The sequence below is a fragment of the Anabas testudineus genome, chromosome 11 (assembly GCF_900324465.2).
Source record: "Anabas testudineus chromosome 11, fAnaTes1.2, whole genome shotgun sequence".
Lineage (NCBI taxonomy): Eukaryota > Metazoa > Chordata > Actinopteri > Anabantiformes > Anabantidae > Anabas > Anabas testudineus.
The window spans coordinates 16,640,359-16,784,537 of record NC_046620.1 but is presented as its reverse complement, the minus strand read 5'-3'; the positions used below and the strand labels follow the sequence as shown (position 1 = coordinate 16,784,537).

The 144,179-nt window shown below is 41.0% G+C and overlaps 6 protein-coding genes across 8 annotated transcripts in view; 3 read left to right on the top strand and 3 right to left on the bottom strand.

Annotated features, from left to right (window-relative positions):
- The window catches only part of irx1b (iroquois homeobox 1b), a 3,308-nt gene extending 2,062 nt beyond the window's left edge, over positions 1-1,246 (bottom strand). Inside the window, exons 1-2 of the mRNA XM_026349140.1 lie at positions 1,010-1,246; positions 14-256 (exon numbers count right to left, since the gene is read on the bottom strand). Of these exons, the coding sequence (XP_026204925.1) occupies positions 14-256; positions 1,010-1,246 (480 nt within the window). The remainder of the gene's footprint in view (positions 1-13; positions 257-1,009) is intronic.
- Positions 1,247-79,345: 78,099 nt separating this feature from the next.
- On the bottom strand, positions 79,346-81,318 carry med10 (mediator complex subunit 10). The gene is made up of 4 exons (XM_026346882.1): positions 81,057-81,318; positions 80,885-80,968; positions 80,502-80,604; positions 79,346-80,161 (listed from the first exon to the last, which is right to left on the bottom strand). The coding sequence occupies exons 1-4, from the start codon at positions 81,176-81,178 to the stop codon at positions 80,066-80,068; spliced, it is 405 nt and encodes a 134-aa protein (XP_026202667.1). The 5' UTR covers positions 81,179-81,318; the 3' UTR covers positions 79,346-80,065.
- A 1,223-nt stretch (positions 81,319-82,541) lies between these two features.
- On the top strand, positions 82,542-94,778 carry ube2ql1 (ubiquitin-conjugating enzyme E2Q family-like 1). Its single transcript, XM_026349939.1, has 3 exons — positions 82,542-82,766; positions 83,449-84,364; positions 91,235-94,778. The coding sequence occupies exons 2-3, from the start codon at positions 83,660-83,662 to the stop codon at positions 91,364-91,366; spliced, it is 837 nt and encodes a 278-aa protein (XP_026205724.1). The 5' UTR covers positions 82,542-82,766; positions 83,449-83,659; the 3' UTR covers positions 91,367-94,778.
- A 15,124-nt stretch (positions 94,779-109,902) lies between these two features.
- Positions 109,903-119,464, bottom strand: nsun2 (NOP2/Sun RNA methyltransferase 2). Its single transcript, XM_026349641.1, has 19 exons — positions 119,241-119,464; positions 118,481-118,638; positions 117,914-118,018; positions 117,695-117,800; positions 117,323-117,394; positions 117,119-117,203; positions 116,824-117,016; positions 116,086-116,160; positions 115,789-115,919; positions 115,188-115,261; positions 114,921-115,051; positions 114,078-114,174; positions 113,633-113,841; positions 113,336-113,428; positions 113,117-113,252; positions 111,956-112,036; positions 111,198-111,336; positions 110,762-110,801; positions 109,903-110,640 (listed from the first exon to the last, which is right to left on the bottom strand). The coding sequence occupies exons 1-19, from the start codon at positions 119,304-119,306 to the stop codon at positions 110,316-110,318; spliced, it is 2,316 nt and encodes a 771-aa protein (XP_026205426.1). The 5' UTR covers positions 119,307-119,464; the 3' UTR covers positions 109,903-110,315.
- A 478-nt stretch (positions 119,465-119,942) lies between these two features.
- Positions 119,943-127,047, top strand: srd5a1 (steroid-5-alpha-reductase, alpha polypeptide 1 (3-oxo-5 alpha-steroid delta 4-dehydrogenase alpha 1)). 2 transcript variants are annotated; one of them, XM_026346578.1, is made up of 5 exons: positions 119,943-120,236; positions 120,658-120,824; positions 122,426-122,527; positions 125,585-125,735; positions 125,839-127,047. In XM_026346578.1, the coding sequence occupies exons 1-5, from the start codon at positions 120,061-120,063 to the stop codon at positions 125,903-125,905; spliced, it is 663 nt and encodes a 220-aa protein (XP_026202363.1). In that variant the 5' UTR covers positions 119,943-120,060; the 3' UTR covers positions 125,906-127,047. The 2 variants fall into 2 exon arrangements, with proteins under 2 accessions (XP_026202363.1, XP_026202362.1); XM_026346577.1 differs by having other exon boundaries at positions 119,943-120,371.
- A 2,389-nt stretch (positions 127,048-129,436) lies between these two features.
- On the top strand, positions 129,437-142,672 carry tent4a (terminal nucleotidyltransferase 4A). 2 transcript variants are annotated; one of them, XM_026346619.1, is made up of 13 exons: positions 129,437-130,465; positions 133,211-133,334; positions 134,271-134,317; positions 134,429-134,549; positions 135,557-135,664; positions 138,059-138,187; positions 138,368-138,581; positions 138,713-138,839; positions 138,924-139,027; positions 139,338-139,519; positions 140,237-140,395; positions 140,485-140,538; positions 142,067-142,672. In XM_026346619.1, the coding sequence occupies exons 1-13, from the start codon at positions 129,633-129,635 to the stop codon at positions 142,250-142,252; spliced, it is 2,388 nt and encodes a 795-aa protein (XP_026202404.1). In that variant the 5' UTR covers positions 129,437-129,632; the 3' UTR covers positions 142,253-142,672. The 2 variants fall into 2 exon arrangements, with proteins under 2 accessions (XP_026202404.1, XP_026202403.1); XM_026346618.1 differs by having other exon boundaries at positions 140,485-140,658.
- The last annotated feature ends 1,507 nt before the right edge of the window (positions 142,673-144,179 follow it).

The window sequence follows — 144,179 nt, the reverse complement described above, 5'->3', positions numbered from 1 at the left end:
ACACACTGCCCACCTGTGTGAGTGTCATCCTGGTGATGATAGCAAGCATGATCTTCTCTCCTTTGGTGGGGTAGGGGTTCTTCTGGTGCTCCTGCAGCCAGGCCTTCAGGGTGCTGGTGGTTTCCCGAGTGGCAGTCTTGGCCCTTGAAGGGTCCCCGTACGGGTACTGGCCGTACGGGTAGAAGCCCTGCGCGGCATGGACAGGCAGGGAGGCTGGGTGAGAGCCCGGGCTGTCCTTCAATTCATACTGGGAGCCCTGAAATGTTGTTGGAGGAAGAGTTGACAACTTGTTGAGGGACTTGTCTGGAAAATATTTTTCCTCTTCTAAGTTCACACACGTGTGCACTTAAAAAGTTTCTGAAAGTTTTAATAACCTTTGTCGAAAATTTGGCACCAAATCAGCAGATTATCAGTAATGAGACACTTTCAGTAGCAGGAGCATAACCTCTAACAATTCTTTTATATTCACAGATGCCTTTCTATGAAATTAAATATTTACATTTTTGTTTCATAAACGAAGAAACCATATAAATATAATTTATAAGTCTAAATAATTTCTTAACAGTGTGTAAAGAATTTCTTTTTATACAACATTAATTATTAACTGTGGTTTTCCTCATTATGAATGCCGATTTTTCTAAAACATAGCCTACCGTTCATTTGACTGGGGATTGTTCGCTTGAGATTTTCATTATTTACAAAAAAGAAAACAGTGGATTTGAACCTGAAGATCGGAATCTATAAAGTTCAAAGATCAAACATTTCCTAAATGCTCTAATTAACATATTCGCTATTTAAACACATAGGTAATTAAATTTTAATGGACCAATTGCCAGTTAACACTCAACTGAATTATTCTATTTATTAACAGCTGTAAACCCACAAATATTAGAGAAAACAAATCCTGAAATGTCTCCATCACTTTGCTAAGTGTTAATTAACCAACAAAGCTCAGCCTGACAAAAGCAGTGATTAACACCTGAGCCGGTGAACAGGAATCAGCTCTCACCATCTGGGAGATGAGGGCGAGGTCTGTGGCTCCGCTGTACGGCAGAAAGGCACTGTAGTTAGGAGCCGCCCATGGGCTCCCGTACATCCCCAGCATGGAGCCGACAGCCGCGGCGGTTGCGGACGCGCTCACGCCGCTCTCTGTAGCTCCTTCCCGGGCTGAGGCCGGCCGCTCGCCCCCGTACACCTCATGGGAGGCACTGAGGAACTGGGGATACCCCAGCTGAGGGAAAGACATGTCCGGAGAGCGCGTACAAGTAAATCTTTTCCCAAAAGTCACAAAACAGCAAGAGGAGGCAAAAAAAAAAAAAACAAACAAAAAAAAAACAAAACAAGAAAGTAGTGATTCCCAGAAAGACGTAGAGGATGAAGAGGGTGTCTAAATCATCACACTACTCCCCCCTCCTTTTTAAGAAAATGTCAAGCTTTTCCACTTCTCCACCGACCCGGAGTTATCTCAGAGCCGCAGTTTGGCACCTCGAGTGTGGAGTGATGCGTGTGTCTGGCCGCGGGAGCTTCTGGATGTGGAGCTGACTGACTGATTGGCAGCCTACTTAAGCACCAAGCTCCTCCTATGCCCGGGGCAGGCGATTAGTGCATTGGTTAGCCTAGGTCGTGTGTGTGTGTGTGTGTGTGTGTGTGTGTGTGTGTGTGTATGTGTGTGATCTAATTTCTACAGTCTTTACTCTGTGTATACAGAAAGGAAACCTGTGAAGTGTGTGCATGTGTGCGCAGGCTATGTTCGTCTGTTGGTGGTCAGTAGGGTTTTATTTGACTAATGCACCATCCTCGATCTGTCTATTAAGAAATGTTGCGCTCATTAACCAAGATTAGTAAAAAAAAAAAACTCCTAGATACAATAATAATATTAATAATAGTGATAATAATGATAAAAATACATTAAATATGTCAATGGTTATATGTTATTTCTCCTCCACGCGTTGACAGCTGATTCGCATGGTATGCCGGGACATTCTGGCCAGCAGATGGGCCAGGAGGTATCGATATGGTCGACCAGATCGCAGAGGAATGTCCGCGATTATCGACGGAAGTCAGTGGAGCATTTTTTTTTTTTCAGAGCAGAGGTAAAGGAAACTGCAGGTAATGACTGAGATCGAGGAGGATAAGAGATGGGAAGAGATACGGAGCACACAGGGGCTGTGGAGTGGAAAATGACAGATGTTTGGTGAGAAGAGCGGACTACTGTACTCTGCTAGGCCTTGGTATGAAGTGATTGATCTTGTAGAGTACATTTGGTGATAAATTATTTATATTTGTGATATGAGATGCAAGAAAATGTAAGACTTCTATGTGGCAAAACTGTTAAAAATGAACCTTGATATAGGGAAGGATGCAGAATGATGTTTTCCTCATTAACTATCAAATCTCTGCTTCAATCTGCTCTTTTGAACACACACACACACACGCGCACACACACAATCACACACTCGGGCAGTGCTAATGAGGTTGAGCACCCTGTGCCCTGCTCAGTGGCCCTGTGGCCCCCACAGATTCCCGCAGAGGTTAGCTGTGTAATTACTCCATCCCCATAAATACAGATTCATCATTTCACACTGGAGCCCCTGATGAGCTTGGCTGAGTTGAGAGAGCGGAGAGAGAGGGAGAGAGGAGAGGAAGGGGCGAGAGGAGGAGGAGGTGGTGGTGGTGGTGGTGGTGGGGGGTGTCTAATGATTTAATTACAGTGCTTAAAGCCCACTCTGGCTAAGTGATGGTCCTCTCTGTCTCTTTCTCCGTTCACTTCCCTCCACGGCGCTGGCACCTAGAGGGCTTTACTCATGAATCTCAAAGCTGTTTTCCTAAACACATATTATGACGAGCACACCACCGCTGCAGCCACTGAGTGTGTGTGTGTGAGTATGTGTGTGTGCATGAGTGTGAGAAACAGAGAGGGGGAGAGACAGAGAGAGAGAGAGAGAGAGAGAGAGAGAGAGAGAGAGAGAGAGGATGCTTAATCTCCATGGCATTTTAAATGGCATTCATGGAGAGCGGCTCTATCCTCATTGCCAAGGTAAATGGAGCCAGGGGACTCTCCATTTCAGCTCGATAAAAGAGCAATGTTAAAGACCCTCACCGTTTCCCTCTCTTTCTCCATCCCTCTGTCTCGTTTCTCACTTAAAATTAATGTTTTTCTCATGACAGGGGAGGGAAACGAGACATATCCACCATCTAATAGGATAATATAGCCCCATTCACCACCACCACCCCTCCCTCCCCTCTCTCTCCCTCTCGCTCTGCCTTTGTAGCTGCCTGATTTCCATAGTGTCTCTGTGGAGAGGCAGTTAATGAATTCCTCTGAGCTGGAGAAAGGGGGAGAATGGTTTGGCGGTTTAGAGAGAGAAAGAGGCAGGAATAGGGGGAGGAAGGCTTTGAGCTATGCCATTCAACTTCACAGCCTCGTCCTGCTTGTGCATTCACCGCATGTGTGTGTGTTTGCTGTGCGTGTGCGCGCGCGTGTGTGTGTGTCTTTTAACATGAACCTGCTAAGACTACCAAATATTTAGACTGGCCTCAGACCTCTTTTTTATGGCGACGGTGGATTGAGGGATCTCAGGAGGCAGCTTGACTCTATTTGAATCCAATTCCCTGCTATTAGCTCGGTCCAGACAAAGGAATAACTTACTGCAGGAAACATTCAAATAAAGTTCCACAATCCACTCTCACTGGCCATTTCCTCCTGGGTAATTTTCAACGAGGTAAATGAAGACACGCAGGAACATCATAATGCAGTTTTTTTTGTGTTTGCTAACAATTCAACAAAGGAGAGATTAAAGGAGTGATGAAATGATGATTAAATAATTGGCTTTTTTGGCATTCATAGAGACTACTGGCACTATCTCATAACAACAATTAACAATAAGTCAGTAATGACTTAAAATAAAATACTATATTTAAAATTCCCTCTATCAGTAAAGGGCAGCATCACAATTAACAATGTAAGTTAACAAAATATAACTTCAACATAAGTAAGCTAATTACATTACAGCTATTAATCACTGTAACATTTTCTCCGTCACACATCTTGGGGGTCAACATGTCGATTATTGTGTTCCAAGAGATCACTGAGGGCAGATGCTAGTGTGGAAATGACATAAGTGCAAGTTACCGATGACAGACTATCGCTGGCTCCAAAAGATCCTGGCTCCAATTGAGTCCCATTTAAAATGTGTCAACTTCCCTGAAGAACTGCTAAGTCAGTTATATTTTTTTCAAGACTACATTATGGTTTCAATCACTTAATTCTGGCCATCTGTTGGGCCCTCATTTGTATTTGAAATTTTAAAAAAGTTGGCTGGTGTAAATTAAAATGATCTTTGCCACCTGTATCAGGTTGGAGCCACACGGAAGGGGCAGCTCGTTTTAGTGAATCCCAAACATCCTATTACACAGTGTCTTTAGATCATTCCATCACAATGGAGGTTTAGTTTTCTTACAGGTGATACAATTTTGTAGACAGTTCCTTCATTCTATCAGCTATTAGCTTCTTTAACTATGGAAGTATATTGTTGAATTTGGGGTTTTATTCTAGTCATTTGGCAGACACTTTTTGTAGGAGCCTAAATCCAGTATATTGATGTTAATTAGCATAATTGAAGTTAATAAGTAAAATTTTATAGGTATGGAATTTACAGAATTCACTGATTTAAAAATAATTGGAAGAAAAAGTTAGAATACTGCACTAAGTTCACTATTTGATTACTTGCACTGGATGATTTAAAATTTCATTTATATTAGGAGGTGGCTATGATTGTTACTTTGTACTAAAGTATAGACGGTGGCAAGAAAAAGTATGTGACATGGTTTTCTGCAATAATTTGTCATAAAATGTGATCAAGAGTATAAATAATTATAATGTGCCTAAAATAATAACACACAAAAATTATGTAAAAGTAGAAAAACTATGTGAACCATTGGAATTAATTACTGGTTGATCCCCCCTTGGCAGCAATAACCTCAACCAAGCTCTTCTTGTTCCTGTTCAGGTCTGGGCTCTGACTTGGCCACTGCAAAAGGCGCATTTTGTTTTTCTGAAGCCATTCTGTTGTGGACTTGCTCTGGTGTTTTGGGTCATTGTGCTGTTGCATCACCCAGCTTTTACAGAGTTTCATTTAATGTACAGACATTCTTACATTATTCTGAAGAATATATTGATACATTTGGGAATTCATCTTCCCCCCTCAATCACTGCAACCCAGCCCAGACCCTGATGTATCAAAGCAGGCCCAAATACACCATACTTTACGATAGATATGACGTTTTCATGATGAAATGCAGTGCCTTTTTTAAACCAGTTGTGGCGCTGTGTGTGCTTTCCAAATAGTCCAATCTTATTTTCATCAGTCCACAAACCATTTTGCCAATACTGCTGTGCAGTGCCAATGGGCTCTTTCGCAAACATCAGGCGTGCAGCAGTGCTCTTTTTAATAAGCAGCAGCTTCCTCTTCATGGTGTCCTGCCATAGACACCCTGCTAGTTCAATGTTTTACCTACTGTAGACAATGATGTCTTCAAATCTTTGGCTGTCTCTCTGGATGTTCCGAATTTTTGCTTTGGAGTATCCGGGTGCTTGATAATTGTCTTGTACCAGTTTTTGTGTGAGTGAGTACAAGTAAACATTTAAAAAACTTGTGGATTTTTGGATGTAGAGTGACATGATTAGAGCATCTAGCTAAGGCTTCAATCATTTAAAACCTACAATTTTATCCAAAGTGACTTACAAGTGACGAACAGGCAGAAAAATACTAAAGTACTTTAGGAAAATATTATATAGGGTGAAAGTGCGTTTTTGTTTCTCTGAAGTGTTGCATTTTATAGTCTCTCAGATAAATGTCTAATTGGATAGTGATTCTCTGCCTGATATACAAGTGGCATTTTCAGTTTATAATGCTGTCTATAGTACCAATGCACCAAAGTGCACATGTGCCAGAAATCTAAAGGCTCAATAGAGAATATAGACGTTCAATTAATTTATCCTGTCCTTGACACTGTTCTTGTGAAGCAACTACAGCTCCTTTTTTAAGTTGTTCAGTTAAATGCAATGAAGGAGCTCTTCTGGTTGTTTCTATTGTCCAGTGTTGCCATCATGTTTTGTGGAACATGCGAACAATAAGAAATGTGCACCCTGCAGCCAACAATCACACAATGCAATGTGTTAGATTTTTGCTTGTAGACAGAGGTCTTGATTTAATTCAGCTAAAGGTGTGCGTCAAGCCCACAGCTTCGGGACATTACTGCAGATGGGCATCCATTCACTGAAGCTTTTGAGTAATTAATAAAGTTGCCCAGCTGCAGTTTTAGCGAATATGTTTTCTTGAACTGAAGGATTTGCAGAGGAGCAAAACTGACATCATATCATTGTCACGTTTCTTCACTGCCAAAATTATTTTCGCTAAATGAATTGTCTTTGTGACCAGTTTCCAGGATGTAGAGAGTGAAGAGAGACAGGAGGGAGGGAAGGAAGGACAAGCAGCAGAGGGATAAAGAAAGAAAAAAAACTATCCTTACCTACTTGACAGCAAAGATAAGCAGTGATAGATTCAGCTCTGACCTGATGTTGAATCAGATGGATCACTCTGACGCATAACAGATAAGCCTGCCTGCCTGAGGTGATACATTCAGCTACCCAAAGTTTTACGATCCCTCACACTGAGCTTGTGCTTATTTCATCGCTCTGTAACATTTTTTAATCACCGTGCTGTTTGACATGCAGTACGGGAAGTGTCATTCACACTCTTAATGGCTTATATCAGCTATAATACCAGTGGCAGTGTGACCTGACAGCCACTAGCCTGGAGAAGGATCCTGTTGGTTGAACATTTTGACCCAGAGGGGAAACACCAGACAAAGAGGCTATCATTATCAATTAACGGGTGTGCCAGCATTTGCTTGTTAATAGCCGCTTTAGAAGTCCAATGGGACTCATTTACAGTGGATGGGCCTGATAACAAACCCTGACCTCCGGGAAGGGTCACTTTGAATCGTTTAAAATTGTCGCCCTTCTTGTGAAACTCAACTGCGATGTCTTTTTATTCACCGACTGAGGCTGAGAGCTGCCGTTAAATACTGTTCCATCATTCCCTGTAGAGAGAGCGATGAAAACAAGCGATGTTCAACAAGATTGCTGACTGAAAAGAAAAAGGTGAATTCCCACCTCCTCCTCTTTACATAAAGACTTAGCAGGGGGCTTTTCTCATGGCCAGGGATCTGATTGTTTTCTAAACGGATTATTAACTCTTTTGTTACAGTAGGGGTCACTTTAATGCTTCTTAGGGCCCATTAGCATTGCTTTAAAGAGCACACACACACACACTCACACACACACACTCACGCACACAGATTGCTGTGTTCTAGGATTTGGTGTTTCTTGTCTTTGTTGTTCACAGTGGGAGCGGACTGATACCGTTATAATGCTGTTAAAGACAATAGCTCAACTTAAAAGGGGGAGTGTAAGGGAAGGGATGTGTGTGCGTGACAGTGTGTGAGGGCTGTGATGAAAAGGTGTCCTTAGGAAGACCAGTAAGCTTAATGCAATAGTGCTGACTTCAGTGGATACCTCAAAGAGAATTACACAGTCCTCTCCACTGAAAATCCCCTACAATCCTAGACTGAAAGAAGGATAAGCTCAATCTTCACTTCAGGACTGACAGAGACCAACAATCTGGAGGAGTTGGGATCTAATCAAAACTCACCATTTTTAACTATTGTACAACTGTATGATTTCTACATTAACTACTTTCTTTCTGTTCATTTCTATCAGCCGAGGGTTGTATCAAAGGTTAATATACCCTTGGGAAAATCAAAAATACTCAACGCAGGTCAAAGCATCACAGGGGCCATAGAGCACCAAGGTGTTTGCTCTTTGTCTCATATTGGCCATATGAACATGATCCTGATGGTGGGGGGCCTCAGGGACCCACCGATCCTTGCTGGGTGCCTCCTCCAGCTTTGAGCTGCTGTTCTGGGGGAAGGATAAAGAAGGTATCCTTTACAGGCCTGACCTCCAACCACCCCCTCCATCAGAGTGAGAGGTCATGGGTCAGATCAATTGGCTCCCCATGGACCACTGTCTGCAATAGGGCTTAATCACCTATTAACTGCTAGCGAGAGGAAGATGATGAGTCTCTTTCATCCAACTGAAATCGAAGCTCATGGCTTATATGTCATACTGGTCTGCCCATACAAATGGGATAAGAACAATAGTGTTTACTTGCTGATATGATGCCAGTCAAGATATAAGTGTTCCAAACCCACTTTGCAGTGTCTTTCTGTTTATACCATACAAGTAGTTTCACTGTGCTATGAATTTACTGTCACTGAAGGGTCCAAATGCTCACATGACAACTTTTCATGTTATTGTGGACATATTACACATGTTACCTGTAAGGGACCAAGCAGCCAGGCAATGACTTTACCTCAGAGAGACCAAACTGATATAAACCCACCATCAAATTTTGAGTAAGGCAGTCAACTGGCTGATGTCCTGACTGTTGCCATGGCATTAGGAACAGTAATTGAATTACCAAACTTCAAATTGCAATCCCTTGCTTGTTACTAAGAAGTCAAGTGTTACTGCTAGTCAATGTCTAGAAGCGTAGTGCTTTCAGTATAAATCACAACATGTTTTATTATTTTAATGCAAAAAACAACTTTTACTAACATTTATTAAATCGTAGACAGAAATGTATTTTAGTTTGAGTAAATTTCTAACATTAAAATCATCTAACATTGAAAAACTATTAGACGTGAAGAACATTTTAAAAAAGTATTATAGCCATTAGCGCTGAAATCTAATCCAGTATCGATATCATTCATATCCTTGTCTCAACTATCTGCATACTCCCTGTACAAACTTAGCTATAGTAAAGTAAACAGATACATGGACTAACTGCAGGGATGTGCTGGCATCATATTTTTGACTTCTTTTCAGCTTCGCCTTTGACCAGGAGTCGTTTGGGTGTGTTTCCTGCCCTTAAGCTCTATCAACTTCCTCTTAAACCCTACACTCTCTCGAAACATCTCCACCCTGCGACGATGTTGGCCTGACCCGACGGAAATACTCCTAAAATACTGCAGAAAGTGAATCTCTCGCTCCACAAGTAGCCATTGTGTTTGAATGTTTGATTTAGAATTGGGTTTTGTATTTCACAGAAGCATGGCATGAGAAATTCTCCTTAATACTTTCTCATTTAAGGCAAACAGTAATTTAAAATATCAATTTAAGGGTGATTTTTCAAAATGTAATAACTGTAATATAATAATAAAATGATATGACTCTAGAGCAGCTGTCTCTAGAGTCACAAAGGTGACAAGAAAGATAAAGTCAATAATATGAAACATTTTATATAAATAAATGTTTGTTTGCAAATAATATAATTCAGCTTATACCCAGTTTATGAATCTTTGCATTTGCTAATCTAAACACCTGGCGTCTGGTACGGTTTTCATGACTGAAATCTGGCACACAGGAAGTGATGGATTTTATTTGTTTATTCAGAATCAACACGAGAGGAAGAGCTGGGTAGTTAGCATTAGCGACGATAGCCGCTGCAGCAAAACAGATGAGGAAAAAAAGCGGCATCCTCACAGAAGCTCCCACTTTATCATGCAAAAATGCAAGTAAAAGCTGTCATAACACTGGCTGCTGTTTGACTGACAAGTGTTGTCTGGGAAGTGTGGTGGAAATCTACCTCAAGCGGTATTCCCGCTCAATTCTACCAATTAAAACAAATTACAGCATGAGATCAAGGAAAATAAAAACATGAACTTAAATTTGAGTCTAAATACATAAGACTATAGAGAGACTCAGTGCATGTATGGATGTACATAGTCAAGCCTAACAGAAGGCCAGACTGTCACATATCTGTGCAAAGACTCAATAACAGAGAGTCTTTCTTGCTGCTGTCTGTCAAGCTTTTGAGAAGCAACAGTGGAGGTGGGGAGCGTACATTCCTCACAGCGGCTCCATGCAGCTCGGCCAATTAGCAGTTGAGTGGTTTGTTTAAGTCCAAGTGATGATGAGATGTTGTGCTGGGAGGCAGCCCAGTTCATTAAGCACACTGTTGTCTCTGGTTTACTCAGCTTGCGGGCTTTAACAGCCTCTCAGTGCTTGTTTACCAGCCGCAAATATGACAGACTGTATGTCTATTTGACCGTCTGTTTGTGCGAGTGTGCATGTGTGGAGGTGACGGAGGAGGTGGTGGGCTTGTGTGTGTGAGAGTGTGTACGTCTGAGATTTAAGGTACTGAATGTACAGAGGTCAGACACAGTAACACCCGCACAATATATGCAATTCAATAAAAAAACTCACAAACTCCTCAGAAATTACCATAAACACAAGTCCGACACTGTGAACAGAAGCGGAACATTAGAAACACACGTGTAGAACTTAATACACTGAATGTTAATGTTGAATGTTTAATTTATTTTAGGAGTTCATCTTAAAGTGCGTCTCTTTGTGAATAGTGATAATGAGACTAGAGCTAAGCTAAACCTTTAAACTGAATCGTTTTCATCCAAAGATCTCTTCATTCTTTAGTCAAAGTGAAAAGCAGAACAATTAGGGGACAAAATTGGGACCTCCAAACCTGCCCACCCTTTGGGTGAACACACACCACCAGCATATGATGTATGTTCTATATACATTAGCTGGTGCACAGGCGTGGCGATGATAAGGGTTGCCGTCACCCAGCATCAACCTGCAATCTGCACATTCCAGATACAGTTGACAGTGTTTTCTGTATCTATGACACTCCGCACAATAGCTATGCCACATAGTGCAATCCAAGACACTAGATGCTGTCAGTGTGTTGCACTTTCCCTTCTGTTGCATCACATATTTGTCAGCTACTAAATAAAACTACTAAATACTGACACTTAACTTAATTATCAATAATTTTCAATTTGTCCAACATACAAATATCCACTACAATTCACAATTCATTTTAAATGAATAATAACAGATACTGAAAAAAGGTTGCAATATGTGTACCATGCACTGATCAATATAACTCATTGGAGTCAGTAAAGATGAACAATATCAACTCAACACAGAGTTTGAGAACATTAATATTGATTTAATGAAACAAAACGATAGTAATAATACTAAAAAATACAAGAAAAATCTGCAAAAAAACACAAATTAAGTTTATGAACTCTTAAATCTAATGGCTAGTCCTGCCTTGAGATTAATGCTGCAATGGAAACGGAGAAGAGAAACAAATGGATGATTCACTGGATGAGAGTTTAATAACTTTGGCAATAGCCACTGTAAAAGAGGTTATTATGAATTCAAAATTGTTATTATAAACTGCAGTGTCTTTTTTGAAACACCAGGAATCAACATTAGCCTTAAAAAAAAACACCCCCTGTCTCTGATGCCTCTGATGTACCATGATAAGAATTGCCTTTGTACTGCACAGAGTAAGCTGGAGGTAACTGGTAGTTATTGCCAAGAAAGACTTGATTCAGATCCATGATAAGAAGGAAGGGTGGAAGGACGTTTTGGTTTGCCTTATTGCTGGAAGAAGAGCTTTATTTTGGTTTTCTGACGCTGAAAGAAATTATGCAGCTTGAACAAATGCGCAACAGCTAACAAAACTATTCCATGTGAGTCACCATAGTGTCTTCAAAAAGATCTGCTGACACTGTGTCATCTGCAAACTTGACTTCTTTTATTGCACGTGTAATGCGATGTAGAATTGAAAATGTGTGGTCACATTAGTCTTCATCAGTTTTTGTATATGTTTCTAATTGTTGTCACTCGGCTCACACTTACACGCAGCAGTCATCCAGTGTATGCAGCTGTGCAGCTCAGCTCAATAATGACCCCCTAATCAATGTGAGTCTCTTTTCACCTCTTGGACAAATATTAGTCCAATAGCAGCAGTTTAAGTGCAATGATACCCCCCACCCCAACCCCACTCCTTTGTTTTTTCATTCAACACAGTGTACCAACCAAGCCAAATAAGCCATTATATAAAACCCACATCACACTTACTGATAAAACAGAGCCAGAATGAGACTCTCTTTGCAACACTTGGGCTCTTTCTCTGCTAAGACAAAGAGCAACTATGAATGATGGTGAGGAAGACTTGCCATGTGGCTGTTTTCACTTTTTTTTTTCCTCCCCTCCCCTGAAATTTTTCGAAGGGCGGTTTATTCAAGATGTCACAGCTGCGTGCGTCTTAGTTGGAGCGTTCAGGAGGGTCACGGCTTTCTGACCGTGTGTGTGTGTGTGTGTGTATTTGTGTGTGTGTGTGTGTATCTGTCAGAGCAATTCTTAAGGCAGTAATGCAGTGGGTGATGACAGATCACTTCATTCACGCAAGATGAGGGCAATTACTTCAACCATGACAGATTGCCTCAGCAGAACTGAGTTTAGGATAAAACCACTCTCTCTCTCTCTTACCCTCTCTCTCTCTCGCTCTTTATATCTCCTTCACCCCTCTTCTTCCCCCGTTCAATAAGGAATCTTGTGGTTTTCCCAGCTAATGACTTCCTCCTCACTGTTACACCATTGTGTGTGTGTGTGCCTGTGTGTGTGAGCAGGGGGTGACAGTACCATCTGTCTGGCTGCTGTAGCCCTTGCCCCTGCCCAGCTGGTGGGCACTGAGTAATGGGAGAGGACTTCCTCATCTGGGCCCCCTGAGACTCACACGCATTAGTATGCAACACCTACTGTCAGAGTGAGCGAGAGAATAAGAGACAGAGGCAGAGAGGTTTTTTATTTTATTTTATTTTATTTATTTATTTATTTTTTTTTTTGAGCGTTGAAACCTGAGCAACTCAGGGTGTCAAGTGATGAGAACTGAACGCTCCGAGTCTTGAAAAACTGGCATATACAGCAACAATTTTCCTGTGTGTCTGCTTGTGAGTGACAGTTTGTGGAATGTAAATGAGCATATACTAAACCGCTGGATCGCTTATTGAATGGGAGGTGGAGAAAAGGTGAGGGAAATAGAGAAAGAGGCAGTGTATACATTTCAAAAAGAGAACATGTGAAAATGTGTGATTTGAAATATTACTTGTCTCAAATTTTCTTATATTTGTCTGAACTGTTGTCTGAACCACATGCATATTGCCCACATGTATTCCTAAATGTAAATTTATCACATATAAAATACTGTTTCTAATTAAATTTTACATGTGAAATTGATTCTCTCAGGACACTCTTGCTTAGGTGTCAACCATGAAACACGCCGTCCCTGTTTGTGCCAGACCATAAACCTTTTAACTGTGTGCGTGTTATTCGCCATCTCTCGCTACCTTTCATGTTTGTCATCTCTCCACTGTTGCTGTTTAAAAGAGGGATAAAATGCCTGAAAATGGAAAAGAATTTAATTAAAAATTACTTGCCCCTATTTGGTGAATCTGTTAGGCGCAAAATGGTGTTACACTTTCAATAGATATGTAAAATGTGTTTCTCATAACCAGCATCAACTGATTAGAAAATATCTATTAATATGTAATTTAGTTAAAATTACAAACAACCAATAATACGACTACTACTTTAGTGGTGACCATCATGGTTTTCTATATCCCAAGATGACCTCTTCACAGTGCTCATTGTGTTTTACCAGCTTTTTAATTTAATTAAATATTCAGTTTAGAACTTGGACTCACAGAAAGTAACTCACACTTCAGAAGCCCATTTCTGCAAGTCCCCCAACTTACTGGCTATGCAAGAAGAAATCAATGTAACGGTTGAGAAAAGAAACTGTGGGGAAAATGATGAAAGGAGTAAACGAGTAGATCTCTCCCCTCCTGTCTTTGCACTGTTGCACTTGAGCAAGGCATCGAACCCCTCAGCTGCTCCGTGACTGTGGCTATACCATTCAGCTCTCAGTCTAATTGAAGCGTGGTGATCTGAAGCGGGATGTTGCGGAACAAGACAGCAGAAAAAAAGGTAAAACAAAAACAGTAGTTGGAATTAAACATGTTTGTTTGGCATTTGACAGGAGCCATTCTGATTTAGACTCCTCCAACATGGCTGATTAATGATGTTTCTTTATCTCCACGCTGGCATTCGGCACTGGGTTGGCCCATTGAGTGTGGTACTATCCCACACTGTGGCAAAAAAAAAAGCCTTCCCCTTTCTAAATCTCTCTTCCTCTCTTTTTCTATTTCCCTTCCTCAGACTCTTTCCATCTCTCTCTCTCTCTCTCTCTCTTACCCTCTGTCTCCTCCCTTTCTGTTTCTGTATCTCTCTCTTCCCTCTCTCTCTCTAACCCTCTCACTCTCTGTGTCTGTTTCTTTCTCCTTTCAAGCGTGGAATCATTTAATTATCGCCTATAGCTCTTTTGGCAGGCTGTTGAATGCAGACCTCTCAAAGCCTGGAGGAAACAATTTACCCTGGGATATCACACACACACACACACACACACACGTTTCTCTATACTGAATTTATGAGTACAGACATTGATATAATGCATTTCGTAGCTACTTATCCTAACCTAACCTTAAGCTACCTAACCCAGTCTTGCCTACATGCCTAAACCCCAATCCTAACCCTAACCTGAACTCTAAAACTAAGTGTTAACCCTCAAACTGCACTATCAAGTTGTGAATTGGCAAAAATGTGTACAAACATACGTACACATACATGCACTTACACATGGATAGTCCGACAGGTGTGTTTTTTTATGACTTCATTACCTTAGGTTGACCAACATTCATTTCCAGGAGGCATACTCTCACCCTAACCACAATTTGTTGAGCCCTATACCCTTGATCTAAACCCGGAAATAAAATTTTTATCATAGGGACTTGCTTTTGTCCCTAAAAGGACGCAGAATCTCCTTAACCTTCAAACAACCCTTTGAACGTCTGTTTCAGATTGAGATCCAGCTAAAATGTCCTTACTTTCCCAAAATGTTCTCACTCAAAATGTATGAAACTTAAGGTGGTCTCCATAAAGGCAGTCATACAAGCACACATGCACACACATGCACACTTTAAGAACGGGATTTATTACAGCAGGTCCATCTGCAGTTCATAGAAATCCATCACCAGTTCCAGATTGAGGAAATATTTTGAGGGAAAAAAAGGTATTAGCCAGACAAAAAAATGCCGGGGCACTGCTCAGATCCTAAAACATTTTTGCATACAGTATGTCCTGAATTTATTTTTATACAGATAAGTGTTGTATTTGAGGCAACAGTTTGCGTGTGTGCTTGCGTGGGGCACTACTGTCTGTGTGAGGTAATGATTAAATGTCGTAAAGCATTTAAAGCGTTTAACTCCCCATTATGCGAACAGTAGGAGGTGATTCATTTAGCACTATCTCGTCCGTGTGTGTGTGTGTGTGTGTGTGTGTGTGTGTGTGTGTGTGTGTGTGTGTGTGTGTGTGTGTGTGTGTGTGTGTGTGTGTGTCAATTGGACCCGTATGGGATGAAGAAACCACATCACCCAGCCCTATAGGGCAGGAGATGGCGAACAAAACACAGCGAGCAAAAGAAAGGGAGAGGGAAGACAGCAGAAGAGAGGAAAACAACTGGGATCCATTGAGAGGAAATTAATGGCCCATCTCATATTGTCAGCATTGTTATTGTATAAGGGGTGCTTAGAGGGAGGGGAAGCCTTTAAAATGATGTCTGCAAAGAAAAAGAGCATTAAAATGAAGACAAGGCAGAGAGAGGGATGAAAGGGAGAAGAGGGGCAAAGGCTGTAAATTTTCGACAGAGCTCTCAGTTCATTACAGGGTGATCAGAGACGAGGCAGGGACAGACAAAGGGCCTCAGTGTTGTTAGCCAGCTTCGTCAGTGTTACACCGGGGTCAGCTCTTTAACTCACGGGCAATGAATAACTGGGCTTTCAACTGGGACAATGGCAAGCCAGCTTTCCCCAGCTCCGGGTAGGACCTGCCCATTGTTAAGGAGTTGAACCGGGGAAGTCACCAATCTGTAGGAACGCTGAGAAGTTAAAAGACACGACGGATGACTCGACTGAAGGAGCTGCAGAGATTTAAAGTGTGTGTTTGTGTGTGTGTGTGTGTGCATGTGCAAACCTGGAGGTCAAGAGTACTCCATCATCACCATGTCATTAAAGATTAAAGTGGGGAGTGCATATGGGGCCCAAAAGAATTCTGTGGACTCAGTCTCAATGTGTGTCTGCTTTGGTTTCTTTTACAGGGTGCTGCTTGGAATTTAGGCTGCAATAATCAAAGAAAAAACCCCACAGATGACTCAGCTCAATCAGTAACTACTTTGTCCACTTTCTACGATGCAAATACTTAAACAGTTCTCTAGTAACAAGCACTTAAATTTAGCCAAACATTTGAATTTCTCAAATGCAGCAGGATTTAGCTATGTGGACACTTGCATGAATTAATTAACAAATGCCGTATTAGTTTTCATTAGTCGTTTTCAGATATGCACTCCGGACTATCTCCAGAGGATCAGGTCCAGACATCGAGTAGAGTTTTGCGTTTACACATGCAGCACACAACGGGAGAAAGTTTAGGCAACATGCGTTCCCACTCTGGGAAATAACCTGTTTGATTTCAGGGTGGGGGAGTGGTTGCTGTGTAAAGAGTGCAGAAGACACGATGTGAGACAAAAGGAACACAACGCAGAAATTGTGTTTTGTTTACAGTGCATCAGTAAAACAAGTCACATTAAATTTTTGGATGTTGTGCTGAGCAGCTCGACTGAAAGGAAACACCCCCTCAGCCGCTGTAAATACTATTATTAATAATATTATTAACAAGAACTATAACAATTAGTAATTAATCATCAGTTGTTTACTACTATAATATTGTCATTATTAATACTATTACCTGCTGTGTTCCCACCTGGACTCACTCAGACTTTGGCAGGACTTTGTACTAGGGGGCTCACAGGATAAAGTCCAGGTAATTTCAGAGCAGGGGTAAAGTCCGGAGTGTCAATACAGCTATTATATATTTATTTCTGTTTTACAGCACAGCAATGCAGAAGGGGTGCTGTGGCTCTGGTGGAACACTCCAATATGCCATCAGATTTATCTTGATGGAGGCAATCATGTCATATCCGGGATGTAAATTGTAAGATCCTAGGGACTAAAAGTTCTCAGGCTATGCTGCCCTACAAAGGCAAAATACAGTAACTACACATTTGGTCAACATTGAGTTGACTGGAATTGGACTTTGTAACATCTGTTTTATCTTCTAACAAAGTTCAACATTCAACTATGTTCCATTTTGGGACTGCAAACCGCAGTAAGTGAGGTTAGTGCGCTCTGGCTTTGTTTTTCTGGCTTTGACTCTGCAGATACTGCAGTCTGCCTCAGTAATTTTATCCAGATCACTGCAACATTCCCTCACATGCAACCGGCTACCAGAAACCTTACCTTGGCTCAATCCCATGTCAAAATCCAGTTTAAACTTGCGTTGAAATGCAAATATACGCAAAAAGAAGACAACAAAAAATGAAAGGCTAGTCCTGCAAATGACAGCATTGTAACCAATTAGCTTGTAGTTAGATAGAGACTAGCAAGTTGCACACATTTGAACTCATCTGCTCCTTTGAAAGCAATATTCACTCTGTAAATCTCATAATCCAGCTGATATCTTGGTTCATATGATCTTTTCTGTGACATCTCTCCACATATCAGGCATCTAATCCAGTCATGGAAAAAAAAAGGTAGCTAGCTCAGTGAGCTGGCCACAAATAGTCTACTCTGAAGCAAAGAAATAGCCCTTGTGAATACGCCCACAAGTTTAAATAGCATATTGTTGTGATTAGTAGTTATTGAGACACTTAGATGCTGGCTCTACAATATTAATAATGACATACTTCCTTGATTGCCAGACAGTACATATTGGCACTACTATATGGTTTTGATGTTTTGTCTAGGGACACTACAACAAGTAGCCAGGAGGAACCAGGAATTTAACCGCTCACCCTAGGTTCTTGTTCATGTTGATTCTTGACATATCAAAGTAATGTAAACAGGCAACCTATTTTGTAATATCAAATTAGGGAAGGGAAATTGTTTCACCTTCTTACTGTTGTTCTCAAATCAGACAGGAAGAAAGGGAACCACAACCAGAAAGGATCCACACCAACACGAATACAGAATAACATCAATACAGAGAACTCATATACAGAATTATATGTATAGAATATGTAAGACTGATGAAAATAGGTAAATTATTATAGTTCAAGGTGAAATGACAACAGATTAATGACAAGACATTTCAGTTTCCCCATCCGTTACAGAGGGGGGAGGAATTGTAAAGATTGATGGCCACAGGCAGAAAGGATCTCCTGTGGCGTTCTGTGGAGCACTTGATGTAGATCATTCTAGCTGAACATGCTCCTCTGTCCAGCCAGCAAACTGTGTAGTGGGTGGGAGGGATTGTCCAGGACTGAGAGGAGTTTGGACAGTCACCTCCTCTCAACTACAACATGTAAAGGCTCCAGCACCAACCCCCAGAACAGAGCCAATCCTCCTGATGAGTTGGTTTATCCAGTTATTGTCTGCCACCTTCATGTTGCTGCCCCAGCAGACCACAGCATAGAAGATGACACTGGTCACCAAAGACGCATAGAACATCCGCAGCATGGTACTGCAGACCAAACATCTTGAAACTTATGTCCACTACAAAAACGCAATTGTGATTGCTGCTGTTAGGTGACATAGCAACGTCATTTTCAGGTGATTTTTAGGAGGAATGCTGTATTTCTTCTTCATCTTTATCATCATTGCACTTCAAATTCAGTTTCCTAGCCATGAGCCAACATTCCCAGTAGTAAAAGGGACATTGTGATAAAAGAAGATGCTTGATGTTCATTTCAATATTGAATAAAAAAATTAAAAACTTTAAAACGCCAATGAAAAAAATCCTTACAATCAATCTTAATTTGGTAACACTCAATCAGTTGAACAAAGTTCAAAAGAAAGTTAGATTTAGATTGTGGATACTGCAGTTTTCATTTGCAATACCTATATACTTGTGTGAAGTCACCCAAAGTTCACTATCTGCATTTTCTGCAGATATTTGGGGTGATATTGAAGTCAGAGGTCAGATCATGGTCATGGTTCTCATCTGTAAAAAATTCTTCTAAAAACATTACATGAATTCATTACTAAAAATCTACTTACAACAAATGTGGTTGTCCAGTGTAAACATTTGAAACATGTTTTTTTTTTCAGTTTGACAGTTTAAATAGTTACTGCATGTTTTTTTGGTGTGTCTCTTGCAAATTTTCCAATTTTGTATAATGTCATTGTATAACTGTTGTATAATTGAGCCTAACTAACGTCACTGAAAAATCCAAAATGCATCAATTTAGTGTCAAATTGCACTACAATTATTTTCTGTCTAGAAAATACAGTAGAAAAACACAGAGAAAGAACAAAGAAACACCTAAATGAAATCCTAAAGCATAACTGCTTAAAAAAAAGAGAAACCTCAAAATGAGTGAGAGTCCACAGAGTAAAGCTGGCATGGGAGAAGTCGAGAAGTGCTCTAACTCTGTCACGAAATTATGTTTACATAACTCTCCATCACTTCTAGTTAACTCAATGAGAAATGACAACCCCGTCTCCTAAAAACATTTCCAATAGCACTGTCAATCAATTAATAAATGTTATTGCAGTAATTAATTTCAGACTGTGATTAATCATTATCAATTGCAAAAAACTGTGTTTTCTACTGGTTTGTTTGTTAGTTCCCTGCGAACTTGAATAAAATGCTGACAAAAATGTTCTATACACATTCCATTGAGTGAATCCCATGTGTCTGCAGTGTATCTTTATTTACAAATTCCTTTACTGCTATTAAACATACTGTCTCTTTTGATTTTAATTTTGAGCTGGTTCCATTCTCTGCACATCATTAGGTAAAGCTGCCTATTCCAGTTTTTGTGAAGATTAATTGAAATGCAGTATGTAAATGGCCAAACAGTATCAGTCTTGTCACCTTTGAGACCTTTTGAAGCTGTAGCTGAGAGTCACAGCATCCCTCAGTCCATATTATGTTCTCTGTGCTGATGGACACCTGCCTGCTGATGGTTAACTGTCATTCACACAGTGATATTTACAGTTAGGCAGGAACCAAACAGCACACACCCACACATTCACGTTAATCAACTTCAATACATAATAATAAAAAAGCCCTCTGCTTGACTGGCTGTGCACTGTAATATTACCTCTTTAACACTTCATTTCATCCAGCATCCTAAACCCAGAGTCTCGAAATCTTTTTTTTTTTTTTGCCAGCAGCTGTGAGATCATTAAATTTGTTTCCTATGCAAATTAAATCATGTGTGGGATACCACCTGAAATCTGATGCCTGGAACATTTGACGGACAGGTGGATGCAAACACACAATTACTTCACCCTCCTCGCCGGCACAGGAATAAAAATGATTTCTTAAGCTCTCATCGAGTGTGCACACACACGCACACACACACACACACACACACACACTTGCTCACAGACAGAGCAGCTATCTGAGGCTGGCAGGGTCAAACGGTGGTTAATTAGTCCCGTCACCTGCTCAGGTCATCACACCTTCAGCTCGGCTCCGCTGAATAATAATACTGCAATATTAACACTGTCACGTTGGCTGGGCTGTTGGAGTGAACCCGTTGTTGGTATAACACACAACATCCTGCTGTCTCGCCTCACTGACACACACCAACACACACTCTCTGTCTTGCTCTCTCTTCTGCTTCCATAACTGACTGAAGGGCCACCAGAAACTGTCACTTAGCACTAATAACTGCTACAACCGTGTGTCTGACAGGTCTCCTCTCTGTCACGATCCACACACATGTGATTCCTCAGCCTTTCACTTCCAATCTGTTGCTGCTCTGTGTAAATTATATCAAATGTGAACCACTGCCGTAGTGGTCTGTCAAACTGTGAACCGGTTTTGAAATGTACTCTATGAAATGCGTCTCATTAGCTCAATCTGTCTGCAAATTTTCACCAATGGGGAGTTAATGATGTATTCAGAATGTTCTCAGGTTGGATTTCAGCATCAAAGTGTGCGCCAGGAGGCTGTTTAGTGTTTGTTTCTCAAAGAGATTCCCTCTGTGTGGAAAACAGGCAGGTGCTTCACGGACACAGGGAAAAACGGGAATGATTCCCCATCTGTCCCTTCCACAGAGAGATAGTGGGAGTGTCTTATCCAAGGTGGAGAGTATCTTCATGCACTGTGAACCTTTTAATGGGGCGGAAAACCTGCCTTCCGCCCCTGGAAATTCATTTCCAGGAGCCTGCGACTACCTGTTTTTCCAGAGGAGCTATCCAATCTACTTCACCTCTTATTTTAAATTCTCCTGTGTGAATTCTCTGTGCTGTATGAATTCTTTTCTATGTAATTTGCCAATAGAAGCAATAAAGCACATATTAATATTTATTTTGATGCAGACATATTGTAATAAATCTAGCCTAGAGATTGCTTACATACAGTACACACACACACACACACACACACACACACACGCATGCACACACAAGGGGATAGAGGGCTGGATAAACGCCAGCCAAGCCTCATTAGCTTCTTGCTGCTTTTCTGGAAAGACAGGCAGAACGAGACAGGAGAGGGGGAGACAGAGAGTGGTGGTGATGGGATGGGTGGGGGGTTAGATAAGCACAGGGGAGTTGAAAGAGACTGAGGGGAGGCAGAAGGAGAGGAAAACCAGGTTTATGAAGAGCGGCAGCGAGGCAGAGCCCACCACGGTGACCTGTTGGATTAAGACTATTAGAAACCCATCTGGGGCTGCTTGACCACTTCACTGGCGGATCCTCCCCCAGCAGCCGCTGATCTGACCCCCACTCATACAATACACCCCTGGGAGACACACACACACACTCACACACACACACAATGCTTCATGTTAGTTACCTATGACAGATGGAGAGGTGACCCATTAGTCAAATATCACTTCATTTAATATTGCTTACTGGGGCATAAACGTCCTAAACAAACTCTTTAAAGATATAGTATGTAAGTTTTTTTATATTTATTTTATTAGTAATATGCTCCAAAATAGTGGTTAGGGTTCTTATCTATTAAAAGGTTACACACTGCATGTGTTCACCTCTCCACATGTCAATGTAGAGAGGTACTATTGAAGCCAGGCATTGAACAGCTCAGCCAGTGTTAAACTATTTGCCTCAAAACATTTTTGAGTTAGACTTTCCTTTCTAACCAGTTAGATCCTTTCAGTTAGTTCAGCTTCATAAGCTTAGACACATTCTCATTGTTTATAATTGAGAGCCACCTGAAGCGCTGGACAGATTCTTGCGAGACAGCCGACAGAGCAGACAGAGACACGAGAATTTGCTCTTGTTGTGATATTTCTGTGAATGTTAAGTTCACTTTTTAGAACTTTGCTGTTTTTTAATATGGACACCCATCATCCCAACAGTGAAGGAAGCCCACATCTAAAAATACGAAGAAAAAAAAAACAAAATATGGCACAGTTAAAATAAGCACTGACAGGTTTTTTTGGTGTAAACACCAAAGGCAAATTAAATCTGTTGAAGTGTCACTGTTGAAAGCAATTGAAAATGTTACTTCAAATTTGGAGGTGTCAGTTTGTATGTCAGCATTTAAAGCACCTGCAATGATACAGATGACGTCTGTATCATTTAATGAATTTCTGTTTGTAGCAACAGCAGTCCCCAGGGCAGTGTTCGACCTGGTTGATAGGGTTAGTGATCCATACAGATAGGCCCCCACCATGGTTTTAACCTGTGTCACTGTGTCTGAATGGGGTATAAGAAGAACGAAGGCTCGTTCACTTCATCGTTTGAAAATGCAAAAAACTTTTCTGCTAAATAATTTCACTCTAAAGGAGTGGAGGCGTAAGATGTGCATCCAGGGTTCAAGTAACATAGGAAGCTGTATGATATAATGTAGTGTCTGAGGAGCGTCAACAGTGCAGTACAGAGAAACGGGAGACACCCTGAGAGCTGTGTTGACTGGCCATTATTAGCCTGGTTAGCTATTAAGTTAGAAAAATCTATTCATTCCAAACGAGTGGTGTAACAACTAACACTGTGAGAAGGTCCCATGTTAATCCCAAGCTTTGACAAGCAAATCATTCATGAAGCGGGAGATGAAGTTAATTTAACCACTTTATAGTGTGGCCAGGGCTTAAGAGTATAAATCAAGGGATACGTACGCACATGCAGCAATATAATATATACCATAAGTCTAGGGCCAGGATGGAAATTGCTAAACTAAATGTACCTGAAAGTATTTAATGAGTAAACTCGGATCATAGTGTTGGTCATAGAGTTGGTTTGGGTGACTGCCAAATAATTTCCCAAAACAGAGGTGAAAATATCTGTTTACACTTGAAATATTGTTGATTTCTGATAAGAGCTAAATCTTCAATTTGGACACATTTCCAATCAGTTTTTCTGTTTATCTCTCTTGCTCATCTCATTAGCTCGCTTTCCATCATTGAAGGGTAGCATCCCTTTTTTGGGAACGTGGGTGGTTTCTTTAGTTTGAGTTCATCCTTGGCGTCTGTAAAGTATGTCTGACGGCTTTAGTTTCCAAGTCCTGAAGAGCCTCGCTACACAGGATTATGAGCTGTGGGGCTCAACGCAGACAGACGAGCTCCCAGCTGAATCACTCCACATCAAATCCTTCAATCACCCACCATTTACTGGGCTAAGCGCAGATGAGAGGGCTCCCTGCTGCTGCACACACACACACAAACACAACCTGCTGCACGAATGCTCATGCACACGAGAACTACGTTTGGGGTACAGAAATACACTACACAACTATACAAGGACGGGCAAGCCCATGCACATGTGGAGCAAGTGCACAGCACACTCAAGAGCGCATATGCACACAAATGAGCAGCCTTTGAAGTAACCACTATGTCTTTGAAAACATTGTAAATGAGACCTATTTACTGGGTTGATATGACTGTTTGAAATTATAGCATGTATTGGTGAGTGTGCGAATGAGTGCGCGTCCCAGTGGTGTCACCATAGGGACAAGGTGATTAGTGATATCTAACCGGCAAATCATGCGCAAGCTCATCATTACCATACGTCCCTCTCCTCCCTTTTCTCCCTCCTCTCCTCTCATCTCGGTTCCTCTCTGGGGTGCGCTCGCTCCCAGCGCTCCTTAAGTGTTTTAACGTGTTAATAATCATTAGGCACTGTGCCGTCGAGTGGGAGAGGAGCGGGTGGTTGTGCTGGTGGATTGGGGAGGGTGTAATGATTGGCTGACCTCTGGCCTGTGACCCCTGACTCCCCTCCCTGCGTTTCCCCCCTCTGTGTTGAGTGGCTGGCCTCTCATCTCAGGGGTCCATCAGGGACCTATTAAGGGCTGTCTCACTCTCCGCCACCTCACTTAACTCTGCCTTGTCAATATGCTACAGCATGTGTGTGAGGGACAGAGAGACACAGAGTTTATGTTTATATTCACATCCCTGTCTCGGAAGCCAGTCTCTTCTCCCCCATTCTCTCCCCCCTTCTTCTGTCGATCACACTTATTTTTCACCTCATTTCTCTCTCTCTCTCTCTCTCTCTCTGTCTCTATCTTTCTGCCTCTATCTCTCCGCAGTCCTCCCTCTCTTTTTTTCCTCCCCTCCCTCCCTCTGTCCCTCTCGCTGCGTCTGTCTTTGGAGATGCTAATTCCTGGTCCGGGGAGACTAGATGAAACAGAGCTGAGTTTCTCTCATTAGCTGACACAGATGCCGAGGAGTGTGGACCTGAATAACAACACTCTGGCAAGCTGCTGCCTCCTCTTCCCTTCCACATGCTCTGTTGACGATCTCACATTCCAGCCATATTCCTCACAAAGCTCTGTGTGTGTGTGTGTGTGTGTGTGTGTGTGTGTGTGTGTGTGTGTGTGTGTGTGTGTGTGTGTACTTGTCAGTCTGTTTGCTTATCCTATGTTGCAAGGTTTGTCGAAAAGTTGCGTATGCTGTAATGTCATTTTTAAAAGGTCTGTGGGATTTCTTTGGGGAGCCTACAAAAATCTTTTTTTTTTAAGGAACTTGTGTCACATTTTAACTGCAACATTTTTTTCACCTTTTTTAGTTTTGAAACATAAATATCATTAAAGAAAACTGACATTGATATTGCACAGTGTGTGCCAGCTCAGGTGCCAGAAAATCAAATTAAATAACACAAAGAGGTCTTAATGGTAGATAAGGTCATGTCACCTGGGTCCTATCTGTTTTGACAGGACCTGGAAGATGCTCAATATTTTTCTTTTTTATAAAAAGCACATTCTACATATGTTTACTCTATATTTTTATTTTATTTTCTCCTCTGCACACCATGTCTGTTCTTACTTGAAGAGGTATATCACCTCTGTTGCTCTTCCTGAAGTTTCTTGCTCTTTTTCCTTGTTAAAGGGTTCTTGTAGGGAGGTTTCCTTTATGCAAACCAATGGTGTAAGGCAACTTGACATCTCAGGCAAAGCGCAGGTGTAACAGGTGTTTTTCCTGACATGTTAAAATATCTATGACATGTCTGCAGCGAGACAGAGTGTTTGTGAAGCCTCCAGAAAGTGGATAATTGTGCATGTGGTTTTTGTCTTTGCAGATAAAAATGAATTGACAGGACTTGCGTCATATCCATCATTCTGGAAAAACCAAAAGAGAGATTTTGACCAGCCAGGCAATGTCATGTTCTGTCCCAGTAAGTGATCACAGCGTGAGAGTGAGCCAACAGGAACTACACCAGGGCCTTAAACTTTTCCTAAAGTGACATGTCTATAAGAAAATAAATTTTACGTGAACTGCATCTACACACATAGGCAGATATATGTATGATAGAGTGTCTCATAGCAGATGTTAATTATCTATTAATTATTATTTACATTTTTTTACATTGTCTTTAAAACCTGTAACCTAAAAATCAACGTTAGAGGGAGTCTAGTCTGTTAGTATGTCCTAGTGCTATAAATGTTTTTTTTCTGAGCACAAATGATGTACGTTCATATAAATATGAATAAATCACTCAAAATCAATTTACAATGTAAAGATGCAGATAATTAAATTAGAAAATGCAGCACAAATTCATGGGAAGATTTTTCTTTTTTTTTAAATATTGTTATCAGCCTTCACAACCCTTCAAAATAAAGATCAGGGACTCATAAAAACCATTGGAGCGGCAGACTAACAACAAACCAATAAAACACACAGCACAGAAGACAGAACAAAGATGACTGAAAAACACAAACTGTTTGTATAAGCGCTGCAACAGGCAGTAATCCAGCATTAAACCAGATCCACATGTTGGCCAGATGATGCTTCCTGGAGTTAAAGGAGCTTTTGGGCTTCCCTGAGAGTCAGACATGACCTCACCAGCCAATATATGTCATCATCGCCATCGTGTCCTACCTGATCTGCACCTCTGATAGTCACCTCTCCATGAAGGTCTCCCCTCTCACACACACGCTGCTTTACATAATTCAACACTCCGTTATAGAGGGCCAGGTCCTACCTCCCTGCATAATGGATCAAAGAAAAACCAGGCTTCTAGCTGCAAATTTAGCTCTATTTTTCTATTTGCACACACACACACTACAGCCTCGTCCACACGCCCGACATACACACACACACACACACGACTCTTTAACTGAGAGATTGGTCTGAAGTGACAGTAATGTAATATTAATAGCCAGGGGGGATGACAGTCTGTCCCCATTGTGTTGATACCCGCAGGCTTGACAGAGCTTTGGTCACACATCCCACTGCTGTACATCTGCTAACACTGGTACAATAAGTCCTCTCTGTCTCTTTCAATCTCTCTCTCTCAGTGTCATTTAAATTTTATTTTAAACAAACCCTAATAAAGAACCCAAACTACAATTAGATAAGTAATCACATAAACACTGAACCACAGTTTTGCAATGGGTGGCAAGTACCTTAATTACACAGAACATTGACACTGTAGTTTATTTTGGTCTGGGGGCTGAGTATCACAGTTAAAGTATTTAGAGGCAGATACGGCTAACACGTTACTGGTCTTTACTTAGGATTTGTTCACAACAATAGAAATATGGGAAATTGGAGTGGATTTGATCAGGTTTGTTCTGTATCTCCCTGCTGTATCTAACTCTTTCAGAATGGCCTCAATTGCAGTATCAACATGTATGTTTACCGGAGCAGAAATAAAATATATATACATATATATATACATACACAGTGATTACAGGATTACAGCTGCTGGCACCCCAAGAGAGAGCGTGGAAGTCACACTTACTGTAACATACTGGCATCAGTTGCTTCATTCATGTTTCTCAATCACTGGCTCATTCAGCAGCTGTTTTTGCTATCAGCTGACTCACAACATCCAATCATGTTGATGAAAGTTGGTTTTACCCCACTGTTATTATAACCTGAGATTTCCTGATGTTACGCCGCTGAAACTTTCACGCTCTGTTCACCCAACCAGCGCAAGTGTTATCAATCCAAAGAATAGTCAGGATCAGTCATTATCAGGCCTGTTCACTATCTACCAGGAGTTGGATTGATAAAAAATTACCCAACTGTAATAAAATTGCCATTATCTTTTAGCTGAACCTTGCTAACAGGGCAGTGCACAGTGCAGAGCAAAGTTTAACATGATTGTACTAATGGAGTGAAATTAATTTTCTGAGCGATGAAGTCATGTGTCTGAGGTACTTGTCACTCAATTATTAATTTCAATGCCCTGATGTATGCACGCACGGTGCCCTGGCCTGAAGGATAAAGGCTCCTTCCCTTCACAGGACTGAGAGAAAGAGAGGCGGCGAAGACAGTAGCGCTTTGACTTGAACAGTTCTGTGTCTCGGACTGAAAAGAGAAGGGGAGAGAAAGAAGGAGGCCATCCGTCTTCAATCAGACAAGTACAAGTCAAAATCTCCATCTGTGACACAGATGAGTGGAGATGGAGGGATGGTGGGGGGGGGGGGAGGCGGGGGAGGTAGGTTGGGAGCAGTGAGAGGATGAGGAGAAGAGAGGGAGAGCAGCGGGGGAAGTCATTATCACTTCCGAACCTCACTCGCCGTCTAATGTATTCAAGGGGAAACTGTTAGATTTGGTCCCTTTGGCAAGCGACCGTAAACAAATCGATTTGAATGGGAGAGATATAAAGAGCTGTTTATAGTGCCCCTACCTCTCTGAGCGCGCGTGTGCGTGCGCATTGTGAATATACATTTGCGTGACACAGTATGGAAATGCCATTATGCATGCTCACTATTCAGCTTTAGCTTCTGCTGCAGCTTTGAACTGTATATTTCATGAAGAAGAACTGATGCAGCACCTATGCTACTCCCTGCGTGTGTGTGTGTGTGTGTGTGTGTGTGTGTGAGTGTGCACGTGTATGTGTGTGTTTTGTGCATAGACCCATGTGTTTTTCTTCTTCTCTGTGTTTTTTTTTTTTTCTCCTACAGCTCCAGTGGTGGTCCGCTGTCTTCTGTGGCCTCTTGTTTGAGCCAGCGCCTAGTTTAAGCCAAAGAGTCCCAGCTCTGCTCCCAGATCCGGACTGAGGGGGATTATTGTAATGATTTAAGAGGACGTTTGGTCGTGTGTGTGTGTGCGTACTAGGGTGTTGTCTCCTGTTGAGTGAAGGTTCAACAGCCTCAAACCCAGGCAGGTAGAAGCAGCTTTACCAGCCAAACATCTGCACAGGGCGCCGCTTGTCCCAATTTGATTTCGGACATATTTGGGGATCCATCCGAAAACTGATGAAAGAAAAATACAGAGTTAATCCTTGTTAAAATTGAGGGTGTTGAAGCACACACACACGCCCTCAGGCACGCAGACGTACACACACATATACAGACACACGCCCTGTAGGACATGTGTAACCTAAGTCTGTTGTGATTCCTTTCCTGGTGAGGCCTTGAGGAGTCTGGGAGAGGTTAAAGAAACACTGTGCAGTGTGAAAACACACTCATGAGGTGTACAGCCTGAAATCTGACACACACACACACACACACATACACCCACACACAAGGCTTTGATTAATTGAGTCTGCCTGTGTTTGCTAGTGAAACAGTATTCATTCAGGTTATAGACCCTCTCTTAATAAAAGGTCAGTAGATAAACAGCCCAGCAAGGCGGCCATTTTGGAGATTAATCCTCGGGTTGGTCTCAGTTACCTCTGAGACACTGAAGTTCAGAGGTGAGGGTTATGAACTATTCCAAGTGCAACACAAAATGGCAGCACACACATTCACTGACGAAAGAACAGGAGGGCTTGTGGAGTCACTTAACTTCAAGTGGGAATCAGAGATGAAGAAAGATCACTGAGGGGAATTACAGCCGAATTAAACAATTCCATAAGAAAACTGGTAATTTCCTAATGATTAGAATACCACCAACAAAACCCACCTGGAGTTAAAATTCAATTGCTGGTGATTTTATACTTTTTGTTGTCAACAAAACCTACAAAAAGAATTAATTCAGGTACTGTCTGTGTAGCTAAAACTTGTTAAACTATCTTTTTGTTTATAAGAGCCACTGTTGCTCAGTATGTGTATTCGTCCACAGCTGAAAATAGACTCAAACATTTGTGCAATTTACTTCTATTTGAGTGATGTATGATACAAGCAACAATGTCCAGCTGTTAGACTATACAAAGTATTAATAGACAAATTATGTTTGGTGTTTTGATTACATTTGCTAATAAGGAAAACATGGAATAACATTCAGCCTTTAATAAAACTTTGTTTGGGCTGTCTGATAATGATATTAATGAAATATTACTTTCTGTAATATTGTGCTATTGGTGTAATTGCAACTATAGGTGACGATAACAGCAAAGCTAATAATCGCTCATCAGCTACAGTCACTCCAGCAGGTGTGTGACCTGATCCTAAGAGTGTCCCACTCTCTCTACCTCTCTCTCTCTCCCCCTCTCTCTCTCTCTCTCTCTCACACACACACACACACACACACACACACACACACACACACCAGGGCATCTGACACAAATGTTACTCCTCAATTATTCAACCGCTGTAAATGGCAATCTGCACGAAGAGCAGGAACCGAGCTGGAGGAGGAAAAGGGCAGAGTCACTAGAATACCACTGTGTGTATTGCACACAGATACATGTATAAACTGTGCCAAGTGATTTTTTTATATAATCTGACTTTCACCGTGGGATCAAAGAATTAAAGCTCAACGTTAAACAACATGCAGCAGCACATATTTAAGGAGTGACAGTAACACTGATGTGCTGTGTCATTAGATTGTCACTTTGTGATTTGAGGAAACATACTGAACAAATTTAGGAAGACGCCGGCATCAGCAGATTTCCTGTGTGGACAGCCGTCATCGCCAGGCGCCTCCACTCTCACATGTTACTGATTCAGAAAGCAGCACGAGAGCGTTTCATTTTCCTACCGTATGCATTCTTTTGTTCAACACCACATGTTTGTTTAGGATGATAAACAATCAAACCCGGCGACGCTGAGGCATCAACAGATGAATAGTGATGAGGTCAGGGTAAATATTGATAGCTGGGATGATAAATTGGGAGAATACAGACGCACACTTTCACTCGGCACTTTGTGGATCACTTTGTGGCTCAGCTTCAGGCCAGCACAGCTTGGAAACTGTGACAACAGTGTCAGCAATAACACTGAAAAAATGAGTTTTAAAACAGTAACAGTCTGGCTTCAGCACATTGCTTGATTAATGTTTGTTTAATCAATTGTGAATAGTGAGTATTTTACCATTTTTCATAGCATAGTGTTTTACATTTCACGCTTTCAGTTGAATTCTTTAAAATTTGATAAAATGCACTGAACATTTCATATCATAATCCCACTATGATTTTCTTCATATGTGTTTTTGCTATGTCTATATATTCACGACTGCAAACCAGCGACATAAATGATGAAATGTTATTTATGAATCCTAATTAAGCATAAATTAAAGCTGATTATTTTACCCAAACTCAGTTCATACAAACATTGTATTTTTTAAAGATGAAAGCATAAGACTCGCAATATTTTGTATTTTTGTTGTTGTGATAAATTCCCATGAAAAGACAAAAAAAAAAAAAATAACAAATGCATTTTCTTCTTATTAAGGCTGATTTATGCTTCTGTGTTAAATCAGTGCTTATGTACGGAGTAGCCACATACCATTTGCTGTACTCTGTACCATACCCTACACTGTACCTACGCCATAGCCTGACATGCACTATACAAAAAACATCAGCTATGCAGACTGCAATTTATTTTTGCGCTACAGTAATTTCAGTTAAATTAACCGCTGTTCGACATCTATTAGCTCTAATTCCAGTGTGATCTACTTTTGGCAACACAATATTAAAGAAACTCAATAAAGTGTCAAAGAAACCCCGCTACCAACTAGCGGTTTGGCAGTGTAATAGCAGACACATCAGCGCTCAAGTATGAACCCTTTGCATAAATGAAATGCAGAAGCATAAATCGAGCCTTTTACTTTCCAACATTCCTGCCCTGTTTGTATGTATGCATACATACATACATTGTATACATACATACAAGATACATTGTATGTTGAAAATACATTTTTACAGGCATATTAATTTCCTAAAAAGGCTGGGGATCATATTTACTCAACATTAGTAAAACTAGAGAAAGTTGTGCATTTGTTGAGGACTATTAAAACAGTGAACTGACTAATTAAAAAAAGAAAACAGTGTCCATGTTTCCAAAAAACATTTCGCCATCGTGGCTCACTAATCTCCTCTGTTTTTTCAATACGTTTTAGATAGTTATTAGTTATAATTAGATTTGCTCAGAAAAAGAAAAACGTAGAAGGGTATTACACTTACCCCTTTCACTGAATAATTTCATAAACCATCACATAAAAACTATGCAGTGGAATAAAGATACAGAAAAATGACAGTGCGCCATACTGTGGGCAGTGCAGCAAAAAGGCCTTACGTGATGAGAGGATTTTTAAAAGATCTGCTGTGAAGGTGAAAGGTTGTAGTCGGGGTGGGTGCTGCAGCAGCTGGTTAACTGGCCTACCATCCCCGTCTTTGTATTTAATACAGCAGTGATGGGATAATCTACACCATAAAGATGTTGCTATCCTCTGGCCCTTATCACACACACACATATACACATACACACACACACATATACATGCAGGGACATCTAAGGCACAGTCTGTGTGTTTGAGGTACCAATCTCATAGGAGCAGCTGTAGCCTACAGCCTATATGGAGATGGAGGGAGACCCAGTCACCCCGACCTGGTCACCCCGCACACACTTCACACTTCTTGCAGAACAAGGGGTGAAGGCAGGGGGAGGGCCGCCGTTCACTGCAGCTACTTCAAAAAGCTCACTGCAGAGACTTAGAGAGCATTATCTGATCTAGGTGTCTTCACACAGAGACGGTGAAACAGCTCGGACCAATGCTGAGGTGAGAATAAAATAGATTGTTGTTGATGGCTGCTGAGCTCATTTAATGTGGGTTGGTTCTTTAAAATGCAAGCCTCTACCAAATGTTTTGACTCATGGGGTTTGGCATGACTGATATTTCAACACTGAGAGTAACAAACATACATCTCATCACCCTGAAGAAATTAAAAAATACAGCAACAATGTGGTTATAGTGTATTTCTAAATAAAGACTGCATTTCCCATGAATCAATCTTATTTACTGCAATAGAACATTTTCGTATTTTTTGCTCTTTCAACTATCAGTTTTTTAGAGTTTTCATCATTTATTGCTAAAATTATGAATGCAAATTGCTAATTGCAAAAAAAAAAAAACCTCACAAAAAGTATTTCCTACAGCATTTACTGCAAATGATACTACATGTCACATAAAGACTCCAACTCTGCTTAATGATGATGTTTTTGTTTGTTTGTTTTTTATTTAATTTTATAGTTATACAATCTATATGTTAATAAATGCTTGACACAATACACAAACCTCTACAAGACAATCTGTACGCAGTCCTTCATGTACTATTGTGCAAATGTTTATATGCATTCTCACCAGATGTCATGCCACTGATCAGTTTTGTTTAAGCTATGTGCATGAAAAAGCCAGACAAATTGAATTCAGTCCATCATCACTGCTGGTGAGTGTACTCAGCAGAGCCCAATAACGCAGTTAAAAGTTTCCCTGTAACCCCAGTGATGAGTTCAGATTTCAGGTGACTGTCTGTGCATCTTGTTGTTGTGATGTGATGGGGAGAAGCCGATGTTAGCAGCAGGTGCTAGAAATCGGGTACCTGCGCTCAGCTCCAGCTACTGTGCATCACAGCAGAGCGGTGACTGGTGATTATAAGGCTCTGCAGTGGGGATGCTCATTAATCACCTCGCTACTGATAATCTCATTTAGTGCCGCCAAATTACCTCAGGCTATTGCATGTGTGCACATCTTGTCTGTGTATGTGAGTGTGTAAACATTCACCCCTAATTATGGCCCATTATTCGCATTATTCCTGTATTGGTCTCTCCCCTACCCTTATCCTCACATTGAGCACGTCCTCGTTAAAACATCTACAAACACACACACACACACACACAAACACACACGGCCTTACTGATCTATAGATAATAGCCTGCCTTCACAGCTGAGGAGGATGCTTGAGGTTTAATGACTCTATAATTACCAACATAAACAGCAGAGGAAATCCATTCCTGGCTGACACTGCGGTGATCTCAGATGCTGGTATCTGCTGCCACCTTCCTGTAAGAGTGAGAAGACACTTTATTAAAGAGTCATTTGCTCACACAGCCTGCAGAGGGAAATCCTGAGGCCTAAATCAGTACTGGGAATTAACTAGGTATATTTTAAGTGTTGTAATTAAATAAACTTGAGGGTTGCAAGTACTTATTCTAGAGCAGGGGTGTCCAATCCCTGCTATCCTGCTAGTTCTCTTATCATCTCTGTCCTAAACACTGCTGATTACTTTGATCAGGTGTGTTCAGCCAATCAGAAGCTAGAGCTGCAGGGCTGGTTGCAAAACAAGCAGGACAGTGGCCTTGAGGACCAGGATTGGGCACCCCTGTTCTAGAGTGTTTCCAATTCACTACTTACTTTTCAGATTTAGATTAATAATGCTTGAATACTGTGTATCTCATACATTGTAGTCAAACGTAAATATAAGTAGAGTGCAGAATCATTTATATCTATGTGATATATCATGATCCAGTATATTAGGTGGGTCTAACTTTCATTGCTTTATAAATTGTTTGGTATTATAATCTACAATAAAGCATTCTTTATAATGCACTAACTAGCTAACTAACTAACTAACTGACTAAGTGTCATATAACTGTAGTGGACTGGCAGCACTGAAAAGTAGTGCAGTGGTACAGTAGATAAAGTGAGCATAAAGCAGCGTACATGGTAGTATTCATTATTTTGACATAGAGATTCAATTCAACATTTACATACACACTATGCACATATAGACATATTTACAAATATATTAAATATATTGGATTTCTGTGCAATATCATGTCGAACCTTGTTGTGAAAATCTATTTGTAAACCTATTACTCAATATTACTGCAATCAAGAAAGGAACATTACACATTGCTACTTTGGTTTTTGAATACTGTGCTTTACTGCAAAACCACCAATAACAATGATGTTCCATTAATTTGAATATGATTCAATTCTGTGTCCAACTGATTTGTTACTTTTAATCATTTTAATTTCCTCTTTTTTCCAGACATATTGCTTAAGTTTTTGAAGACAGATTACTTCTTCACTTTTACAGTTTATCTTTTGCATGTGCAAACAATGTCCTCGTTCACAGTCGTATAGTGACTTTCAATTCCCAGACCAATCTCAAATCTCACCTTCATTATAATTCTCATTCGGTGTCGTCCAGGTCTGCTGAATATCATTACTGACTTCAAAGCAGGAGACAGAGGAGAGCTTTAATCAGAAGGTTCCAGTGATAGTGTGGCTCTGTAACCCCAGGGTAGTCTAGTGCAGCTGATTCCAGCTTAATGATAATGGAGATGAAGTCTCGTGCATGTGGGAAGACTCGTGAGAAGTGCAGGATGAAGGTGCAACAGCTAAAGCACTAAAATGACTGACGTTGTGTTGTGTAATCAGTTTTACTTTGCATGGACAGAAGTTGTAGTTCAGAGACACGCATGTTCAAGTATAGATTGAGAAAAATAACTAGAAACTAAGAATGAAAACGGGCTTAGAAAACAGTCTCCTCTGGATGCAAGCTGCTAAATATAACCACTAGGTGGCAATCATGCTACATGTAGTCTGTTTATGCTGCTGCATTCAAAGCCAGTGGAGAATTTTTAAAGAATACTCGTTTTTTCAGGAGAATTTCAATAGATGGCAAAATGATTACACTTCTCAATTAAGGGCATTGGAGTCTGACCTGTAAACCAAGTGTGTAGGTTTACAGAGAGCAGAATAAAATCCAACATGAACATTCCCACCAGTGCTGTGCATCTCATTAGGTGAAGAGCAGCGTTCACATATCAGCATCGATATGGCCTGACATTTAATAAAGTACACCTTATGAAAGTTTGTGAATCTTCAATGGGGAAACTTTGTAGGAGTTGGCTACATTGGCCTCAAATGGGAAGGACGTGGAGGGGTTAAGGAATTAAAAAGGGGGGGGTGGGGGATAGAGAGACGTGAAAGCTTCAGGGGAAAAGAAAGGGCTTGACAGAGTGATAAGATGACAAGTTGTCCTTGCATGGTGATCTGTGTCTATGCCGTGTGTCCATCCCCATGGCGACTCAAACACAGACGTGACCAAAATGCAACAGGGCATCGTCCTGCCCCCCCTCTCTTGGCTCCTTTTGCACGCCACATCCCTCCTCCTTCTTATCTGTTTTCACGCTTTACTCTCCAAACACGCACTCGCCCTCCTTCCTCGCTCATCAGCCTGATAAAAAAAAAAAAAAACTCCAACTCTTTCTATCACCCTCATAGTCTGAGAACACTGCCACAGCTCCTCTCATCCACATTTTCCTTTCTCCCTCCTCTTGAGGAAGTGTGACCTCTGGGCCTTAATAAATTATCTAATTTCTGCTATGCAAACAACATAATGTACACTGAGGCATTGAAGCAGCTTTGCAAGAGACTACCTCTGTGTGTGTGCACGCTCACAAGTGTATGTCTGCATAATGGAGTGACAAATTGGCCATTTTGTTCTGATAATAACATATCGCAATAATTTTTCACACCCATCTGATTGATTACCATGCCAACATTGGCCTGACTTGCACACAACTTCCTTCAGTCGGCTATAAACCACATATGACATGATCACGTTTTATTTGGTTGACCTTCGCTAACCAGAAACAGCTACAAACACAAAAAGATTGCGTAAAAAGTCAATGTTTATGTAAACACGCTTAAATGAAGATGTTGACTTCCTGGAAGTGCTTGATCCGTATGTTAACGAGCAGCTTCATTAAAAAAATATTCAGCACAGACTCACACAGAGCCGATGACTGCCGCTGCGGTGCTCCTGCTGGGTCAAAACTTTCAAACATGTTGCTCTTTTCACCACACCCCAATCAGTGATGTCACAGCGGGGGCTTTCCATCAGCTGTCAAAGGCAAAGCACCTGCTGTGACATCACTGATTGGAGGCCCGAAGCGCAACGCATTCGAAAGTTTCAATCCTTAAAAAAGTACAGCATATTGCGGCTATTTGTATGCTGTATGTTTGACTGACCCTTTAAAGCTGCATTCATCGTTATTGTTATAGGAAATCTTCATCAAATAACTAAGTGTAATGTAAAAGATCTAATAGTTAAAGACCCACATAAAGTTAGCACTCAGCTCAGTTAGCCCCCCCAGTGTTGCAGCCTCTTTTAGCACATTGTTTTGGTTTTATTAACCACAACTACAGCATGTTGTTTTGTTTCACATTTACTGCTCTGGTCAACCTCAATCTTTCAATACAACAATTCTATTAAACTGTACACTATCTTCTAGCTGGTGAAAAATATAGAGCAACAAGCAAGCTAATGACCAACATATTTTTCTTAGGAGCAGGTGAAAATGACAGCAAGGAATGTAAATATTGGATTTGTTGGGTCACTAATGTTGATTTGTGTCTGCTGGATATATTAATAGAGATCTGTTAGCTATGTCAACATTGTAAGAGCTTAATTTGTCTAGCTTTTTTTATTTGATGTTGACTATGCTGACAACCTCACTAGCCAAGTAGCAAAAACAAAATAAAAGTAAATTTTCCTAATGCAGAAAGTATAATTATATGAGATTTCAGTTATACCAGCATAAAAATACATGTGCATTTGGCTGATTAGACTTGCATTCATGACATCTAAATGTAGCTGTAAATTGTCCTTAAATCCTGCAAAATCATTACGTGCAAACATAGTAGGAACCCCCTCTGATCAGCAAATATGGTCCATTCAAAAAGGAATTAACTCAACTGACAAAGGTGACTGTACTGTACAGCAGTGTTTAACTGATGTCGAGTAAGTATTTTTAGCCAGCTTGCCTAGTCAACAGCTTGAATATAAAATGCTTTTGCTCTAATTAACTCCCCGGACATCGATCCTAGCTGTGCAAATTGCCATAATTTCCTGTGGTGGCATTTCTAATAAAGATAACCTGTTATGATACTGGAATGACAGAAGGAGAATGAGAGGGCGATACTGAGTGTGTTTCTGAATCAGCCTTTTATTTTCGTCAGCTACACTTGCTTGAGCTAATGTTCTCACACTACAGCACGTAGTGGAAAAGAGTCCACCAGATGGGTGCACACATAACGGGAAAAATGGGACCCTGGTTCATCCAGCAGATTTACTGAGTATTGGCTGCGTGACTCTTATGCCCTTGTGCTCACCGGAAATAAATTGCCCCGCTATGCGTTGTGGTCCACGGAGAGAGGAGTAACATTTATTATGTACTTGCCGCAGGGTAAGTCATCAGGGTTGGAGAGAGGACCAAGGCTAGGGTTTGAAATAAGAACAGTGGACGAGTTTTACAACCACAGAGCAGAGGAGGAGCTCACCTCTTTTCACCCTGCACCTCGGTTCCCCCCTCAATTCCCCTTCCTGTTCCATCGCTTCTCTTCAAGTCTGGTGTTTGTCTTCACTTCTCCAGCACTCCCTCTCGTCCCCACTCCTCCTCCTCCTCCCTGCTCTTCTTCTTCATCTTCTTCTTCCCTTTCCACACCCACCCCCACTCTCCTCCTTTGGTTTCTCTACCCAGACAGACCAGAGACAGAGAGAGGTCCCCCAGACACACTAGATCAATGGCGGTGATAGGCAGAGCCTGCAAGAGTCAGGAGAGGAAATTACACGGCTGCGCTCACCGCCAGCAGATTTCCTATTTCCAAAAGCCCCTCATTCAAGCTTCTCATCTTGATTTCCAGAGCTGTGATCAGTTCCACTGATGCCGACATAAAAAGAGAGCCTTGCCGGCAACGTGATGCCGTCTCTCCCTCTCTCTCATTTACTCCTCTGCTTTGTGTGAACAGTATCCACTTAATAAAGCCTTTACTCCTGTCCTCAGCTGACTATGATGAATCATGAATGTGTGTCATTGTTCTGTAAAGCAGCCACGATAATGTGTGGTATAATTGGGACAGCGTTTGTTTTGCACAGAAGCAACCGTACTTTGTCAATGATGCCCTTGCGTGACCTCTGTACATATCCGGGATGTGTGTATGTGTGTTGGGGAGAGGTGTGTGAGGGGGGGCTGGTGAGCATTCGAGTGCTGGATGAGTGACAGAAGAGAGCATCTGTCAGAGAAACACACAAGCAGACAACTCATACATTATTCAATAAATGGAGGCATAATACAGGCAGGATGCGTGTGCATGCATATTGTGCGTGTGTATGTGTGTGTGCGCGTGTGTTCACCGTCTATGCTTGTGTTTATGCTAACCCTTTTTTCATGACTCATGTTCAAGTGAAAGGTGAGCTGGAAACCAATAAATAAAGTGACATACTTGACATGAAAACAAAAGCGGAGCATCCCCCTACTCTTAGCAGCTACCTAATGCCAAAACCCAGATGAAAAGAAAACTCTAGATAAAAGCAGATGTGTATATCTGATGGATGTTACTTCATGTATGACACTATTGATGTAGCTCAAGTGAAATAATGGACACGCTGCAAATAAATGAGAAGACATCAGTTTTGCAATGTAGTTTAGTACTACACACAATACTTACTAATACAAGATTTAATTTTTTTTTTGTTGTTGTTGTTAGCTCTTATTTGAATTCCCTAAAGTTTACATTTTCAAGTTTTCTATTTTTATTTATTTTTTCTTATTCTTTGTTTTCTACCTGTAAAAGCAGTATAGCACTAACTTGAAGTTCGTTTCAGTGTGTTCTTATGCTAACAGGTATGAATAGCTGATGCATCCATGCTGTTTTTACCATGTGTGTCTGTTCCTTTTCACATTCTCCTCAGACACAGACACGTATGTATCCCTTTCCTCAGCATTCCTCAGTAATCATATGGGGGGTCGTGGTGACATTGTCACACTGACCCTTCACCCCGTCCTGTCTCTGAGCACATCTTCTCATCTTCTCGTGGAGTTGCTGGTTCCCTTCAACCTTCAATGTACTGCCACTGAAGCACAAGTGGTTGGAATAATATGTTATTAAATTAGATATGTAAACATTAAATATAACAGCTATGACAATGAAATGAAAATAGTAATTATATTTGTCCACATAAACATGGCAAACATACTTTTTCACTGAAGTATTTCAGAACTTGTTCTTATAAAGATGAGGGGGTTTTTTTTATTCTTATCGTTTTCTGGAATTGAGAATGTTTTTTTTCTTCTCTGGTTCTCTTGGTCTCTCTCTGGAGGTGAGATACAGGGATAGAAAAGTGGGAAAGCATGCTTTCCTGGTAGCTGGATTTCTCTGAGGGAAGGATCAGACTGCTGACATCTCATCACCGACAGACAGAAACATACCGTCAGCTGCTACTGCTAATGGTCCTTCATTTTTGTTGCTTACAGTCAGAAGGCACCTCTGCTTTACTGCTAGCTGCAGACTGTATCGCATAACATTTGTAGACATAAATTGTAGCTACACACGCATACATTTGGTTTTACATTACACCATATGAATTTTCCATTAAAAGTCGACTAGTCTGATGCTTACCTGAAAAAAGAAAATTCTGTAAATACACACCTACTATTGTTTTCTACTGATAGAAATAAGAGGGATGAACAACCTGCTTCACCCCAGAGATTGTCGTAAAGCTTCGTGTGTTAGAGTGTCTTTTTACATACTTTCTTTACCTCTGATTTATAGTTACAGTGACCGATAATCAGATAACACAGTGAATCCACACTGGCTTCCAGTTCAGTTGGAGAAAAAAGGTGACTGGACAGTTTCCAACACCACATCCATTGCAGTTAATGGAATTAAAATTAGATTCGTCAGCTTCCCTACAATTTCTAAGATACTGATTGTTAACTGATTATCTTTCATTAAGTTAGCAGTGTGCAGGCTGTCTCCCATGTGTGCAAAATAATTGTGTTTCCAGCAAGGTTTTGCCACTAGTAATCAAATGATTTGTTACTATTGGGTTTCATAATCAATTCTTGCCACTCCATTACACCAGTGATCTGTAAGACGTGAGTTGCAGGGAGGGGAAGCCCGTGTCAGCCCAGAAAGAGTGAATACATTACAAGGATTTCTGTGCAGTGAAAAATAAGTTTCAATATTCCCTGATGTCACCCTGCTCAGGCTAAGTATCATTTGGTGGGGGCTAAGCTGTTAATTTAATTTAATTTGATGTAGCATCTGCTGCCTTATGAAATGACATAAGAAGCCCATTGCCTCATGCCTTCAGAGTCTCCACTCTGACTATTTTGCTTTTCTCTTTCCTCTCTATGTATCTGTCACTGTGTCAGGACGTGGATTACAGATAATCATACACACGATTTGACACAGGTATCAACTGTGGGTCCTTTACAGCTGGTTAGAATAGATGTGGCGTAAATTTTGCAGATTTAGCACTTGGCAGCAAACAGATGCTTGCATTTTCAAATGTATAAAAACATGAAGCCCCTTCACTTCACAGCGCACCATTTCTGATGATGAATAAAACAGGGGACCATTAGTTGCATCCTATTTTAATTAAAAAAAATTTGTTATACAATGTATTATGCAATTAAAATGGTAAAATAATGCTCACATTACTGCAAATTACACCACGAAACTGACAATTTGGACTCAATGATTCGGTTTCATTTAAGGCCACTACATCATTAGCTAATAAGTCCAGTCTACAAACCATTCGACCTTGGTTTCATCAATCCTCAAAACAAAGGTGGTGATAATACAGATTTCTGAAATTGAGTAGGCATGTAAGTGAGAGAATACATCTGTATTGTTGTTGTTTATTGTTAATATTCCTCAGCTTCCAGTAGCAAATCATAGTAGGGAAAATGTAGGTCATGGGGTTCTTGCATTACTATTTGGACTGATAATGTACATCAGGTTGTTTTTAATGTTATGTTGTATTGAAAGTCTGTCTGCAGAAGTTAAAGAATTCTGTACCAAACACAGCAATTTATACTTCTTTGTTGCATGTTCCGTGCGGCTTCAGTGACATTTGTATCACCCTTTAAAAACCCATGTAGGACAAGGGAGAGCAGCCTGTCTGTCCGAATGAACGATGCACGGGACGCCACAGGCACGCACACGTGTGAAGAGACAAAGATCGCAGGGGGGAGCAGGAAAACGAGAAAGAGAGAGAGAGAGGGTGAAACTGAGAAATGTTGGTGCTTTACTTTGGTTTAGCAAGTATTGATCTGGTGTCAGGTGGTAGAAGATGGATTGTGAATCCTCTCTCTCTCTTCTCCACCCCCCCCCCTTCCCCCAGTCTTTCTTTTCTTTCTTTTACCTTCCTCCCTCTCATCTCCTTCATTTGAGTACACTTTATCTAGCCCAGGCCATCAGCAGAGCTCAAGGAGGTAAAAAATGTCATTTCTTTCTTTTTTTTTTTTCTCTCCTCCCCCCTATCCCTGGACATTGTTGTCCAATTAGATCACACATCTTTCCATCTGTCCGTGGGCACCTAGCCTGCGTTGCTGGCTTCATCCTGGACGCACCTCTACCTTATTTGTCACATTTTCATGACAAATGCAAAACCCTGTCCACACACACACACTGCCTGTCTGATGTGCACATGAAAACAACATGAAGCTCCTCCACTGTGTGGGTGTATCTGATTTTGCAAAAGAGAAAGTAAAAAACAGAGAAAAGCAATATGTTGCTTTGAGGTTGCCAGGGTAACCATAGTTACCCAGTCAGACAGTGCATTTGTTTCTATTCCTTGTTCTCCCCATTGTCTCATCGTGGATAAACACACATCTACCTCTTTGTGTTGTTGACTCTGTCGCTGATTCATTATCTGTGTCTCTCCTGAGCTAATGTTCATCCTACTCTGACAGTTGCAGTAAAAGGCTGATGACTCAGTTTTGTCCACCGGCATCCGCCACGTCCCTCTGTTCTCTGTCAGATTTTGTCGGATGCAGAAGCAACATATGACCCTGGTCGTGCAGCCGGGGCCTGCTCCTGTAATCGACTGGCCGCCGGACTAGAAAACTCCTTTAGAGAATGCTGATTGGCTGCTGTCCTGCCAATCCTAGCACAGCACTCATATGCTTAAGGCAAAGGCTGGACTCTAAAACAGATACACAGATCTCCAGTAACAGAAAGGGTGAGATGTGGGCATCACAAGCAGATACAAAGTCAAATTACAAATGTAAAATGAACCCCAACCCCACATGTGTGTCCGTGTGTGAGAGATCTGAAGATCTCAGGCCTGCTAAGTTGTTAGGCGGTGACTGGATGATAGTTTTCTGGGGGAGTGGATTTGCAATCAATTCATGTGCACACCAAAACGTGTTCACATGTCCTGAGTGCTGATATGAGAAACAAGGCCTCCACAGTGTTCCTGTAACCTTCAACACATCTGCAAAGTCAGAGAGAGGGAAAAAATATATCTATATGCACGCATAAACAGGTAAACAGCAAAGTCAAAGTGAAAGCCGTTAAACATTGTGTCCTGCACCGAGGAGACCCACACAGCTCCAGGTGACATGAGGAGATGGATGGAGAGGAGCCAAAAAGAAACGAGAAGATGTGAGTCTCTGCAGTTCTGCCTGCATGGCTGTATGTTTAAAACGGGAGGAAAGAGAGGAGGGAGCAGAGGAGTCGGTGAAAGAAGGGGGGGGGGGGATCAAGAGGTGGGGTGCTGTGCTATGTTTTTGCAGCCCCTGTATCTTCTGGATGACAAGACAAAAGCGTAGCCTCTGTAAGTTTGTGTGTGTATTCCCGTCATTATGTGTTAGAAAGTGCGGCTGACATTCAAGCAGTGCTTCATCAATTTGCTTGTGCTGTTTTCTGTTAATAAAAGTGTCGCTCATAATCAGATACGCAGGCTCGCAGCGGCTGCAAGAGGAAGAAAAAAAAAACACACACAAGATGGTGAGACACGAGTGTCACCATTGCTGTTATATCCTCAGCACGATGTAGCTCACCATTTGCCGTGCGGTTGTGTTTGTACTCATTACCTGGTGTCAAACCTGGACGCACAATATAAAACATCCACATCATACAGAATAATATGTGTCTAACCTTTATGATTAGTGATAAATAAATGCATGAAAAGCAAAAAACACATGCCTCAGGCGAGCTGCATCAAAGCAACTGCACACTATTTACAAAGAAAAATTACTAACCAAGTATTGAATTATTTCTACCTGATCAGATAGTTTTGAACTTATGAAATATTGGTGGTGGACTGTTGTGTACTTTTTCTCAACATTTGTGTTGTGTGTACTGCATGTGTTAAATCAAGAGCAGATGACTGATGAGCAAGAAACCCTAAATGTCTAAAGAAACAGTGGCCAATGTTTTATGGTAGATAATCATATTATAACTTGAATAAAATTCAAAAAGGTTGCTCTAACATTAAATATTAGCATTAATAATAGATTTCATAGAGTACATGTTGTTACTGTGTCAGTGAGAATTGTTGTGCCAACAAACAAAAGTAGTTCTGTTTGTGCCCACATTAGTGTTTGTGTGCATGTTTGCATCTCAGGATCCACTGTTTGAACAGAACAGCATAATGTACTTTAACTTTCTGTGTTAACATGATGAGAATCAACACTCAGTGTGTGCTGTGGTTTACATTTTGTGTGCACACATAGATGTGCGCACACAGATAGTCATGTGCCTGGAGTGAGCTGGAACATACGATGTCACGTCAGTCGTATGTGTCGCCTGTTATGCAATAGTTTAGTAGCTGTCGTCACCATCAGCACGGGTTTCTTTTACTTGCACTGTTTTCTACTTATCCATGCGTGCAACTTGGAAAATAACAGTTATAAAGTTTATTCCCCAAGTGAGCCATCCACTGATTGCAATCTCACCAAAGAAAACCCAAATCCTCTGCTCTCTCCTTTGTTGCACATGTCTGTGTTACACCTAATCATCCTCATCCATCTTCTTGACGCTAGGACAGGAAGTTAATTATGAAGCAAACTTCCTGTTTAATGAATCTGCAGCCACACAAACACACTTACGCATTATGACCGGAGCCCACGGCACATTAATGATCAATACAATGCATAACACGGCATCCAGATTGGAAACCCATTTATTCACATCGTGGTGAAGCTTTTATGTGCAACAGGAGAGCATGAGGTGGAGGATTTGTCGGGGCATATGGAGATGTAAGACAAGGCAAAAGCAAGACAACAGACACATGCACACAGAACAACAGGGAGAGGAAGACAGACAGAGCCTCACATAATGACACAACAAACTATGAATAATGTAATATCTCTGTTTACTGTTTTCTATGAATAATGGACTGCGTGTGTGTGTCTTTGAGCATTTGTATGTGTGTTTTGTGAGTGGATGTGTGTACCTCCGTGAGTGGTGTCCCTTTGAGTTGGTGGATATTTGGCGCAAGTCCGCTTGCGTGTGTGCGTCTGAGAGATCAAACAAGCCCAGACAGAATCGGGTGAGGCCGGGTTCTTAGCATTCGCTTTGAACTGGCAAAGTTAGAGACAGTGGGGAAGAAGAAAATGGGGGAGAGGGTGAGAGAGAGAGAAAGAAAGAGAGAGGGGAATCAAAGAGCTGGCCCTCGCTTTCCATGTTTCATTTCTCATTCTGCAAGCTTTCTCCTCACCTCCTCTGACCCCACCACATCAAGATTGGTCGACTTCATTTCAGTGTAAGACTTGTTTCGGTGTGTGCAGCATGTTTATCCCAATAAATAATGTGCAGCAATTAAATTAAGGCTAGCTTGATTTTCTTCTTTTTTCTTTTCTAGTCCAAATAGATTTAGCACTGATAACACCACAGTGATGCTTTTTTGGTAAATAAGTCCAGAACATTAGCAAAAAAAAAACCCGACCACATGGCAGTGTCAGGGCCTTGGTCTGTTCAATAAAGCAGCTATTTCTATCTTGGCTCATTCAGCTGAAAAACTGGAACTGGGTCACAAATTTGTTGGCTGATACATGAAATTGGCCATGAAGAGACTCAATCATCCAGTGGACAACCAAGTCACTCAGAGCTGTTTACAGCCTTTAGACAGTAACTTGTGAGGGTTTCACTAAATGTTGACAGCTCAACTGGTGCATTGTATTAATTATATTATAATGCTTTGACCTTCCTATTTAAAATTACTGAGGTGGCCAAAACATTAGAACCACTGCTTAATATAATGCACTACAGGGCAACTTCACTGTGCACTATGACCTCAAAATGAAACACATAGTACAAGTATCATCCCTCAGACAGTTTCAACTTTGAAACATTATTATAATGTAAAACTAGAATTCCTGTCAGAGCTACGGCATTTGATTGCATTCTCTTGTAGAGGTGTCCAATAAAGTGACAGGTGAGTGAGGTTAAAAACGTTTATTTTATTTCACAATTATCAATGATACTGGAATATACTGTATAATAGTATTAAATACGGTCCCTAGAGGATAAATTGCAATGAGTGCTAAAATAAATATGAGGCAGGCTGTTGTGCTAACAGACGATTGAATTTGAAATTAATTTTTAGAAACATCTGCATTAGTGTTATTAAGTGTATCGCAAACAAACAGTCATACGTATGCACGCACACACACACACACACACACACTGCCCTCACATAAGCACGCAGAACTGAAGGGGAACACACGCACCTCCGCCCACACTTTCGGTAACAGACGTGCAACACACACGCACATGAGATGAGTGATGGTCGTCGCCATCTGCACCGCAGACTGCTGTGGGTCGTAATGATCACAGGAGGGTGACATGGGCACAGAGAGACAAAACGACATTGAAACAGGAGAAGGCAAATAGAAAAGGGGATAAGTGCCGTGCATTGGCACGAGCCATCTTCTTACTCGTTCCAAAGGCATCTCTGTCTCAGCTTGTTCTGCAGGTGAACAAACACACTCACTGTTTTTTTTTTTTTCCATTTTTTCCCCTTCCTCTGTTTGATGTTCTGTCAATTCTCTGTGCTGCTGGCCTCCCTTGATCCCATGCTCTCACTCGCTTTGGTCATGCTGAAAACGGGGAAAACAGACGTTTCCAGAGCCTTTTTTTCCGCGGTTTCTCTCACTTCACTGTGCTGAAAAATAGAAAGAAACAGACATCAGAATCACTCTGCGCTGTCATCGTTCAGCTTTTACTCTCGCCTTTGAAGGTCTCACAGTGTGAGGGGGTCTTTTTAAACGTTGTAACGATGAGCAAGTGAGTACTTCAGCTCCACTACCTGCTCTGCTGAAATGAGGACAAAGGAGAAAAACCCATCCACACAGATAAAGGCATCAGCGTGACCTTTATTTGCCCGAACGTGGAAGTGGGCATTGCAGATGGGGGCATTTTTCACGGAGCATGAGCACAATAACCAAACACACACACAGGGTTTGCTCTCAGTAGGAGAGCTGGTGGTCAGATACATCCAGCCGAGGAAGTCACCCCACCACCATATGTCACACTCACCCTCCCAAAACCATATCCCCTACTCCTTCGCCCACCACCAAACCGTCCCTCACCCCCCCATTCATCCAATCCTCCATTGTTACCTTTTGCTCTCGGCTACACGTAACTATGCAGATGATATGTGGTGACATCACCTCTGTGCAACCTGAAACTACACTGCAGCATGACTCCTCTGTGCATAGGTAAGCCAATAGGGTGACTACGTACAACAATGACACCCAAAGCATGTAAACGAGTCAACCTATGACTCACTGTCTTTACTCATAGGTGGCAGAGAGAAATATGCTACAGCATCAGACTCAAGTTCTCTGGCTTTGTTCAGATTTAATTTTAAGCGATAGGGTTAAAAGGCCATGAAATAACCAAGAGAAATAAGAAGCATCCAAACAAAATTTTTCTTGGGAGTGGTTTAGAATAATTCAAGTTTAAAACCAGGGTAAAAGGACCAGTAAGAGTGAGAAACCCTATAATCACTGTTGTGTGTTTTTCAATATTATATATATCATTTTCTTAAGGAATTCTCTGGTCTCTGATTCATACATTAAGTGCAGGTGCTGGCCTTCACTATTACAGTTTTCAGCCATGCTAGATGTGTGATTCACAGGAAGGCAATGGCGATCTGTTGACCTTGGTATACCTTTGGTATTCTGTTGGTCTAGCTGGAAATATCTCATCACTAAAAGTGAACTTCCTTTCAGTTTAATAGTAGACAAAGGTGGCACAGTAGATGAAATTATGTCTCGAGAACTAACTTGGATGGACTGCTATGAAATTTTGAACAAGTATTTGTGTTCCCCAGAGGTTACAACCTCCAGACTAATTATTTTGACATTTGTTGCAGATATTCCAGGTTCTTAAAGAATAAATTGCTAAAAGACCTCTGACTTTTTAATCAAGCAGCAAAGCGGGTCAGAATTTTCACCTATCCAGTAAAGTATCTCAACATCAGCTTGATAGACAGAGCACAGTGCTAGTGAAAAAAGTGCCCTTTTTAAACCAGTTGTGGCGCTAAGTATTCAATCTTAGTTTCATCAGTCCAAAAAACATTTTGCCAATACTGCTATGTAGTGTCAATGAGCTCTTTGGCAAACTTGCAGGTGTGCAGCAATGTTCTTTTAAATAAGCAGCAGCTTACTTTACGACTCATGAACACAGATGTTATCCAGTTCCAATGATGCCTTTAAATCTTTGGCTTGGTTTGTTGTGCTCTTGGGGTCATTTTGACTGCCCACCCACTACTTGCTGGAGTAGCCCAAAAATCTGTAAAATCTTTGACATCACTTTGTAACCCTTTCCAGCTTTTTGAAAATCAACAATTCTTTATCGTAGATCCTCTGAAAGCTCCTCTTGGTGAGGCATGGCTCACATAGGCACACATATTTCACATATTTGTTAATACTCTTGACTTAGATGAAGATCAGATCACATTTTATGACAAATTATTGTTAAAAACTATGAAATTCACATATTTTTTCTTGCCACTGTATATCTACAGCTAGTTGAAGGATTCCCATGATGTTTGGCACCAATATCCATTGATGTGTCAAGATGAATTGTAATAACTTTGTTTTGACTTTTCATCAAAGGCTGTCATCAGTTTGAGGTGTAATTTGGCATGCTGACAGGCTAACCTTAAAAAAGAAGGTTCCTATTTACCTTTGGTATGAGCCTGCACCATGAAATAAACTACACCAGAGAGGAATTAACCTCCTAAAGCACCAGTATTTTGTCTAGAATGTCTTGAAATTACTTTAATGACTTTAAAAAGGTTTAAGAAAATAAATTTAATTACTTCCCAAATATTACAGTAACTGCAATCTTTGTAGCGCTCCCAGCAAAATTATTTTAATAGGACCTCATTGCATCTTATTGCTATTCTATTGCATCACAGTTACAAAAATGGCAAGAGGCTAAAGATTTCCAACAAGGTTCCAATGATATGAAAAAAAAACTTGCTTCTTTTAATTTAGTTTGAAAGACAACAAGATAAATTACAAAGTAGATGAGGTTAACATCCATCATGACACTCAACCTGCTAACACTCTCTCCACTTTCTCTCATGACCACGTTCATTCCTCATAATTTCACTTTAATTAATATCCCCTCCCCAGACAACTTAAAAAAAAAAAACTACAAGAATGATGATCATAAAGCTGTTTCATTGTCTCCTTGAACCCCCCCACCTCCCCCGGCTGCGGCAGACCTCCACAGCACATAGAGGAAAGGTTCAGCGGGTGAACTCAGTGAAGCGCGGTGGAGTGTGGCACTGATGGGGCTGAAGTGAGCATTTAGAAGAAGAGGGCAGAGTGGGGCTGGAGTGCCATACTTGCTTTCTTTTCTCTTTTGTCCCATTTATGGCCATAATTCATTTCAGCATCACTATGGAAACTGAGAGGCCATAATCAGCGAGCGGCAGCCTAAGTGGGGCCTGAACAAAAAGATAATAATGAAAGTAAAGACTGGAAAAAAACACTGTTGACTTTGGTGTGAGATGGGGAACGAAGAAAAAAAAAATCCAAGTGATGATTTTGTATTGTTCATGGTGAAAGACTGGATAAATTAAGTATTGACTTTAAGTGCAATTTAGGGTCTTTGATAATTTGAGAGTTATTATCCGGGAGACAATAAATAAGAGCCAATCAGTCATCCCTAATGAGGGTGTGATTGGGAGCACTTTAGCGAATAAAGGCTAAAGCAGCTTTGCAAAGTCTTTTCATTCGCTGCGGCCATGTGTTGCTTTGTGTACAGCGTCTCCAGCGCGAGGTGTATTGTGAAGACAAAAGCTGTCAGTAATAGGACACACACAAACACACACACACTTAAACACTGCCTTCACAGCTATGCTCGCACCTCTCAGATGGGTGGAGGCTGGCTGCACATCATGTGGGATGAGGAGAAGGGGATTTTTATGATAATTATGCATAAGCTGAAATTGTGTAAATGCATTCTTTTGGCTTTACGTTGGTGTTCTAGGTTGAGATTTTACAAGATCTTATTTTGCAGTGATGTAAATAAAAACCAGTGTATCATTTGGTTAGAAACAGCTGATGTGTCATGAACTAAAACAAGCAGAACCTGAATTTTGGCAGTAATATGGGGGGGCGTATAAAGATTGACACAGTCGTCATCTGAGATATTTTTCAGTGCCAAAAGTAATATGTTAATTTTTATCTGTGTAGGTGAACAGCTGCTGTCAGTAATTTAAATGAGCATGTTTGTACGTTTAAATCGTGATTTCATACTGAAGCCCTGTAATTTCCGTAACTTGACCATAGATGGGAACCTGATGAGGAGTTTTCATGGCAGTTCAGGCTTTTGTCGAAAAAGCTTTCTTTCTTTTTCCTTTTCTGCACACTGCTTATAAAACTTGGACAGGACTGTACAGTATGTCCTATTCACCGATTCAGCTGCTGAGGCCAGCTCATGCTTCAGCATTTCCATGTTCACTACAGTATCTGTGACATTTCGTCACCTCCCACATCCGTGAGGAACAATGATGTCTGTAGTTTCTCTACAGGCATTCACATGCAGCCCAAAAATGTATGTCTGGAGTGCACCAGCTCTTTCGCGCACCAGAAAAGTGAATTAACCACTTGTTTCATGTATTGAAAGCATGTAACTTTTATTTCAGTGTCCTTAATTGTTCGTGTTTTGTTGCACCAGTTCTTTTTACTAATGTTTAGTTAAATGCATCAATCAAAAAAAAATTTTTTCAGTAATTTTTTCAAAATTCTTTCAATACTGTGCAGAGTTGCCATCATGTCTTGTAGTGCACATAAAATGTGTCCACATCCCCAATTATTGAATTAATATTAGTGTGAACATGCATAATGCAAGTACATGTTTAATGGAGTTAAACGTGTATGAAGTGGCCGTAACTCTGTACTTCTTTGATTCAGACAGAAATAATTTAACAACTTCTGGCTGAATTGCCATGAAATACATATAATTGTGCTGCCTAGAGAACAAATTCAGGTGACTCTGGTGATCTTCTAACTTTCCCTCCTACAAACTCTGAAAGAGTATTTTGAAGATGTTGAAGATTATCAGGACCTGAAACCAGACCTGCAGATCTAAATTCTACATAATTTAATGAGGTTGCTGGCTGTAGTTCTGGTTGGTTGGACCTGGCTCTTGCTGTGGTTCTGTCTTTCCAATACTGCAGTGGGTTGGTTTCAAAGTTTGGTCCCATGAAGTGTGCTCACATCACACCAGAAATATAAGGGTTTTGTGCTGCATGCTCTGTCAGCACAGTGATTTGCACTCTGGAACTCCTGATGGTGCTCTGGTAAATAGCGCCACCTTAGCTCATATAGCAATATATCTTATATCTTTATATTTCAGAGACTGTTTTTATAAAACTCTGGGTGCATCTGTATGCTTTGTCTGGATATGAAGGCAATTTATTATTGTACAAATTTTAAGAAATTTCAAAACAAACCATTTGTGATCAGTATTGATGATTGATGGACGACTGACTATGACACTAGTTAAGCTTTGGTCACATTGGAGCTGTTGTTGTTTAAGGCAAATGTTTCCACAACTATTAGATCATTAGCCATAACATGTACACATATTCAAGTTTAGCTGGGTATGAAATATAAATATAAAAACAAAAACAGGTGATCACTTTTCTTACAGAGCAGTCTTCTGGACACAATTTCTGTTTGTTTAATAATTTTGTTTTTGGCTGAAGATTTGCAAAAGTAATAATATTTTCTTTTTTTTAAAAATAAAACTAATCAGATGCATGTAAATATGAATTCAAAATGCAATGACCACACCCGAAGAGACAACCACAGTGGGCTGTCATACAGCCATAACTTCACCCTCCCGGATGAGTGGGCAGAGTGATGAAACACAAACAGACGCCCCCTCACCTTGGTGAGCAGATCGGTACCACAGCAGGACAGACTGATGTCCAACACCCCCTGGGGAGGTGTTTGTGTGTACATGTATGCACGTGTGTGTGTTCTCTCAGGAGCAAGACAAACTGGCAGCCTTCAGCCCCCTGTAGAGAAAGGAAGAAGGAAGAAGAGATGGAGAAAAGTACCAGTGGGTGAGGGGCTGGAACAGGACAGCAGAGGGAGATACACCTAGTGATGAGGAGAGAGATGACAGGAGTAAGATCACGAACGATGATCGAAAGGGGGATAAATCCAGTGATGAAGCCGGGGCTGGAGTGGAAGAGAAGCAGAGGAAAAGCTGAATTAAGAGGCAGAGGGTGAGAAAAAGATGAAAGAAAGATGAAAGAGAGCTGTCCTGTAGGGAAAAGATAAAAAAGAATAAGGGGGGAGGGGAAGTGAGAAGGAGGTGCAAGAGTGTGGACAGGAAGATGAGGGGGTTTAGTCAGTGAAGGCTGTGAAGAAGAAGACGACACCCCCTCATGTGCGCCTTTGTCTGGGCAAGAACATCTACCCCTAAAAAAAGAAAAACTCCTCGTTGAATTATGAATCCAGAATAATTCCAGGCCCAGTTACTGCACAAGAGCTTGCACAGGGCGAGTTTACCCACATTTTAGCGCTGATGTGAATCATTCATGATTTAAATTATACAAATCGCACTAAGTTCTGTGCAGCAGACACAGAAATTGGGGCCTTTAAAGGAGATGCAAACACAAGGAAATGCTTTCCACAACAACACATCAGTTTATTTGTTCATAGTAATAGGCTTTGTAATGATAACAAACTAAAGGTAAATGTCTTCACACACACACACAAGCACACACGAGCACACACTCATTCATCTCTGACCTACAAAAGCCACTGAGGGACAATGTTGATATCACAAACCCCTTAGGTCAAGATAGCCTTTGTTTGTGGCCAGATGTTATGTTTCTTGTGCGCTTGTTCTGCTGTGCTGACCTTCTGTGCCTTTGTCTGTCTCCTCATCCACGTTAGTGTTGACTGGGAGATGTATTATCACAGTAATATAAATGTTGCCTTTTGCCAGTCGCACCATCATCGTGACGCCTTTGCAACCTCACTTTCTTATTGCGAACACATATTTACCCCTTGATGAGGTTAAAGGTGAAGCTGCGCCACCTCTAACGCAATCCCACACAAAGGATTTGATTGGATTGAAACATGATTCAGAAAATGTCCTTGTTGTATGTGTGTGTGTGTGTGTGTGTGTGTGTGTGTGTGTGTGTGTGTGTGTGTGTGTGTGTGTGTGTGCAGTTTAAGTGTGACTAATGTATTTTTGATTGGCAGCAATTAAGAAGCAAAACAAGCTCAGCATCTGTGATCATATTGTTCTCGAAGCCAGCCACCTACTTCCACACAGGCAGGAGTCCCTCCAATGTAACTTGTAATGAGGAAGCATTGCATTAAACAGAAACACACACACACACACACACACACACACACTGATGCTGTGTTCACACTGCAAGTGGTTTGGTCCCCCTATTGCTCTGCTCGAGCCATTAGTGGACGGTGTTGAAAGCTGTGATGGTGTCCACTATATTTACCAGTTTTCCAGATTTCCAGCTCACAAAATTCACACTTGTGCTCTGGTAGAAAATCATCTGTTGTCAAACCATTATGCTAACCTAGCTAATTATTATTAAAGGGTAAGTTCAGCCAAATTACAAAAAGACTTTGATCATTTGACCTTGAAATTAGCACTTTAATCTTGAGCTTTCCTTCTGTTTTGTTGTGGCCTGTTGACCAGCAGTAATGTGGCAATCAGGAACGAAGTTGATGAACCTTGTACCAGGTGCCACTTGCAGCGTCAAAATGACATTCATCGAGTCCCAAATGGAAATAAACATGTATAACTGGTACTTGTTACATCAACTAATAGGGTTCACCTACAAAATGAGTGATCTGGTGGTTTGCGTGAACACAGAGTCGGGCCAGTAAGTGACTTCTCATCTTGGCAGTGTCAACGTGGCTGACAAGATGAAATGACTAACAGCTTGTCAGGAGGTCATGAAAAATAATGTGTTTATGCCTTATTCTGCATACATTGCAAAATAAACGTTTTTATACCAATTGAATGTTAGCTTGAGAATTATTCAATACCTGGTCAGTGTTTCACATTTTATATGGTGCAATAAGGTGAATTTACAACATAAATTAAAAAACAAACATGGTGAAGCATAACTTTTAAGGTTAGACAGCTCATGTTGTTCCTGTGTGTTAGGGCTATGAATGAAAGGTGCAAACATCAGGCTCTGTGATCAGCTCTTCGGTGACCAGTTTGACATGTGTGCAGAGCTCCAGTACGAGACTAGATGACAGCTAATAGGCATGCACACTCATTACTCTGGATGGAAAAGAAAAACATCACATGCATTATTATTTGTCAGAGAAAAAGAATCTGACAGTTGTGCAGAGAATGATCATGATCCACACAGTGTGCCTGAAACATGATGCTTAGTCCGTGGTGAATGTGTATTTTGTGTTTTCATTCTTCCTTTAATATCATGTGCTCCTGCACTGCAAGGATACAAGGACAATGTTGTTTTATTTATGCTTAAGATTTACTTATGTGCAAAGGTTCTGTGTTTTTAATGCGAGCTGCTGGACGATGCTTGGAGCACAATGAATTTCTCATTGGCTGCAGAGTCAACTCGCAGTGCATAGTTTCAGTTACAGTTCACTAGAAGTCACATTAACTGCTCAAAGCTGTCGGCTATCTATGTTTTAACATGTAGATCTCTTGAACTGCTTTATTTGCTGATGTACTGTATTTAATTTACTATATATCCTTGCATTTTATTGTCATAACACTTTTTGTATGTAGCCTTCTTAGTTTCTTTCTATCATTGGCAGCTGAAAAGTGTGAACCAGTCGATGTCCCCAAATACTATAGTCAGCCTGACTTTTACCAAACAAGGGCAAGATTCAGTCTGTGCTGCGAATGCACAGGAGTCAACAAAGCAATATTGCTCCCTGTCATTAGAAAAGCACCCAAAGTGAAGAAATAATACAAAATATAGCAGTGTTCATACCCGGCTGTGTCACGGTAAAGTGCTTTGAACCATTTCATTACAGCTGAGGACAATCAAATTGATTTTCTCTCCTTCAGAAAATGTTTCAATCCGACCTGGATGTATTCTAGTGTTGAATTATAGACGTCGGCCAAGTGTAGCAGTACACACACACACACACACACACACACACACACCTGCACACCTTCACTCACACGTGAAATGGTGGGATGGTGTTACACTGTACACAGAGAACCTTTTACACTTTTTCTCCTTTCTTGGCTCAGTTAATGGTCTTATCTAACAGAAATCAAGAGTGAGAGGAGGGGGAGGTGATTCAGACCACTCTGTGTGGTGTGTGGTGTGTGGTGTGTGGTGTGTGTGTGTGCGCTGGCGACACCAGGTTCACTCTGCTTAGATTACTCTGATCAATAATGCACAAAGAAAGAGAGAGAGAGAGAGAGGGAGGGAGAGAGAGAAAGAGAGAGAGAAAGAGAAAGAGAGCATCATCTCTGATTCAGATGACTCACAAGGATAAAGAGAGTGAGGACAGAAAAGAGAGGGGAGATCAAAGGTGAGAGGACTGAGGAGACAAGGAGAGAGTGATGAGGAATCACTGAAATGCACACAAGACAGAGAACCAGTGTCAGCATAATCAGTATTGAATTTACTCCTGTTCGCTGTGTGGACTCTTGACTCTCAGGCTCACTCACATGATGCTAAATGGCAAATATCACTTCTTCTAGAACTGTTTTCATCCACTGTTTTGACACTTTGATGGATAATGCATGGTGTTGCCACATGGAGCCACATCAAATATACACAATATGAGAGCCTGACACAACCTTGAATTACTAGGAGAGCATTGGTCCTTGTCCAGCAGGGATAATTTGGAAAATTTAAACGTCCTCGCCTGCTGTTTAGTCTAGAGGGCATGAGCTACAGAATGATCCTCAACCAGCAGAAACATTTGGAGGCTCACGCTGTAGATTATTTGCAGGCAGCGGGTGAATAGAGCTATTGAATAAAAAAGGCCCATTATAGCAGTTTTTGCAACCGAAAATTGTCCAAAGCTTTTATCACTAGAACTCCAGAATAAAAACGTAAACCCGAGTTTATACATAATATACCTATTTGAGGTATCCACTATTTTGTGACAGTTAAGCTGCTATCACATTATAGCATATTTTGATTCATGGCCACTATAATGTCTGAAAGCAGGAGACATAGAATTGGGTTGAACTTTCTGCTTTCTGCTTTGAAAACCTTATAATGTCTTGAAACAGTGTAAACAGTGCCTCCAATCTGACCACAGCTTCTGTTGATGAAAGACAACACTTTCATAGTGATTTGTGTATGTGGTAATAAAGGTGGTAAATGCTTATCTCACGGGCTGGTTCGGTAAGACAGCTTTCATTATTATTTAAAATGTGCAAGTTGTGTTTTCTTAGTTTTTGGATTCAGTTTGAAGATCTTGAAACAGGAGGGATCAAATGTTTTCTTCACATCACTTTACACGCAAAAATTCAGAGTTGGCATCTAACACCTTTTAGGTTTCTGCAGACAGACAACACACCCTGAAACTACAGAGACAAACCAGCTAGTAGTATGCCACAGGAGCACTGAGCTCTGTCCAGCCTGCCAGGCCAGTAGTGGACATGTACCGCCAACACATACACAAGCATCTACACACACACGTGTTCAAAAACCTAAAACACCGAGTTAGTCACCCTGCTCTTTATATGTCTGCCTATCACTCTGACCCAGATACAGTAGCTGAAGGTGCAAAAGGGAGGCGGGGGAGCCTGTATCCACACAAAAACGAACAAGAACCACTCTGAATTTTACTACATCACACTCTGCGTTGACACTTTTCCTCTTTTACTGCCTCTTTGTGGTACACATCACACTGCAGAGTGAACACGTGTCCATGTATGTCAGCTTTTTTTTTACATTCGATCTGCTTTGATGTTCTAATGAGACAGTTAGGGCTTCTTTCTAACCAGAGAACATGTAGATGTCAGCAGTATAGATGACGACATGGCACCAATGAGGTGTAAAGGCCCAGTCACACCCGAACCTGACCCAGTGAAATGAATCTGTAAGTCTTTGTGAAAGATGTGATTCCATGGGGAGGGAGAGGAATAGAGACCCACAGGTTAAGAATGTAGGTTTATTTCAACTCTGTGAGCAAATCCACTGACTTGATTGAATTTAAAAGAATTGATTTCACCAGTAAACGTAGCAGTTTTTCTTTTTAGCTGTGGTTGTCAGCATTGCAGCACCAGTGGAGTCTCTTTAGATGAAAAGTAATTTCAAAATGCAGAAGTGAGTGGCTACCATTTCCTCGCTCAGTCCCTTCCCAGCTGTTTCTTGTTCCTCTGCATGGTCTGTTTTCCACGGCTTCCAGGTAGAATGGCTGGCTCCTGCATCGTTCCCAAACACAGTTAGAGGGGTTTAAACAGTCAGGCGTGAGATTAGGTTCACAGGGATGATTACTGCACGCCCCTGTTTTCCTCGTCCTCGTGTTCTCACTGGCCCCGCAGGGTCATGGGTCGCCGGTAACCTACGGTGGTATCGTGACACCTTATTACCCTTTACCCACCGCCTGATCATCGTGTTGCATTGTCATGGCAACAGCAAGACAGAAAGCTTATCTTGATGCTGAGAAAATTGCACCTAAGCACCAAACCCCAGGGTGTAGCCTTTGCAGCTTTGTGTGTGTGTGTGTGTGTGTGTGTGTGTGTGTGTGTGTGTGTGTGTGTGTGTGTGTGTGTGTGTGTGTGTGTGTGTGTGTGTGGCATATGGTGTCCGCTGCATGTGGAGGTTGTGGGCAGAGATGAGAGGAGAGTTCCTCTCATGCTGTTTTATGTCCATACACCCCCACAGTGATGGAGGTTTCCCAAATAATGGGGTCGAGCCAAAGTGGCAGAAGGCTATGCTCGGGAATGAAAAAAAATGATGTATATTCATGGCTAAAATCCTGACCAGAGGGCAGAGAGAGCTGGAAAGGTGAAGAAAAGACGTCTTATCATTATCCATTCTCATTATAAAGTGCCAGGAAACATGAACAACAGTTACTGTTCTATGTTTTTTTTTTTTTTATTTAAATAGCATTAACACATTTCTTGCACCCACATTATCAGCCTGTCATTTCATCTGTACTCATTTGGATGTCTGTAAGTTCTTAAACTTACTATGTAAAGTGCTACAAGATGATGTTGTTGTCATGGCGTTACAGTACATAAATACACTGACTCAAACTGAATTGAAAACATATCAGCAAAATAAATGAACACTCACCTCACACCCCACTAACTCCACTAAATTTAAATGTATCTGTACTGCCTGAATTCTTTTTTTTTTTTTTTTTTTTCATGCCATCTAATGTCATCGGTCTCATTTAGCCCATCTATCATGATAATGGCACATCTTTTATAGCAAACCTCCATATGGCTGACACTCGATAAGTCCTCTGCCTTTACTACCGTGGTGAGCAGTTGTGTGATTTATAATCACAAACAAACACCTTTAGATGGTCAATCACAGATTACCAGATAGGCAGACTTTTAATTTGGAGCCACAATACTCCCTGTCTCTGTCTTTGTTGCTCTGTCTATCTCTCTGTCTTACAGTTTGACACTCCTCTTACTGGTAGCGATGGGAACTGACTGTTGGAGTGGACAGTTGAAAGAATCAATGTTCATTTACAAGTCAGTAAACACCCATCTCACACACACACACATATACACACTGCAGTCAGTCTGACGTAGATCTAGATGTTAGTCAACAGAAGGGTGAGCTATTCCTGTAAGTGCTGTCGACTGTGCTGCATTTCCCAGCTGTTAAGATAAGACCAGGCCACCCAGAATAGTTTGGTCTATGAAATCAGCTGATAGCACCAATGCTCTGTCAATGAAATAAAAAACAAAAGCAATGGGTCAGACAGATTTAAACAGAGCTGACATAAAGATGCAGGCTGAGTCATTCTTGCACTAACTTTCCATCTTGTCTTCCTCCCTCCTCCTCGTCTTCTTGTTTGTTTTCTTTCATTTTTCATTCTTTCATCAGGTGGCTTTCGCTGAGATTTCCACCGATCAAGGAGCACGGGTACAGAAGAATCCATAAAAACGATGATCAAAAATCAAGCAGCAATCACACTGCCAGACAGAGATGCATTTTACTGTACCAATTCAAGCCTCAGAGAAAATGGAAGACATTAGTTAATTTAATTTAAATAATTATAAGACACGTAGCACAGACTTGCCTGTCGCCACTTTGACTACTCAGGTTTGTTGTATTTGAAAAGGGACTCGCAGTGTGATCTGGAACCATAAATAATAGATTTTGGAGCAAGTCTAGTGGACGCCTTAAATCTGATGCAATTCATTTCCCCTCTGGTACACCAACTTTCTGATATAAATCTCCATGGTGACTGTGAAATGCATTGGCAGTAATAAAATAGATGGCACTGAAAGAAACTTTGCCCAGTCTTTTGAGTCTAGAAAGCAGCATGTGAGTGGAAAACTAATCCATTCTGAAAATCAGGATTGATGGGTTTTGCAAAATAAAACATTTTGTGTAATATACATTGTTGCCAAGAATCTCACATCTGAACACTAATTTCTTATTTAAAGCCTAAAATGTGGTTCCCTGTAAAACATAAAGATCCTCATCACTTTAGAGACATGACAATGGTATTAATCTTCTCATTTATGCAAACTAAAGCATATTTTCTAACCAATTCTGAAAGGAGAACGAGCTATGATGCAGTTTTCACCTTCACATCACGTTGTGTGGGTTTTGCTCCCTCTCACTCAGCTCCAACCCTCCACACATCATCTGCCTCCACCTACAAACTCTTTCCTCCCTCACCAGGAAACAGAAGGTTAAAATTCACGTTCTTCATCTTTCTCGGCTGTGTGTAATGCTCATTAGCTTCTCCTGAAGCCGACTGACCCTAGTTGCCATGGAAGCCGGTACAGATGGCGAGAGAGTCATACATAGAGAAGCTACAGGTACAGCATGCTGAGATGTAATTGCGTTTTGTTGGTGACATCAGTGCAGCCCAGATTTCAATGGGAAACAGGTTTCAGGTTGAACTTGCATGTATAAAAGTAACTAAAATACAAAAGGATTCACACTAAAAGCATCAATTAGTATTACATTGAAATATTCTGATCTTGCATTTTTACTTTTTCAACATTTCGATGCATTTTGCAACTTTCTCCTCAATCATTAATCCAGGGGCATTGACAAACCAAGTGGTGAATTCTTAACTATAAACTTTGGGGGACTGAATAGGAGAGATTTTTTTTCTTTGAGGTATAAATAAATATCTAAACATCTCAAATCCTGTCACATTATTTTTGATGCAGTACTGCTTCCTCAGACAATGCACTTTACTGCTAAACTGAACATTTCCACTTTCGCTCCAGCGCCAGCAAATCACTACACGCTTATCTCAAAGGTCATCATGGATGTCAGGAGCCTCAGTTGATAGAAATCTTTCATTAACCTTTCATTTCAACGTGACCTCCAAGCATAGTCAACCAAATGCAAAACTGTAGCGTTCAACCTGTCCTTCAGTAGAAAGAGAAAATGGGGCGGAAACGTATTATGTCCTTTTAGCTGTGTCAGTGTTTGAGTGATTTAAAAAAAGGAATTTACAGAGACAGCATTTTTACTCTATTTAAAAGCAGCACAGTGTGTTCCATAAGACTTTGAGGCTCTTGGAATAGGCACACAGACTATGAATCATGCTTCTGCAGTGACTACAACAAATGGTTGCACTGCACCTTTCTCTAGCGATGCCGCTTCTACTGATGTACTGTGGAGTGAGTGTTTATTACCAAGGCCAGAGTGAGAAAAGCAAGTGAAGTGCTTTGAATACTCCTACAACAAAATAACCCAAACAACATTACCAATATGCTGCATATGTTATCCAATAGCACTGCAAATCCTACAAATCACCACACCACCGGTTCCGACTGTGCTGTCATTCCTTACGATGACTGCCCGGATAAGATTTATAGTAACACAGAAAGCACACTGGCAGATGTGATTTGCTGGTTCAGAGTTGGCTGATTTCCACTGAGTTTTGACCCAGACTCTAAAATAATCCTGGGGCAATTTCCACTCGCAGGTCATGAAATATTCACCTCATATCAAATGAATAATAGATCCAGTATTACTCACTTTTACTCAAACTGTGTTCCATTGCTTTGTATCACTTTGAGTCTATTGTCACAACAGGACAAGAAATGAAATGCAACTATTATTATACACTGCTGACATATGAGTTATATAACCAATAATGCTGTCCAAGGACAGATGGGGTCGTTTTTCAACATGAAGTGATGGCATACTCTGGCATGGAAACATGTATTATTGACATGTTTGAAATGAAACTTTACTGTTCATGTGTCTTTTCACCATTTGAAGCAATTAAAGATTTATTGAGTTGTGTGGATTTTATCTACTTCACTCACTGATTTCAAATCATGTGAAAGTGGACTGATCTACATGGAAACTCCTGATGGAAAACATAGAAAATATCAACCAAGCAGCTCCAAACCTCCTTTGCTGGCTGCTTTCCTTGCTCCTTCTATACTCTCCTTTTCTCTAAGGCAACCTCTATCACATCTGTCAGTCACCACAGCAAGCAGCACTTTTTTTCTGCCTTCGTTCCTCCACTCGTCCGTCCTTCCTCACAGTGGGATCCATTCAGGTGCTTTTGATTTAGAGAAAGCACTCACGGAGACTCACGCAAGGGAAGCCAACTGTGGCTTCATCTGACACAGAGAGTCTCAGCAGACATGAGGAGATGTGACACCATTATGTTTTTCATGAGATTCAGGAGAATTAAATGTTTAAATCGACTAACTGATCCTCAATCAATTGTCTTTGTCTACTGTGGTACTGAAAGTCATAGCCATGCAAAGTGCAAGGAGTTCTTTAGGATCAGATTTCCCATTTAGCACAAGCAAAAGTCCAACAACTGTTTTTAGATTCTTAGATTCTCTCTTGGGCAAATCTTCCTGTGCTGTTTTGTTCCCCAGTGTGAAGATGAAGCATTCAGAGCGTGCTAGTTATGATTCATACATCTTTGTCACCACTGCAAGAGTACATGAGGCTCACTTGTGTTATAGTACTCAGCGCCACTCAGTCATATAAAGGGTACAAAGGGCTAATACACAGGAAATAAGGAAAGGAAAAAATGACAGATTAACAAAGAATGATCACCTAAATGGAGTTGCTTTTTAGCATCTTAACTCTCCTTGTTTTGGTTTTGCAGCCCCAAGCTCCAGTGTTTTCCTTTGTTGTTATACCTCTTCCAGCTCCGGCACCACACAGAGTTCAGATAAATACTAACTGAGGCATTTAACATCTAAAGAGGAGCATATTTCATTAATAGGAAACCAAAACAGAGCGGAAAGGAAAGTGAAAAGACTGCTCTCTGTCATCTGGCTGGGTAAATAGGCAACTTTTTGTTAACAGGTATCGGATCAAACACTGGCTTTGTGAATGCAACGGGGTGCCCTTGCACCTTGCTCTGCTTCAGTGATCCACTGGGTACCAGGCAGGTTATATACTGTAACCGGCCTTGTCCTCTGCTGTCATCTCAGCCTGATCCGTGTCCCGTCCTTTCATGTCCTGTGTCTTTCCTTGTTCTTTTTGTCAGCTCCGGCTTCTCTCACTCTGTTTCTTTCTTCCCAACAGCCCAACACATACAGCATCTTGCATCATTTAGTGTAATCACCCTTAGAGACTGTTTGTGGGGGAGGGAGAGGAGGGGGTGGCGGAGCTCCATATGGCCTACTAAGAGTTAAAAGACCTGACAGGTATTTGCCAGAATGTTCTGTCTTCTAATTAACACACCCCTCCTTGCTCCGTTCTCCGTCACCCCCCCCCCCCCCCCCCCCCCCCTTTTCTGCCTCTTCTTTGTCACACCGCCCTTTCGCGTCTTTCTCTTTTTTTTCCTTGTACATTCCTAAACAAGCGAACATACTAATTCCTCCAAGGACCCCGACAGCATGGCAGGAGTTAACAGTGTGACAGCCAATCAAATGTTAATCGCTGTCTCTTAGGAACGCCGCTCTCTCCAGTCCCATCATTTCCTCCCTCTCTCTCTGTCCCTTTATTAAACTATTCTTTTCTTCTCCTCCAAGGGTGCGCTTTCAGAGTCTCTTTGTTCACTTATATTAAGGCTGTGCATCACACTGGGTACAGATGCCGCGGCCGTCTTCTGACAGGTTGAGTGGTTTTTGACAATCGGGCCAGTTTAATTCTGAAATAATTCACGACTTCCTAACAGCACAAAAGCTATATTAGTGCTTTATATTGGCCATAACAAGGTAGCATTTAATTTGAAGATGCTGTTTTGTCACAACTCTTCCAGTTTATTAAAGTTTTTATCTGCTAAATGCTTATGAATATTTCAATGATTCTGTCTTCGCGTTTGTGCTGAGGCGTCCTTGTTGTGGTGTTTATGCAGTGAGTCCATGTGCACCAAAAGACCTTTGCAGCAGCACCACAGACATCAGCAGTCTCTGTCTCACATCAGTAGCTGTTGTCTTCTGTTTATCTGGCATCTTCACTTCCTCTTGTCCTCTTTGTTGTTTCTTTGTGAATGCTCTAGATGGTATATTAGATAGATAAAGTACATACTACAGATACAAAGATGGATGGATGGGCAGACAGTATGTCTGGCTACGCCATGTCTACCACTCCCCTGAGTGTGGTGTAGACTAAATTGACTACACAGCAGCAACGCCATGATAATAATATGATAATTGGAAGTAAAATAGGGTTGAAACTGAACATGTGCCTGAATGCATAATCCTTGAGGCGTCCCCGGCTGTTTGATCTGATATATGCTAATTTGAGACATGTGAAGCATGGTAATTTGATAGTATTTAATATTCTGTGAGGTTATCTCCACCCCCACACCCACAACTCCAACATCTTAACCTTTTCTTTCTGCATACCTCAGCACTGTCAAGATGTCAGGACTATTGTGAGCTCAAGATTGCACATAAAAACAAAGGCAATTACTTTATCTTGTGGAAAAAGTGGAAATGGAAATGTGGATGCAAATGGAAAAGCTACTGCGGGATTTATTAATTTTTAATGTATTTCAGTATTCACACACTGACCTACTTGGTCTCTTATTCTGACCAATATAGGGAATTGGAGGCTTTGATTACATTCACATGTAACCCACAACGCTGTGGGTTTTTTCCTTCCCGTTTACAGTATGTTTGTCTTAATGGATAACTGAGCAGCCATTACTGGGCAGGATTATTAAAACATTCACCTTTACAAGCCCACCATCACTTTTGGCTATTTCATTCTTCAGGTATCCACATGACAGTATAATAGGGTGAAAGGTGCTCATATTAATTGCAGTGAGGGTGTATTGCCTGCAGCTTTTCAACAGCTCTGCTTGTACTGTTAATTCCAAATATATTTTTAACTAACCAGAAGACCGAAGAGCACCAAATATCCCCATAGTTTTTTATGTTGACCAGTTTCTGTCTACCATTAACCTACTATTCACTTATTACTGCAATTTTCTAATCCTAAATTCAATTGTGAGTTTTTTGGCTGCAAATTCTTTGCAGGCATTTACAACCTATTGTAGCATCTCTACAAAACATGAAACCAGCAAAACTCCACTAGACTCTACGCCTTTCTCTGGTTTTCCACAGACAGCAACTGATACTTGGTACTTTTCTTCCTCCTACAAGGTTCAGAGCAGTCAACAATACAATACTTCAAGAATACTTTGAAATTCTTCTTTGTTCTTCTGTATGTCACATTAAACAGTTTCATGCAGCGTCACTATGATGAACAGTTACAGTGGAAAACAGCTCTGATGCCTTATATCAGTTGCATTGATGTGGTACTATGCATTGGTAAATCCTTTTGAATGTTGGTTTCTTCTACAATTGACCCATATACACTGCCTATAATACTTGGCATCAGGTCAAGTGAATTTATTGTCACTGCAGACCATTCCAACCCCTTAGGTTGCTTTCACGCTATGCTTCACTGTAACACCTTGAAGCATCTGGCTGAATTTGAGCAGAATATACTGTAGCTCCAAATACCCCAGAATTCTTTACTGCCTAAGTCAGCAGTCACGTCATCAGCAAGTATAAGTGAACAAGTGCCTTTGGCAGACATACATGAGCTCACCATAACACTACCTCCACCATGCTTCACAGCTCAGTTGTTATGCCTCAGATCATGAGCAGTCGCGTCACCTCCCCAAACATCTTGGTGCAACTTGATCTTTGTCATCTTTTGTCATCTTTTTGTATCTTTCTAATTTTTTCAAAAATTCTTCAGTAAAATCTAATCTTGTGTTCCCATTTTTGAGACTTTCCACTGGTTTACATCTTGTGTAAACACTAATCTGCTGAGTGATCTCCTTTTGATTGTGGGTTTGGACACAGATACTCCAAACCTCTTCATTTAGCCAGCTGTTGTGAAGGGTCTTTCATTACCTGTCTTCCAATACGTTTGTTTACCATTCTCTTCAGGCCTTTTAATGTCCCTGAGCTCACTAGCGCCTTCTTCCTTTTTTAAGAACGTATTGTGCCAAATAGTGGATTTAACAACACCTTGGTGTGATGTTTTTGCTATGTTCAGTTCACTATGGCTTGCTTCACAGTTCTGGACTTCATGTTTACAGTTTACAACAACAGGTTCCAAACACAAAGGCCACACTTGAAATAAACTCTTGAACTTTTATCAGCTTACTTGTAAATGAGTTAAGAAGGAAATTACATAATTATGACAGTAAAGTAACAGAATAATACTACACCACAAGATGTAACACACAGTACTTTTTAAACCCCTGATATCGAAGCTGACAATGTCCACTTCAAACATGCCTTGACTGTTTCATTTGAAATCTGTTGTATTAAGGCAGAATTATAGAAGTTGCCAATAGTCAAAATACTTACAACCTGACTGTATCTTGCTGTGTACACTTTAGTTCCTACCTAAGCAATGTTGTCTCCTTATGGCCGAAGGAGAATACGCTACTTTTTCCCTTTATAGATGGAGGGACTTTATTGGTTAATCAAAAAAAATGCAGTTGATGCAACATCAAGACAGTAGATTTTCCTAAATACATCCCTTTGTATTTCAATTGTTTACCAACCTATTAATTCTTAATGTTATAAAATAAAACAGAATTGTTTTGAATAGGTCTAACTGCCTGCCTGAACCTGCCTGAAAAGCATCAACAGATTAACTCGCATACACCCCAAACTGCACAAACAACACAGTAACTACTGCATGCACATTTGTATGCTGCTCTTTAGTTAAATCTTGTATATGCTACTGTCCTGGGCAGACAAGGGCACTGTTAATATGGAAGAACACAGATATCTTCCGAGAAGCAAAGTGGCAATCTTAAAATACTTATGCAATGACTTTTTTTTTTTTTGCTGTGTCATCCTCAGCCATTTTCCAAATAAGGGGAGAATCACCAGTGACACAAGTGACTGCATAAAGTCTGTTACATAAGAGCTGCCCTGGGCAGGACTGTACAAGAACAGAGACAGGTCACTCTCTCTCCAATTTTCCTGGCCAGCCAGAAGCGTGCAATTTTATAATTATTCATGTGATAGAATTGTGTTTTCTATTGTGTTAGGATGAACCCAATTAACAGTGTTAATTGCTTGTAATGAATAATCATAAGCACTGCTTGGATCACTTGGACAAGATCTCCCTTCATTGATGAATCTCTTGTGGTAAACAGAAGCTTAACCCCATTCACCGATTTAGAACCACTGCATGACTGTGTGTCTGTGTTTAAGCCCCTTATTGGGACTATTCCTGTCTGTGCCAACTGTAGCACACAGGTGCTTACGTAAGCTTAAGGACCTGAACTGCAAAGGGACTACATCACTGTGTGTATATAAGTGTGTGTGTGTGTGTGTGTCTGAGTGTGTGAGACAGACCTCAAGCAGTGACATTCAAACAGAGCAAAAGGCCAGATGACAGATTATTATCTGTCTCTCTCTCACACATACACACACACATAGATCATCACACACACACACACACACGCAAATGCTCATTACGTGGAAATTATAGTGTAGGCTGTGTATATTTGTGTTCTGTACATATCGACCTGACGTGCACATGAAGTGTGATTAATTAGCAAATGTAGTGTAGCAGACGTGTGCACACAAGCCCATCTATCAGCATGAAAATGGTCCTACCAGCACACTGCCAAAGGTGCTACGACGCCCACATTCACACACACACACAGAACTAATCATGCTGGAATTGTAGCTAACTGAAATCCAACGTGATGAAACAGCAGGTGGTCCAATATTTAGGTGTCTCAGTTCAAAAGAGCCTACTGAGGTTCACGAAAGAGGCTGTAGTAGTTCTGTGGACCCTCATGTCTTGCTTTAATGTTGTCCAAATGTAAATTCAAATTGGAATTAGGCCTAATACATAAGTAACGAATACTGTATCGCAACATTTTGGGTACCATGAGTACATACGTACCTTCTTGCATAGAGTTAGATGAGAACATTGATAACACTTTCAAATCTGTGCCCAAAACATGAAGCTAAAGCTGAAGCAGGTTATTTAAAAACTAATTATTTCAAGGCAAAAAAAAAGTGAGTAGGCCTATGACCACTATGATTACTCAACAAAAGGGTTTGCAATTGGATTTTCAATGAAGGCTAGTTGCATGAACAAGGTTATAAAATAAAGTGAGCACCACAGCTTTCTCAGTTTTGGCCTTGGTTGTTTCTAATGCAACAGGGTAGGAAATTGCTTGACCAAGTAAGGAAACAGGTTGTTGTAAAAAAAAAAAAAGATGGAAGCAGGTACAAAACCATCAGCTCAAAACACAGTTGAAGCAATGGTGAGGATATCTGGGCGAAGACACTGTATACCACCAATAACTGAACGCACAGTGCCCATCCTCAAAATTGATACCACTCAATTTGCTGTTTACGTGACCTTACAATGAATAAGATTGCATGAAGTCAGCCTTTTAAAAACAGACTCCAAGAAGAAAAGCATTTCTCAGATGAAATTTTGCCAAAGAACATGAAAAGAAGCCTGAAGAATATTGGCAGCACCTTCTTTGGTTGCATGAAACCAAAATAAATTTGCCTGGATCAGATGGCGACCATCATGTTTGGGATGGACCTGGCCGTGTATGTATATTAAATAAGAAGCTTGAGTCACCATCCAGTTAGATTAGCTTAGCATAAATACTAAAAACAGGGAGTCTGCTAAAAAAAAAGTCAACCTACAAGTGCCTCTAAAACTCACAAATCAATTCATTTTCTCCAACTAAAACAAATTAGAAATGATCAGACATTACTGTTCTTTGTGTCTTTTTTACAAATGTGGTCAAATGTGCCTCAGGTCACCTCACAAACGGATCTGGGATGATCTTTGGCTGCACCTGATTGCGCTGCAAATCTGGGTTTGAAGCACTTGACTGATCACCCTGCATGTTTGTTAATGTCAGATGAAAGACACATTACATCAGCTGTAGCCTGAAGGTAAAAGAAAGAGGTTTCGACCACCGTGTCACCGGTTCATCTCTCCATGTGAACAGTGTGTTCTCTTCTCCCTCAGCGACTATGATCAAGGTGACCTTGCGTAAAACATATATCCCCCCATCATTCTTTGGTGGAAAGAGTGTTCTAGTACTACATACCTGCTATGTGAGCTTGAAGTTGTTAATGTGAACTAGTCTAGTTGGAAAGCAGATGTGTGCGCTTATTCTAAGATTTAAGAGGAGCAGTGTTTATTACAATTAGCATAACTCCCCCACTAATGTCAATGCCAACAGTGCAAGTGAGACTAATGCTAAAATGAGGTAAAGACGGCTTGGTTTAATTAATAAAGATTAGCCTACTTTTCTACAGACCAAAAGGAAGCCAAGGTCCAGACAAACAACCACTCAGAAGTAGTTTCACCTTCCAACTTTTCTTGTTCCAGGAACCTCTGTGACGTCCTTTCAAACATAGGATGACATTTTCCTAGAGCACGAATTTGTGACATCACTATCTAATCCATCTTCATCCCATCCTATTCCTATCAGGTGTACAGCATGACGTATCGGAGGCAGGGTGACCTCTCTTTCTAAATAAAGATGCAGAACCTTTGGCAAGTTTACACAGACAGCTACGTCCAGCGACTTCGCCATGGCAGCGCACGTTGTTTGTTGGGATTTTCTGTGAATGTCTGACTCAGATCAAAGCTATTCCCAGGTCTGTGCTGCTTTCAGCACCTCACAGGGACACAGTGTGGTGATACTCGTGTTATTTTGTTTTGGTCATGTTGATATTCTAACAGCATAGAAACAGAGGATTTCGCATTAAATCATGGCTTTTAATGGCTGACTCTGGCTTTAAATGAAATAATGTTTTATTGTGAGTGATTAATGTGTATAAAGTTATGTATTTCTATGTACTTGCATGCCCTTTTGTGCCTGTGTGTGTATCTGTGAGAGTATGAATGCCCAAGTGCAGAGGATTATTCTAAAGTAGTGATAGAGCCAGACATGTATAAGGCAACAAACAAAAGGAACATCAGAAAATCACTTGCATTTACTGTAATACAGTCTCTGCCCTTTATATACTATCAGGGGTATTAAAGCCTACAAGCCCAGACAGATTAATTGTCTTAAATGAGCTTATGGACATGGATAAGAAAAGCCAAAGACATCATTACAACAGCTCTGCTTCTTCTTTTCATTGTGTGAAGGTTTGATGAGGGAGAAAGTGGGTTAAAGGGAAAAGACAGATGAAGGCAGAACGGCAGAAAAATGAAATGCAAAGCTGTTAGATAGTAGTCGGTACTCCCTGCACTTTCACAAATGATCAGAGGCAAAGTTTAAGTCCAAGTTATCTCACAAGAATTATTATAGGGATGAAATAGATTAATGTAAAAAGGTCTCTGGTAAATTTCTACTTGTGACTCGAGGTAAGGGGAAGAACTGCTGATCTGCTCACCATCAAATTACTATATGAATGGTACCTTACAATATATAATTTCAAATTCTTTTAGCAGCGTTATCCTTTTGCTAATTTAAAGATACAGTATGTACATTTTTTCTAATATTTTTTTTTACCCGAAAAATCCTCCAAAGCTCATCTTAAGGTGCTTCATGTGATCCAGATTCACTGAACAGCAGTGGCAGCAGTACAAAAATATGCACTTTTAATGGTTTTTCACAAGAAACCGGTCAGAGAATTTCACTTATTTCTGCTGGATCAGTACATTTTGGACCATTCTCATTTACTGCGATTTTGTAAGGACTACCACATGAACTGCTGCACAGAAAGTAGCAGTGGACTGAGTGGAGCAAAGTCTATTGATTTTGTGTCTCTTGCTAACGCCAGCTTAAGTTGCACATTGTAGCATGTTGTAAATTACACTTCAATAAAGTTGGTGGACATATTAATAAAAACTAACTTTTGATCTTGTAGATATTTTTCAATTCCTGGTATGCATCAAGCTCCAAATGTGTTGGATGCTACATTTTTATACAGTGCAAAACAATATTGATATAACAATAATAATAGCTGATTAATATATAATTAATATATTATTTATTATACCCTTTGGGAAGTCTGTCAAATGCGCTTGTCTTTGGAACTCCGTGCCCCGCATGCAGATTTTGAGGTTTGCACTCTTGTTGTCTCCATGCCCAATCCAAGATAACATTGATGACATCATCAGGCTTTGGAAAGCTCCCTGCACAGCCACAGAATACATTATGCAACAGTCTTCACACGCTGAGTAGCACTCTACTCCAAGAAAAAGACATAAAGTAGGAGTGCTAGATCTTTGTTAATTGGGACAAGTTTAATGAAGTTACCCTTTAAAAACTGCTTTTCTACACACACTTTACTTACCTCACCTTCCTTCTTTCTCTTAATTTCTCCATGTGACTGCCCTGAAAATACAAAGTGCTGACAGTGTGAAAAACTCAGCAGTTTGCTGCCAATCTAAATTTGGCCAACTCACGACTATGCACTTTTTAAAAAAATCTCCTTTCTGCCACCACATCCACCCACTTTGTTCTACCTTAAAGACTGCAGCTGGGGAGACTGGAACCAAAGTCACAAGGCAATTATATCTTTTCCCTTATAATTTCATCATTATTTCAGCTGCAGTCACTTTAGTATGTCCACAGACGAAAGAACATACTCACATACAATATTCCCTGATTTTAATGCATCATGGTGAGTGATGTGCAGCAGCCATGCAAGCCTACACCAAGGCATACTTTCAGCACTGTCTGCAAGGATGGTTTGGAGCATGCATCATTACTGCGAGCAGGTGTTGCTGCTTCTTTCTGCTGCTTTGCTTATTCACAGTCATCGCTTTCTGTAGGCCTCAAGGAGACACTTTCACCAGACACAGCTGCAGCCATACATTCAAGAAAACCTTCGCAAAATGTAATTTATTCATGAAGCTGACTGAGTGCATTCTCTCTAAAAAGTGTTTTCAGTTTGAAACATGAGAGGTGAAAATAGTCCAACTTACACGAAAAAATCTTAAATATTTTATGACCCTATCTTTGCAGGTTTTTCTCAGCTCTCATGATTTCAGCGGTGATTCACCACAATTGTCAGAGAGGTTTCTTGAGGACAGTACAAATCTTAATTCCAGATTAACTTGTCCAAAGGCTAAAACATTAGAATTATTTCACAAAATGTTGTAGTTCCAAGAACAGTGGCCTCTCAACTGTGAGTCAGAGAAAAAGGCTCTATCCATCTCCAAGATGTAGGGTTACATAACTCTCCAATGGCGTTGCCGCTGAAGCTTGCCCAGTCAGGACAAGCCATTAAGCTGGTCAACCTTCGAGCACAAGTTAACTGGGTCTAAATTTGCTAGCTTAGGCTTTGCCAGGCGTGATATACTGACTGACTAATAGCCCTGTCTGAGGGACGACCACTGGCCCCGTGTTTTCCTCTGGACACAAGCTGATTCTGGCCTCAGCCACAGTGTGAAAGTCCACGGCGTGTGTTTGGTGAACAGCAGGTGTGGAGGGCGAAGCGCAGCAGGCGTGAAGGTAACACGCAGCAGGATTTAGGTGCTTGGCTCTGAGGTCTGTTGTACGTCAACAGTGAAACTACAGTATTATGTGACATACTGGTACCAGCAGCGCTTTCTCTCTAAGCTGCTACATTTCTGACTGCCTTGGTTTGATTCCAGACTAAGCTCTCCTTGGTTGCGTCCTACCAGAAACACTCCAGTGCTTTCCAAGAGGCTATTTGTACAGCAGGCTGCCGTCAACACAGCTGCTATTAACAGTGCACAAAGGTCGAAGATTCTTCTGTACACTCAAAGGCTGTCGTTTTCAACCAATGAAAGATCTGCTAATAACTAATTAACCTTTTCATTTTACATGGGTCACTATTAAGATCCTGGTTTCTAGCTGTACAATCACCATGCATTTGCAGGGGCCACTAATTAGAAACAGCATGTCAGCTGTTTTAGCACAATCCCAAAATGTATGATGTAAAACACATTTCTTGCATTTCTGGTCTGACCTTAAAAATAAGGCATGGTGAAGTTAAGACCTCTGGTAGAAACATCCTGCAATGTTTCAGTGTTGCAAAGATGAAGTCATTTGAATTGTAAATTTCAAGCCTTCTGAACAAACAACCAATGTTGGTATTTTGCAGTGGGGGAAATCTCATCATTACCCGTGCCTAACTTTCCCACAGATAAAAGTCATGGTTCCAAAGGTCTGCAAAATCACAGCCTTGAGCAAGATTTACCATCCAAAATGAACAATACTGATGAAGAAAGTTATAACAAATCTCATATTCTTTCCCATGGAAATGCAAATACACCATTAGGCATCCAAAGTGGAAATGAAACTCATCAATTTCGCTGTGAAATTGAGCTGCTGAGCCCATGAGCCAACATCTGGACCTCATCCAGAATCATTAAGACTTTAATGAATTCTGCTGGAACATCTTGATCAAAAGTCATTAAGCAAGCCGTGGGCAAACATCGTCGTGATCCTCCCACCTCCAGTGAGAACAGAAAGAGTGAAACTGACAATACTGATGAAGACGCAAGTTAGAGGGGAGGCAGAATTAGAGAGTGGGAGACAGAGGGACAGAGAGGAGGGATGATTACGCTTGTTTTGTCCATTCACTGCTTTGGGATTAGTCGAGAGTAGGCAGCAGGTGAGTTCAGGCAGTGTGGGTTTGAGTCATGCACGACGAGGTGTACGTGGGCAACTAAACAAAAGCTGCCTCTGACCTGATCAAATATCTCACGTAATTGTGGGGAGGATCTAGAGAACGAACACAAAGTGAATTATGTTTATCAGATTCTCGACTCATGAATACATGAGGCATGAGCTAGAATCAGACAATATGATGACCACACCTTGATGACCAAACCAACACACACACACACACACACACACCAGGGAGTTTACACTGCTTCACGCTTGCGTTCTTTAGACCACTACGGAAATCAAATTGTCCTGACAAGTGGCTGCGCTTGCAGATATGCACACACAAGAACATGCACCGCATACGCTCACACTGAAACACTCTGCTTAGGAGGCAGACGGGGAAAAAAAATGCATACATGCAAAATAACCTAGCAGATCAGGAGCATACACACACGCACACACGCATTCACACATTCTAGACAGTGATTAATGAGGTTTTGTTGTTGCTGTGTAACGCCACATCTGCTGCCACGGGGACTCAGCATGAGTCGGAAACAATATGGCCTATTTGGCCCATTATACAGCGTCGATTCACATTCAAACAAACAAACACACAAATGCACACACGTACACACATTATGCCCTCATTATGCTGGTGGCAACCTCATTTTGTCCCCGACCACCCCCCTTCTCTCTTTCTCTCTCTCTCTCTCTCTCTCACACACACACACACACACAAAGACATAACCCCTGCAAACGCATACATGTTCCCACTATATGTTTTGTATCCATCATCCACCCTGGCAGCAGGGAAACATGCACGCGTAAGAATTCACAGGATGTATGAATGAAATTCACTCATTTCATTCATTTCCCCGAGCTTTTCTGCTCGTTGCCCCTGCCACACTGCAGGCCACATCTGAGCCCACAACAATGAAACTTGTCACGTTGCTTTTGTCAGGGAACAAGAAAAGAAGTGCTTTAATGAGATTGTGAAATTGACAGAAAAAGCAACAAAAGCAAACAAAGGATTAAAAAAGCAAAGCAAAAACATTACATTCGTTTTAGGCAGGGTTATCCAAATTTGAAACTGTTTTTAATCCTGAGTTCGTGAGGTTGTATGTGATGTGAATCTTGATGTAGCTTTTAGTTATTTCGTTATTTTGGCTCATTCCCAGACTTAGCTCATTAAAACACAACCAGTTAATCATTAGTAAAGTAAAATCAAATCCTGGCCTCGGTGCACTTTCCTCTGAAATCTCTGGAGAACCAGACAGTTTTGCATACACCTCTTCTTGTCTTTCTCCTATTATCTTTCTTGCCTCATTGACGTATAGAGTTGAGCCGTGGTCAGATGTGCCTGCATGAAGTGTGTGTGTGTGAGTGCGTGTATGTGTGTGGACCAGATTGGCATTTATGTGATGACCTCTGTAGGGGTCACATCAGAAGACAGAAGTTGAAGCCAAATGGCAAAACAAAGACAGGGCGTGGCTGAGAGTTTTATGAAGCCTGGCATGTGTGTGTGTGTGTGTGTGTGTGTGTGTGTGTGTGTGTGTGTGTGTGTGTGTGTGTGTCCATAGGGATCAAAGGGACACCCCCTGAGGACAATAGAGGTTATGTGCAGCAGCTGACTTTCATAGAAATTATTCAAGAAACAAATTAACATACCACTCGACCACTTGGGGACACCACCTATGACTCTCACATAGCTGTCCTAAAATCATCTGAACATTTTCATCCTGTTTCTCTGATGGAGACTGCTGTTAAAGAAACCTTGTGCACTGTAGCATCTCATATTTGCAGTGTATTTGCAGTCTATTAATTAATATTATGCTGCACATGCAATGATGTATCAGTAGTAAAGGATTAAAGACTAAAACTAATAACACCACAATGTTAAAACATTATATTTCAAATAAAAACCACATATTCAAAATTGTATTTCAAATTACAAGTACAGACTGCCACTAATTATTCTTTTAATTATTTTTATTTATATTATTATATAACAATGATTCTTTCGATTTACCAATCATCTGTGGGAGATTTTCTCCACAAAACTGATGATTTGTTTTTAAACAGATGTGAAATATCCACCACAAGATATTCTCTGTTGTGTATCTTTGTGTAAGACAAAGAGACCAACAGCAGCCCGTACCGTATATGATGAAACAGAATCCCCCCCAGTACTTGTCTTGATATGCTGAAAACACACAGCCTCGGGCCAAAACAGCCTCTGGCAAATGCCAACATCACAATGACTGTAAAAAAACGTGAGAATCTCCACTGATTGTCTTCCCATGCATGCACCGAGGAGGAAGCTGTAATCATACACGGAGTGTCTGAGGGAGCGCTGCACAAGTGTACAGTAAATCATAGCTATGAATGCGACGGCTCTCTGACATGATGAAAATGATAGATTACCTCTTTCCAGCGGGTAATGAGCAAGGCTTAAACATGTGGCTATTCCCTGTTCACCGCTGCGCCTCGTGTTACGTTGTGCATGCCATGAACACACACACACACACACACACACAGGCAAAGGAGAACAGAGATGATCACACAGACTGCCCACATTCTCACCTCTAACATTTAACAACAAGAGAGGAAGAGTGGGGCTGTCTACAGACTTAGATAATTAAACCAGAGGGAAATTATACCACCTCCCCCCCCCCCACTCTGTTTCCTTTCTCTCTGTCTCTCTTTCCGTCTTGCTCACTCCCACTCATACTGCTTGTCAGCAAATCAGCCTGGCTGCAGATGAAAACAGCAATCCTAAAAAAAAAAAAAAAGAAGAGCATGAAAGCAGGCATGCAGGCAGCCAGGGCACAAAGACATGAGAGACGCAAATAATATTTCACATCTATTCACTTCCATCTGCAGTGGGTTTTTGTTTTGGTTTGGTCTTTTGTGCAATAATTCAACTGCTGCTCTTGATGGGTGCTGCTGCGGCAGGTGCAGGGCGCATCATGCAGCAGACATCCTTCTGCTAATTTATAGTTTTCATTTAGTGTCTTTATCATCCTATTATTGCTCTGCACTCACACATACACACACACACACGGTGGCGCTCCCCGAATGGGTCCAGAAAGGGGCTTCTGGGTTCTGAGGTACTCCTCACCGCCCCTTGTGTTTTGTGTCTCAATACTTTTTGCAACATTATCAGGCCCTGCTCACCTCCGCAGCAGGACTCTTTGACTTGACTCATACTCTGTGCCATCACATGTGTTTATTTGTGTGTGTGTGTGTGTGTGTGTGTGGGGGGGGAGATGGTAGATGTTGTAGATGAACAGTCTGTAGGAGTGCTGCTCCCACTGTGATGTGTTTTACAATTCATATGTGAGCCCTGGAGTGCTGTAGGATCACCAATCAGCTGTGATGAGATAGGTCTTGTTACTGTTCACACAAACACACACACACACATCGCACTTGGACACACAAACATAGAAAAGCCCATTGTCAAAAGAGGAGGGCGAAAGGGTGGTAACGGTGAACGGGAGGAGTGTTTCCATGGTGACTATGGCGACAGACGGAAGAGAGGTCCGCCTACTGACCCTCATTGAGGAGGTGAATGATTGTCACTAAGCTGAGGGAAAGCAGCCATGTAAGCCCATCATGGCTGTGGGCCGTGTGAGCTTCAGCGGTCAGTCTGAGGCACTTAGCATTAGCATCAGAAAGGCATTATGCTAATGGCATCAAAGGCAGAAGCCCCTGCCTTTGTGTTTCCCGTGCCAACCCAAGGGCAAGGGAGCATTTTACATTTAACTGCTGTTCGAGGCCTAAAGCATTTTCCTGTAGAGAAAAATAAAAATAGCAAAAATGTGATGCGTTAAGCAAATGATGTGGCATGGCCAAGTAGTCCACAGAAACTGAGGTGAAAGGCTTCAAGGCAGAGTAGGAGAGGGTAAAACGCAGTAAACTCTGTACCCACTGCAGGACAGGGAGCCAAAGTGAAGCCAGAACATCTTTTCCACTTGGTTGTTTAGAAGTAGAAAATTTCAAATGTGCTTATAGATCTTTTCTCCACAAGTTAAAGTCCACCCACAAAGACAGATTGGTAGCAGGCAAGTCATATGAAATAGTGAAGCTGAAAAACTAGTGACAGACCCACAAAGACTTATCACCTGACTGTTGTTGCCATCTTTTAATGTTTTTTTTTCATCCAATTAAATTTTTTTATGATCTTTCTTCCTTTTTTCTTTCTCTATAGACTGTATACTACTCTTGTTTGTCCAAAACTTGTGGTTTGGGGAAACTAAATTAACAATTTAAAGACTGCAAAGGTAGAAGTTTACTTGATACCACGTTGAGCACACCTTCACAACGTGATACCTGTAGAGTCAGCAGCAAAGTCAGGTCATGCCTCTGTTTTTAAGGAGCTATTCGCTGGGCGTCCCATATACACCGTGAAATTGGAGAATGGAGAACTTCACCAGCAGACACATTGAAATATCACAGGATCTGCCAATTACAGTATTTACTTACTATGATAATGGCAAATAACAAAGGAGAAGAGGATCCACCTCCACATGAATCATTTCAATCAGCACTGTTGACATACTACCAACACACCACTGCTCCTGCGGGGAACAAAGAGAACGATGCCAGTGAAGAAGAAAAAGTGCTGCCTAGTAATAAAAAGGGAAGGTAACCCTGGCAACGGAAGAGGATGTTTGTTTGGGGGTGTAAGGCCTGAGTGTACAAGAAGAGGAGGTGAATGGAGGGAAGGAAAGGAGAAGTGAGAAAACCTCAGTCACCTTCAATGAGTCATCCAACACACCTCAGCATTTCATACAGAGACATATTTACAGTACAATAGGCTCTCCCTCACCCACCATCTCCTCCTTTCTTGGTTAGTCAAGCATCACGACACACATCCACACACACACACACACACACAGTCAGTGTCACTCTGTGAAGGAAATGTCACGGTGCGCAGACACAAATGCAAACTGGATAAAAACAGACTTTAATTTAATTTCTTATCCCTCCGAATAGGCTTGTTATTGGATTGAAAGGGTGCCCCTGACCACTGCTGCCGTGATTTGGTGCAGTGTGGATGTTCGTCATCTTGACAAGAGGCAGGTTTAAAGAGCTAGAAATGAAAAACAGAGAGACAGTAGTGGCTGATGGAATCGCTTTAACAGCACTCAAGGTGTTCTTAGTAAAACTATGCATAGCTGGTCTTTACTGTGGGCTGCTGATACACAGGTGGCCTATTGTGAGATGTTCACTACGTCAAGTAGTGTCGTGAGTTTCCTGTCTTTAGGCACACGCGATTCAAGCACTGAAGGTGTTAAGTAAACTCATGAAAAATGAGTGTACAGTTGCCAATTTGCTAATATCCTGATAGAGTTGCTTTAACATATATACCATTAATGATAATTGCTAGCTGCTTTGTTTAGTGATTACCAAGAGCCATGTGACACCCGGGTGTGTCTAAGCTTGTTTCTATTTGCTACAATAATGACAAAGGTCCAGAGCACCTACTGTATACAAGATTAAAGCCAGCAACCTCCATGTATATGTCATTTCAGCTGAAAGACTCACACTGCATTAAACTATGGTGCTTACAGTGAATGCAACATCTAAAAAGCAACTGAAGGACCAAGACGGAAAGAAATGTCTCGTGTCCCATCCCACCTCTACCAATGAAAGCTGAAGGCTGGGTCCTCCCTAAGCCACAGCTGGCTAAATGAGACACGTGTTCAGAAATCTTCAGGGACGAGAAGTCTGTACTACTCTCCAGCACAGATCACAAATCAATAAAAGGAGTCATTTCCCTCCTTCAGTCCCTGAGGATCAGCCTCCAGGGTCAGAGGGGCGTGACGCGGTGGTTAAGCCCCAGCAGGAGAGGGCGTGTTGGGCCGCGACCTGCCTGATGATGCAGCCCTGTCTGTTTCTAGAGCATCTGTTCCTGTACTACAGACACAGACACACACTTATACAGGTGTAGTTACAAATCATTTTAAATCACTTGAAAACACTTGAGACGAGTGTCCCTGAACATGTCACCAATATGTCTGTTATGTCCATGGTAGGTCATGTCTGTGCTGTAGGTGGCCTGCTAACACTTTTACTTACATTTCAATCAGCAGTAGTCACTGAATAAATTTTGGGGTAAACATATACTACAGTACATGTGTACTTTTTTTATGACAGTAACATCATGAAGTATTATAATCACATTTAATATGGGCACAAAAATATCAGCCATAGAAAATATTACACCCTATAGGTGGTGTTGGCAGACAGATCAGGCCAAACATGTCAGTCCATCAAGGGACATTTATTAACAAAATCTATAATACAAACATGTTACAAATAAAGAATGGAGTCAATTCTGACCATAACAAGTTATCAGGCACAGAATTATCATCAAATAACATTTGCATTCTGTTATCATGGCCATTAGAAACCTGAGTTTGATACAAAATGTCATCTGTGGTACAAATCTATGCTGCACAATGATTAGCGAGGATTACAAAAGGTAGAGTGTTGAGAGTATAAATAGAATATATGTACAACTGATGGAGTAAATTCTGTAATGCAGAATCCGACAGGTCTCTGGGCTCTAAACATTTTTTGTCTGTAAAGTTGGGATTTCTAGAAATATTCTGCTGCAACTCTTTGTCCACGCATCAACAGGGACATTAAAAACAAATGTGTATCCTAGCAACAAAACAAAGTGAAAAAGTATTTGTTTCCCCTCAGTATCTCTGTCGTATACCGTAGCTGCAGTTGATTTGTATCGCTTAAAATGAAGTTTGATGTTTCATTGAAAGAAAAGAGAACTCTGCTGAGTCATGGTGTTGAGCAGAAAGAGAGCTCTTCTCCCTCGGGATACTTGTCAGCAATAGCATTGCAACTTTTATGAAAAATAATAACTGAGTTTATTATCACATTTCGGTGGCAGCTACAGAGGATCCTGCTCGATAAAACTCCATTCAGGGTCACAGGTTGAGGGTCAGGGCCATAGTGCTGGAGCTATTAGGAAGGGGCATCTTCTCCATGTATAGCCTTGTACTTAGACATCTCCTCTGGAAAAACTTTGGTAAGCTCAGAGATGAGAAGGCTTTTGAATTTCTGTAAAAGAAGGAAGGATAGTAGATGTTGGTTTATTACTACTTTTCATCAATTGTTGATGTTACATCGATATAAATGATCTGATTTGAAGGGCAAAACCTGTACTGATGGAGAAAAGTTTTCTTTAAGGACAACTAGGACAAGCACAATTACTTTATCATCAATAAACAAGGCCATTTTGACAGAGACAGCTATCTCAAGTACATGGCTCTTTGTGTAATGAAGATTATGTTTGAAACTGATTTTCAAAAGTGTATCCTCAGAAAGAATTTAATCAGCATGTTTCATTCTAGCAGTGTCAGTGGCAGGGAATCAAATTGACCCTGGCATTATCTCTCACCATCATAGTGTCAATCTTCCCTTTGACCTGCTCGTTCCTCGCCAAGGCTCTCTCCAGGCATTCCTTAGTGTACAGTTGAGGGTTTCGACCTTGGTCAATGTATCTACAAACACAAGAAATAATACCAGCTGAAGCTATGAAGACAGGCAAGGGTTAATACTCCACATTACATTCAACCATTCACTAAAGAAGAAAGTGTTTTTTACACAATTCTTGCATTTTTGAAAGAAGTTTGGCGCTGTTTGACGTGTTATTTTAACACTGCAATATGTGTATTCAGGGTAACATAGCAATGACAGCGAATAAAGGAAGTGTGACAAGAGACTTTGTTGTTGGTTTTAAATCCGGACGTGCACAACAACAAGTAACGTTACAGAACTCACTCAAAGACTTCAAGCGGTACGTTGATCTCATGAAGCTGCTGACGGCATTTCTCGATGTCTTGCAGGCCAGATATCATGAAATTTCTGTAAAGAAATGTCAGCAGTAGGTTAAAAAAAAAAGCCAACCTGCAGATTAATACCGTTTCATACCGCTCAATAAAGCATGACTCACAATTTCTGGTTGAGTCCTGCCTGGCTGCTAGGCTGGAAGTCGCTGACGATGATGCCCAACTGTCGAATATTCTCGATAAATTTCTCCAGATGCTCCTCCAGGTTATCAAATTTTTCAGCCATGTTTAATGACTGTTGTTAAACCACTAAAAACAATTAGAAATTATTCAGTTTAGAATAATCCTTTCGACAAATTCTTGCTGTTTACTGTTAGCCACCGACAATACAACAGCCAGTGCGCTGACGTACTTTACGGCAACAGAATAGCCAATTGGTGTGGGTCCTGTTCTGGCACCTAGGTAACGACTGACGTCAGACGGTCGTGTTCTAACGTTAAAAGCATCAAAGTGTCGCGCTGCCAGTTAGGAAGAAGATGAGTAACCGTGACTTGCCCGCTTATACCGGTGGCTAAACAATATAATCTGTGATTTAGAGATATATTCCCTTATCAGTTATGATAGTTCATCATGAAAATCCTACTAAAAAGTGCTGTTTCACAGCCAGCAATATGTGTCCAGTTATATGTATATACAAGACTTTGTATGACATGTTTCCTAATACATTTACAGCCTATATGTGTATGTGGTCTGTGGATGACATAAGAACGGAGATAATTGGCTACATTCATTTTCTCTGTAAAAAAAAATCACGTGGGAATATGCATTAAAGTATACTTATAAATATTTTCTTTCTAGTTACAGACTTCATAGGCATAAGGGATGAGGAAAGCGGTAACCTCTAAAATAATGCAACTGTAGGAAGCTCCCTTTCGGTGTAAATATATAACAGCTGCTGACTGCATTGGTCTACGTGAGAAACCAAAAGTGAACGTGACGTTGATGTTACATTTCTCTGGCATCTCTGGTCTTTCAGGTAAAACTACAAGCGAGCCAGACTTAACCGCATAGAACGGGAAATACCCCACGACTCTTCAAAATAAAACGTTACTCACTGCTCAGTGCCGGTGTAAAGTAAACCTTAAGTCTAAATTCATCCGTGTTAGAACTACTTAGATTGTTTATGTCTGGCACGGAAATATACATATTTAGTGATGTTAAATAGGATATGTGTTTTCGCAATAATGGAAATTATAGAAATGAAATTATTATTTTGTCTCTGTAAAATGTGTTTAACTGCTGTCAAACTGCTCTTAGATTTCATACACTCCTTTCGTAAATTTTATGAAACATTGTGTTAACTGAAATCATGGTTGCCCAAGGTTTTGACTATTTATATTCTTTTCCCACCTGTTAGGAATCGTATTTCATAAGCCTAGCGTGTTTTAAGAAGTTAAGAAGGCAAACTACTGATTTGTTTGTTTGTTTGTTTGTTTGTTTTTAGAAAAGGCTAAATATGTTCATAACAAACCATTTCCCCTTTAACGTACCTTTTTGGGCTCGATTTGCTTTCAACGTCACCTTACCTACCTCTGGGGCTTTTATTTTGAAATGTTCTACCGATGCAGCGCTTCACGGGTGAGAACAGACTGACTGAGAAGGATTACCGAGGACTGCTTGGTCCTGAGCTGCATTAAAGCTGGAGCTTCCGCAGCTGCACACGCATCAAAGGCTCTCCTTCTCTCCCCTCGCTGCAGCTGCCGCCGACGGCAGGTCTTCTGGATGTGTGTCTTCTTTTAACACATAGCGGGATCGGTGTCAGGGCTGCATAACAGAGCAGTAAACGGACATCCTCCGGGTTTCACCCGTCTACGGTAAGGACGGACGGTTGTCGGATTGCCGGTCTAACATCGGGTCTGTGTGGGCAGGAGAACATACATTAAGGAAAATGATGTTTGGACCTACAGTGTAGGGATGTGTCTCCAACACAGAGAGACTTTATAGTTTACAGTCCCATAAAATTTAAGATGACTTTTTATCATATATGATAATATATTAATTTTTTACAGCTAATATCATTTATAGCGTCGTTTAAAGCGCCATCAGTGCTGTTTATGTAATTCTATTTCCCTTAGCCCAGGCCTACATATTTCTATGTTATTCCTATAGCTCCCTATGAGTCCACCGCGTCTGTTGGAATCATGTGTTCCTTATAACCTTGGGATGCGTTAAGGTGTATTTCCTCCTATGCTTGTCTTTCCTGTGTCCTGCACGGTTGTCTCTGTGGTTTTCATATATCTTATTCTATAGCCAGTGTTTCCTCGCTATGATAATGTGCCCCCATCTTTTAAAATGAGTTATCACCTCGGTTCTTCTGCGTAATGCATCGTCCTACCATTGCACAACTGCAGTCACTGTCATGATCTCGTTGGAAGAGAAAAGGGGACAGGAGTCCACAGATCCGTTAGTTAACGCATGCTGATGTTACCTGACATCTGAACACTAATGTAAACTCAGCCATTTATTTGCCTTTTCACCATTCTTTCTTTCTTTTAGCGGAGACGTGTCGAGATGATCCACTGAGGAGAAAGCGGCACAGACTGTGTTCATCTTGAGGCTGCAGCGTACGGAGGAGGGATTGCGGTACAAGAAGCTCAATAATCAGCACCGATAAAGGTTGTATCTGTGAGCGGGAACCGACTCGAAAGGGTGAATCTCGCCCCTGTGCGGGGGGATCGGTGGATAAATATAGATCTGTAAAAAAATTATGGCCACCCTACTGCGAAAGATCGGTCTAATCCGTCTGCACGACCGAGATACCGAGGACCCAAAGCACAACCAGGGCTCGTTAAAGGGGACCAAAGGGAACCAGAAAAACAACGCCAACAAACACTGTCAGACCGCCAACGAAACCAACATCCTGAGCACCCCGGAGATAAAAGCGAGAAAGCTGGACCAGCTCGCCAAGGACAAGCCCACCAGTAAGGATAAGCAGGGCAAGGATGCGAAGGAGAAGCAGCAATCGGGAGGAAGTGGGAGTAAAGCGACCAGTGCCTCCTCGATACCACCGCCGGCGCCTCACCGGCAACACTGCACCCAGGTCCGGACGCGGAGGCTCATGAAGGAGCTACAGGAGATCAGGAGGTTAGGGGACAACTTCATCACGGTGGAGCTGGTAGAGGACAACCTGTATGACTGGAACGTCAAGCTGCACCAGGTGGACAAAGACTCGGCGCTGTGGCAGGACATGAAGGAGACCAGCACCGAGTTCATACTGCTCAACGTCACCTTTCCAGATAATTTCCCCTTCTCGCCGCCGTTCATGCGGGTCCTGACACCCCGTTTGGAGAATGGCTACGTGCTGGACGGCGGGGCCATATGCATGGAGCTGTTGACCCCGCGCGGATGGTCCAGTGCCTACACGGTGGAGGCGGTCATGAGGCAGTTTGCGGCCAGCCTCGTAAAAGGACAGGTGAGGGGAAGAAGGGGCTGGCGGGTGAGGGTCCTTGCTTGGAATATCATGTTAATCATCTCTAGTACATTTATTTTCAGACATGACACACTGGATATGAGTAATTCCATTAGGCATTCATGCGTCATGCGTAATTAACGCACAAAGAATGCCAGACTTAATACATCTTCACCACGACACGGCTTTTAGTATTTTATTTAGTTATAAACCATTATCGACTATAGTACAATTTGAAAAATATGTACCAGTGTTTTGGTGATTTATTAAGTTTTTAATGCTGTTAAGATGCAATGCTAACTTCTTAAATATTTTCGGACACAGTGTATGTTGCTGGAACAAATTGGGAATATGGTGTATTTCCAAAGAACAACAATTACATCACTACAGCACAAGAGAATTCCATAAAATACTTCCTGTGTGCTGTAGTTGCTGTATTGTAATTCCTCAGGCCTCTAAAATTCTCTTCCCCCCTCCTCTCTGCTATAAGCAAATTAATGGTTATGAATATTATTAATCTTTATGTGACTTTACAGCGGCCATTTCATGCAGTGCAACACTGGGTATCTCCTTGATGCCTGCTCTTCTCTGCAGTCTCATTTTGCTCTCCTTTTATTGCCTCCATAAATCAGCATCCGTTGACAACAAAGACCAGCTCACATGCAATGGAAAAGTCACCATAGGGGCTGTAACGCAGTGTCACAATAGCTGTGCTCCTACCTGATTATTCCAAAGGAGGACTAAGATGGTTATTCAACACATGCAAAGCGTGGTGATGGATAGAAATAAAGATGTATAAATAGAGACAGCAGGTAGTCTTTCTACCAGCAGTCCTCAGCGACTTAGACTGACTGGATTATGTAATCCTGTCAAATCTGTTTTTCACGTCCTCAGTGCACTGCAGCAGCAGCAGCAGCAGCTCTGCAATTCCAGGCTGCAGCTCTAAACACAGAGTTTAACCGTTTAATCTCAGAGCAGATTTTCCATCTTCCGGTCACATAAGAATCAGTCTTCTAATGTGTTTTCTAACGCTCACGTTTGTGTCGAATTCCATTCATTTCATCAGTAACTTCTCAAGGACTTTCTGCATTTTGATGTCAACAGTATGACAGCACAGTGGCAGGAGACCTTATGTAAACTGTCACCGTTCTCCTGCACAGCTCCCAACCCATCACTGGTTTTTTTTTTTTTTGTCTTTGATGATATAACTGCACATTATTTCCGAGTCATCTGTGGTCATTAAGCATCTGTTACCAAGAGAGGTTATGCAAAAACTCTACTCAAACCAGAAAGTGAGAGGGAATGTGTGTGTGTGTGTGTGTGTGTGTGTGTGTGTATTAATTCCGAATTGCTGCTTGAGGAGATGAGCTAGCAGCAGCTCTGCAGTGCTCCCTAATTATGGTGCAGTATCTTCCTTTTCCAGCTTGCTAATGGAAACAATATTGATTAATTATTCCTGTGTGTGTGTGTGTGTGTGTGTGTGTGTGTGTGTGTGTGTGTGTGTGTGTGTGTGTGTGTGTGTGTGTGTGTGTGTGTGCATGCGTCCTCTCACTCTCTCTCTGTTTGCCTTTTTTGTGGATGCGTCCGCACAGGCACTCGTGTGTGTTTCATGTCCTAATTTTCTCGGAGATGCATTCATCTCTCGTGCATCATGACAAACAGAGCATAAAAGACTATATATAAACCTCACCATAAATAAACACAAATACACCAAACATATTTATTCGTCCTTGGGCACTGACTCCCTGCAACAATAGTGATGCGCCTTTGTTTAGGGTCTCCCAGCTTATTTTTAGTGTGCCACAGTACGTGCAGTGACAATGTGGTGATTTGAAAGTCAACATGTGTAAGCCTGCAGATGTGAGGCAACACGTATGCACAGGCTGAGAGGTGATATTGTAACAGGGCTTACTGACCCAGAGGCAATCCTCAGTCTGCCCTTCAGGTACTTTGAAGACAGCCTCTGTCACAGTGTAATCTGTCTTATATAACGGTGAATTTATCCCTATTGTGATGTGCAGGTGGTAGTCTAGTGCAAAACTATTGTCATATTCAGGTGTCGTACTAGTGTTGGCTAATTTGGGAATTGATCTGTACTGCAGTATTGCTGCCTGTCTGTAAAGCAGTACAAGTGTCATGTAGAATAATGGCACAATAACAACTTCTTCTCTTCTGAGGTATATTATGTTATTTTCTAATTTCTTTACTATTCATTCATGTAAAAACACACATTATCAATCACGTACATTTACTTTATGGACAGAGTTTTGGTCTTCACAGCAATCACTTCATTCAGTTCAACAGTGTATAATCATTTTAATATTATTCATGTCACTATACAATCTTGCTGTCAGATGTAATTAGACATTAACTGCCATTAAGTGCCCAAAAAGACATCTTAAGTAAGTGTTTTGATATTTGTTTAATATTTATAAGTCATTTATTAATCAAATGTGCCAAACATTTGCTGGTACCTGCTGGTAAATGGGATAGATTGTTTTAAACACACAGTTAATTCAGACAGAATAGGCTAGCTAAAGTCATGTAGAAGTAACGGATAATTGGATAGTGAAAATAATCATCAGTTGTTCTCATAAACACAAGGAGCATTAAAATAAGGATACGGTCTGTCCAAGACAAGTTAAAGGGGTTTTCTGGTGATTTAATGTGCTGCTTCAGTAAAGTTTGGGGACTTTGAGAGCTTCATCGTGACATCAAGCAGCATTATTTTTTTCAAACCTAGGAAAGTTCCCGTAGAACCACAGAGGACACTACTACAATTGTTTTCAAGGGGGCTAGAGTTCTATTCCTAATGATGTAATTGAACAGAAAGTCATGGGTAATATTTGTGGAGTGCCCCTTAACCACTTCTGGTTTTCTGTGGTGGATTTTGTTTATTCTTTTCTGTATGCCATACTGTGTGCTCATAGAGGAACTAGGAATTAGGAGAAAAAAGGTGGTATTACCCTTTAATAACCACACCATCAGTCCCATGGGGCTGTCCTTACTGATCTGCTGAGGATGATGATGATGACATTGATCGCTCCTGTTTGTTTATCCTGCCCCCGTTAAGCACATGTCTCCATTATGCAATCCCTAGCTCTCCCCCCACCCCTCTTAGAGCTGTTTCCCAAAATGCACTGGGACCTTCCCTGCTTTGCCCATTGACTGATCTCCATTCACACAATTACCCAGCAGCCACTTTACACGAGTGTGTCCCTCTCAACGAGCGAGCGCTAAGCTGAACTAGATAAACACTGACATAGCACTGTATAGGCCCAGGGCATTCACAACACACACACACAGACACATACACTTTTGCTTGTCAATTCTTTCCGTCACGAGCAGATATTTTTACATTCTCAACTTTGCACTAATAGATGCCTCTCATGCTGGATTTACAGCCTTTTGTAAAGACTTGTGTCTGTTGTCCTGTCTTAATCTGTATTTCTGTGTGTCTTTTACGCATGCACACAACCAATCGTTTCATAATAGGCAGAAACAAACCATCTAATTTGTCACTACACACAATCTCGCCACACTGAAAACCAATAAATGAGGATTCGCCAGCCACTGTGTGTTAAAACAAGCACACCATGCTCACAGCAATTGGTTTAATGACAACACAACGTTCAGCTGAGGGTACATTCCTCCCCGCCATCAATCACTACGGCAATCACACCTATTCAACAATGGCCAATTGCAATAGCAATATCCATCTAAGGCAGTGGCCGCCATTTTGAGATGGTGACAACTCCCATATGGTGGGGTGTTAAGATATGTATGGGTAATGATTTGGGAAAAAACAACATAACCTGGGGTTTTACCAATTATCTGTTCTGGCAGCCTGGCTAATCTGTGTTACAGACATCTGGCTGCACAGGGATGCCAAGCAGTTTTCAGGAAGCGCTTCTTAGATGACACCCAATCATTGTGTCATCCATGTGAAAGACTGGGTGGATCAGTTGTTTGAGAAAGGAGGAGGTTGTCTTGTAATGTGGCTTTGTAAAAAAGGGGAAGTGAGAGCAAGTCCCCAGAAGACACCACATACAGTATAATATCTCTGAATGAGTCACTGGTTGAGTCATGCATTCAGGTTTTCAAAACATGTGGAAACAAATCCCACATGAAGTGAAATCTTTCTTGTTTCCAGCGCTAATCAATCTGAAAAATCATGGCTTTCTTCATGTTGCCAGTGAAATCAGCCATATTGTGACTTGTTTCCACTGCCTGAATTCAAGTGTTTCTTGTGTCTGACTCAATGTGCCATTATGACTTAATATGAGCACTTGTAGCAGGGATTGATTTAAATATTAATTCCAATGCAAGGGGAAGCAAGGACAAGCTGAGACAAGTGTTTATCTGAGAAACAGAGACAAACTGAGAGAGAATGTGAGAGTCGCCAAACCCCACAGTGAAATGAGGCTAGTGTTAACACAGGAGTGGAAACTGTAACTCTAACCTCCAGATCATTCAGTGTTATCACCACATCTCCCTACATCCTTTGCATCACTTTTGACCCAAATATCTGAGGAAGTATACAATTGGACATACTTGTGATCCATCAGATGTCACCAGAGCAGACAATTAGTCATGTTTGATGGAAAAAAAATGTATATATATAGTCCTGAAATTTACTTATTATTAAAGGAAATGAAAAATGTAAACCATTTTAGTATTAGTCCTTAGGAGTGTAATCCCTTGACCCAAACCTTGATAAATTCTATCATTGATGAGTTTTTAATGGTTTGTAAATACAATTCAGCATGTTCAGAGATATTTTTTCCTAATTGAACTGACAAGGTTTTTGAAATAAGGACATTTCCAGACTCAAACATGAAGCTAGTCAAATTAAAATACCATAAGTAGCACAGTCGCAATCTAGCAGCTCATGCCAGGTAGCTTTTTTTTTTTCTCTAGCTAAAAAACAAATGTTGGCTGGCATATTACAAAAGAAACACATTTTCTCACTTATCACCATATTATCTGTTAGATACAGCTAGAGTATCACAATATTGTGTTGTGTGATACTGTATTGATCCTAAAAAAAACAGTGTAATTATTTTTATTTGATGGTTTACAATCTAAGATTTGGGGCAGATGGTGGTTTATTTTATGTGGTCTTTAAACTCCAGACCACAAGGTGGCACTGTTGCGTGTGCTTATTCAGAAATTACGCGTATGGGGGTGGGTCGTTTGTTTGGATTGTTTTCCTAAAATTTGTTTGTTGACAGAAATTCTCAGTAAAACACCTCGCACAGTATATCACAATATATCAAATAGAATCGCGACCCCGTATCGTATCTCCAGATTCTAGCCAATACACAGTCCCAATATCTAGCTTTGTGTTTGATAGACAAACTGTTGTTATAGTGTTTTCTGAGATTCTTGGAGGTGAAGGAATTTTACCTGAATTTTTACCTGCTCACAAAACAGAAATTGCATTTAAAACTGAAACAAAGGCCCTGACTGTGGACATTTCATCTTTGGTGCTTTTGAAATAATGCGCAACATGAACCATGAATAAGCATACTTCCCAACGCGCCAGATGGAAAATGAAACAGACTGAAAACCTGATCGCTGCTGTGTGTAACAGATATTGTACCATTACATAACAGTGTATAATCCCTAGGTCGTCAACTGTTGAACAATGGCGCCATTTATCCAGTGTTTTTTTTTTTTTTTTTTTTTTGAAAATCAAGGCAGGAGCATATATCTAGAGGATTAAGGTGCAGACTGTGGAGGTGTAGTAATAGAAGAGCGTTTATCTGTACTGCACTGCAGCATGCAGAGGAGCTCACCATCTCAAAGAATTTCATTAGTATTGGTTTCAGTGGAGTGGAGTTTCCTTGGTGCCATTTTCTTCCTGCCAAGAAACGTTCTGAGTAGATGGAAGTGGTGCAGTGTTACAGAGCGTGTACAAACAAATACTCTAAAATACCTGGAATATTACACAACCCTGGGGTAGTGTCTTAAGTCAAAGACAACATAAATGTCTGTATAGCAGCAGTGTGACCAGACCTTTTTGTGATTTCCTGTGTTTCTATGGTGATTTCTATGGAGGAAATGATGCACCTCACCCTACTGACACCCATGAATCACTTCTTTGTCACGGCTCTGTATCTATCCAAGTGTTCGCTTTTCTGATGCATGTGATGACAGGTTTTTTTTTTTTCTATTCATCCTCCCACGCAGTCTTCTTGAGGGAAGACTTAACACTGCTGCATTCAACAGAAAAAAGGCTCTATCGTCGAGCACCACTAGCACCTTTTTTTTTTCTCCTCTTTCCACAAATATTATCACATGCTTATTATTACCCCTGTTGTGTGAATGAGGGTGGTGGGGCTTGGTTACATATTTATATATGTAAAAAGGTTGGTTTTGACTGTTGGGACATTCAAAGACCTAATAATAATTTGTAATTTTAAATGTGGATGTTGTTGTGCCATTTCTCACCTTCTACAATCCACAGAGATATTGATAATAATTGCTAGTTGTAGATTTAAATAGATGCTGAGACCACCTAAAACATTAGAGCTTTTGATTCAGTGAAATTGATTTTGAGGCTCTGTAACAACCATATTTTGGAAGGAAGCCTCTGTCTCCATTAGTCTCCAAGTTAAACAAGAATATATCCATCAGCTTATGGCAGAGATCCTAGATTTAGATCAACGCCGCCATATAATCTGTTGTTCTTTGGCTCAAGACCTGTTTGTCTAGTCAGTTTGGTTTCCTTCTGACATACAGCCAGACAAGAAAGGAAATGGCTTGACAACAGCTTTCTTTGGCAGACATGACAGTGCAGGCAGGTCACGCGTCCAACCTCTCCGTCTAACACCTTCCCTTCCTGTATCTCTGTGTCTGTCTTTGCAGGGACGTATATGTAGGAAAGCAGGGAAGTCCAAAAAAGCGTTCAGCCGCAAAGAAGCCGAGGCCACCTTCAAGTCCCTGGTGAAGACCCACGAGAAGTATGGCTGGGTGTCCCCGCCTGTGTCTGACGGCTGAGGGCTCGCCCGCCGACCCCCTGACCCCCGCGCTAGCCTGGGACAAACCCAGCTAGCCCCGACACGCAAAACGACACACCACGCTAACTCAACAATCACCCATGTTCACTTTTTCGCTGTTTCATTCTAGAGGTTTTTTCTTTTTTTTTTTTTTTTTGCTTTTTCGGTTTCGTGTGTCTGTGTTATGATTGTATTTAAACTTTTTTGTCCTCATCCTCCACCAAAGGTGTTGGAGAGCAGACATCATCAACACTCGTCCACTGAGAAGCGACTTCTGTCCCCCTCCCTCTCGCCAAGGGAGATTCTTTCCCCCAAGACTGGCCTGAGAGGGAGGCGTGCGTGCGTGCGTGCGTGCGTGTGTGCGTGTATGTTTGTCTCTCCATCGGACATGAACTGCAAGTGTGGATTTATTATTTCTTTTTTTCTTCCTTTTTGTGTTTTTTTGAACGCACACTCGTACACGTGCCGTTGGACAAATCGGACCGTGTGGACTCGTCCACTCATGTGAAAGACTACTAAATGAAGGAGACTCATCCCTCTGTCCAGTCCTCGCCATCCCATCCTCTCCTCTTTTTGCATCCCCCCAGCTCCCTTCATCTCTTTAGCACTGAACTAGCGTTACTTCTCACCGTCTCCCTCTGTAGCTGTCGGGTCATTTACATATAAATGAAGCTGTTAATGTTTAATAGACTGGCAGCGCACTGGCGCTTATACTCGCTCATTCACTCCTTCATTTCCCTCCTTTCTTTCGACTGTGCCGTTGCTCACAGTTCAATGCAACATGAAGATTGTAATTTACGTGGAGCTGTGCTCTCTCTTTTTCTCTCTATCTTTTTCTTCAGCTCGCTCGTTCTATTTGTTTCCCCATTTCCTTCTCTCCATCTCTTGTGGCTAAATTTAGAGCTCACTGTTGCATAAACGGACATTGATTTCTAAAGAAGAAAAAAAAAAGTCACATGTTGCTTTACGCAGAGACTGTGTATGATAAATAGACCAATAGTCGAACACCTCTCTTTCTTTCTCTCTCTACTCTCATGTCATAGGGTGTGTGTGTGTGTGTGTATGTAAGAGAGGAAGAAGACTGTAATTCCATGATTTAGATACCAGATGGTACAGCTGAAGGCCAGGCTTCAGTATGTGTACGCATGTGTGTCAGTGTGTGTGAGAGAGAGCAAGGGAGACAACCCTTTAAACAGAGAAAAATATGATTTACTGTGAATGACACTAAGGCCTAAAGGGAGTGCTGTGTTTCCTGCTAAATAACTCATCGCTGTGTCGTTCCACCCTCTATGTCAGCTCCTGGTTATTACTACTGTAAACACGCGCGTGGTTGCAAGTGAACATCAACGTGCACATAGCCTTGCCTGTCTCTCTCCGATCTACCTGAAGAACGAATGGCCAGTTAGAAATTCACTTGCTGATGTATAGCTGTGCTCGAGACGCACACGCGCACACATGCACACCGGTCGTGACGCCGGCGGTAACACCTAGAAACGAAGACAGACAGGAGCCCGAGCGCTGCTGTGGATTGAGCGGTGCTTTAAATGAGGGTATGCTTCAGAGCCCCCCTGATTGATGTCTGCTGAAAGAGAGGCAACAGGGAAAGGAGAAGAAGAACAGAGGGAGAGGAGGGAATTGTGGGAGCTTTGATCACTGCCGGCTGTTTCTCGAAAATGTCACGCGCCTTGCAAAATGGCCGAAAAGAGATATCATTTCGTCTACCTGGTTATGAGACACACAGTTCCTGAGCTCCAACCTTTCAGAGGACTTAATAAATATCTAATATTAACTCTACCGCTGTAACAACATCAGTCTTAATCAATCTAGCCTGCGTCTATCTGTCCGTACAGTCCAGTGGGCTCCTCGTGTGTTTGTTTTGCTATCTGCCAGTTAAATGTCAGATGGAAAGCTGCTAATTGGTCTGACATTTCAGCAGAGCTTCATTAGAGACAAGCAGCAAGAGCAGAAGGATTGAGGATGTCAAACCTCCCGCTCGGCACTGACATTTTGTCACCTTGCTCTCCAGCCCTGTTTCTTTGGAGGGGCGGGAGGCAGAAAGCGGGTTAGGTGGAAGAGATGCAGGGGTACAGAAGCAGCTCGATGCCAGTCAGCTCTCCGCAGGCCCAACTCTAATCCTGGAGCAGGATGTTTAAACCGCTGAGCTGAATGCGGAGCTGAATCCAGCGCGGCGTGTTTGGATCAGGGTTGCGGCGTGTCTCAAAGACCCCTCTCGTGTTGCGTCCTTGGTCAACAACAAATGTCTGTCCGTGTGTTAGGCGCATGTGTGAGCAAATCTAGGCGTTAGACTCCCATGATGAAAAAAAGAGAAGAAAAAAAACAACAACAACAACAACACACCATCTGGTATGTGATCATGTAAGAAAGCGTGTTAGTCCTCTTTGAATTTGGCTAGTCATTTCAGGGTTGGTCGTATAGTGATCTCTCAGCAGAGAAAGCTGTAAACTGAATTATTATTAAGACAAAATATCTCAAAAGCTGAGTGTTTGCTGGTTTCAAGAGAATAATTTTGTGATATAGTTTAGACTGGTAGTTTGCAGACACTAACTGGGTGAACTGATTATGTTGTATTATATCTGCATGTGATATGTGATTGGTAGCTAGCTACTGTATATCTTTTTTCAGGAAAAGCAAGAGAAAATATGGAGAAAAAAAAACAAAAATGCAAATGCTTCTCTTTTCTTGTTCTTAATTTTGTTTTTTCTGTTTTCCTATTTTGGTTCTCTGTACTGTATGTACTTTTTTGTTTCTTCAAAAGCGTCCTAAAAATGTCACAATGTATTATATGAATGTGTTTTAATTTATTTGTGGTTTTGCCAAAATGAAGATTTGAAGCATGTTGCAGGTACTGTCACAAGAAAACGAGAAGAAGAAAAAAAAAATTACTACGAATGATAGCCTATGTATTTGTGTGATGGGGGGGGGAGGTGGGTTTATTTGGGGCGATTTCAGGGAGTAAAGCCTCAAGATTACAAATGGAGTGTTTTTTTGTTTTTTGTTTTTTTGGTTTGTTTTTTGTTTTCACTGGGAATGCATCAAGGTGGGATCAAGACAATTCCTATGCTCCCTAAAATACTCCCTAGTCCACTCCATGATGTCACTACTGTCCCTTCCCCATTGGTCCTGTTCTAGACAGTGATTTGGCTTGTGGGTAATGCAGTCAACACAAAGATCTGAAGTTCCCCTGAGCCACAGATCTAGGATCAGTTTGACCTCCCTATGCTTCAAATCTCGCTCTTTAAGGGAAACTGACCTGTGATCAGTAACTCCTGGCAACTTTGTCCCACTCCTGACTTGAGTGTTTGGTCAAGACCAAAATCTTAAAAGCTCAAAAAGGTGAAAGGTCATTGCAAGACCAAACAGGAATGTGCAATAAAAGTTACAGCTTATTCAAACTCTGCTGATTTGGTGGTTTTGTGCATTATGATCTAATGTCACATCTGGGACACTTGTGCTACACTTGCTTACATTTTAATGACCTACTTCAGGCTGCTGTGTCCTCTGCCTTGCCTCTGCATTGTCCTACTTTCATTTACTGCAGGCAATAAGACATCATTTCTAACATCCTCAGTGAAGACAGTCAGTCAGCAACTCTTTATCAGACGGCCTCCAGCTTGATGGAAAAAGTGCTCCCTCTCAGGGGCGGTGGAGTGGTCATCCTACTCTGACATGGGTGGCTATAAGTGGATGTGTTAAAGACACGAAGACTTGTGTCCACAGGTCATGATGAGACATGACAGATGAACTCCATCAGAATAAATTATGTGTGCTGTAAAAAGCATTTGATATTCCATGGTTTTTACAACACAGATCTATATGTATCTTTAATTTATGCAGAACCCAACAGGCGATGGTGGAAAGCAGACAACGAGTACCAAACAGACCCCTTGTTTTACCACACTAACTAGGAAAAAGGCAAAAGTTAAAATCACCAATTGAACATTGTAAATAAAAGCTACAATTTTGAGAAAGAGTTTGATCTACTGTGCTTAGCATAGCTGCACAGGCATTTATTCTGCAATGTTTATAACTGACACATGTAATGTGTTCAGTTATAAACACTTATTATATATACATATAGTGTATGTTGTATACACTGTGTGTGTGTGTGTGTGTGTGTGTGTGTGTGTGTGTGTGTGTGTGTGTGTGTGTGTGTGTGTGTGTGTGTGTGCACCTGTGAATTGGTTTACCGCTCTTGTGTAGAAGAAAAGAGAAGAGGGAAAAAGAGCAGAGAAGCAAACCCGAACCAAAAATTCCAAGAACCAAGAATTCTTTATCCAGGTTCATGTGCATTCACATTCAACCCAAATAGACTCTTTGACAGCAGCCATATTGACTAAACATGACACGGATACAGTGTGAACAGCATGTTGTCTGTGTCCCATTTAATGGATCTGTTCATGGACTCCTTTTCCAGTTGTGACATTTCACAATGTGTCTGCTGCAAAAAAGGGTTGATAACATCCGCATACTCGACTACCATCACATGTAGAGTGGTACAACTTAACAAATTTAGTTTTTTTCATCCGGAGAAAGATGCTTGTTGACTTTCTTGTTGAGAGTTAGACAGCCTGCACCCAGATAGCCTGTTATTCACTGAGACAGAAAAAAATGGGGACTTCCCTGGATCTGCCCACAGGTACCACAATCTGTCTACAGTCACATTTACCAGTCACCAACAGGGTTTAAGTTAAGATAATGAAAATTGACACAAACTTTAAGGTCAAAATTCAGTCTTTGTCAGCACAATTAAATGTAGTCAGCACCTGCTCAGGTGTCGTATAACATTCATATCTGCTGAATTAGGCAAAAAATCTACATAAACACACACACATTTACCTGTTCTTACAAACAAACACACTATGCCATCATTGTTACTGACATTTCCCAGTTAACTGATCCCTGGGCACTCGTGTTTTTGTCTAGTTGATATTTCCCCGTTGCTCATTAGGAGTGTATGGATTAGAAGGAGTGAATGAGATATCGACAACGCCGTTCTGAACACTCTGAGGCCACCAGGGCAAGCAAAGAAGCTTCATTTTCTGATTAATTAACACAGTAAGCATACAAAAATAAAAAAAATAATAATAAAAAAATGCCAGGTCTGTGCGTACGTGTCTCTAAGCACGCTTGTTTAAGTGGAAGCAACAGACAAAAATGTTCATTATTCACTCTTGTGAGACAAGACTCAATCCCCTGAAGGTTACCTTGACACATAAAACATCCAAAACAACCTCAGCAGAGCTCAGACGCACAGAAAAAAATGATAAGAAATTGGAGGCAGAGTGAGATGAGAGAGCAAGCTGAGAGGAAGGTGACCGTGACTGTGTTTATGTATTCAGGTTATTGCTTTTATTCCAAAAGATGACAACCCCCCTAGAGGAAGCAGTTTATGTGATTTGTAAAAGCAACATGGAGCATGATGAAACATCAGACGGTCTGAAAGATGCAAGCACATGGCACCTGTTATTTATGGGCTAATCAGGGGTGGAATTCAATTTTAATAGGGGTGAAAAAAAGGTAGTGGAGGGTTAAACCTCTTAAACACAGCCCATCTATGCGTGTATCTGTGGATGGTTTGTCTTTTCAGAGCGAACATGAGTCTTTGAGATCAAGTCAGAGGATGCATCACCACAGCTGGAGTGTTTACTGTGACAATATTTAGGGGCTGTTACCGTTATCACTCTCATTCAATTCAGTTTTATTCAGTTTATTTAAATAGCACAACAAAAGTAACCTCAGGGCACTATATAGAATTATACAGAAAAACTTAAAAGCTCCCTTGAGGAAGCAACAGAACAGAAAGCAAGAAAGAGGGAGACAAAGAGTGAGGAGAGACGACACAAAGGCAATTACAGGAAATGGTGGCACATAAATGGATAGAGAAAGGAGAGAGAGAGCTTCATGATAAATGCTAACACAGTGTAGCAGCAGCGGCTTTGATAAAAATGACTTTGGTGTGGTGTGGTAGCCTGGTGCATAGTGTATTCAAAGTGAACTAAGGCGCTCGTGTGTGAGAAGCAGGAGCAGCAGTGTTATTTCTCCTTTTTAAAACATAAGTAGTCCTGCTTTAATCATTAAGTCTGTGAAATGCCAGGCCTTTTGATATGGCTGTGTCCACGTTTCTGATTAATGTGCAAAAGCGCACACACAGAAACACACCCAGAGTGATTTTATTTTGATTTAAGAAAGCAATCACACATTGCCTGTTGAGTGTTTTAGCTTTGAGGATTTTTATTTTGGTGAAAATGATTATCAAAACCATTTTGGTTAACGTCACAATTAATCTTCGCCATGATAGCAAAGTAAAAACAGACACTGGGAAGGTTTTATTTTAATAAACAAAAAAGGTATGTATCACAAAACAGTGAACTAAGGACACACAGCAGTGAGAGCAGGGGGGTTAGCTCCTTCTCTCCTTCTGAATTGAATTAGCTTCATTAGATATGATATGATTTGTGAGTCTCCCATTTCCTCTGCCCCATCCCCGCTGAGACACACGATGCTGAGGAGATTTCCCAGAATGTCTCTTTATGAGATCAATCATTTTAAGAGCTGGCCAGGGGATGCTTGCTGCTTGCAGAGCACACAGAAACACACACCATTAGACACACACACACACACACACACACACACATTGAACACTGTCACAGAAACATAGAGTTAATGTCAAGAGCATCAGTAGAGGCAGGGAAGGGCTGCAAAAGGTTGAAGAGGGAGAGGGAGAAGAGCAACCAGAAGGACTGAAACCTCTGGGGAGAAGGCATCAGAAAGCCCGTGCTGAATTATAGATCTCTGCCCTCGTTCCTTATAAATAAGGAGCTGAAGGATGCGTCTCCTCCACAGCAGGATGAGAAATAATAATTTGAAATAGTAATGCCATAGTTCCAGCGTAGGATGAGAAGAAGCTTTGCTGTGCAGAGTGAGGAGAACACTGGAGGTGTGATTTTATCCTATACAGGCTGTATGCATTATGCAAAGATTTCCCAATGTGCTCACGTCTCACCAGGAAATGTGGCGTTAAATAATGAATTTGTTTTCCCAGCTGATATACAGATGTATGGATAAGAAAGAGTGGAGTGTGTGTGTGTGTGTGTCAGAGGATTTGCACATAGGTTGTGAATGTATTCTGTATGTATGTGTACACAGGTGCGGATTAATGGGAGCATCAAAAATGTATTGAGTTTAATGCATCTAATTTTTCAGGCGGAGACTCAAAGCAGTTTGCAGTTTGCACCAGTTTGCAGTCAGTTTGTCTTCATCAGCACTGAGCCGGGTGCAACTGCGACGTGTGCACATTCAAAGCAAAGTTCTCATTAAAGAAAGAATCACTTTTTTTTGTGGCGTTGATATTGTTATCTATATAGAGTGAAACACCACCACCATATTGGTTCATCAGGAGATCGCATCTCCCCAAGTCTGCACAGCCAGACACAAGCACAGGAGAGAGACAAGGTCGACATCAACACAAATTGCTTTATGCAATTACAGTAACTCACGGTGTCAAAATCACATTAGGATGTCTGACGATTGTTTTGAAGACACATCAGAAAGACGTGCTAGTCCTCAGACATCTGAAATATGTATCTGAAGCAGCTGTGGATGTTCTCCTTCATATTCATGTTACAGCTGCATTTTTTTTCAATTATGGTTCCGTCTGATACCTTTCTTAACGTTTTTGCTGTAAGACGGAATAACCACATTTTTGTCTACAGTGAGGCTTCTCACTGGACTAAAAATAAATGCAGAATCACGACTGTGCCATCTGTGTTTCCCCTCTTTTGATCCTTGCCAAACACAGGAATCACCGCACCGGTTCTCCATGTGAAATCTGAGCGTGTCTTCTAGGTGCAACCGTGCATTCATACAGTACATGAAAGGAAAGAAAAGATCCAGTACAAAGACAGCGGATAGCACACCCAGCCGACCTCTTTTTTAGAACAGATGCAAGAGAAAAAAACTGCTTACAAAGAAAAGGCAGGCTGCTAAAATATGCTATGTCTTTATTGGGCATCTGGTGAACAAAAATGTGAATGGATGAATGTTTGTTACAAATGTTATTGTGCAGACAGCCTCTTTATTTGCTTTGAAGGGTAAGATTCAATCCCAGAATGAGAAATGCTAAAACATATACTTGTTTTTAAGTTGTGTATGTCAAAAAAAAAACTATAGTGCAAACTGATATGAGCCACTGAAAGTCCCTCATTGGTCACAGTATGAACAATGCTGCAGTTACTGTAAAAACTCTGTAGTTACTTGCTTTTATATTTCTATAAAATATATAAATAATGTGGTATGAAAGCATTCTAAATACAATACTGTTTCTCTTTTGGCCTTGGATGATGAATTACACCCACCACTGTAACTGCTTGGTAAAATCAGGACATATGTAGTAGCGAGTTGTAGACTTTAAAAAGGGGGGGCTGATAAATATAGATTCCTGGAAAACCAACATACAGTCAAATGATTCCTCTGTGTGTGTGTGTGTGTGTGTGTGTGTGTGTGTGTTAAATATACAGATACAGAGTGTAAAGCTCTGTACGTTTCTCTTTCAAACTGCAGTTCCCTCTTATGTAAGCTCTGGCACTGGAATGGAGGCTACAGCTTTGGCAGCTACTTCCTCTCTCTGTCTCTCTCTCTCTCTCTCTCTGTAGCATCTTTGCCATTCTTAGCAGTCTGGGGCTCACTATAAATATTTTATATGGCACAGCGCATGTGGGAAAATTGTATTTTTAGCATCTTCCATTTCTTTCACTAGAAGCCAGCTCTTTGTGAAGCCAGACAGCTTATTGGTGTGGATTAATTTCAATCTCCTCTTGTGTGTGTGTGTGTGTGTGTGTGTGTGTGTGTGTGTGTGTGTGTGTGTGTGTGTGTGTGTGTGTGTGTGTGTGTGTGTGTGTGTGTGTGTGTGTGTCATCAGGGTCGGCCATGATTAATTTAATCAATTCTGACTGCTGTAACTGGCAACAGTTACACAATTGATTCTCGATGAGTTCTTTTAAGGTAGGACACGCTGTGTGAGCTTTAAAGTCAATGATGTTCCAATTTTAAGCACCTGCATCCGAGTGCATGTGGGATTTTACACAAGGTGATCCCTCTTTTATACAGAGGACAACTAGAAAGATAGCGATGCAAATAGTGCAAGATGGGGGCTGAGAGGGAAAGTCAAAGAATAGGAAGAGAGAAAAGCCTGTGCAGACGTTGGTAGTGGTAGTTAAAATGCAAAGCACATCCTTCCCCTGGCCACCAAGACATGCATGCATGAACATGAGCAGCAGACAGCGGTCACACACTCACAGTCACAGCACTCCCAAGGATGTAGCCTTTTGCACATGCTCAGACATAAAACTGAATAAGATTTGAAAGAGCTGCTAGATTCTCATTTGTAGCGCAGGTGTTAAGACACATCCTTGGTTCACTAGCCACATCAGTGATGCAATTTGATCTGATTGTCTTTTTCTGTTGTCTATTTTACAGATGATCCAGTGGCTGCAGTGTTTTTTAAGTAGCAGGGTTGATGCACACTCAGAGACACACACACACTCCCATCTACAGTGCCCTCAGTCTGACCTTAATCAATGCTACAAAGGGTCATGATTGGAAGCAGGGTACAACATCACAACAAGTGGCATAATGAGCTGTTGCCTTCTCCTTATATAAGCTGTCTGGTGAGACTCGGAACAGAAACCAGACTAATTAAAAGCCACCGTGTTGGTTGGATATTGTTCGAAATGCAGAATACCTGCCCAAGATTTCGCAGAGCAAAGGGATGAGAAATTGTAACGGAGCAACAAATGCTATGGCAACAACCTTGAAGGATGTTTGGTTTATTTTTTCCAGGAGAACTTCTCAGCATTTTCTATCCTCTCTCTATGTTTCCTGTCTAATTCATCTCTCTCCTTCTGCTTCTCCGTGCCCTCCTTTCCTCACCGTCTTCCTGACAGGAGGACGGCAGCCACCCTGACTGCTAATAAGGGACAGGGCTTTTGCTAAGTACGTGTGTTTATGTGTTACGTGTTATGTGTGTGTGTGTGTGTCTGTGACAGAGTGTGAGGGAGGAGGACACAGAGAGAGTGTCTTTGTTTGTGTGCGCGTGCCTGCGTTGGGATTTTGGAAGAGGGTAAGGCCAGGAGCAGAAAGAGAAAGAGAGTGAAAAAGATAAAGGGAGATGTGCTCTCCAGCTCTCTTCCCTCGATCTGTTTCCTCTCTGTTACTAGGCAACACCTGCAGGCATGCACTAAATAAAGCCTTGTACCCGCTATTCAACACCCCAACTCCAACTCTCACTCTCTGTCTCTCTCCTCATCAACCTCATCCATCTGTCCTTCTCTCATTCATCCCCCTAACTCTCCAGAACCCTTACCCTTCACCCCATCGTCCCAGAACCCATTTAGCTTTCTATCTCGCACATCCTGTTCTTTCCTGTGTCGTCCTCTTCCTCCTCCGTAATCCCTTCCACACACTGGAACAGAGCAGGGGTTGAGGGGAGGCTGATTTGACACTGAACAGAAATGACAGCCCTCCTTAGTTTGAGTTCAGGAACACAGTTAGCAAGGTATTTCAGATTATAGCTTCCAGTGCTGTGTTTCTGAACTTCTTCTTTTTGAGCTGGAAAGTAGGTACGCTTTCTCCAGCTATAGGTGTCGAATGCTGATCAACAATAACATTGTTCTAACACCTTCAAGTTCTATTTTGCAAAATTATTGTAATGTACACAAGATACAAACTAGCCTTTTACTAAACAAAGGGTTGACGACCAAGCCAGCCCCAGAAAACACATGGAAGAAACACCCCAGCCATGGATGTATTATTGGAGGTAAATACCAGATGAAAACATGGTGCCCAATTATCCCTATAAAAGATGCTCAAAGACATCTATGCCAAAAAGAATGGCTGAGTAAAATGCCTTAGTACTGCCACCACCTGTTTGGGTACTGATATAACAGCGAATCTCTGTTTCCCGGTATGACCACGATGATGTCAAGCTGACCTCTGTGGTATGAGCAACCAGATGACATCATCTAAGCAGAAAAACTCCTCCAGATGATGTCATCCAGAGAATTGTGGCTGCTTTAAGGAGGGAGATATTTTAAAATTGAGTAGAGGAAAAAGTTCAATATCATTCATATCACCAAAGGAAACCAGCTCAATGACATCATCCTTTAACAAATTCTAGGAAACAATCAAAAGCAATAAATTATGTGAACAAAATATAATATCACAAGCACCGCAGCATTACTTCTAAATCTTACTTTTTCTCTCAAATAACATAACTGACAAAAGTAATGAAAGGAAAAGAAGAAATAAAATGAATAAAAAGCAGACTTTGCTTTTGATTTAGAATATGAATATGTATATATATATATATATATATATATATATATATATATATATATATATATATATATATATATATATATATATATATATATATATATATATATACACAGTATATATTTATAAAATTCCCTACTCGCCCCTTCCTTGGAACGGTGTTACCTGTATTCCTACAAGCTTGGGTCCTGGGAGCTTGAGGATCCTGTGCAGTTTCTTAGCTGTTCCTTAAGACTGCACCCCCAGTGGTCCTATCACCACGGGTACCACTTGTGCCTTCACTATTCTTGTACCAGTAGCCCACTTCTCATCAGGTTGCCCTGGTTCCCCAACACCTGACGTGGACCTTGTTGACCCGGGCGACGTCTAATAATGTAAAATGTAAGAACTAGGCCATATTTGAAGAACTGATGCATCTGGCTAATGGTCTATAGAGGCTATGAATTCTGCCAATAACCTGTGTATGGGAGATATGCCACTTCTACAAGGTCTTAATGGAAATCCTGTTTCTGACTCATAGACACATTTAGATTGCCTCTGGGAAGCCACAGTAAATGCTTCGAGGCACTTTTAAAGTAAAAGGCATAAAACACCTTATTCAGGGGCTAAAAATGGCTGATGAAAAAGGAAAGAGATATTGGCCGTCATCGCAAAGAACCAAACCACGAAGCTAAAGTAGTTTTGTATTTATGACTGGAATGGAGGCTTTTCATTTCATACTTAAATATAGTTTTTCTTATTTTGTATGCAGAGTTCAACAGAACTCCTTCATAGCAGCACCAGTAAACGAGCATCAACAAACTGTCTCCCCAGACATCAACAGACACAGTCACCAGGCATCTAGTAATGCAGTCGTACTGCACAGGAAGAACAGGTGACCTGACCCTCACCTGGATTTAGCCCTGAACTCTCAATTTCTTCACCTTGACAATATTATTATTTCTCTTTTGGTGATTTGTCAGCGGAGGCAGGATTAGAGCTGAGGTGACAGAGACATGGAGACAGAGACGGATAGAAAGAGAGAGGCACAAGTTAAAGATGGCACACTTAGGGGCACAGGCGGGTAAAACTAACCCCAAACTGTCATTCTGACATACTACCCCATCTTTCTCTGCATGCTGGTGAGAAGGATAAATCTTCCGACTGTATATGAGATCAGTCAACCTGACATGCAGCAAGTATTTTGTAAGCAATGACCCTGTGGTGTTCGGTGATCTTGGGTTCGACCAATATGAAGGGATTTTGTGCTTTTAGACTCTTAAACTCTTAAGATTAATTGTGATGTGAGTGCTGTTCAGCTGTTGATTACCATAATTGTGAAGAGGACTCAAGTGTACCTCTTGAGGCTTTCATTTGGCCTAATGCAGGAGTGGGCATCTGCCCACCTGTGAGAGATGATTTTAGAACACATTAAATGTGCATTCACATTCAAACCCTATCCGGTCCTGGGAGACAACATGTTAGGTCATAATGGCATCCTATGAGGAATGTGCACAAGCATACACACACACACACACACACACGTGCATGCATGTTGAGCACGAGTCGGGGACAGAGGATGAAATCAGAGTGGGAGGAAAGGAATTAAAGCCTGTGGAAGCTGCAGCATCACACACTGGAGGACAGAGTGTGCATCAGAGATAGAAATAAAATCACACAGGACAAGCTCTGACTCGGAGCATGTGGAGGGAATTGAAGGGTGGGAAGGGAGCTGCTTTAAAATGGTTATATTTAGAGGGTGCACATGCACACATGGACACAAACGCACACTGGCTTTGCACAATAACACTATCAGACGGAGCCAACATCCACAAACCAGAGATTTAACTGTGGATTTTTAAAGGGCGAGCAGTTATGTGTGTTGCGTGTGTGGAGCTGAGTGGGATTTGGTTTAATCCAAACATGAAACACAAGATTCCCCCCCAACACACACACACACACACACAATATGCTGCCCCTCCTCTCTGTCACTCTCTCTTCCCTCTAAATGTGTGTGTGTGTATGTGAATTTACCTCCCTCAGTCTCTTTTGGTGTTGCGTAACAGCTTGATTGTATAATCCCGAACATCTATGCATGTCCACGAGCCTGAGCGCTAGAGGGCATGAGGCATGCAGGAGCATCAAAATGGAAAGGGGGGATGATGATGTGGTGGAGGAGGAAGGGAAAAGAGAAAGAAGATGTGAAGTAGGGACAATATCCAGACCGCTGGGGTGATCTGAGTGTACGCCTCAGCTGGTACAGAGCTCCAAAGCCGTCACACATTTACTCGTTTAAATCCCTTCTGGCTGAGGTGAGGTCACCTACAGGTGAGCAGAGTAGGTGGTATATATTATTCATTTTTAAAAATAGTACAAGGTGGCAAGTTGGGGTTGCTATAATAAATGGCGAATGAACAGATGACTGTGCTACACCATCTATTGTAGCAGTCATTGACAAGTTAGCATGTGTCTTTTGGGTTGAAAGATTGGGGGGAAAAAAAAACTTCTCTTTTGCACCAAGGCTTCAAAATAGCACTAGCTGCTGGAAGATGTCAGGATGGCTTTTCTCTAGAGTAGCTTTCTCTACCTATGCATAAAAAAAATAATCTGAAGCATGATCTGATTTTCACGCAAGTCATAAGAGCAGACAAAGAAAACCCAATTAGTCAAATGACACAAAGCACACTTTTCTCTATGGCAGAAAATCAACTAATCTTAAAGATTTTAGTGTGGCGATAGTATGTAAACCTTTCCGTCAGTATGTGTTGAGTATGTGTGCTGTCAGTAACTTTTGTGACCTGCTTTTAACTTCAACTAAACATTTTTAGTAACTGTTACTCCACTCGCTCCATATGTTCTTCTGAGACTTTAGTTTTTAACTAAAGATGTTACCCTGGGGTTTTCTTGTACTAGACTACCCACGAGGAACTATTATGCTGGAATATGATGCACGTTGCACTTCGATCTTTGTTGGTCAACTACTCAAAAAGTATTTTTGTATATCATTTATTTATTTAGGTTTCCTTTATCTAGCTTTAGGTTTAGAAAATTCGGGGTTTCAAAACTTCCAAGCACCACTGTAGGTGAAGTGCTGGGCAAACCAAAAGGAGCAGGGGTGGAAGGGATGGGTTTAGTTTCAAGTCTAATACTAGCACAGGAGCGCAGCTTTAAAATGCAACAATACCCGATTCATTATTAGTTGTCACTTTTAGATTTCAGTCACGTCGCACCACAAGGAAGTTTTATCTCATTACATTATGAATTATGATGTACAATGCTTTTGAAGCCTTTTAGAAATGAATTTTGATAAGATTTGCGTACCATATAAACATGAAGCGTAGGGGAAGAGTGCTCCAATAAAAATGGTGTATTGAGGGGGAACTAAAAGCAGAGACTTAAACTGAGATGACAGTTTGAGAACATTTTAAAATCTGTGCTTTCAGGGGCCGCGAGTGTTTTTTTCAGAAAGCTCTTTGAGGGAGAGAGATAATCAAAATGGAAAGAAGAAGTGAGTGGTCTAAAAAGTCATAAAAAAAAATTTAATAAATAAATAAATACAAGGACGGAAATTTAAATGGAAAGTAAAAGACTGAATCAGAGAAGTGTGAGAAAGGATCAAGGCGGAAGAAGACATAAAGTTAATGTATGTGTCCCTGTGCAGAGTTGATGTCATTACCAGTATTAGCAGGTTGGCTGCGAATGCTACCACTAAAAGACAGGAGCCATCACTCAGACTGACAGTCCAGAGCGCACACACTTTGAACACACAAAGACAGGCTTAGCTGAAAGATACACACATTTTCACATGCAGGATTAACTGAGACACACACTCCCACTCGCGCAGACAGGCCTGTGACTCAGTAACAACTTTTGCCTTATCTCCAAACCTTTCCCTATCTGTCCAATTCAATTTATACATTTATTCATACCCACCCTCTCTCTCTCCAACCCTCCCTCCACTCATCTCTCTTCATCCTCCCGAGGCTTTTATCATTTTCGACTCCTTCCATTTTCATGTGCTATCCTCTAGTCGGCTTGGAAAAAATTGAGCGTGTGTTTTTTTTTCTCTCTCTCTCTCTTTCACAGACTCCACGAGCGGCTCTCCCCTTTGCACCTCCACTCTGAAATACTTTCCCTAAGCCATGTTGTTCAATATTTAACTGCATTTAGTATTTTCCCACCTGTGGTAAACACACGAGCAGAGGTAAAAATCAGCCTAATTTGGTCAAAATGTTCCTGAGTCTATGCGTTAGAGATCACAGATCACAGATAAAAAGGAAGTTAATGGAAGAAAACGAGAGGAGAGCAGAAGACCGAGCTCTGCGGTCTGTCCATCCTGTTCCCTCCTGCCGCCACAGAGAGGTGAGGGGGCTGGTTGTTATGACGGTTGTTGTCATGGCAGCTAGACTGGGTAATAAACAGGACGAAGGCATGGCTGTCAATCCAGTGGAGCGATGCTGCTGTGGCAACTGCTGACAAGATATGCCGTTGTCATGGGAAGTTCGATTTTCATGTTTTGATCAGGGATTAGGCAAATGTAGAGATCTTTTAGAGAGGTACAACATAATAACACATTTGTGTGGTGATTGAGGGAAGTGGTTACCACACTAATGAGAAAGAATTACTCATAATGAAATGGGTACACTACCAGCAGGTTTTTATTTGACCTAACACCTACTTCAAAGATTGGCACAGAAACTATTGGACAGATTGCCACCAAGAAACAACTAGCAGATGGCCAGTGGTCAAATGGTCAGAGGTCACAATGCTGGTAGAAGGGTTCTTTCGGGATGAATAACTTCAGTGATCATTTAACTCTAGTAGGTGTCATTTCTATCAGATCGGCCAATTTAAAGTGAGAAAAAGTATTGAAATGTGATGAAAAATGAGACATGAGATGAAAACAGTATCATAAGTAGAAACACTGCTGAATGTTTGAAAACACATGCTGAAAGGGAAACTGAAAAATGTGATTTTAATGATCACGTTTTCCAGACGCTCAACATTGATGTGATCCGAAACAGATCTGTTTCTTCAGATTCATGATGCGTTTTTCAAACCTTCGCCTCTGTCCTTTGAGAGTTTCAGGTCATTTTCTTGCAGTGTTTCAGTTTAGAGTGTGACCCTCTTCAACAGCTGGTAAAACGCTGTTGAAAATGACCCAAAACTCTCGAAACTTTGAAAAAACAGATCTGCAACACTGTTTTTTGTTTTTTGTTTTTTTTAATTCTCGGACCTTCAAGGCTTTTTTTAATGTTTGTATTGTATTTTTCAGTTTTAAAACTATATTTTCAGTGCTGTCTTTTTTAAGTTACACATCAACTAAAACAGGTCCAACAAGAGCAGATTTGAAACATTCAAAACTAAATACTGAATGTCTGTTAATGTGATCTGAATCTCTAACCGATGGAGCTGACTGTTTGCAAAACATACATACATATATAAATAAAAACCATATTTCCCCCTTTCAACATGTATTTTCAAACATTCAGCTTCTAGTTTCAGAGTTTCTACTTATGATACTGTTTTCATCACATATCGCCCCTGCTCTGTTGCTGATGCTAAAGTCACTGAGTCCATAAGTGTTTCTTCAAAACTCTCACAATGCTTGCTTTGTTTTGTTATTGTCTTTTTCAATGTGTCGTTTTGTGTAACCTGATACAAAAGGCGTTATGTTTTATGTTGCATCTAGGTGTAAAGAGAACCAAATAAAAGATAACATGCCTCAATTTTCTCATTTTCATCTTCTGATCTTAAGCCAAAATGTTCTCAGTGTACAGCAAACACAAATCTGTCTTGCTGTTATTATACTTAAGGAGGTGACTCTATAATAACATTGGTTGGTTGAAGAGGCATGTTTAGTCTTATGTATATTCTGTATCATAGCCTCTGTAGACTAATTGCACATACAGTAGCAAGAAAATGTATGTAAACCTTTTAGAATTTCATGGTTTTCTGCATTACTTTGTCATAAAATCTGACCTGATCTTTATCTAAGTCAGGAGTATGAACTTATATAATGTGCCTAAAATAATAACACAAAAAACATTCTGATCTTTCATTTATTCATTTAAAACAACCATAAAAACTTTGTTGTGAAAGTGGAAAAAGTATGTATCTCTCTCATATTATCTTGACGCCTTGTCTGTTGCTCTCTTCAAGTCGTTCCATAGCATCTCTATTGGTTTTGAGGTCTGTTCTCTGACTTAGCCACTGCTAAAGGTGGATTTGGTTTTTCTGAAGCCATTCTTTAGCGTTTGGGGTCATTTCCCTGTAGCATCATCCAACCTCTGTATATTTGCGTGTTCTTCCAAATAGTTCAATCTTAGTTTCATCAGTCCACAAAACATTTTGCCAATACTGCTGTGTAGTGTCAATGTGCTCTTTGGCAAACTTCAGGCGTGCAGCAAAGTTCTTTTTAATAAGCAGCAGCTTACTTTGTGGTGTCCTGCCATAGACACTCTGCTAATTCATTGTTTTACCTACTGTAGACTTATGAACACAGATGTTAGCCAGTTCAAATTATGGCTTCAAATCTTCTTCGTCACTCAGGGTTGTTTCTTTATCTCATTAATGTTGTTGTGCGCTGTACATAATCAATTCTTGATTGTAGATCCTCTGAAAGCTCCTTTTAGCGAGGCATGACTTACATAAGAGTTTTCCTTCTGTGCAGAGCAAATTCTCTTTTGTCAAAGTAGCTCTAGTTCAGACCCTCAAAATAACTTTCATCCAGGTATGCTAATACCTGACCTCAATTAGGTTTTTGGAGGCTATTATTCCAAGGGTTCATATACTTTTTAAATAGGACTATGAGGTTTTTATGGTTGTTCTCCATAAAGACATAAAAGATCCGAATTTTTTGTGTTATTATTTTAGGCACATTAGATTTGTAAATACTCTCGACTTAGCTGAAGATAAGATCACACTTTACGAAAAATTAATGCAGAAAATGGTGAAATTCTAAAAGGTTCACATACTTTTTTTTGCAACTGTATTTAACAGGGTAATAATTCAATCATTTTTGTTAGTTTTGTTCATTCTTACACATTTAAAAATGGATTGGATGTATTGCAAATTCGTTCCTGTTCAACTACTGTTGTAGGGGTAAATACTACCTTCTTTTCATATATCTGTATATATTTTCATATATCTGTATATATTTTCATATATCTGTATATATTTTATCGTTTCTGGCATTTGCAAAACCTGATCAGGCATTCCTTATACTTGATCTGACAGTGAAATAATTTGGGTTGATGACATTTAATCTTTCACGGTTTTAATCCATGTTTAATTACAGGTTTAGAAAAAGAGATGGCAGGTGATTTAAACATCTCAAAATGTGAGCAACTGAAATAAAATTTATGCCACTTGGTCAGTAAAATAAATGTGCTAAAATATTTAAAAAAAAAACAAAAAAAAAACAGCTATACAAAATAAGAAAAGCCGTTAAGTAAAAAGCTAACTCCTGTTGGATCCAAAGGGAGCCTGTGGCTGGGAGGGAGTTCTGCAGTGGCAGTGTGGGCAACAGAGAAATCCGTACAAACATATTGCCCTCCCCTTCTACATCACGTCACAGTTCTTACAGCTTTCAGTCAATGCTCCTCTCTCTCCTCATCTCAGCTGCTAGTTCCCTGGTTACTGCTATCCGTCTTTGGTTCTGATGATCCGTTTTCATCTGCATTCATCTCCAAGTCCAGCTCTTCCTCATTTACCGCCGCTCCTTCCTCATCTGCGTCCTTTTCCACCTGGTCCTCTGCTTCTTCCTTTCCCTCCTTTTCTCCATCTCTCTCTTTTTGCCCCACACCCTGTTTGTCTCTGAAGACCTCCACTCCTAACATTCTGAGGTAGTGGAACCTCTCGTTGCGGGGCACGAAGGCTCGGATGGACGTCTTTCCCCTCCAGCCACACAACTGGATGGGACACTGAGGCTCTGCGGGGTTACTGACAAGCACAGGGTGATGGTGGATGTCAGAAAGGGCCAAATAGCACATAATCACTTCAAAAACATAAGAAGTGAATACAGAGACTTGAAATATAAACTACCACTAAATGGTTTACTTACTCTGGGTTGGGAATGTACTTCAACACAATGCTCCCCATTCCTGTGGAGACAAACATGTATCAACGTGCTGCCAACAAACAACGTGCCCATTCTTCCAGGAAAACATCTCCACTATTCTTGCCATGCACTGAGAATTACCCAGTGTAAGTAAAAAATTTTCATTCGCTGGCAACGTTCAGCTCTTTGTGAGGTTTTTTTGGGTCAGTGCCTTGCTCAGGGGCAGCTCGTCAGCAGTTGTTGAGGAATGCAGAGGATTACTCATTCACTTTCCTCCTCCTTATTTTTGGTCAGCCAGGCCAAGACCTTCCAGTCACACTACTCCAACATCTAGACGGCTGTTTCATAAAGTTTTGGTTATTTGTCAGTTTGCATAGAGGTTCGCCTTCCTTCACAGTGGTCGTCTGGTTGAAACAGACATAAATGGTGCAGTATCTACCCAGTTTCTTGGCCTGTGCGTGCGCGTTGTCCTCTAGTTTACTAAGGAAAGGGTTCTCTTGGGTCAGCAGCACTTTGATGTCCTCCACACTCACTGCGATTATCCTGGAGCGAATATATGGCTGAAGAGTGTAGATACCCTGACAGGACAGAGAGGAGACGTGGTTGATGATCTGCAGACCAACATCATAAAACGGAAATTCTTTCCAGTGCATTTTAAATGAATTCATTAGCAGTTTTGGTGTGAATTCTGCCGCCTGGCTCCCAAGTTATTCAGCCGGCTTTATCTCTTTTGATGATGAGTACAGTGGTGATAGCAAGACGAACTTGCTGCATGTCTGAGTACACACACACTCACACACACACACACACACAGAAGAAGCAGCTGCCTAGACAATGAGAATGATTATAAAAAAAGAAGGAATATGTGGCCCTTTGATGTCTTGGAAATAAGCTTTGTATTTTACCCTGCATCTCTTCACACAGAGAGATTAATTTGCATACAAAAAGAGGATTACGGGAATAGAATGAAAAGCCCGACTAAGGTGAGAAGAATGTTACAGTTTAAACAATAAAACGGATTTCAAATATTAAGATGCTGCTCAACATGAAACATGAAAGTGGATTTACAGACAATGATTTTTTTTTTTTTGCTCCGCTGGGGATGATTTAATGTTTGAGGATAAATTATGACTATGGCTTAAAACTGCCCCCCTGAGGGTGCACCGGTGGAAAACGCTGTGTGTGTTTGTGCGTTACCTCCTGAGCCAGTCTGAAGGCGCAGCCAAACTCCTCTCCGTCACTGTTGCGCGACCACACCTTCACCCCTGTGTTAATGACCTGAGAAACGAGAAAAAGCCATGCTGACATACTGCTCTGTACTAAAACAACACAACTCCACGCACTTTTGCTGCTTTAATTACTGTCCCTCTTGAACACATATCCAATGGTGATCATGTAAATCAAAATAAAACACTAATTATGTTACTTATAATATTATTTATATAGTTTTTTTTTTATTTATTATTAATAAAAAATGTTTGCAAACTGTGGGTAAATGTGCAAACAGGCAGGAGTGGGAGGCAACTGTGTGATTTGTAAACCCAGTTACACTTCTAAAATCAATATGCATGTTCCACTGTTGTAAGCTCAAGGGAGTGAAGCGAAAGTAATCTAATGTCAGAACGTGAATGCGAGAGAAATCCACATTAAATCGTTGCAGAATTAATCTATCTATATTGAAAAAGCACAATGTGATGGAATATTTGTTACACTTAAGATGCTATGAAGAGAAAACACAGAGAAGCACTGCTCTTCCACAAGCTAGGTATAATAATACTATTAATAATGATAATGGGGAAACATGACGTTCACTGTGGATTAGCCCACTCGAAAGTGACTAAAAAGTGAGAAACATCAAAAACCATGTGGAGAACAAAGAGACTGAGACACACTGAAGCACACACACACACACACACACACACACACACACACACTCACTGCCACCTGTTCAGGTGCTACAGGGTGGAGGACTACAGGGATTTGGGATCCCATCTGTTAGGCTGCTTCCCTCTGATGATTTAGTACACCCTCTCTCTCTCTCTCTCTCTCTCAAACACACACACACACACACACACACTACAGAAACAAATTAAAATCAATGTAAACAATCCAACCAGACCAGTCTGTGCACTGCAATAAACCAATTCCATAATAAACACCACACATTTGACTTTACTCACTACTACTCACAGGATAATTAATCAATTCAGGAAGCATAATCTCCGGGAAGATAACTGATTATTGATTTGTTGCATCTATTTTTGTCCCATGACAGGAATTGCTTTATCATCATTATCATCATCTGGCTTGCAGCGGGGACAACGTTCTAAATTCTGTTACAGAAAAAGAAACGCAAACCTTCAGTCGCTCGCTGTTGTTAAGCAGCACATTGCGAAGCTCTTTGGACACCATGTACAAGTGCCTCTTCTTGCCCTCGTGTGTCCGGGTCAGAACGTTGAGCTTGGGGAAGTCGGGAGACAGATCATAAAAAGATCTAGGGCAAACAGAGAAAAGGTTGGTTTTGTTATGACAAAGACACTGACACACAGAAAGACACTGACAGGCAGAGACGCTCACTGTATGGTGGTGAAGACAGGGTCCTCTTCAGTAAGGAACACAAAGGGGTCTTCCTTATAACCAAACAACCTCATCTTCTTATTTGGTGGAGGCCTGGAAATCAGGGAGGAGACCGATATTAAACAAAGAAAATGACTTTTGTTTGGCTGTGATGTAAAAATATCCCTTTACTAAGGATATTCCACATAAGCACATTTGTTCATGGGAGAAATTGTGAATTTTTTATGAGTTTTACTTCTTTCTGTATAAAGATCCTCACGTGTTTGTTTATTCGCTCACCAGACCAACATGACTCACCCACACACTCCCTCTTGTTTAGCCTCCCGAGCCAAAGATGCTCCTTTGGGTGGTTCCTCTGCTGTTTCCCCGTCTACTTTCTCCTTTGGGCCTCCGCCTTCTTGCTCATCCATTGCATTCTCTGGGACGCAGGGAATGTCTGCGGGGGCTGGAGCCACCTGGGAGCCTCCGGTCTGGGCCGCCGAGCTGGATGAGACATCCTTCCTCAGCTGGAGATGACGGGCAGAGGGGTGAGCAAACAAAGAGGCAAGAAAAAGAAGAAGTCCCAGGTGTGGTTAGTAAAACTGAAAACAGGTGAAGTAAATGATGTGGGCGGGGGAGGGGGCTTTCCTCCTGCTAGTTCAACAGGCATTCCCTGCACCCACATGGGTGAATTCTGCTCCATTTCCACTCATCAAGTAAAACTGATAGTGTACTCATTCATTACGTGTTTCAGAGGAAGTACCTTGGGATATCTTTTGTTCCAGGGCATCGGGGCTTTCTTGACCAGCACAGCCACAAAGAAGCCTCCAGTGTTCTGGTGATGTGGCAGGATCCTCATACTAACATGACAAACACACATGACAACAGAAATCGTGGCTTTAAGCTTCATGGTGCCACCTACTGTGAAGACAAACAAGGACTATCCCCTCAGCTTTTAATAGCAGGCGCTTTGACAATGTGTGACAACAGCTCCCTCTGCTGGCCAACATCCTGTCAGTCGCAGCTTCAGACCAAACGTGAATGACATCATTACCCTGCAGCTCTCAATATGCGAGAGCGCAGGTGTGCACACGTATGTGCATACATGCGAGAGAGGGTGTGCGTCTATCTGAAAAGCTTTGCAAAGGCTAAAGTAAGTCAGACTAACAATTTTGGCATCAGTGAAAACAAAAGGATGTAAGTGTGGGTGCTTGTATTCCTCTGCTCTTGAAAAGAGAACGCACTTACAGGGATAAACACATGAAAAATCAGCTAAATTAATATTATGGTTAGGGGAGAAAGTATCTGATCACTATGTAAAAATACTATCAAGGTATATATTATATGTTTTTTTATGATCAGCATCTTGCCCAGCAGTACAGTGCTGTAATTATTATGGCAATCAAAGGGGTGTTAAACAAGACTGCTTGATCTAAATACTACTATTTGCTTCGGCAACATAGAAGTATGCCGAAGCAGTTAAAGATAGCTGACCACAAATAGACTTAATGGTAATGAACAATGTTTGGAGATTTGGGTTTTGGGAAAAGCACAGAAAATACAAATCTGACACAAACAAGCCCTTTTTTTTTGTATGTGTACATACCATCTCTCCAGATGCATGCTAGCTAGCTTCTCTGGGTCTTTAGGCGGGAACATGGTGGGGCGGATCTGTGTGTGGCGACTGGTCGGAACCTCTGACCAGTCCGAGTACCACTGGCCCTCTTTGGTCATCAGCTATAGAGCAAAGTGCATCATCCACAGTCAGGACACCACAGCCACAAAATTCAGCCTGACGCTAAAAGCTGACTTTTCCTTCGTGGTTTGTCATCGTTTTGATTAGTTTGACTACCAAAGCCTTTAATTTCAGTACCTTCCAGGAAGTGACCCCAGGCATCCACTTCAGCCCTGGCAGGTCTGCTGAACCGTCAGCCAGTTCCAGAGCTCCTGGTGATGTGAATCAAAGAGACATTATAACTTGACAGGTGGGGAAAACACTGAGTGGTTATATTCACATAGCATTTAGATAAAAAAAGATTTAGTGAAAAGTAAAGTATATTTTCACATAAACTGGTGAATACTGGTGAATAAAAATATCTCTGCACCAGTGCAGAGATATTTCTCCAAAAGATTTCTGAGTGAGGCTCAACCGATCAGAGAAGGTCAGTTATATATGCTTGACTGGTTTGTGGTGACCTTAATTACATAAAGACATGCAACTGCTAGCCTGAGTCCTAAAATCAGTATATTGTTATAAGGTTCGAGACTCGTAATGCCTCGTAATGGCAGAGTTGAGAAAAAACAGGCAGCCTGATTCGGGTTAACTGAGTGCTCATGCATATCTTTTAGTAACAGAAAATCAAAAATACAAAAAAAAGGAGTGCATGTAACAAGAAGAACTGAGCTCTGATGAATGAAAAACAACTTGTAACACTGTATAATCCTTTTTCTGTATGATTGTGCTTATTTGTTACCTTCGCTCTTCTCCAGCAGTGCTGCTATGACAGCTTCGTCCTCTACAGGGTTGAGTGAACAGGTGGAGTAGACCATCCTCCCTCCCACAGCCAGCTGTTCCACCCCTCGCACTGCGATCCGCAGCTGGAGCCTGGTGAACACAAACGCGCACACTCTCTGTAATACAGCCAACTTTTCTAATTAGCAACTAAAGAACACACTCGGTTCCCTTGTTGTTTAGTCAATTTGGTCCACCACGCAAGTGCACAAATTTGAATGTCGTCACGTGTGCATGAGCGCACGCTGTCCCCACTCACCCGTGGAGGTGCAGGCTGTTGCTGGTCGTCCATTTCTTCCACACGTCTATGTTCTTCCTCATGGTGCCGTCCCCGCTGCAGAGCAGAGAGCAGGACCAATCAGACAAATCCAGTTTGGCCTGAGGCACTAAAACCACCAGAGATCTCTGACACTTCTCACGGGGCAGAACTGTCTGCGAAGCACAAACTGTCTAAATGCCCGGCTTTAGCTGACTGCTCACATCACTGTAGCCCGTCTGCCTCCCTCTGTCTTCATTACTGCTTTTCCTCCCCTCCTCCCTCTGTTGTGTTTGGCAGCAACTCCTGGCTTCAATGCTACAGCCGGCCAAACTCAGAAATCGCTAACTAATACAGTTCTGTCAAGGCCACAAAATGACGCTAAACTTTGAGAGAAAAAAGGCACATAAGCAGGGTATTTCCCTCATATATGCTTTTTTAAAATGCAGATGCATAGTTGCCCACTTGCTATGCACAGAACTGCATTATTATAAGCAGCCATTTATTAGCTTTTCCATATAATGTACACGGATTTGACAGACAGGGTGAAGCCTCATCTCCATCTGTCACATGGACTCTCGTCTTCGGCCAAACTCCCACACATGCAGAACAGCTTATCAACCATATTTCTGTCTTAATCCACTTCCTCCTCATGTGTCCAAACTCAGACTTTCCAGCAGTGTTGTAATATGTGCCATTGATGCCTGCAGAAGCCACACAGCTTTGCAGCCTTTTGCTGACCTGCAGGGCACGTCACACAGGATTCGGTCATAGAAGAGGATGTCCTTCTTGCCCTCAGAATTGATCTGCAGCGTGGGAATGCAGGAGGCGTCGTGGTTGACCACCATTATGCAGGGGCTGTTGAGACGCTTTGCCTGGTGCACGAGCAGGTAACAGCGCTTGTTGTCCACGTCGTTGGCAATTACAAATCCCTCTGCAGGGTAGAAGAATGGATTTACGAAGTTCAGAAGTGCCACAGTGAGATATTTACAGAAACATTTAGCGTTACATTTAAACTTTAATGTGTTTCTGTCACCTGGAAATGGCACGTCCATGTCGGAGTGGAGCATCTCAATCAGCTGGGCTGTTTTGGAACCCGGAGCTGCACACATGTCCAGGATCTGCAGACAAACATGTGCACGCCAGCACTTCAGAACAACTTTTTTTTTTCTTCCTCCCCAGGGCATGAAAAAAGAAAAGCAATAACCGATTGAATCTTCAAAGAGGACAGTGGCTTTACCTTGTGGTGAGGCTCAATCTTCAGGAGGAGTGGAGGGATCATGCTGACAGCTTCCTGTCGGCTGATGTTACCCTGCAAGGACAAACACAGTGATTTCTCTCACATATGTTTTTAATGAATAAGTCAACTTTCATCTGGTAGTTTACTGAATATTGCTGATATTCAAACATAAAACTCTTGCCATAAACTTCTTTACGCTTCATACATTTCAACATTATTGAGTCAGTATGAACTTGACTTTTGACCTATTGCCACCAAACTCAGTGATCCATTAATTCCAAATTGATAGTTTTGCTAAATTTGCACAAACGCATAAATAAATAGCATCAGGTATTTCTTGTAGATTTTCTGTTTGGTTTGTGTGTGACTCACAGACTCAGTCTCGCTGACCAGAAACTGGTGGAACTTCTCAAGCAGGGGAGACTTCCTAATAATCTTCCTGCTCATGTTAGTGTGCCAGGCCTGCTCATCGGGATACCTGGAGAGGAGAGTGCCAGTGTGTGCTGATTTTCTTTGAATCTGAGTTGAATATGAGTTTGAATCTCTGTGTGGCTTTTTAGCCTAGGAAAAAAAGAACATGTGAGATCTCACCAGCTCAGAGCCTGTGGGGCCTCTATCTTCTGTCCATCAATCTCCAGGTCCTGAATATCTTTGAAATATTTTTCCTTTAGACAGTGGAGGATCTCCTTTGCATGGCTAGAATAAGGCAGTAGGGTAGATAAATTAGGAAAGCATTGCCTTGTCTTGAATACCCACTATCATACAGTACATCTTAGCTTAAAGGAATAAGCCTTCTCATAGTTGCCCTAAATAATTTAATAAATTACAGCAAAATAACAGTCTGATCATCTCCTGCAGCTACACATCAATAGACAGTCCTAATATAATGCCAAAATTTATGACTGACACAACTGAATAATACATAATGCAAGTTCAACTTCAGATTAACAAATATACAGTAACAGGCAAGAGTACAACATTCATTCACAAGAATTCAGTTTATCTGTTAGCTGCTCAGATGCTAAATTGCTTGGTAAAGTAATTCAGACTCAGAACATGTGAGATGTACACACACACAGAAAATGGCCTTTTGTGGTGGATAGTGTCAAACAGACAACATATAAGTGTGAATCTAAGATATACATTTCTCCAATTCACCTTTTGTATCCAGTGATGCGGATGGTTGCTGGCAGTGGCTCCCTCATTGCATCCATAAAATGTTCAAACTCTCCTTCAGGCACCAGGCCTTGCTCCTTGTAGTAGTGTTCAAACAGCTTATTCTCCTTGACAATATCGGCATAGCCAGCTCCCCAGCCCTGAACACACAGATGCATGATCATTAGCAGTGACTATCTGTAATTATTTCTGTACATAACTAAGCTTTTATTAAATGGTTAGCAATTATTGTGTGTGAAAGAATTCCATTTTAAAATCTGCCAATTTATTGGCACTTTACTCAGCATAAGGGTTAAATTACTTCTTAAACAAGTTCTAAAACCTGATACATTTTAGTATGACCCAATGTTGAATTTGGCATATACAATTCCATAAATGATGAGGCTTTTTCCCTTTCAGGTGTTAGATTTGTCCTAAACCACACATTGACCAAAGGATACATACAAAAAAATCACACGTGTGGAGTAAAGTTATAGTGGTGGCAAAGGGTGGTCAATCCCAAAGATTAGAAAACAATCAAGCCAACAATGTTTGGCTGCACATCAATTTGATATTGAAAATGTTTAGCAGTGTCATAGTAGCATGGCTAAACAAGTTTAGGTGCAGAGATACCCAACATGAAAATGTCACTGTGGCCATCTCGGCTCCCTTTAAATGCAGTATTTTTAAATAAAAGCAATACGTGGCCTAGTTGAGCACCCAACATTAGCAAGAGTTGCAGGAGCCCAAGTGTGAATCTTACAGCGTTGTCTCTGTTGTCCCTTCCAGTTGTCTGGTTTTTCTGCCTCTGCCTGCTTCGTTTCCCCATGCTGGAATAGCAGATGGTTGTGGAGAAACACCTACGGAACAACGTGATGGATATATGCAGAGAAAAACGACCTGCAACTTGGATCAAATATACCGACAGTATAAACTATACTGAGAGTGAACTGCTGTGTATGATCGAAACGTGTTGCTTCTGACGCACGTGAATCAGGACCTCTCGGGGTTGCCTCGAAATCTGCCTGAAGTGAAACATCTTCGGGGCTGCTCAACTTCAAAAATGTCAGGCCGAAATGAGATTTTATTTTTAAGTATAATGTCAGATTATTTCACTATGAAGGAAATTCACATTCTCTCTCTCTAACCTTCTCTCAAATTCTCTCTCTCTCTCTCTCTCTAAGCTTCTCTTATTTCATGTTCTCATATTAAAATATAACAATGGCTTTTCTGCCACAGATTAAAATACGATCGCGCATGTGTCGAGCAGGCAGCGCAAAGAACCACCAGGTAACCAGGTTATTGTTTACAACAGCTGATATTATATGCAAATCGCGTATATTTATTGGCGACAGGTGACGTTGAATAGCGTCGACGTAAAAGCGAGCATTTTGATTGGCTGATACAACCGAAAAGCCACATATAGTCAGGGATTGTGATTGGTCCAATAATTCATGGGTGGAAACGTACGAATCGTGCACCGTGTTGGACTCTAGGACGCAGCAAATTGCTTTTTTATGTGAATATTACTTAAAGTTGCATTGTTTCATTTAGCGTTTAGTAATTTTAGACCTGTCGCCCGGATGGAAGCTCTCCTCTCGGTGCTCTTCTCTTCGGAAGAAGAAGAACTGTTCATTTTGGACTGCATGGCTTACTTCATGGTGCTCATGGCAGTCTGCACTTTTTTTACTCTGCTCTTCGAAAATGTCCCATACGGGCGATATACCACCAGCAAATATGGATTTCCAGTTAATTCCAGGTTTGCCTGGTTCGTTCAGGAATTGCCTGCTTTCTTTGTGCCTATTTGTCTATTAGTGTGGACCTCCTCTGTGAAAAGCTCACTCCTGCCCAACCAGCTGCTCATTGCCATGTATTTCTGCCACTATGTCCAGAGGTATTTAATCCATTTAACAATGAAGTGACACCTGGAGGAACTGCAGTTGATGCTCATCTCACTATTAGGAGTAATCATAGTAGCAGGTGGTTCCTAGTGTCTATGTATTTAGTCCCTCCCCTGACAGAAGAATAATTTATAGTATACTGTATATGTTGTTTGATAATTGACTTATTAAGGTGATTTTCATTTTATAGTAAATTACTAGTATTTGCTAATTAACCAAAATTAGGAAGTCAAGACACTTGTTTGAAATAATAAGTTGCACTTTTTTACTCTGCTGCAGATCTCTTATCTATCCATTTTTAATCAGAGGAGGTAAACCGACCCCATTCGCCTCATTCGCCTTGGCTTTTGTTTTCTGCATCTACAATGGCTACATGCAAATTAGGTACCTAAGCCATTATGCTGAGTACCCTGCATATTGGATTACACATCCATGCTTCATCATTGGTAGGTGTTCTGTGTCCCCTAGTTTCTGAAATGTAAACTTCACAATTTTGCTAGAATGTTCAAGTAAACTCAACATTTACTTACGTACAGAAACGATTAGTTTAAGCTTAAAAATACTTCACCTACAGAACAAGTAACATAAATGTATACAAACATAGCACTGAATGTGAAGAGTTAATTAGGGAGTAACTGTGTAAGATGTTCAGTCAGGATAACATCAGGCTCCCAATTCGTTCCTTCTATCCTTATTTCCTGCCCATATCCATCTCGTTCTCTTAAATTAAATGTAATGGTATGACTTAAAAACATACAGTAGCTGACTTTCAGACTCTTATTTTTTTCTTTTGTTTTTAGCTCCACAGCAGGTGATTCTTGGTCTTTCCAAACCTCAAAGTGCTCAGCAAATTTTTTTTGGCTCAATTTGGTGTTCAAGTCAACATGGGCAAAAATCAGTTTAGAAAATAACTATTATTATACTGTACCGGAAGTGGAAACAATGTCTGAACATCTTTCAGCCCACATATCTATTTAATCTTTTGACCCTTCCCAAGCTGTCACCTGTCACTCCACTAAAATAGTATTTAAAGGCAGAATGTTTAATTTAAATTCAGATTCCACTTCTACGTCCACCTTTCCTCAGATCATTGTATATTCCTAGATCTGTTAGAAAACAATAACACATCTCTGACCTTGTCTTGGCTAATGTCTTACTTATCTAAAAAAACAGTTTGTTTTGCACAACAATGGCACATCAATATTTTCTTATTTGAAATTTGAGGTCCTTCTGCTTTTCTGTCTATATATTTCACTTGTCAGCCAAATAAATGCCTGTAAAAGCTAATGAGCCTACTCAGATTTCCAAATTAGAACTCTGCATGTCAACTATGAAAAGTAGGATGTCAACTCCTCCTTTAGATAAACTTAATTAATTCATTTGGATGAAACTGAGATACTCGTCACAATTCACACATACATTCACACCTATTCAGAATTTAGAGTCTCCAATAAACTTAATTTGCATGTCTAATACATCCTGAGATACCTGGAGGAAATCCATGTCAAGCCACAATTGGCATGTTGCCCTGCACTCCTTTTATCCTGTCTCTCCTCTTCTGAGTGTTTATTCCTTTCTACTATAATTGTGAATGGTGTGCTTGGGTTTGCCTCTTGTATGTCCATGTGGTCTGTCCAGAGAGGAGGTCATGTGGCTCGAGGTTGCACAGTATCCTCCCCTGATAATTTTCATATTTGTCTGTAATTTATAGCGTTGTCATTCTAAGTGTGCACAGTGTAAATCTAATAAATTACTCTGTTTTGCACACACAACATCTATTTCTTCTTTTTCCATTCTGGAAAAGAAATCGTTCCTCCATTGCTCCTCATGAGTTTTTTTTTCCCATTATTTTTCACATTTTATTTTGGGTTTTTAGGGAGGGGGGGCTAGGGGGTTTCACTTATTCAAGGGTCAGAAGATGTGTGTGCTGTACAGACTGTAAAAGCCAGAGGCAAATTTTTGCACTGTACAGAGATGTTGTAATTTTTAAATCCATAGCTTGCTGAAAATGTTGTGCTAAAGAAGCTTTTGGTTGGTTTGTCTTCAGGGTCTGCACTGTGGTTGGTAGGCTGGCTGATGAATGTGCACTCTGACCACATCCTGAGGAACCTGAGAAAGCCTGGAGAGACTGGTTACAAGATTCCCACAGGTGGGGTTTTTTTAGTCATAAAAAAAACACTGGGCTAAATTATTTTGTCATCACAGCCAGTATAAAGTCTTTACAATCTTTACATCTCACTGCGAGAGAAGCGCTTAGGAGAAGAAGATGAAGGTAATGTAATGGTTGTATGCTTCAGGTGATCGTTATGCCAACTGTTACAACGGTTTTAGGCAAACTCTGAAAGTGACCATTGGATCTTAGTGGTTCTAATTGATTACATGCCACAGTTATTGCTGCTGAGAACATTCAAAGCCGTCCTTGCCCTAATCTCTTCCTCACCACAACATATTGAGAATTTCTTGGACTTCTGCTCTCTTGTCTCTTAGCTTTTGTCCTAACATGTAGTGTGAAGTGTAGGACTCCTTGATTTTCTTAAAATCCACTGAGTTTCTATTGAACTGCTTAAGGAACCTCCTTCTCTTCTCCTGTCAGGAGATGAGGAACCATGCAAGCAGATTTCTCGGTGAAGTCATGTTCTTCTGCAAGGGTTTAGTTAAGGAATCTGGGTTTTGATCTTCATTTGCAAGCTTCTTCAATTGAGTGAGAGTTTCTTCTGATGTTGACATGCTAGGGCACTCTCGGATTATCATTTGTACATAATTGACCGATTTGAAACCAGACAAACTGGACATTTCTCTGAGTTGGTACCTGATCACCAAGAGGAGGTGCCAGCTTCTTGAAGCTTCCAGCTGATGATAAAGCTCGATAAAAGGAACTGTCACACCAGTCACAGGCATCACACACTCTGGAGTGTGATATCTGAATCATGGTAGAGCGCAAGCACTGATTTGTTCTCAGAGAAATTCATTCTCCATGATGGCTGACAAAATGTTAAAGGCCAACAAGAAAGTAGAAGACTACTTCCTCTTACACTGTAGTTTCAGAGTCTGAATATGTTTCTCACCACCACTGTGGGGTGACAAGAAAGTCAAGAAGGCAGTAATCACATCATGGCACAGAACCCTGCGGTCCCTGCACAGCGCTAGATGCTAATTTTCCAGTGTGGTCGCATGATTATACAGGATCACACTGTAAGCAGAATCACCGGTTGTCACTAGTTCTTTTTTCTCTTTGCATTGCCCTCTGTGCCCCCTTCTGCTCTAATATGGTCCAACTCCGCTTGTGTGTAATTGATTCACAGTATTTGTAGTGCTCATGTGTCATTTGGCTTTAACTGACACAGACAGTGTAGACAGTAACAATGTTAAACAGTAAACCACGCCTGTACAACACTTTACATGGAATTGTATTTTATTCTAAACACAGTTATTCAGGATTCATGCTAAATTAAACATTTAACCTATTGACTAGTGTTCATATAAGACTTTCTTATATGGCAGTAAATGCTCATTTTTATGACACATTCAAATAATTCAGTTAGCTTGGATGCAAATAATAAAAAAAAAAAAACTAGTGTCAGTACATAGATAATGTCTTAAAGAATAGTTCAGCATGGTTGGACATGATGCATTTGCTCTTATGTCAAAAGCTAGATGATACGATCAGTATCCTCATGACTGGAGCCAGGAGCTAGTCAGTGTAGACCGAAAGCAAGGAGAAATAGCTAACCTCTCTCTGTGTGAAAGTAACAAAATGCCCCTAAAAACAACATTTTGTGGTTTTGAGAGCTAGACTATTTCTTGGCTTGGAGCAGCAAGTTTACGAAGACTTGTCATCACTGTGACTTTGCCAGATTAAGTGGGTTTCAAGTTTATTTCTCTACAGTTTAAAGCTAGTAGATACATTTTACTACTTTCAGAGAGAATCCGGCTCGTTAGTCTTTATTCCAAGCTAACTGGCTGTGTGAGCCATCTTCATATTAAAGAGACAGCCATGAGAGGGGCAACAAACATTCAAAATGACAATGATTAAAAGAGTTTATTGTTTAATTGCTTCCAAAACAACTGGTGGTGGGAGCATAATGCTGTGGGGCTGTTTTGCCTCTTCAGACACAGAGAACCTTGTTTGGGTACATAGGATAATGAGAGAGAAGATTATTTGACATTTTGAAGAATAATCTAAAGAAATCTGCTGCCAGTCTAGTTTTAGGTCTCTGCAAGGTCTTCCAGCAAGACAGTGACCCAAAGTGTATATCCCACTGTTCAAAAACCTTTTAAAGAAGCCTTAAATCAAGGTCTTGCGGTGGCTCTTTCAGAGCCCAGATCTCACTCCTACTGACAACCTGTGGCAGAAGCTAAAGGTTAATGTCCACGCTTGAAAATCATGGAATTTGGATTTTTCTTGCTTCCGTTTAGCTTAACATTTTATGTTAAACAAACATAGTGGAATTTAGATTTGTTCTTTTGGAAGCAATTATAGCAAAAATTATAAATTATTGATACAAGTCAGTTTGCACCAAGAATGGCACTTATATGAGATGCAATATGTAAGGAGGAGCTTGGGTATTTGACCCATTCCTAAATTCCTTTTAGTCTTCTGAGTGGTATGGAAAAGTAGAAAAAAATTTGACTTTTAGATCACATAATTGGCTAATTCAAACCATACGTTTTTTCCTTTGCTAAATGAATCAGTAATAATAACAGGATTACAAAGATGGTGGCTCCACTCACTAAGAACATAGTCACAACAAGCTTGAGTACCTCGAGCCTGAACTTGTGGTGAACCTGTTGAAACAATCCATCCCGTACCCTTAAGAAAAATAAAGTGGAGAAGGCCAGGAAGAAGGAAGCTGTGAGCTGTTCTGCTCCAAATGAACTTCAGGGCATGTCTGGAATCTCCTAGGTTAAGAATCTGCCATTTTCACACACTGGGTAGCAGCACTACAAGTGACCAGAAATCAAATTGTGAGTTCACAGACCTTTATGGTCAGTGGAGAGCAAGTTGTGCAGAGTTCTTTTGTAGCAAGTAGACTTAAACATGCATTAGGACGCGGTCACTATTCCTCAGTCAAAGTTTTATATTTTATTGAAAATCCTTTAAATTCAACATTTTCTTCCAGAGTAAAGTATGGGGCTGTTTTGTCTTTTAGTGAACACATAAAAAGTTAATCATACCTGTTCTGATTCTCATGTCTTCCACCCACAGGCGGAATGTTTGAATATGTGTCTGGGGCCAACTTCTTAGGAGAGATAACAGAGTGGGCGGGCTTCGCTCTGGCTGGTCACTCTGTTCACAGTTCAGCCTTTGCCATCTTTACCACAGTGGTCCTTGCCAGCAGGGCTGTGGCCCACCACAAGTAAGAAAAATAAAACACACACACAGAGTAGGCCAAAGTGCATGGAGTGGAAAACACACTGAAGAAAATAATTAATTTCTCTTCTCTTTTTCTTTCTCTGTAGATGGTACCTCACCAAGTTTGAAAACTACCCAAAAAGCAGAAAGGCCTTGATTCCCTTTTTATTCTAGAAAACCCTTTAGATTTATCTGGAAAAAGAGATTATGTTTATTTACAACAGCAGTGAAGAATATTCCTATATTTCTTTTTTTTTTATTTCTTATTTTAACTTGACAAAGCTCTGATGTCAGAACACACCATGAGAATAGACAGAAACACAGATTGTATGCATGTAAAAGATGTCACCTGAGCTGCAAGCAAGCAACAGTTAAAAGCCACTATCCTAAAGTGATTTTGATTTTTGCTGTTACTTTTGTAATAATGTCCATACAGCACTAAGGAACTTCAAGATTTACAGACTGAACGAACTGGAAGTGTTATGTTTGCAGGAGAGGCAACACTTCCTCCAGAAGAAAATAAGCGCATAGCTCAACAGTAATACAGTGGATTTATAACAGTCTGCACAAGCAATAAACCGCTTTAAGACTTGTCCCCTGATCTGCATATTCTCCCCAGATGGAACATCAACTTGAAAATACAAGGCAGACATGTTAGGTTTTCATTCACAATGTTTTTATCATCCATTAAAAAATTTATTCTGCATTAAGCCCAGCACATTTTCCTGCAAATCTATTTTCTCTAAATGTCATTAGGGAGACTTTTCTAACTTCTGACTTACCTTATCATGTCAAACTCCAAGAAAAGAAGACATTTTGGAACAAAAGTCTGTAGCAGTCCTGTCCACACAGGGAAATAAAAATGGAGATCAATCATCACCATCAATAAGTCACCCATGCCTGAAATTAGAAGAAGGGAGAGTTGCATTCACATATCACTCCTGTCAAGATTTCTGAGAAAGTGAACAAAGAAGAACTGGCCTATAAAATGAAAAGGAATTGTACTGGAGATTTTTTTTACAGCAGGAGCATGTTATATTTATACAATATCAATGATGCTGAATGGGTGACCTTGAGTCTTACTTCGTACAGTAGATACTAATGCATTTGTTTGTTTGTAAGAATCATTTTAAAATGGAATTATTTTATAAATGCATAACCTAAAATATACATGTGAAATTGACACTGGCTCACTCACAACAATTATCAACAGCAATTCATAGTCAGTGTGTGGTTTCCAGAAATGTTAAGTCTTTGTCTGTGATTGTCATCATTTTTACCACATGGTGTCATCAATAAATAATTGGACCACGGTGTCTGAGTGTGATGTAAAATGATGGTCAGGTATGCCTGAAGGCTATACATAGTGACATCCTTCATGTTCAAGATGCCCTTTCTCTTTCAGGCTGTTTTCCTGTGTCTCCTCTTTATCCTCATTTCCTGTACTTGTATAACTGTATTTACTTTTGATTACATATCAGATTATGATACCACTCACCTTCATATCATGCAGACACCTATTGATTTTCTTTTTATATGCAAAGCAACTCAATGAAATGGTTTGTAATTCAAATACCATCTATGCACACAGGCTAAAGATTGTTAACAAGGGGAGCTGGTGTGTGATATACAGACATACACATGCTAACCTGTGCTAGTTGCAGTATATGATTGAGAAGCAATAGCATGCAGTACATTGTAGGAATGAGGTTTTTACACAGTAGAAGCCACACGGAAACAATCAGCAGACCAAAGCTGATTTGGTGTTCAAAAGCATGTAAATCTATAGTTTAATTAGTTAAATTACTGATTTTCCTTTATCATATAGGATAGTTGTGATAATAATGATAACAATAATAGTATTGATACTTTAAAAATCCCTTTGGGGAAATTCATTGTGGACATGCAGCTGCATTTTAGGCGCCAAGGGTTCAGGGTTTAGTGTCTTGTCCAGAGACACCTTTGTGGAGTTCACATTGTAGATTAACAGTGTAAAAAACATGTTAAGCACAGAACCTAAGTAAATACTGTATACTTAGCTATTTTCTCCACTGCCTGTAGGCAGCACAGACTGGCTGGCCTGCAGATTCAGATTTCCAGTTCTGATACTGTCGTAGCCGCTGCTCTACAGCTGGATAATATGCTCTGGGTCAGTTGCAACTGTGGCCTTGTTATGCTGTATATAACCCTACACTGGGTCTGACACACCACAGGCAAGATTGTCTTGTGAATAATAAATAGCTGTTGATATAACTGCAGTTTTTCCTCTAATGTAGGTTAAATATCTGGAACATGCTGTTGCCTCTTTGCAATTCAAGCCTCAGACAACTGCCTCCTGCCTTACAATTAATTACAATTAATTAAAATATTACTACTGTGCCTATTAGTATAATGTTAACTACTCTAGCATTCTCTCTATTTATATTATGAGTGTATGTTATGCATTTGTTTTCTATGGTCCAGTCATCACCAATGGGGCAATTCCATTAAAGCTGGCACTGAATCAAACCAACCTTGAAATCACACACGCATTGGCACACTCTGTCAGATTTGGTGTTTAGCTCGACTTGAGAGTGACTTGAGAGATGAAAGAAATAATGTCCTGTCTGGTGTGTCACTCAGACGCCTGTGCTAGATAAAGAGGAGATGGAAAGAAGAGCTTAGATTACAGCAGCCATACAGTGGGGGTGAGCAGCTGTGTGTATGCCTGAGTGTGTTATACAGAGAGCAGCATATCTTAGCTGACACATAGTCTGCTCTGGGCCATTTTCCTTCACTCTGTCACATGCTGCACGTGAGTAACAGGGGATGGGGGCGGGCATTATGCAAGAAGCTCTCTCCCTCACTCACTTTTTTTTTTTTTTTTTTTTTTTACATGTGTACACATCACAGAAGGTGCTGCCTATGCCTTCTGCAGCCTGCTTTCTCTACATCATAGAGCTTAATGGGCTGGGAGATGGCTTTAACTCGGGATAGGTGCCATTAGGGGTCTGGATTGAAAAACACCACCTGCTGTGCATTGCCCCTTGAAAATTAGCTTTTGGATTGAGGGGCTGCAGTGTACATCTGAAATAATAAACAGAAATTAGGAGAAAAATTGCTTACTCTGTGAAATGCAGTGTGTGGTTTTGATTGTATATATGTAGGCAATGTGAGCAGCATTTCAAGGGGCCACAGGTTGTAATGATGGTGCAGCAGCAGACAACACAATGTGGTCTCCCTCTCTGATTGTTTGTGTAAATTGCATTTATTGTATTTTCTTACTAAGAGTGAGTCCAGTTATCTTAGGCTAGGTTGTCATCAACAGTTTCCTGTCATTTCTGCAGGATTCCGCCTCTGTCCAGCCTCATATCGATGGGGGATCCCCTGTGAACCCTCCCACCCGTCCCTCACCCAGTGGTGACGGCCAGGAGGTGCAAATAAAGCGTACAAGGATCTCTCGGTTCCCAGGCCCTGCTTCAAGAGCCACGGACTGTATAACCTCTATTCATTATTGATGTCTTATCGCGTACTTTATTCGTTGTTCGATTAAATATTTATCAAATAAAATTTCAAATATTTATTCTATGCAATTCATCAAACTGGTCGGAGTGATGAGTGGGCGGACGGGGGGCGCAGCCAACGTTTAAGAGCTGCTCGTTGAGCGCATGCGCATGGATTTGAAGAGAATACGCCATATTGAATTCCCGTAGGAATCGGCTAGCATTTTTTTTCCAGCTAGCAGCGTAAAGGGGCCACTTTATCAATGGTCCTAATTCGGTTTAATGTTTAATTACTTCTCGTTTCGTAACCCCGGACAACGTAGCGACCTTTGAAAGGTCCAGGAAGAGGAGCAGATTCACAACGGGCTCGCTAGTGTTAGTTATATACTTGTAGAGGGGTTATCAGAGAAAGAAGTTGAATGGATCCGAGGGTAGCTTGGATTCAGCCCGAACAGAAAGGACCTGCGAACGCCTTATGGATGCATGTCTGGCAGACCTCTCAGGGAGTACGGACGCTCTCCAGTCATCAACAGCTCCACAATCAAAACCACAACCAGTGCGTGAATTACGCTGCGTTGGATGTTTTAAAAAATGTGGCGACCGCGGTGGCATCGAGCAAGAGCATTTGCAGCGGCAACGGTAACGTTACTGCAAGTCTGAGCAACGGCAGCAGCCATCACAGCATCATGAACGGCACTACTAGCATTAACGGCACTGCGATTTCCTCGCTGGGGATAGCACTGTCAAACGGGAACATACACAGCTCTTTCACCACGACAAACACCGCTGAACCAGGTGAGGGGAAAAGCTTGCCACAGAAAACGGGATCGGTCTGCACCTCTTCCTCTTCACAGGAATCCGGGACGGACAGCCCCCCTTCTAGCTGCTCACTTGTCAGGACTATGGGTGGAAATGTAACGGGAAACATTAATAAAAACGTCGGGGGTGCCAATCTGCTCATCAATTTGAGCGACAACATGGACAACAATGTCAACCTTTACCACCATCACCGTCACCTGCAGGAGCACCCAGCTTTTAATTCACAACAGATATGCGCGAAGCGTCTTCAGGTTCAGCCACCAGTAACGCTACCTGTAAACCACACACACAATCACCACCCTGGCCGAAGGAAAAGTGACAACAAGGCGAGCACTTATGGGATGAATTACTTGCTTTCGAACTGCACTAATGGCAATTATGCGAGCACCTGGACACCCTGGAAGACGAGGAAGTACAACCCCGGGGTACTCGGGTGAGTGGCTGAACGGCATTACAGTTTTATTTAAAAGCTAACGTCAACGTTTGTCTGTTGCTACAGGTTTAAGAGACCGTCAGACGGTAATTATTGCAATTGCATATCTATTAACTATTTTGGCACAGAGTTGATTAACTGTTCACACGGCAGCACACCGGGCATTGCAGCGTTCTGGAGCTGGACTGTTTGCTGGATAGCTACAAAGTTACAGTTAGCTAACGCTAGTTACATAGCTAACGCTAGGTGCGTTGACGATACACGGACAAAACAAGAGCGGAAGTGCTCTGATTTTCTGCCTGAAGTTTGAATTGGGCCGTTAAAAACACTCGTTTCAAACACACCATTTGAGACGCAAAGCTAGAAAACATAAATTGTGAGCATGTGTGTATTGATATATTCACATAATCGAATTTTTAAGGGGTGATTTTAACTGGGCGATTTTATTTAGAAAGCTTAAACCGGATATGTTGTCCGTTTGTTAGCCTGACCGAGGAGGACAGCTAGCCAACTTAGCCAATGGTTTTATCTTTGGGCTTCATATTAAAGTCTGAAAACTTATCAGAAAATGTAAACCTTCGCCGTTAATCAAATTACATTTAACAGCTAATCGTAATAAAAAGTAGAGACTATACTACAAATAACCATTGTACAGCCTTGCACAGATTTGAGCTAACTTAGCTGGGACGACTTGTGCAACACTGGGTGAAGTAACACTCACCGAGCTTGTCTTAACCACTGGGCAATGTGTGTGAACTACTCCTGCAACGAGCATTTGAAAGTTTGCTCTCAAAAGAGAAATCCTGATATATGTTTCAGTAGTTTCCATTGCATTTTATCACAGTGAATACACGCGAAGTGTCAATGTTTCAGTTATCCCTATGTTATTGTTGTATTCCGTTCTGGATAGCTGTTTATTCCCATATTATAGTCCGAAATGCATGTGCAGAAATTTCTGGATTCACAGATGTTTCCATGAGTAGACACAAGTTACTACTGGTTTCAGTGTTAGTGTTATAGAAAATCACTAACCTTTAATTGTTTTTAATGTCTTTATTGAGCCCTCCTGAAAATGATATGCTTCATGTAAATGTTTTTCATCTCCCTTTTAAGGGAGAAGTAAAGTTAAGTAAAGGTCTATGATTGTATAGTAGGTCTCCTGTAAATGTATGACTCTAACATTGGTTGACATACACTGTAGTACGAATAAAATGCTACAACTGTACTCATTTTGCTCTCACAGAAACCATCTTACAAAACAAATGACCAAAGAATTTTCATATGTGTTGCAGGAACTTGTGATATTTGTAAAGGCTGGTTGCACCCATCTGGGAATTTTCTGTAAAACGCTTCAGTGTTTGTCATGGTAGCAGTTCCATAGGCTTGATGCAAAATTTTCCTCCAAACCCACAACTGTAGTCAACTAGTAATGGAAGTTGCTGATCAATGTTTTGACTTGCATATAGAAAGCAGACGACACATTTCATTTTCTCTGGGTATTTGTGGTTCTAGTTTTCAGTTGCAAGTTTTAGCTTGTGCACTGACCAGTCTTACAGTGGTTTCCCCTCAGGGACATCCTTTGAAATCCCACATAGAGAGATCTTACACTGGATTTGTAGGTGTGCTGCATATGTATTGTTATGATGGATTAGGTTTTGGTTAATAGCACTACAGCAGTAAAAAACATTGATTCCTTAATAAGTTGGTGTCATTATAAATTGCACCAATGTTAATACTGGGTCCTAGAGTTGTTGAAGAGAGATGTTGGAGACTTAACTGGTATGGTTATTAGTTATTTTGACTTTGGGGGTCCAACAATAACTGCCCGCTGTCAGCGGTGGTCTATTGTCATGGATACGCCCTGGCCCGACTGGCTTGCTGGCAGAGAATGTTCACTAAGGAGTGGGTACTAGGGCCTGCATTTCCTCCAGGCCCCTGGTAATTGATTGTGACAGTTTCCCTGTTCTGTATTTCACACTGACATAATGGCATGCATTCCTAGAAAAATGAATAGCCACAGGGCTGAACAGAGTTCCACTGTTCAGAGGCATTTCACTGGTCAGAAATCTTTACATTGTATCTGCCACTCTGCTGCCAAACACTGAACCATATCAACAGTAACAACAAGGCCTGGGACTCTTCCAGAATACACTGTATGATATGGTTTTAACGCTGCGCAGAAGTTGGGGAATACAGCCTTATTTTTGGGTCCTTGCCCACATTAAGGACTAATGTTATTGTTATATGTAGCACTAAGTCTTGTATTAAGGTTAGCCCATAGAAATGGGGATCATAAAGAACTAGAGGAATATACGCGTGTTTGGTCACATTATTATATTTCTGACTCTTGCAAAAATACAGCTAATTATTTCACACAAATTAGCATCTCAAATAATGTTCTGCAAGATTGTAAATTGAGTGTGGTTACTCCTTTTCTTTTTTCTAACTTTTTATGTCTTAAATCTAAAAACATATCTATATAAAATAATATTACCAGTAGAACATGCATTATATACTATTGCTTTGCTACCCGGGCTCTGGCATGATTGGGTTAACTTGAACGGTGATAAGAAGGATATCTTGGGCCATCTGGAAAGGGATTATATTTTTCAAAATGCAGAACAAATCTGGCATGTGTGTGAATGCCAATTATTCAGATATAAGAAAAACATATGACATATCTCACATTATTCACAGTTCTACACAGTACACATATTAATGTGGTGAAAATTCTTTTGTATCTAGACTCCATGAGGAGGTGATGGACTTCTACAACTTCATGTCTCCTCGGCCAGAGGAAGCAGCAATGAGGAAGGAGGTGGTGAACCGGATAGAGATGATCATCAAGGAGCTGTGGCCGACTGCAGATGTAAGATACAAACACATTTCTCACTTTGTTTGGATCAATTCCCACCTTTCAGGATCAGGATATCATAGAGAGCAGTCTCCTAAATCACACGGTCAAAATTCTGAATATACTGTAAATCATTGTTAAGACGCCTTTTTTTAGACATTGCATGTCTCGAAAAAGTTAAATCTTTGTATGAGATTACAACTTATTTATGTAGTTCCTTATCTACTTTTGCTTGAGGCTGCACAAGTTCAGGAAGATTATTACATTTTGTTTTTAGTTATCTTAATGGTATTTGAGTGGATAGGTTTAAAGGAAGAAATAGGAATTGTTTTTGTTTTGTTTTTTTTGTTTTTTAATTGCATTGTCCATAGATATTTGGAAGTGCACTTTCTATGTGTAGGAGCAGGTTGAGACTGGGTTGATGTAATTCCCCTCTCATTACTTAATCATGTAAACACACGCAGTGGTGATTTGTTGGCTGCCAGTCTTCCCCACATCCACTGTGAACCAGATTGTCAGGTAAATGGATCAAGCCTCTGATTTGTACCAGCCCCGCTTTTCATTTCAGCCCATTAATCCTGGCTTGTCTTTGTTGCTATTGCCTTGTCGTATTTACCAGATGGAAAAGGGAAAGAACTCAACTCCACTTCCTTTGGAGAGCTTGCGGCCTCCAAACACTGCGTTTTTTTTCTAGCCATTGTATACTTAATTTGGCAGCAAACTCAACTTGGCAAGATTTACCGTCGTAGAAGTGGAACCCAGAAATACTTCTTTCCTGGTGGTTTACAAACCTGTGAATTGTTGTCAGGCCAAGTATAGATGATGATATGTTATTGAAATATCACTGTTTATTTTTTTATACACCTTATATAGATCTGTCTACAGGTTGAAGAACAGTTATTTTATTTATTTGATCATTGTTTTCATATTTCTTAAACATTATTTTTACAGGTCCAGATATTTGGCAGCTTCAGCACAGGGCTGTACCTTCCAACAAGGCAAGCCCTATATATATTTATAATTAAAGAAAACTCTCAGTTAGCATCTTATGCGCATTGTAATGTGCTGGCCAGAATTTTAACTATGCTCCATTTTTATTTTACCCTCAGTGACATTGACCTGGTGGTGTTTGGGAAGTGGGAGCGCCCCCCATTGCAAGAGCTAGAACAAGCTCTTCGCAAACATAACGTGGCAGAACCTTTCTCCATCAAAGTGCTGGACAAGGCTACAGTGAGTAGTGGTGTCCAGGTCATGTTTCTAAACTCTTCCAGGCATTGAGGACATATGTAATGCTGCATTCATACTGTGTCCTAACATAAAGCCTAACTGGATTGCAACAGACATCCATCTAACACAATAGTAACTGACTATTCCATGCACTCTGATGTAATCATTAATGATCTGTATAGCGTAACTGCCTGATAGTTAATTTTAGTTCTCTTAAAGGTTTTGTTCTTCACCATAAGTAATAAAATATTATAGCTCTCAGTAAATGGGAAACCCAGAAGGGAATTGGATCAAATTCAGCCAAATGAAAAACTGGCAACTCCTTTTCAATTCCTAGAAAAGTTCCTCTGGGCTTCAGATGGTCAGAAGTACAAAGCTTTGGCTCATTCACTCTTTAATCTCTGTGCAAAGACGAGGGTGCTCTAACCTATGAGACTCAATTACTGTCATGCGTTTGCGTGATTGGTGGCACATTTTACCAGTTGTGATGTACTTGATGGTTTTTCTTTTCTCCCCAATAACCGCTGACTAAGAAAATTGCTGTTAATGTGAATGCAGAAATACTGTATATACTTTGACATATTTTTAACTAGAACTGACAGACAGCCCAGGCCAGTAATACTTCACTGTTTAACTCTGTGAACTACCTTTCTCTGTTAAGCTATTATCAGCTGCTTAAAGTGTGCATCTACTCCAGACACTGGATGTGTGTATAGCTGCAATCCCTCTGTGGGAGTTTATGGAACACTAACTCAGTAGCATACACGATCATCATGTGGAGTGTGCACATGACAAAGCAAACCACTGCAACCTTCAGTGCTGTCTTGACTGACATGATAATAAGCAGTTAATGGCTGAACTTTCATTTTTGGACTAGCGATTGCTTCCAAAAGGCTGTCAGTTGAGACAGATCCTCTCTTTTTCTCTGATCTCAGCCCATGTTGAGTGTCTTTTCAGATAATGACTGGAGAGCAGTGTTTGCTAATACATGTCACTTTATCTGCTTCTAGGTGCCAATCATCAAGCTGACAGACCAAGAGACCGAGGTGAAGGTGGACATCAGTTTCAATGTGGAGACTGGAGTCAAGGCGGCAAGCTTCATTAAAGATTATGTGAAGGTGAGATAAACACGCCGTGGAGACATTGCTGCCAGGATCTATGGGTTACAGGAACACTTGTTATTTCAGTATGATACTAAACATTGAATCAGCCCAGAAGACAACTTGTGACAAACGTCAATCCATTGTAGACATTGATGCTGCATGTAAAATTAAATATATAGATAAATTTAGGTGTTGAGGACTAAATTAAATCTGACCCAATGCATATTACAAACCATATGAACTGAGGAGGAGAGCAGGAAAGGGTCATGTAGACATATTTACGTAAAGAAAATCCATAAATGGAGTCACATAATTACCATTTTACATTGAAGTCTAAATACAGAACTTTGGGAATTCCCTTAGTGAATCAGGCAAGCCAGCAGTTTAAATCATTCCACTTCACTCCAGACTTGTACTAGCCCATCTCATTTCCAAAGTGAAGCTGGAACAGACCCCAGCCACCGTGCTCAGTATTATCTCCACTTAAATCAAACCCCTAGTCTGTGTGCAGCTGAAGACTTGGTTGCCAGATCTACTCAGCAGAGTTGAATTCACCCCATGGCTCTGACAAAATTCCTGCTGAATGTGGATCTCTGCCTGTTTCTTGTGGCTGCAGTGGTTAATGTACTAAGAGGAATACCAGGTGCTGATGTTCCAGGAAGCTGCCAGATTTTGGTTATTCAGGTAGTCGGCGAATGCATGTCACAGCTTGAAAGGCTGCTGTTGACAACCACACTATACATCAGTTCAGTGATAGCTGTTGTTGTTGTTGTTGTTCTTAATGTATGTGTGTGACCAGTGCAGTCTTGTCCCTGCAAAGTCACCTCAAAGTTTACTCTCATATATCAGGTTCTTATGTTGCCACTTAGAGGCGCATACTTCCCAGCCTTGGTATCACTTAGTAAAAGCATATTTAAAAAGTCAGCCCAGCACTGCTGGCTCTCGACACACACAGATGGCTTATGCTGCCTTTTCTATTGGAAAATGAATATATTTGGAATTCCCCTTCCTGGACCCTTCTTGGATTTTGACACATTACCAAGTAACTCTAGGAAGCCTCATTTATTACCTTTTATGAATGGAGGAGAGGCAGATACGACCTATATATCAGCATGTCTTTCGACTATCACTTCCCAATCTGTTCCTAACAGATGTTTACTCTTCAATTAACAAATTTTGTGAACTACAGTTGCTTGTAAACTTGGCACATGCCTGGAGACTTTAGCCACACCAATTTCAGGGACAAACCAGTCCCTGAAATTGGGGACAAAACACTATGGTAGACCACTGTCACTTCAGCATGGAGCACATTAGCCTGTGTCCCATTAATTAACTTTGACTACTTTCTTATTCATCTTGTTTACTCATACAGTCAAAAGCTTTTAAAAAACTGATAAACCTGTAAAATCATTGAGGACATGGTCTGCCTAGACTACACCACAAGTAAAGTCTCCAGGCTCTCAAACGATAAGCTGTTTTAAGGTTGAGCAGTGCAACTGCACTTCATCAAAGAGGAAACCTACAGAAATGTTGCTGTCAAGGTGGCAGGTTCACATCAAATAACACTTCTGTGTTATGTAAAGGACGGCAGCAGACTGTTGTCTGGCAAATAAGTGTTACATGTTGTATGCTAGGTTTGAAAGACAAAGAGCTGCCTCCTCTTCCACCTCCATAAACCTATGTTCAATAACCCTGTGAACTGCTGTACCCCAACAACTACAACATCTTCATTCTCACCTGCCTACCACGGACATCAGCCTTCACATCATCTTCAAACAACAAAAGACAAAGATCTCTGCAGTCATGCCCCATCTGTCTCCCGCCTGAATGACAACAGACTAATAGCATTAGCGTCTGCAATCAAGTAGTGCTTTGAAAAACTTGTCCTGGAGCCTCTAAAGTCCATAAACGACCACCTTTACGACCTCATGCAGTTCACTTACACAGCCAGTGAGCAAACAAGCTTTCAACTTGCTCTACATTATGCAACTGGACAACAATCCGTGTATCTTTTTTTTTTTTTTTATTTAAAACAAAAAATTAAAAAATAGAAAAAACACTTGTTTTTTTAATTTTCTCCCAGTCCTACTAACCCCTCTTTCAAAGCTTTCCTCTTTAATAGAAAATTAGACCGAGAGCTCCAAGTTAAAGCCTTCATCAGCCTTCTAACAGAGAAGTAAAAAAGTAGTAGCAACAACTGTAACTTTACACTTCATCCGTATTTGATGCTGTGTATTCACTTGTCATGTACAAATGTAATATATTGCACTGATACTTATAATATTCATGCTGGTAGTCCAGTTTTCATCTACTCTTTCTTTTAAGATTATCTTCAAACCCCTTCTCCTTTTACCTGATGCACCGGTTCACTGAATACTCATAGCGCATCTGTTTCTTCGTCACTTTCAGAAGTATCCTGTGTTGCCTTACCTGATATTTGTGCTGAAGCAGTTCTTACTCCAGAGAGATCTAAACGAAGTCTTTACTGGGGGCATCAGCTCTTACAGCCTCATACTCATGGTCATCAGCTTCCTACAGGTATAGTAACACACAGATACATACCCCAACCTACAAACTAATCAAAGCAAAGTTTGTTATAGTAATCAGCATTTATGAACATATCTGATATTCTAGACAGACATGTAATATAATGGGTATTGGTATGTTTTTTTTTTTTTTTTTAATGTACACAAATATCTCTCTGTTCTTTGTCTTCAGCTCCATCCTCGTATTGATGCCAGGAACCCTAATGAGAACTTGGGGGTCTTGCTGATTGAGTTCTTCGAGTTGTACGGCCGCCATTTCAACTACTTAAAAACAGGGATTCGCATCAAGAATGGAGGCGCATATGTAGCCAAAGAGGAGATTATGAAGGCCATGACAAATGGATACAGGCCATCCATGCTCTGCATAGAGGATCCACTGCTTCCAGGTGTGTGTTTTACTAGTTTACAGTGAATTACAACACAAATACAATCTAATAGTAATAGTAATTACTGTCTCAAGGGACAAATATCTCTGTAACATACTGTTATTGTGTTGTTTTTTGCCCCCATCGTGTAGGTAATGATGTGGGCAGGGGTTCCTATGGTGCAATGCATGTCAAGCAGGTGTTTGACTATGCCTATACTGTCCTGAGTCATGCTGTGTCGCCCCTCGCACGGTCATATCCCAACAAAGACTGTGAAAGGTCAGTTTTACCTATTCAGCAGTACTAAAGGTGCCCCAGATAAAACTTGTGCTGTTTGAAAACCCTCCTCTTTTCTTCTTGCAGTACGTTGGGCAGGATAATCAGGTTGACCCAGGAAGTGATCGACTACAGGGAATGGATCATCAAGAAGTGGGGCGGCAGGGATCTGGCACGAATGGACAACAGAGGTATGTTTGTACAGACTTTGATATACTATGCTACAGTAATTACCATAAGAAATGCTTAGATAAAGGATTATTTTGTAGTAGGAAATGACTACTACAACATTAAAAACGAATCAGTCAGAATCAAATTATAACCAAATATTTGAAGTTTTATAGTCTACCTGAGCAAAAAATTATCTCTTAACTATATAAAATGCAACTTTATAAACCTTGTAGAATTTGTTAATTACTGAACTTTTTGTGTGGGCACCCATTTATCTTTAAAATTAATGTTTGGGGGTTTGTTTGTATTTATTTGTTTGTTTGTTTTTAGTTTCACCCCCCAAAGAGCCAGTGTCAGAGCAGGAGGCTTGTGTGCTGGGTGGTGGTGTCGGGTCAGAAGAGCAACAGAGGGACTCAGTATCTCCTCACAGTGCAGACTCCCCTATGTCCATCTCCAGCCCTCAGCAGCACTCGTCAGCTTCCTCGGTCTCCTCACTGTCTGGATCAGACAACGTAAGAAAAGTCATACAATTGTGCAGGATACACCGACAATTACACATAGTGTCAGGGTGTCCATGACGGCTTTTAAAATACTTTTTTGATTTTGAAAGGTTTAGGTAATTAAGAGTCTTATTTTTAAGTATGGAAGGTCTTAAACATTGAAGTGTTTCATCTATTAAATTTATATATAGAGTAAAATCGTTTTTTTCTGCCAAGTCTAGGTAATAATATTGATGATGCTAAGCTCTAGACAGATAATCCTCAAAGAAAGGGTGAAGTCTTGCTATCTCTGTACGTTCAGCTAGAATTTCTTTTGAGAATTTATAAAAAATAACAGCAGATAGAAACGTACAGTTTTTCAGTGTAGATTCTGAGAGAGCAAAGAATTAATGTAACAGATACTTCTGTACGTAAATTCTAACACAGCCTCTGTGTGTATAAACTTTAAATTTCCATAATCTAGTCTGCAGACAGTGCATTTGACACTAAATGACGTACATTCCCATGGCAAACTGGTTTGTAATTGCTGCAGGTCTTTATCCATGTTTTTTTTTACTTATATTCTTGTCATTATTTCAGTATAACGGTGTAACACTGCCACCCACCTGATGTACTGACATGTTGCATAGCCATTTTGTTTTTTTGTTTTTTTTTTCTGTAACCCAGCTGGCAGCTAGTGACATATTCAACCTTGCTTCATAAACTCATCCTCTCTGCATCATTTGCCAGGATTCAGATTCCACGCTGCCATGTGCCATCCCTCAACCAGCCCTTCCTCCATACCCGTCTTTCCCTCCTCTCGGCTTAGCTTTGCCACCAGGCCTCAACATGGGCACCGGCAAGCCCAGCATGGGAGGACACCATCTGCTCATACCTCCAGGCTCACAGGTAGGTGTACAGCTATGGCAGCAGAGGGATGTCATCCACTTAGATCTTATGGAAATTAGTGATGGTTAATGGTCTCTTCCCTCTTCCAGGCTCGCGTCTCATTGCCCGGTGGTCTAGCAATGCACTCCATACCTGGCAGACAGGTGTGTATAGACACCGGGCTCCCCCCCTTCTTCCACATGCCCCCCCCAGCCCATGCTCATGCCCCTGCCCCTTCCAGCCCCCAGCCTCCGCCCAGCCCCCACTCCAGCCACACACATAAGGTAGGCGCTGGATGCCACAGACACACTCACTTGTACAGTCAAGGCAAACTTTTCTCAAACACTAAAGTTCTCACTGTTTTCATCTCATATATTGTCTCTCATACTCTATCTCTCTATCACTCTCTGCAACCTGGACATGTAGCAGCTTATGTACAATATGAAGCTGACATCTGTAATCCACAAATTGTTAGTAAACAATAACACTCTAATTTCTCCTCTGATGTGGTGTCTACTTGTTGCTATGGGAAACTACCTTAACTAAACTAGTAGACGTGGATGTGATGCATAATGTTTTCTTTCATTTCGAGTTCCTGCAGCTTTGTGACTTAACCAGTAGTGATATACAGTGGCAAGAAAAAGTATGTGTTAGAATTTTGTTTTTTTTCTGCATTAATTTGCCATAAAATGTGATCTGATCTTCCTCTAGTATTAACAATATAATAATTAGGCCTGTACATTTTTCGGCAGAACTGCTTTAGCTCTGTCATATTATTTGGACATCTTATGAGTATGGCTACTCTTTGCCACTCCAAAAGGTGGATGTTGTTTTTCTGAAGACATTCTTTTGTGTATTTTGGGTCTCTGTCCTGTTACCACCTAAGCTCTGCAGAGTTTCAGTTGACATACAGATATTCTCACATTATCCTGAATAATGTTTTGATACACTTAAGAATTTATCTTCCCCTCAATCACTGCAAGCTGTCCTGACTAGCTTGATGCATCAAAGCAGGCCCAAATTATGATGTTTCCTTCACCATACTTTAGGATTTATATGTTTTTATGATGATATGCAGTGACCTTTTTATGCCACATCTTATTTTCATCAGTCCACAAAACATTTTGCAAATAATGCTGTGGAGTATCAATATGCTCTTTGGCAAACTTCAGCCATTCAGCAATGTTCTTTTTAATAAGCAGCAGCTTCCTTCATGGTGTCCTGCTATAGACATCCTGCTTGTTCAGTGTTTTATGTAAAATAGGCTCATGAACACAGATGTTGGTCAGTTCCAATGATGACTGTTTGTTGTGCTCTTCCAAAAGGTTCACATACGTTTTCTTGCCACCACTGTATTTGGGGAAATAAACTTATTAATAATCTTGCTGAGAGTGTCATGATAAGATCTTTTGAAATGGCATTTCCAACATTTAATAGTTTTTTTTTTTTTTTACTAGACCCTTCATTTTTTTCCTATTTATTTTTAAATTTTATTTGTATTTATATATTTATTTCTTGTTTTTTGGACTGTGCAAATTTCAAACACGTGGTTATTCACAGAAGACTAATGGTTGATCTCTAAGGGCCATTCTTTCTGTCCCATAACATAGAATTAAATTAGCAAACATTATCAGAAGAATTAGATGTTTCACTTTTTCTTTTTCTCTCTCTTTTCTCTTAAATCTTCATCAGAATGGAGCCAAGTTCAACGTGAAGGGCTTTCACAACCCACCGCTGGTCAACAACCCTGTTCTGGCTAACCGTGGACACACACACACTCACACACAGTATCACCGCAACACTTGGCGGCGCCGAAAGAGGGACAGCCTTCCAGTTAGCCTCAGCCTCAGCAGAGAGAAACCACTCCTCTTTCCCTAACCTGTCCTCTTTGTCCACCTCTCTGGCTGCAAACCCTCGTTCTTCATTCTTCTCTGAGGAAGGTAGACTGGCAGACAGAGGACCAGAGACCAGCAGTTTTCGTTCTGGGGTTGCCACGACTAGGAACGACAGCCCTTATTTCTGCATCTTCCTCCCACAGTCTCTACCTTTCCATTTCTGCATGACTTCTGTTCACAGTTGTGTAGTTTTTCAGTATTACATTATTTTCAGTATTTGTTTCAGGTCTATTCCTGGATTTTCTTTGTGTTTTTTTGTTGGACATTTGTTGACCTCGTCTTGACCCTCTCAGCCAAGCTGCCTGAGGTTCAGTGTTATTTTTCTTTTTATAGTTTATTCACTTAAAAGCAGTTTTTCATTCTTTTTTTTTTATAGTTCTTACACTTAAGGGCAGTTTTTCATTTTGTGCAATAATGTTATTTTTCTTTTTTGAAACTAAAGTAAATGCTTATTTAATTTGTGTGTGTGTATATGTAAAGGCATCTTTATACTGTTATTTTATTTTTGTAGAGTTTTAAATTTTGTTTACAAAACCACGGGCAGCATCTTTGAAGTGCATGTGCGGGCGTGCATGCGTGAGTGTGTGTGTGTGTGTGTGTGTGTGTGTGTGTGTGTGTGTGTGTGTGTGTGTGTGTGTGTGTGTGTGTGTGTGTGTGTGTGTGTGTGTGTGTGTGTGTGTGTGTGTGTGTGTGTGTGTGTGTGTGTGTGTGTGTGTGTGTGTGTGCAAGCGTGTGTGTGCGTGCAAGTCTGCCCTCAGGTTGAGATGGACCTGAGTTCACACCCCCCTCCTCCCTTCCTCCACCCTTTTCTCGCCCCTCTTTACTTGGGTTGTTCTGTTTGATGAAGAGAAGCAGGACAGAAATTGACACAGAGCTCTTGCTATTCTTAACATTTCTATCCACGTCTTGTGAAAATAGACGAGGTTAACATCCCATTCTCCATGGAAGGTTTGTTTCTCAGCCCAGTCATTCTAAGGCATCCTGGAGTGAAGTGGAGTGATGGACTAAGAGGATATACTTCTGTTTTGGCCCAAAAGAGGTAGCTCCTAAGCAGATAGCGTTTTAGCAGTGCCACCTTCGAGCTTGTGTGTATGTGTATACCTCTGTATGTGTGTTTGTCCCCTATGGGACTGTGCTGTTGCCATATTTCGTCTATCTGGAAGAGTGGGAGTGACATTCTGTTTCCCTGGAGCCAATTTTATTTTATTTTATTTTTTAAACGCTTCCTAACAGTGCAGGCTTTAGACCTGAAAGAGAGAGAGAGGGAGAGCCTGGTCTGTTAAACCTAAATTCTAGTGTGTTTTAATTTATGTGCTTGTCTCTTTATGACACATTGTAGGAGGGTTGGGGCCAAGAAGGCAACAGCTTATCTGACTTGAATTTAAAGATCAAAGTTTAGGGTAAGAGGTCAGAAAGCCACACACTCCAGGTCAGTAGATTCCTGAGATACTTAATCTCTCTGTTTTTAGGGACGTGGTTGTGGAAATCCGATCCCAGGGGTGAGGTCAGCTCTTGCCCACAGCTGTAAATCAGTGCAGACCAACACTAAGATGCTGAGCGATAAGGTTTTCTCCTTTGTGGTCCCAGAGAAATGAGAAGGAAGGAGGGAGGGCTGGGTGGGAGTGGTCTTCCTGAACCAAGGACCCTAGTGAAAGGGAATTATATTTTGATTCCATTCAGGAATCTTGTGTATATTTGATTGCCAGGTACTTCCTCTAATTGTTTGCAATGCCTTTCTTTGTGTTTACTTGGAGTGCGTGTACGTCGTTTTTCCGCGAGCACAGTGTCGCGCAAGTACACCCACTCGCAGACAGGACTGTCGAAGGCTGTGACTCGCCCAGAACACTACACATGCTGGTGTTATTACTATGCAAGTGGATTACTCTAATTATTGTGTCAACTCTCCTGTC

Excerpts from the sequence above, each read along its gene's own strand:
- med10 (XM_026346882.1), bottom strand. The coding sequence starts at position 81,178 with ATGGCTGAAAAATTTGATAACCTGGAGGAGCATCTGGAGAAATTTATC. Across the intron at positions 80,969-81,056 it reads GCAGGACTCAACCAGAAATT|AAATTTCATGATATCTGGCC; the intron begins GTGAGTCATGCT and ends ATTTCTTTACAG. Across the intron at positions 80,162-80,501 it reads GGAAGATTGACACTATGATG|AAATTCAAAAGCCTTCTCAT; the intron begins GTGAGAGATAAT and ends CTTCTTTTACAG.
- ube2ql1 (XM_026349939.1), top strand. The coding sequence starts at position 83,660 with ATGGCCACCCTACTGCGAAAGATCGGTCTAATCCGTCTGCACGACCGA. Across the intron at positions 84,365-91,234 it reads CCAGCCTCGTAAAAGGACAG|GGACGTATATGTAGGAAAGC; the intron begins GTGAGGGGAAGA and ends CTGTCTTTGCAG.
- nsun2 (XM_026349641.1), bottom strand. The coding sequence starts at position 119,306 with ATGGGGAAACGAAGCAGGCAGAGGCAGAAAAACCAGACAACTGGAAGG. Across the intron at positions 117,017-117,118 it reads CATGGACGTGCCATTTCCAG|AGGGATTTGTAATTGCCAAC; the intron begins GTGACAGAAACA and ends TCTACCCTGCAG. Across the intron at positions 110,641-110,761 it reads AAGTACATTCCCAACCCAGA|TAACCCCGCAGAGCCTCAGT; the intron begins GTAAGTAAACCA and ends TGTGCTTGTCAG.
- srd5a1 (XM_026346577.1), top strand. The coding sequence starts at position 120,061 with ATGGAAGCTCTCCTCTCGGTGCTCTTCTCTTCGGAAGAAGAAGAACTG. Across the intron at positions 120,372-120,657 it reads TTCTGCCACTATGTCCAGAG|ATCTCTTATCTATCCATTTT; the intron begins GTATTTAATCCA and ends ACTCTGCTGCAG. Across the intron at positions 125,736-125,838 it reads AGGGCTGTGGCCCACCACAA|ATGGTACCTCACCAAGTTTG; the intron begins GTAAGAAAAATA and ends CTTTCTCTGTAG.
- tent4a (XM_026346618.1), top strand. The coding sequence starts at position 129,633 with ATGGATCCGAGGGTAGCTTGGATTCAGCCCGAACAGAAAGGACCTGCG. Across the intron at positions 140,396-140,484 it reads TCATACCTCCAGGCTCACAG|GCTCGCGTCTCATTGCCCGG; the intron begins GTAGGTGTACAG and ends TCCCTCTTCCAG. Across the intron at positions 140,659-142,066 it reads ACTCCAGCCACACACATAAG|AATGGAGCCAAGTTCAACGT; the intron begins GTAGGCGCTGGA and ends AATCTTCATCAG.